This window comes from Crinia signifera, chromosome 2, assembly GCF_055691185.1.
Source record: "Crinia signifera chromosome 2, ASM5569118v1, whole genome shotgun sequence".
NCBI classification, from domain to species: Eukaryota; Metazoa; Chordata; class Amphibia; order Anura; family Myobatrachidae; genus Crinia; species Crinia signifera.
In genome coordinates this window covers 237,632,540-237,736,720 of record NC_139218.1, presented here as the reverse complement: position 1 = coordinate 237,736,720, position 104,181 = coordinate 237,632,540, and the positions used below count along the sequence as shown (strand labels likewise).

The window sequence follows — 104,181 nt, the reverse complement described above, 5'->3', positions numbered from 1 at the left end:
TAGTGTGGCAAGCACAGCGCGCCCCGCAAGGGGACGCAGAATACATGTAAAGTAGTCCGCGTCCCCTTGCCACGCTTCGGGCTCACTGCGCTTGCCACACTATATAAAATCAACTCCACACCGACGTGGATAGTGGGGGTATGAAAAGGTCGGAGGACACGTTCTGCCGCCGCTCGCCACGCTTTGGGGTGGCGTGGATAGTGATGTTGTTTTAGGAACACATTCACACCTGCAAAATCATACAGCTGACACAGTAAAAACGACATGTGTTAACTAAGAACTGTAAAATTTACTTAAATAGATGAAAAAGAAGAACGATAAAGATAAGAACAAGAATTAATCGATTAAAAACACTAAAGTATTAATTAATCACAAAGAATCAAAACAAGAACATGATCATTTAAAAATCATTAGTCATCCTTAGGAAGGAGGGTCAGTGTAAACAGTATTCTCTGAAATAGGATATCCCCACCCAATGTTTTTCTCCTCATAAATTCATGGAGGTAAGAATTTAGCATGTGGCGTGCTGTACCCCTGTGGCGCTTGTTGTGCCATTTGCACACGCCGAGCATCCACATTTTGGGTATGTACCCCTGTGGACGGATCGATTAAAGTTAAATCCATGGTTGACTTGGGTGTGCTGATACCCAGCAAGTTCAAGTTGCTCAGTGCTGTATGCCCTCCAACAGTCACTGTAAATTATGGTGCCTGGCTCGACATGCTCCACAATAGCCGTCATCAATGGTAGCATCTTGCCTTGGCACCATAGTGAGGAAACACTGTCCCGTTTCACAGCATATTCCCCCAAAAACTCACTGCTGTGGGAGCATACGGCCAACGTTACTCCAGACTAACATGCTCTCGTCCACCTCCACGATGTGCCCTGGACCGTCAATATGGAGCTGCGGCTGCGCTATGAGGTCCATCGAGCATGCCTCCCTCATCCATCGATTGTATAACACAGCCGTCTTCTTAGAAATGTCCAGCTGTTCCAGGCAGAATTCGATGGATGTCATCTCCTGGGCCCATGCATATATAAAGCGCACAAGGGTGACGAAAGACAAGCAGCACCCTGGGAACCAGTGGGCCTCTCTCAGGCTAACTTTCAGCCTGCATAACTTCACATGGCAGAAGCCTTCCAGGGTAGCTCAAGAGAAATCTGGTCAATACAGCCAGTCTGGCTATATTGACACGAACAGCTCTGTCTTGCCACTTAACCTTTTCAATCATATGTTCAGGATAGATAAATATTGTGGGCACAGCATTTACTCTTAAACGTACAGTTTGTCCTGTTCTTTGAAAACATGATTCTTCAAAATGTTTGTAGCATAAAAATGTATGCAATCCTGGGAAGAAATGTTCTCTGTTAATAAGATTAAGCCATTGTTTTCTCTTTTCTGGATTTGATGGAAATCTATAGTGGAACAAAATATACATTTTCAGCATCTACGACTGCTTTCATCTTAAGGAATCTTGACAATTAATAGCAATAGAAATAATTTTTGAGAAAGTTAACCGTTTGAAGACTAATTATTCCCAATATTTAAAATGTTCTACATAAAAACCCTTAGCTTCCAGCACCATACACAGGGCCTTTTCTAAGTTGTATTTCTGCTACTGGAAGTCTGTTACATATTATATACCTTGAAATGAGATCACTGAACCTACTGAAAAGATTTCACAGTAGTCATGTTCATTGAACTTCTCTTTACAGTAGGGATCAATGAACTGTAGTTCAGACACATCTGTTAGGCTAATATTGTAAGTGGTTTCTTCTCAAATTAGAAGTCATTTTGGGGTTTTCCTTTTGTTTTTCCAGAGACTAATATTTAAAACAACATTCTCAATGCTATTTGTCTTCTGACCATGTTCTACTGCATATACAATTTACTTAAATTTGTGGCCCAGAACAGTGCATCTCAACCTACATTATTTAATTTGGAATAAAAAGGGATTTTTGTAAGCACTTACCGTTCGAATCCCTTTCTCTGATATGGTCCTGGTGACACAGCTCAACACTGGGATGTAGGAGGGTCCGAAGGAGCCAGGCACCTATCCTAAAGCTTTTAGAGGGTAGGCTCCTCCCCTACTGCATCCCGGACTCTTCAGTTCAATCTTTCAAAGCCACTGGAATACATTAGCTCAGTACAAACGCCTGCACATATTATATGCACATTTTATAACAAAACTGTTAACTTTAACCATTTTAACACGAACATCATGAAACTTCTGGCATACTTACTGAGCGTAAGGGAGGGATCGCTGTGTCACCAGGACCATATCAGAGAAAGGGATTAGAACGGTAAGTTCTTACAAAAATCCCTTTTTCTCTTTCAATGGTCCTGGTGACACAGCTCAACACTGTGACGTTCCAGAGCCGGTCCTTTGGGTGGGTACGCTCAGGTCTGCAGCTCTCATCACTGCTCGCCCGAATGATGCGTCCTCCGACGCAAACTCATGGAATCTATAGAATTTGGCAAATGTATGAACAGATGACCAAGTGGCAGCCCTGCAAACCTGCTCAGCTGTTGCCCCATGTCGAACCGCCCAAGAGGTGGCAACCGACCTGGTGGTATGCGCATTAATCCTGGCCGGAACAGGCCTACCAACTTTAGTGTATGCAAATGCTATAACAGAGCGCAACCACCTAGCAATGGTCTGCTTAGATGCAGGCCAACCAATTTTGTGTATGTCATACAACACTAACAAGGTGTCAGTCTTTCTGACACTCTTAACTCTGTCCACATAAATGCGTAAGGCACGCACAACATTCAAATTCCTCAATTTGTCCCTTTTTCTAGAACCCTCTGGGGGTTGAAACACAGGCAGAACTATCTCCTGATTTAGATGGAAAGCAGAGACTACTTTTGGTAAAAACTGGGGTACCGTCCGAAGAACTGCCCTATCATCGTGAAATATCAGGAAGGGAGACTTGCATGACAATGCTCCCAACTCTGACACCCTCTTTGCTGAAGCCACTGCCAACAAAAATACCAATTTCCATGTAAGGAACTTAAGGTCAGCCGACCTTAATGGTTCAAAAGGTGCCTTCTGAAGGCATTCCAAAACCAGCGACAAGTCCCAAGGTGCTACCGGTTGTTTGTAGGGAGGTTTCAACCGAGACACCCCCTGTAGGAAGGTCTGTACTTCCGGCAATAATGCAATCCTTTTCTGGAAGTAAATGGACAAGGCCAAGATCTGCACTTTTAGAGATTGAAGGCTTAACCCAGAGGAAAAACCATCCTGTAGAAATTCCATCATTTTTGTCAATTTAAAACGTGATGTATGTGACTTCCGTCGCTCACACCATCGAATATAGGTCTTCCAGACTCTATAATAATTTGCCGAAGACACTGACTTTCTGGCCTTTATCATGGTATTAACCGTTGCCTCTGAGAATCCTTTATTCATTAGAATGGCGGTCTCAACAGCCAGGCCGTCAAAATTAATCGAGCTGAATCCAGGTGATTGAATGGTCCTTGTCTTAGAAGGTCTGACCTCAGAGGTAGACGCCACGAGTCCACAGACAATCTCTGAAGCCTCGAGTACCAGGACCTCCTTGGCCAATCTGGGGCCACTAAGATCACTGGGATTGCCTGGGCCTGTATCCTTTTCAGCACTCTCGCCAGCATTGGAACTGGTGGAAAAACATAAAGGAGATTCCCCTCCCAGGGGATAGTCATGGCATCCACTGCTTCTGCCAGTGGATCCCTTGTTTTGGCATAAAACCTGGGCACCTGATGGTTGAACCTGGATGCCATCAGGTCCACATCCGGAGTTCCCCACTTCAAGGTAATCTGATGAAATATTTGAGGATTTAGGCTCCATTCCCCTTCCTTCAGCTCCTCCCTGCTCAGGAAGTCGGCCTCTATATTCTCCACTCCTGGTATGAAAATAGCTGATACTGCTGGAACATTCTGTTCCGCCCACAGGAGGATTATGGACACCTCCCACATGGCCAGCTTGCTGCGTGTGCCTCCCTGGTGATTCAGATACGCCCCAGCTGTGGCGTTGTCGGTCTGAATCCTTAAAGCGAGTCTCTGTAACCTGTCTCCCGCCAGAGAAATCACCTTCCAGACAGCTCTCAGTTCCAAGATGTTGATCGGTAGAGCAGACTCCTCTGGAGTCCACAAGCCCTGCAGACGCACGTCCAAGACTACTGCGCCCCAGCCCCTGAGACTGGCGTCGGTAGTGACTACCAGCCAGCACCAGGACTGCAGTGACCGACCCCACTGAAGGGAGTCCACGTCTTTCCACCATTTCAGGGAGGCTCGAGTTTCCGTGGACAGCACTATCTGTTCTGACTTCATGGTCTGTGTGTTTCCTGACCAAGCCGTCAAAATGTTCCACTGGAACACCCGAGAGTGGAACCTGGCAAACTGCAGCGTCTCGAAAGACGCCACCATCTTCCCCAGCAGCTTGAGGCACCTCCACACTGCTCCGAGAGCTGAGAATCTCCTGGACTAAGGCAACCAGATCCCTGGCCTTTGCCTCCGGTAAAAATACCCGGTGTAGATGGGTATCCAGAATGACTCCCAAGAATTGGAGTCTCTGCGACGGCACCAACTGAGACTTTTGTAAGTTTAAAAGCCAGCCGTGAGCCTGCAAAAAACTGATGGCTTCTGCCAAGTGACTCTGCAACCTGTCTGCTAACTCTGCTTTGAACAGCAGGTCGTCCAAATAAGGTATCACTGTGATTCCCCTCAGCCGGAGCACAGCCGCCATTACAGACATTATTTTGGTGAAAACCCTTGGTGCTGTGGCCAGACCAAAGGGCAACGCCTGGAACTGTAAGTGCAGGTCTCCTATTGCAAACCTCAACAGGGCTTGATGTTCTGGATGTATAGGGACATGAAGATACGCGTCCTGGACATCCATGGACGCCAAAAATTCTCCCTGGTCCAGGCTTAGCAGCACTGACCGTAGAGACTCCATTTTGAAATGGTCTACCCACAAATGGACATTCAGTGACTTTAAATTTAGTATTGGTCTGAAAGACCCGTCTGGTTTGGGTACCAGAAACAGAGTGGAATAAAAGCCTTTCTTCCACTCTTCCCTGGGAACCCGGATTACCACCCCCTTCTCTAACAGAGAATGAGCTGCTCTTAAGAGAGCTATACAGAGCCGAGCTTCCTTTGGTAAAGCTGTGGGGATGAATCTTCTCGGAGGAAGACCTTTGAAGGGAATTCTGTAGCCCTGGGCTATAATGTCTAACACCCAGGAATCCTGGTCTAGTGAAGCCCAAGCTGCCTTGAACTGTGATAGACGACCCCCCACCTTTATCACTGCCGGGCAAATCCCTTGACAGTCATGCGGAGGGTTTGTCCTCTCCCTTGGTGATAGGTTTCTTGTGAAAGGAACCAAATTTTGACTTTGGGGCCTTGCCCCTGGAGGACTGAAACTTTCCCCTAAATGACTGTCCTCGAAAGGACGCACCACCTCTAGGGGAGGGCCGAAAGGATGGCCTGAAAGCAGAAAATCTTGATGTCTGCTTGGCTGCGGGGGCAGGCAGGAAGGTATTCTTGCCACCCGTGGCCTGCTTAATAATTTCTTCTAATTCTGATCCAAATAATAGCTTTCCTTTAAAAGCTAATGTTTCTAAAGCCTTCTTAGACTCATTATCTGCCTCCCAGGCCTTAAGCCAGAGCACTCTCCTGGCATTGATAGACACTATGGAAACTCTGGTCGCCATTTTGAGAGCTTCCTCTTCGGCTTCCAACACATACTCTGCAGCTGCCTTAAGCTTCTCTGCCAGCAACAACACACCAGGATCAGCATGTAAAATGGTGCATAAATCATTGGCCCATTCAATCATGGCCTTAGAGACCCAGGCTGAAGCAATAAGGGGACGTAGGGTGAATCCCACCCCTTCAAATATAGCTTTGAGGTTACCCTCCAGCTTTTTGTCCACAGGATCCTTAAAAGCTGCGCCCCCTTGCACTGGTAATACAGTAGCTTTTGACAGATGCGCCACAGAAGCATCAACTACTGGCACTTTTTCCCAGAGCTCCGCATGAGACTCTGGCATGGGGTACAGACTTAAGAATCTCTTAGGCATTTGCAGCCTTTTATCAGGGGTTTTCCAAGCCCCTTCCAATAATTCTTGTAAACCTTCATCAGAAGGAAAAGTAACAGCTTCCTTACGCTGCCGTTTAAATACACCTTTTGCAGGAGTTTTATCCTCCACTGAAAGTTTTAAAGCCTGTTTAACAGCTGCAATCAAATCCTCCACCCCTGCGGCTGAGGAATCTTAGAATCATCACCCTGCTCCCAGGGAATGTCTGCATATGCTCCCTCCTCTTCATCTACCAAAAAAGGCACTGAGTAAGACCTTTTAGGGGTCCCTACAGCATCAACATCAATTTTGTCTAGCAAGTCACTAAACCTGTTGATCCCCTTTGCAGTATCCTGCATCACCTGTATGAATGCAGGTTCTGCCTGGGTAAGAGGCAAGGAGCCAGAGGACTGTTGGGATGATGACATAGGTCTCTGAGATTCTACCAAGGCATCACCCTGTCTATCCAGCAATTGCACTAAAGCGTTAACTGACCTGCCCAGGGCACTAGCCCACGCGGGTTCAATCTGCTCTGCCCTCTGTGGTTCACTCCCCATGGGTCTAACAGTAGCGCAAGCAATACACAAACCCCCCTTGGCCATCTGCTCAGGTACAAATTTTTGTGTACACACATTACAAGCGCTCAGTGTAGTAAGGGCTCCCTCCCCCAAAACCACAGCTTGTTGCTCAGACATGATGTAAAGTAACCCACAGTGCATACAATGTACAACAGCGCTTTTACAGAGTCAATGCACACAGCCACTTATCTGTCTGTCGGTTTCAGATGCGGGGAAAACGATGCCCAGGAAATCCAAACACTCTGTCAGGATCTGTAAGCCAGCTCAGCTCCGCTGCAAGCGTTCCGAATGGCGCCAAAACAGAGTGAGGGAAGAGACCAAGTCCCTGCTGCTGCGGGGTCCGTGACTTTTGGCGCCAACCACCCCCAGACAGCCGCTCCCTTAGTAGGATCTCCTAGTTCCAGTATCTCCCCCTCGGCTGGGGACCACTTGGAACATGCCTGTAACAACACTGCTGTCCTCTCATAACAGGAGTTTAGTGTGTAAGCTCCGCAGAAAATGGCCGCCGCCATCACGGAGCGCCTGTCCCCCATGATCCCCACCTAGCGTGAAGCCGGTTTCAGGACGCTCCGGAGCCCAGGCAGCTTCTTAAAAGAAGCTGTAAGCGCTGCACAGGGAGGCCAGACAGCGTCTCCCTTGTGCACAGTGAGCTGACAGGACGCGCTTCTGTCAGCTCCTGCTGCGCTAGCAGTGTGAGGATTCACTATGAGAATCCTCACACTGTGCCTACCTAGCTAGGGTGAAAGTTAATAAAATAATAAAAATACCCTAACTACTCTAATTCTTCGGCTGCTCCCGCAGCCCTTTAGAATAGCACCCACACCTGTGGGCACCTAACTTGAACTGAAGAGTCCGGGATGCAGTAGGGGAGGAGCCTACCCTCTAAAAGCTTTAGGATAGGTGCCTGGCTCCTTCGGACCCTCCTACATCCCAGTGTTGAGCTGTGTCACCAGGACCATTGAAAGAGAAACACTGTTGACTGGTGAGACTAATACTGTGGGGTGTATTCAATGTGGGGGTGAAGGGGGATTGTATGGCGAAGATGGCTTTTTTTCAAAAGGAAAAGCCATCCTCGCTGTCCAACCCCCTTCGCCGTATTCAATGTTTTTGCAAAACTCCTTCCGTTAGAGCACGGCGAGGATTCCCTTAAATGGCAAGGTTCACAGCAAATATTTGCTGCATTTTGTGGCGAGTCTGCCATTTTAATGGGCACACTTGTCGTTTCGACCTCGCTGAAAAGAACCAGAGAGGTGGAAACGGTGAGTGAAGGGGAGGCAGTTGAATACTCTGATGGCAAGCTATCGCCGCTGCTCACCGTCATAGCTGGCCATCAGAACATTGAATACACCCCTTTGAGTTAAATGCATTGTCATTTGGGAGATATTGACATTTGTAACTTGTGTAGATGCTTGATCAGCAAGACTATGCTCCACTAATTAAAAGCCCATCAAAATGATGGCTTCTGCAATGTTCTTTCACTTTGAGCTGTGATGGGTTTTACTTTAATTTTAAGTTGTGACAGTTTTTAGCCCACAAACCCTTCACCCCACCCCCAGTCCCCTATCTGCTCCTACCTCTAATCTCTGTCTTCACAGCTTCCTCTCTCCATATCCAACAAGTTTGAAACAGATCAGCGTCCCTGCAAGCATAGTTTTTATTTTCAAGGAGAATTTTGAGCTGTCAAGCGGCCTCTAGTGGTCACTGGAGGCACTTCACCTTATAGAGGTAAGTAGTAGTTAGTCTTTTATTTATCTATATACTGTATATGTTTAGTGTCCTTGAGTCTCAGAACCACTGCCATCTGCTGGCAGAGAGTGAAACTACATCTCTTTCTCACACATGTACAAACACAGAAGACAGCAGACTAGCTTTTGCTTTGAGTGGGCTTACTAGTTGATTCCATAATATAATTTTTGGTACTGTTTACCTAGCACGGCGCCCATCGCTTTGATCGCATGTACATCGCATGCCATTATAGTGGCATGCAATGCCTGCGATGCGATGGGTGCGATTGTAGCGATTTTACATAGGGAACAATGTTAAATTACCTTCCAATCAACCAGATCAACCCAATGGACCCGATTTTACATAGGGAACAATGTTAAATTCCCTTCCACTCAACCAGATCAACCCAATGGCCCCGATTTTACATAGGGAACAATGTTAAATTCCCTGATCAACCCAATGGACCCGATTTTACATAGGGAACAATGTTAAATTCCCTTCCAATCAACCAGATCAACCCAATGGACACGATTTTACATAGGGAACAATGTTAAATATCCCCCAGACCACAAATTGAATAGAATAACCACCCTGAAGTGTGAAATGCCCCCCCCCCCCCCCATTGTTAACGTCGCCCCACGGTCAACGTCATCCCGAAGCGTGGCAAGTGCAGCGAGCCCGCGAGGGGCGGTGGTACGCGTCCTCCGACCTTTTCATACCCCCACTATCCACGTCGGCGTGGAGTTAAGAATAGAAAGTGTGGCGAGCCCGAAGCGTAGCGAGCCCCGCGAGGGGATGCGGAATACATGTTAAATAATCCGAGTGCACTCGCCACGCTTCGGGCTCGTAATCCGCGTCCGCTCGCCACGCTTCAATTTGTGGTCTGGGGGCTATTTAACATTGTTCCCTATGTAAAATCGTGTCCATTGGGTTGATCTGGTTGATTGGAAGGGAATTTAACATTGTTCCCTATGTAAAATCGGGTCCATTGGGTTGATCTGGTTGATTGGAAGGGAATTTAACATTGTTCCCTATGTAAAATCGGGTCCATTGGGTTGATCTGGTTGATTGGAAGGTAATTTAACATTACAAACACATAAGATGCATGCGATGCCTGCGATTTGCGGCAAGATACCCGCGATATAGATCGTGGGCGCCGTTCTAGGTAAACAGTACCTAATTTTTTAAAAGGGAGGTGGAAACATGTTTTAAGGGATTTGGTATGAATTCCCGACGGTCAAAATCCCGAATGGGTCATAATACCGACAAGGTCAAAATTCCGACAAGGACAAAATCCCGACATTTAAAATCCCGACATGGTCAAAATACCGACATATAGAATGTGAAACAGTCAACATGACTTTCCGTCGACAGGTCGACATGTTTTTTTCACTGTTTTTTACCCGAATGTCGACACAGTCGACATGGACACAGTTGGAAGTGAACCGCAGCCCCTCACATCGCTCGCAATGCTTCGGGCATGGTGCCGAGCGCATTCTCCCACCGCCTGTCGGCACATGTCGGGTCAAAAAACAGTGAAAAAACCCATGTCGACCTCACGACCTGTCGACGGAAAGTCATGTTGACTGTTTCACCTGTACATTCTATATATTGGTATTTTGACCTTGTCGGGATTTTAAATGTCGGTATTTTGGCCTTGTCAGTATTATGACCCATTCGGGATTTTGACTGCATCCCGTATTAAGTGGGCTCTATTTCTGTAAGGGACAAAATGTGTGCTATGCAAACAAGCCTGTATTGATTCTAGCAGGACAGATTTCTGATGACCCAGCATATGGTTAAACCTACATGAGTACAAACTTGCATAACCTAGTTATCCAAGCATACAGTATTTTTCAAATCTTGGTTTGCAGTGATTTTTGTACTGAACCTTATTATTTTTGCTCACTTAAGGATAACATAATTGGAATGGCAGCTAAAGTATGCACACTGAAGGGAGACATTTCATTTTGTATGTTTCATGCCTTTTTTAGCACCAGAGATGTATTATATCTGCTGGTTGTTACTGTGTGCAAGTGGTGTCAGTGCATGTAGATCTTGTTATCACCTGTTCTCCTAACCACAGCCGTCGGCTATTTTCCCTCGTGGGGGTCCACGACCCCCATAGAGGGAGAATAGAATAGGTGGCTCACGTAGCGAGCCACCGTGCCGGCAGCGTGGCGAGCCCGCAAGGGTCTTTGTTGTGCTCGCCATGCTGTCTGGGTCCCGCCAGTCGGGATAATGACTGTCGGGATCCCGACTGTCGGACTCCTATACCACACCCTTTTGAGTTTGCTATTCTCAAGGAGCATTGCCTGATATGAACCATGCCTCCCACAAAAAAAAGCTCTCAGAAAACCTATGATTAAGAATTGTTGACTTGCATAAAGCTGAAAAGGGTTACAAAAGTATCTCTAAAAGCCTTGATATTCATTAGTCCATGGTAAGACAAATTGTCTATAAATGGAGAAAGTTTTGCTACTCTCCCTAGGATTTGCCATCCTGTAAAGGTGACTGCAAGAGCGCTTAATGAGGTGAAGAAAATTCCTGAGACTAGCACTACTGGTCTGTCAGGTGGTGGGGTGCACTGCTGGAGAGACACTGCAACCATTGACATACTGACATACAGACACTGTGTTTTGCCTCCCGTGTGAGAGGGAAGTGTTCAAGAGCACGCAGATCAGCTATACCGGAGAGGGTGGGATGCACATTTCATTGGCAATTCTGTTGCCAGGTTGGAGAGCGGCAAGGGGGTGTGGAGTTATGACTGATACTACTGTGTGTTAGGGGGGTGTTGCAGTGGGCATGGTTGTGCAGGAAAAAATGCAGATGAGTTGGCTAGTGGGGGGGAGCTGGATGGGGCCAAGTATTAGTGGTAGGACAGATAATGCTATAGCTGGCTACGTATAAGGGGGGGGGGGGGGGGTCAAGACTCTGCCAGTGGGTAGGATGTGTGGGGGACAATGCCTTCGATTGTGAGAGCAGGTGGGGTGGTGGGAAGGAGGTAGAGATGGTATTAGTCCAAATGAGGCCCTACGCAAGAAACTGGTTTGAGGGGGGCCCTGCCTCAAGCAATCCATAGCTCTATATTTGTATTCCTGATTCATGCTCCCCTTGTTGTAATTTTCCTCCTTATTTTAATGCCCCTTACACAATATGCCACACACACCATAATGCCCCTTAGACATTGTGCCACACACCTTAATGCCGCTTACACATTATGCCACACACTGCAATGCTCCTAACACAACCAGTGATCGTGCTAAATGAAAAAAATGTGTGGGTCCCAGGTACCCCTCACTTTAAGTTGGGGCCCCACACTCCACTGTTTCTGGGTTCTATTACATATTCTGCTTTTTATCTACCCCCTCTACTATCACTACAGTTCCTCTTAGGGGCAGAAGTAAGTGGTTTGATAGACAAAAAAGGGTGTCAGGGAAAGAGCAATAAAATAGAGAGGAGCTAGAAAGGAGGTAGAGAAGGGGCTTCCAGAAAAAGAGATGCAAAAGGGGAAAATCAAGAGAAAGGGAGGAGTGCCAGTAGAGAGAATGTCAAGGAGGGAGAGGGGGAAAGATGGGTACATAATTCATTTTATATATGTCGTATTTTTACTAATTTTTACTACTTATTCCTGCTTATTTTTAATAAATATTGTCACTTATATTGTAATATCCAATTGATCCGCTTACTCTCAGCGCTCCACACATATTTCTCTGTTTATACCTTTTTAGGGGGACTATGTAAAAACCGGACCGGACTAAACCCCGGACCGCCGGACAGGACATCAAAATCTGCAGTCCGGAGCTTGTAGGGTCCGGTCCGGGGGTGTCCTGTCCAGGGGTGTCTTGTCCGGGGGGGTCCCTGTGATAGCTATCACCAGGGACATGGGGGAGGGGAGATTACAGCCTCCCCGGGTGGTCCGGACGTCCGGTTTTTGCTACATGCCCGGACCATACAGGGAGGCTTTATTCTACCCCCCCTCCTCTACCTGGTGACAGGCAGCCCCCCCGGACAGGACTCCCCCCGGACCGGAGGCTACAAGCTACAAAATGCAGAGTTTGATGTCCGGTCCGGCGGTCCGGAGGTTTTGTGTTGGTCCGGTTTTCACCCATACCCCTTTTTAGGGGGTGCCACCCCTTTATTTGGAGCAGCTTGACATAATACCCCACTAGGTGCGAGTTCTACTCTGAGCCACGAGTAAACACCACCTTTTCTGCTATTGGCCACCTCAAGCCATGCTGCAAACCACAGGGCTGGGTTTTGGGCCCCTTGGGATCCACGGTACCTAGTGATAAATCTGGGGGGGAGAGAGAGAGATAGCTCAAAAACAAGGGTGTAAATGGAACTTTGTGGGACCCACATTAAAGCAGTTTGAGGACGTTTGAGTACTGACTGAGGGGTGTTGCTGGGTGATGAGAAACACAGGGGGGAGTTATAGTTGCAAGATAAAAGGGGTGGGGGTGCCGCTGGGTACAGGGGGTGTTGCACAGTGAGAACATGAGGGGGGGGGGGGGGGGGGGGGCGGGGGGCACTGTGTGATGAGAAGCAGGGGGGGGGGGGGGGCACCACCAGATGAGGTGGGGTAGGGGTGCCGCCGGGTGAGAAGGGGGGTGGGTCCCGTGGTGGTTGAGAAACGAGGGGTGGTGGTGCCATGGGGTAAGAATCAGGAGATGGGGTACCACGTATGAGAAGCAGGGTTGCTGCGGGAGAGTACGGGAGGGGTGTGGCCACCGCGGATGAGAGGGGGTGCCCGGGTGAGAGCTGGGGGTCCCGCGGGTAAGAGCGGGGGGAGGGGATGCCGGGGGGGGCACTGATGAGAGCAGGGTGGAAGGTTCTTTTAGCTCACTAGAATATAGCATCTATCTACCCATCCAGGTCAGTTTCCAACATGGCCGCCGCCGGTTTCACAGTCACGTGATCGTGGTTCATTCCCACGGCTCATTGACGTCACTAATATTAAGGTAGACCGGAGTAATTTGATGCTTAGCAGAATAGAGCTGTTAGTTTCGTGCTGTTGTCCACCTCCAGAGTCCAGCCCGAATTACAGCTGGATCAGCAGCCTGCATGTAATGGTGACACATGGGACGGAGCTGAGGCGGCAGATCAGTGGAATTCACTAATCGCTCAGAGAGAGTCAAAGGTCTGTGCACATTGTACAGACTGAGACGGGGAAACTGCAGCAGCAGCAGCAGGAGCCGGCTGACACTGTAAGTCATTCATTACAAGCAGTTCATCAGCCTTCTTCACTCACTCACTGCATATACCGGCCATAACGACTCAGTATTGGGTAACACGGAGGTGTACATTGGGGATATCAGCATGTTCTGGGTTGTGGAATATTACTGTAGATGCATAGAGCAGGATAGTGCCCGGGAGATGCATGATGTGTGCAGCGCTAGGCACAGGGGCTGATGCAATCACATGGAGTGCACTCATCATCTGTCACTTGCTGTTAGAAGAGCCTGGAGTGGATACCTGACACTAATGATGGAGACTCCTTCCCCTGGTATTTGTTGTAATTTTACCAAGTGATTTAGCACAGTCATTGAATGTGATCTGGGGACTTGTCAGGCAAGTCTTGCTAGCCGTGATTTGTTCTTTCTTATTGCAGTAAAATTGTTAACATTTACTTGCATACAGTAGCACGTTGCAGTTGGGAACAAAACAGTAATAAAACATGACTGAGTACTAAAAGGCAGACACAGTTAAGAGAACCCTGCTCACAAGCTTACTTACATTTTTAAGAAATAATATGTAATGCTTATAAATAGATTGAGCTAATGTACAAATATTTTTTTTTAGTTCTGCAGTACGTATGGTGTACAGATGAAGTGGCCTTTGTTGCTGACAAACTTGGCCATACATTTATTATTGTTATATTATAACAGTCAATTAAAATGTGTTGTACTGAGCTATTATAAGCGCTGCATAGATTGCACTAAATCCCGCTCCACTGGTTTAAAGTGCGCATATAGAGGCAAAACAGCGCATTGCACAGGCATTTGCTTTTTCCTGCAATATAAGATGAAAAAACAAAACATGTGTGCTCTGGACCTTGTATTTTTAACAAGCACACTAATTAATTTTGCATACAAAAATGTATAGACTAATCAGAAGACTTGCATTTTTTAAGGTAATTTATATTTAAACGTATAAGTGCAATACAAGGGGGTTGTGCAGCATTTTCAAATCCAACCTGTCTAACAATTCATGCTCACATTATCATGGGTAGTCCCTGAGAAAACAAAAGCATTGTTAGTAAGACAGTAGAGCAATTTAAATATGCTTGGGTTAGACATATGCATATTCTTATGGTGTGTGCACACGCATCGATTTACTTTCGATTCGATTTCGATTAAATATGCTTTCAATTTCCCCAATTCCACCCCCTTTCCATTTGACACACACTGCTTCTGAGGAAGGTGTCATCTGCACACTAAAACGCGTTGAGCCACCATTCTTCTTCCTTCCGTTCCGGACCAGCACTTTGAAATCCTGGACCCTGCTGTCTCTGTTTAAGCCAGCGAAGTGCCATTTGCCAATTGCGGACCATCTCAGACGGACTGCTGATCCATACAAACAGGGTAACCACCTATCCCCAAGCTGGGAATTTTACCGGAACTGTACTTTCCAACAGGCATTATGCATCCACTTGCCTAACCTCATCCAACTCAATTTTGGGGACCATACAGAACTCAATAGAGACTTCACCTTTATCCCATTTGAGATTTTACTTACTCTTAAAATAAAGAAATGCAGTATTGAATTGTTTGAATAATCTTTTCAGTTTATTTAACATATGAGCTCAAATATATGTGTTTTAAATAAATTGTTAATTTTTTATGTTTATGAGCTACTCTTCAGTGAAACCCAGCCCTGCTCCACCCCCTCTTTTTCCGTTGTTTTGGTATTCTTTAGAGGGATTCAGTGGCGCACGCAGGGGGGATTCTGAGTACCCAGGAGTCTAATGGCCCTAGGCTGAAAGCTGAGGGTCCCCTATTTCCAAGGGTACAAGAATTTTAAAAATCGGCCCTTGGGAACCGGAGATATCTGACTTTAAAGCAGTGGTCCCCATCCAAGCCTGTTAATTGCTCTTCCCAGTCAGATATCTCAGGTTCTGTCTGACTTAGTTTTTCTGAGGGTATATTCCAAAAGCTGGGACTCTCCCCCATTGATGGAAACTAGTAGCTTGTCTCTACTGTGCCCAGAACCAGAGATATCAGCCTTCCAGCAGCTGGTTACTGCTCCAGCTCCACACACCTGGTATGTAGTTTTATATTCTCATTGGCAGATTGCTCTGCCTCCTGAACTCTGATCCCCTAGTCCTCAGTACCATTTGGTAGGTGGGATTCTCTAGTTTTTAATTCAATTAAAAGCTAAGAAATCTATTTCTGGGAACTGGAGATATCTGCAGTCAAGCAAGCTGTCCTCCCACCAGAAAATTATAAACAATAAGCCCACCCCACTATACACCCATCCTCTGCATATTAAACATCCTCTACCACCCTTTCAAGTTATGTATCAGTGCCCTTTCATTCAGCCCAATGCCCCCTTCTCCCACATCATCTCCCACCCTCTGTGCAGTAAAGGGGTAATTAGTGGAAATTACTGATCCAGGCCCTACATGCTACCACCTGCGGGACATCAAAGCTTCCCCTACCCCTACTGCTGGAGGATCGGTAGGGGCACCAATACAATGCTATGCCCAGGGGTCTACACTGCTGTTGTTGCCCCTGTATGTATACATATGTATGTATATGTGTGTGTGTGTGTATGTATATATATATATATATATAATTTTTTTATTATTATTTATATACATTTGGTCTATCTATAATACTTTAACTGACCCGGCATATACTGGGTCACCTAAGTGTCCATCTCCGTGCTTTGCTCCGCCCCTCTGGAAACCCCCTTCTGAAAATCCTGCGTTTGCCCCTGGGATTCACACTCCTCTCTGGAGCAGCAGCTAGGACAGCACCCACAGATATGTTATTAGTCTTTTTTCTTGACCCTTTCTATTTGGCCTTTGCTTTCTATTTGATTTCACATTCAAGCACTTTTGCATTCAATATCGATATCAACTTTGATCTGATCGGTTTACTGGATCAAATTCGATATTCCCTTGCCTGCAGAGTCCATTTTTCTTTTCGATATAGAGAAAACCGGAGCGCGCATTGAATCGAATTCGGATTGAAAGTGTCCTAAAAACCATTCAATTTCGATTCGATTTTGCTTCTATAAAGGTGTGTACACATGCATCAATTAACGTTTTGATTTGATTTGCTTTAATTTTCCCCAATTCCACCCCCTTTCGTTTTGGCCTTTGCTTTCCATTCAATTTCACATTTGATCTGCACTTGTGCATTCGATATCGATGTCGATGTGCATTTAAGGCACATTGGGCACATTTGATTATATTGGATCGAATTTGATATTTCCTTGCCTGCACAGTCTATTTTTCTTTTTGATATAGAGAAAACAAGAGCTAGTATCAAATCGAATGCGGATTGAAAGCATCTTAAAAACCGTTCGATTACAATTCGATTTTACTTCTATAAGCAAAATCGAATTGAAAACCTGTTAACGCCCTTAAGCTTCTATAAGCGTGTATACACCCCCAAAGAACTAAAGATCTAAAAGGTTTGAGGTTACCTAAAGGATATAAAAGAGGGCAGACTAGATGGGTTGAGTGGTTCTTATCTCCCGTCACATTCTGGGCCAAATGTAATAGGGTGAGAGTTTCAGAAAGTGAGATATAACCAGGTTGATTTTGCCATGTCATTTATTGCTGCTTTAAAAAAAATGGGAAAACTCTCCCAAAATCTCTCACTTTCTGAAACTCTCACCCTATTACATTTGGCCCTCTATGTTTCTATGTCCAGTTAATTCATTTCTGATAAATTCTCTTCTCCCTGTGCTCTAACTCAACAAAATACATATTATTCTAACTGCAGGAAGGCTGGGGAGTATCACCACATACACCATCCATACAGCTGTATAAATATATTGTATGCTTACCTAACTGGAAATATGAATGTTGTATTGGTAAGATGTCAGTGATTTCAGTGTCATACCCAAATTAAAACTTTGGTAAAATGTCAGATGAAATATTTTCAGTACATATGTTCCAAATGTTTAATCACTAAAGATGTGCTGTAACTAAGGGAGTTCTGTGGGCAGCCCCTGCATGTGCTAACAGAATGCATGGAATGGCACCCTGCAGCAAGAATATCTGCTGATGTGCCGCTTTGGACCTACTTAGGATACTAAGTAGGTACGGCCATTGATGATTTAAAATATTGCTGGTCTATGACCAATGGTGACTTTTACTATCAAACTGTAAATAGCACTGGGAGAGAGCTTCCGGCACTAATCTAATCAGCACGCTGCTAAGTTGGAGAATGAGGGTGCTCGCGGGTGTTTATTCACGAGTAACCCCATTTTCTGACTTAAGTGCCTCGCACCAATGCATTTTGCGCAATCTTTAAACAGCGTCGCTGCCCTAGTTTTGTCATATTTCTGCTCACACTCCAGGATTTAAAAAAACATTTAAAACATCATATCATTATCATCAGGTGATAAATAGAGGCTCTTTCTGTAGTGGAGTCTTCAGGTCTTACTGGGGAAGGTAATGGTATCTTCTAAGTCCCAGCAATGTCCTTTCAAGTTCCTCTATATGGGTGTTTCCATTCTTTGTCAACCAACTGTGTGAAGCAGTAACTATACTTTACCTACTTTGTTTATATTCACATATAAGAAATAATCCAATTCTATTATAATACAACTTTTATGCTCTCAGTGAACCCTATCAATGGTAGTGTACATCTGCAGTGGGATGTATTACAGTCTAAGTTCGCTGAATGGGCAGGATGCCAGCCCAACTTGGATGGTTTTCTTAAAGTGGCAATCATTTACAAGTCACGGATTTGACTTGTAGATTATTGTCGATTTTAAAAATAATAATAATTTGTCTGGCATCGCGCACCTCCGAGGAACTCAGACTGTATTTGATATACTTTGATGAGGATTGTGCGCTTTATGACAAAATATATGTCAACATACACACCATGTATGTATAGTCCTCTGTTGCAAACTGCAGAGCTGCAGCATTAGCTGTACCTGGAACACATAGAAGTTCCAGGATATGTGTGACATAATATGTACAGGTAGAACTCACTTTGGTTTCTTCTACAGATTCTACTAGCAACATCTGATCCATGTGCACACATATCAGGTAATATAATATGTCTACTGTCTGATTGTGTGTCTCCCAAACACTGCCATCTGTTGGCAGCGAGTGAAACTACATCTCTTTCTTTATCACACATGCACAAACACAGAGGCAATCACAAGGTAGCAGACTAGCTTTCAAAGCATTTGCTTTGAGCGGGCTTACTAGTCAGGTAATACCAATATAATTTATGAACTAGTTATATGAACTATATTTCCATTGAACTATACATTGTCCCTCCTGTATAATGTTTGCAGTAAAGGCCCGGCCATGATAATGTAATTTACTGCAAATCATGTCCTTAAGCACCCCTGGTATCCTCTCTCAGAACTCTTTGATTTGCTACCCGAGAAAGGGCTTTTATGTGCACATGAAACAAACGTGGCTTATCTGATTGGAGATAAAGATACACAGACATCGATGATTGGGTGGACAATCTGCATAATCCATCATGCAAAAATCACTGACTCACCTATTCTTATCATTTATTGTTTGGAATTGGAGATTTAAGGATTTCCAACATGTTGGATTTTCCCAATACCTCAAAATCCCACTAGATTCCCCAATTCACTTGAGAATGGGGAATTTCACCAATATTGGCTAATTAAGATTTGTCTATGCAGATATTATAACTATGTTAAGCTACTGTTGCCAGAATTCTGAGGCTTAAAGGTAAATTCTGAAGGCTTAGCACCCAACGATTTACCTATACCTTTCTCTGTTTTCCTCCTCCCGTTATTGTGCTGCCCATCCACACTTAGCCATAAAGTTACTCCCTACTGACCTGTCATAAATAACATTCTGCTTTCATAGCACTGTCCTCCGTTTTACAGTGGCTTTAGTCCTTTAATATATATTATGGTATATTATGGAAGACTGAATGAGTCCATCACAATACAGATGAGTGGTCCAAAAGTGCAAAGTCGTGTAGGAGACTTTTAAAGATCTCCTTCATCTCCGAACTTCTTTCTGGTGGACCTTTTCACACTCTCACAAAAATAAGACAAAATCCAGTTATATTGATATTCAGACAACTTATGTCCAATAATCAGGTTCCGTGAAGGACTCGCCTAATAGCAGTGAGATGCGTACACATCAAGGGTTCTTTTAACTCTTTTCCCACCGTAGTTGAGACTTCACATCAATATAGTAAATACACACAGGATGCTCAGATTTCTCTTAAAGATAACCAGATACCTGGGACCAGATAACACACTGTGCCGTTTTGGACTCTCATCTTAACACTTAGGACATGTTAGGACAGACTGTGTGTGTGGTACCCGGTTGCAGTTATCCAAAAGTCCCACTGGCCTCCTGCAGACTAAGGCTTCGCCTGTAATGGCCATGTTTGTGGGGTCAGATTAGTTCCGGCCTCAGGCCGGTGCCGCCAGGACTTTAAAGGAAACAAGGCTGCCCACAGGTGGTTGGAAACACTGCAAGAAGAGGGCAATAATGCAAACACAAGCAGTCTACCTGCACGGGGTGACAGACCCTGTGGGTGCAACAATGTACAGCTGGAATCTGGGAATAATACTATACCCAAAACACAAATGCAACAATGCAAGAAGATATAACCGGATAACAATGAAAAGTAAATGTAACAATACACAAGCTGATACCATTTAACTAATAAGATGACTGGGATGCAACAATGCAAAAGATGGTATATAAAGAAATAAAGGAAGACTGCAGGGGAAAAACCCTGACTTATTTGAAATACAGCTGACAGCAGACTCTGGCAAGGATACTGCAGGTTGGACAGACAGGATCACAGGGCTGGTGCAAGCTGGGACCAGGAACACGGTACACAGCAGATTGGGGTTGCTATAACCACCGTCTGTTCCCAGCAGACGCCGGCCTTTTATTCAAAACTGCCACCCTGCTTTGTTGGGCTCCTGGTTGTTGGACATAAGTTGATATCAATATATCTGGATTTTGTTTGACTTACTGTATCTTTCAGAGAGTGTGAAAAGGTCCACCAGAAAGGAAGATGGAAGTGAAAGAGATCTCTACAAAGTCTCCTACAGGACTTTGAGATTTTGGCCCACTCATTTGTATTGTTTGAGTGGGGTCTCATCTACGGTCCAGGGCGTATGTGGCTTTAATAAAGATTTGTTTAGAAATCAGACTAGAATTAAGGGGTAGATTTATTAAGCTTGGTGAAGTGATAAAGTGGCTAGTACTTTATCACCGGCCAAACAGCTCCTACCTGTCATTTTTCAAACCAAGCCTGTAACTACACAGTTAAGAGATGATTGGCCAGGGATTAAGAGCCAGCCACATTATCACTTCACCAAGCTTAATAAATCTTCCCTTGTATCTTGGCTGCCTACCTGACCCTCTCCTTCAGGGAGAAAATGCTCTATTCCTGGGCTTCCCTGGTAATGTATGATTACCATCACCTGTGGTGAAACACCTTTCTTATAAATGACCTAGCTCACTACAGGCACATTACCAGGGAAGTCCAGGAACAGCGCATTTTTTCCTTGAAGGAGAGGGTCAGGTAGGCAACCATGCCCTATATGAGTGCCACTGCCCCTTATAAGTCCATTGGCTATTCTTACTGCTCTGGCCAGCTTCACTTGATCATCTACAGTATGTCTGGTGTTTATCCTCTCCTTTTTTATATTGGTCATCTATAATACAGGATTTTATTTTTATTTTTGCATTTAAAACATATATACAATTATTTTCTTTAGTGGTTATAATATCCAACAGCTAACTCACAATTTGTCTTTGTATAACTAATGTTTAACCATAATAGTACATTTGTCAAGTTCCTTTTATAGTATCTCTGTAAGTAACAATATAGAACTACAGTTTGATAGCCCTTTACCCCTCTTCCTGTTTCTTCTCCTGACAGAAAGGCGCACCACAGAATGTCTTCCCTCTCACATCTGAAGGAAACCTTCCGCATGGCGGATGCTGTGTGCTTTGATGTGGATAGCACAGTTATAAAAGAGGAGGGTATAGATGAGCTGGCCAAGTTCTGTGGTGTAGGAGATGCTGTGGCAGAGATGTAAGTGCAATGCCTTTTATGGAAACTATCTGCAATGTATTTGACAATATAAAACAGTATGGTATAACCATAAATATCATTGTGCCATTACTTTCAGACGCCGGCTGTCAATGTATCTGCATGTAGGGCTGCCGGAAGATGTTGCAGAAGACCTGCGGGAGCGCGCACTGTCAGCGACGTAGTGGGTACACACTAGACCAGGCATGTCCAACTTTGGCGCTCCAACTGTTGTGAAACTACACATCCCAGCATGCCTTGCAATAGTTTTAGCATTATCTAATAGCAAAACTGTGGCATGATGAAATTTGTAGTTTCACAACAGCTGGAGGGCCAAGGTTGGACATGCCTGCACTAGACAATGTGCTTGGTATGTCGGTTTAATCTGTCTGACCAGGCAACATAACATCTAGGACCTTATTCAGGTCCATGTCGTAGGGCCGCGTTTGTTCGCACTGGGCCGATGTTTCTTGTTTGCGCATGCGCATTTCTGTGCATGTGAATGCGCTGGGTACACGCGGCCACGGCGAACAAACTGTTTGCTAGGTGCACACACCCATCTTTGTGGGCAGGGGGTAGTGGGTAGTCCCATTAGCATATGGAAACGCTCAGCGAACGTTCCCATGCTAATGGGCTGATGACGTGGGCGCTGGGAGCCGGCAGCTGACTAGTGTGGACACAGCTTTAGTACATTTACCCATAGCTGTCAGTTTTCTATAGCAGATGTTTCACATACCACTGTTATAATTCCTTGGAAGATGACATTTTACCCCTATTCTTTATGGACATGCACTCAATGAACCACAGATAGGGCAGCCTGCCAGAAATTCTGCAGCATTAGCCCAGAGTGTATGAATCATGTGAGGGAACAATAGTTTCCATGTGAATGTTTTCATTCTTTTCCCACAGTCGCAGGGGAATTCATAGAGTGAAGATTTGCTGGTGAATGTCATTCAAGAATGTTTGTTTATCTGCAAGTGGATTGTACAATTTAAGATTTTCGGCAGCAAAACTATAATTTTATTTAAAGGGTTATGTATAAATGGTAGACAATGTCTAGATCGACAGTCATTAGTTCGACCACTAATGGTCGACACCTTGAAATGGTCGACATTGACAAATGGTCGACACAAGCCTATGGTCGACATAGACATGGTTGACATGCTTCGGACTCTCGCTGCACTCGGCACCCTATTATATTCCCACCTTTTTCACGTCGAGCATGTCTATGTTGACCATAAGCTTGTGTCGACATTTTGTCAATGTCAACCTTGGGTTTATCCACCATTTCAAGGTGTCGACATAGTCACTGTCGACCATTAGCGGTCGACCTAGTGTACTGTCGCCCTAGATATTGTCTACCCAGTGACCGCATACCATTCTGTACATTGGGGAAATGGCAGGTAAAAGACAAGTTGAATATTACCAGCTGAGGTCAGGTGATAACCTGCATGGTGCAGCTGCATGCAAAGTCCAGGACCTGATTGATATGTGCTAGTGATAGGACTTTCTAGAATCTCAAGAAGGAAATTGTAGAATGGCCATTTCCCAAAATATCCATCCCACAATTTCCTCCAGCGGCATCGTATTAGGACACCGCATAAATATCGAAGACTTTGGACACCTTGCTTGGTGACCCACCCCTACCATCTATAGCAGTGAAGCATTTACAGCAGCCTTGGTGAAGTGCACTTACCTTATACACCTGATTGCCTTAAAATTGCTATTTAACAGCTCTACCACTGAATCCTACGATTGTTTGTAATTGTTGTATTACATGCATATCAATTAAGTGGCATAATATAATCAGTAATATGCCATTCTGTTACCCTGATTTTGTAATTTGTTCATTTAAATACCAGCGCTGCTCTTTTCTTGCTTTTACGGAAAATAGATCAAGCTGAGCTAAACCAAAGTAAGGGGTCGATTCAGATGTTTGGGGTCTGCGCATGCGTGAATATGCTCATACGCAAACCCTGGGAGCAAGCGGCTTCGGGGAGTTTCACAGTTGCTGAGCACTTCACTCCAGGAGTGGCGGAATTGGCAGGGGGGGCATGAGCAGGGGAACAGTCAGCTTTTTATAGGTGTGCCCGTAAAAACGCTGGGCATTCCCTTGGGAATGCTGGCGTGGTGAGGCCAGCTTGGGTTAGGCGGCTAACGTCACATGACATCAGCGCCCGCCCCGAATTCGGAGATCAGCAGCCATCTGTAAGTAAGTATTGATTTCTGCTTCTTTCGGCCGCATGTGAGAGGGGATGTGTTCGCGTACATATCCCCTCCTATGCTAGCGGCGGGATTCGGCCGGGCAGGGGGGCGTTTACCTGTTCAGTAGGCTGAAAACATATGCAGCCTAACAAACAGGTCTGAATCAGGCCCTTATTTATCATAATTATGACAAACAATGTACTTAAATCTCCTGTCCCTGGGGGTTATTTAGACCTGATCGCTGATGGGCGATTTTGCAGAGCCCTGTGATTATTTAGCCCCCGCCCAGGTGGGTATGGGTCATTGGGTCGACCAACAGGTCTACATGCATAGGATCAACCACTGAAGGTCGACATGGTTTAGGTCGACACCTGAAATAGGATGACATGCCTAAGGTCAACTCAAGCATTAGGTCAACAATGGCTAGCTCACTTTTTCCCTGTCCCGAATGTCAACATGGACACAGTATTGGTGCGCTCGCCTTGTTTCGGGCGAGGTGCCTCGCTACGCATAGCACACTAGGTAGGGCATGAAATATCACCTGTCGGCATATGTTGGCTCAAAAAAAGAAGTGAAAACCAATGTCGACCTAGCCATTGTCCACCTAATGCTTGTGTCGACCTTCCATCCATGTTGACCTTAGGCATGTCAACCTATTCCAGGTGTCGACCTAAGCCATGTCGATTTTCCGTGATCGACCCAATACATGTTGACCTTTAGTGTGTCGACCTAACGACCGTTTACCCCCCAGACAGAGTGAAATCCCGCCCTGTGCAAGTCTGTGATTGGCTATCGAAAATCTTGCAGATTGGCGGCCAGCTGCAAATCCATATGCCACTCACTCACCATCAAATGATTTTTCCAGTCTGTGCATAACTTTGACCCTTCCACAACTCTGCAATAGAAACCAGGTGATCAAGGCCAGAGCTAACTTCACACACCCTCCCAGAAAACGCTTGGGAACACCTGCTTTTTTCCTGACACTTCCAGAGAACGGCCGGATGAAACCCATAAAAGCTGGCTTCCTTTTAATCAACTTGCAAAAGACCTGAGAATAGAGCAATCACCGAATTTCACTACGATAAATCGCTTTGATCTGCAAGCATGCGCAGTCATTCGAAACTCGGTCGCCACGCAAATCCACACACCAGCAATCATGTCTGAATATCAGCATTTTCCATTGCAGTGATTCTCCAACTGTTCATGGATTGGTTTCTGCATTAAGATGTTACCAGGGAGAGATGTGAGGTAGTTTCACATTGAAGTATACAGAACCCAAGATCCTTAATGCAGGCCTGCATAGTTAAGTTCTCAATAGGTTAAATCTTTTACAATCTTACTTTCATATTGCTTCACTTGGAAAGCTTGTTTGATAAAAGTTTGTGGTAATCACACGATTATTCCCAGAACACAAACACATGTTTTTCTTTTAAACATCCCATGGTTGTGAATAGGACTCGCAGAGCAATGGGAGGATCGCTGACATTCAAGGCCGCCCTGACTGAGAGACTTGCATTAATTTGTCCATCGCGGGAACAAGTGCAAGCGCTGATTACGGAACACCCTCCAAGGCTCACCGAGGGGATAAAGTGAGTTACATTATTGTGCAAGGTCAGTCCAAATACAAACAAGGATAAGAGAAGGCATGGCTTTGACATACAGCTTCCAGTTTATTGCAGTTTTTATATAAATTTCCCCTTTTCAAAGGCCCTAAACAAGTTCACTGTACACTCAAAAAAAAAAGTTTGAACCTATGGATTTGAAATTAGAGGTTCAACATTCACTTTTTTTTTTAACAAATGAAAGGTATTTCAAAGTTTTTTTGTTTTTTTTTCAAACTGCAAACTACTGTGGTCAAAGTTCATGTCCAAGGTTTGTTCATCTCAACTAAAAAAAGTTCTGAGCATATATGAACCTGTTCAACTTTTTCTGTCTTATCTTTCTCTTAGTGGGATTTCATTAGTGAAGTTTTTTTTCGGCTAGCTGAAAAAATGGCAACTATTCAGCTCCTCAGTATTCAATTGCGTCCCCATTTGTTTTGTAAATTTTTGCCCGAAATTGATCAAAAACGGCCATGCTGGATTTTTTGACTAGGGGCATTGAATAGGAGGAATTAAATTTGCCCTAAAATGGACGAAAATTGCAGATTTTTCAACTGGTCAAAAAAATACAGCATATATTGAATACCTCCCTTTATATAACTAAAATACAAGCAATTGTGGCAAACTATATCACTCTATCCAGATCGCTTAGAAAATGCCATGAAATTGCCTCGTGTGTAGGCCCCATTACATTCTAGTTCTTCTTCAGAGCCTTTTCAAAATTATCACCACTAGGTGGCGCTGCGCCACTAAACAATGAATTAACAATGAGGCAGTATTGGAAAAGTAGAAAATCCTTCTTTTATTAAAAAGGTCATATATTATACAATAAAAATGCGCATTTCATTACACTCAAATTAGACACACAAGACATACAACATGAAACATATAAGGCATGGGCTGGCTATGAGGCTTATATGGCTGCACTATTGGCTGAGACAATATTACATTTGTGATGAGCAATAGTTACCAGTCCCGCATGAAACTGTGGTTTTTCTATTGTGGAGTAATGGTGGATGTCCAGGTCCTATATCTGAGCACTGATTTCTGCTGCAATGCAATCAATGTTTTTTTTCTCCCTATTATGGGAGACAGGCTCCAGGTCTGGGTCCACCCCAAAAGATTTCAAGTCCACAGTGGGGTATTTGTAATCCAACGGGCAAATAACTGGCAACAAAACCGGGGCTAGAACCTCAGCTGAGGAAGCCGCAGAGAAGGAGGCGGTGAAACGCGTTTTGGAGCACGTTCTAGCCCCGGTTTTGTTGCCAGTTATTTGCCCGTTGGATTACAAATACCCCACTGTGGACTTGAAATCTTTTGGGGTGGACCCAGACCTGGAGCCTGTCTCCCATAATAGGGAGAAAAAACCATCGATTGCATTGCAGCATAAAACAGTGCTCAGATATAGGACCTGGACATCCACCATTACTCCACAATATAAAAACCACAGTTTCATGCGGGACTGGTAACTATTGCTCATCACAAATGTAATATTGTCTCAGCCAATAGTGCAGCCATATAAGCCTCATAGCCAGCCCATGCCTTATATGTTTCATGTTGTATGTCTTGTGTGTCTCATTTGATTGTAATGAAATGCGCATTTTTATTGTATAATATATGACCTTTTTATTAAAAGAAGGATTTTCTACTTTTCCAATACTGCCTCATTGTTAATTCATTGTTGAGTGGAGCAGCGCCACCTAGTGGTGATAGTTAATATCCCCACATATCTCTGGTTTTGCTGACAGAGTTACACATACACTCTGTATATGTGGCAGCAGCTCTACCCAACCATATAATTTATTAAAGGGTCTGATGCCCCTGTCAAAACAGCCAGCGCTACTGAGTGATTTATTTACTCCTTCCTCTTGTGTCCTTTTCAAAATTGTATCATTTCAAGTAGCAGGGCAACTTATTCAGCCTGCTTCTGAGTTGCATGCATATCTGACTGCATCTTTAGCTTTCTGCACATGTATCAAGGTGTGTACACACCATTAGATGTGGAATTCGATTTCAATATGATATGCCTCTCTATTCGATCTGGCATTCAATTCAATTTCTACTATATTGTCTAAACGTGAACGCACATCGGGATCGAATCTGCATAGAATGCTGCTAAAAGCATTTGATGTGCATTCAATATCCATTCTACTATATAGTCAAAATCAAATGTGATATCTAACCGTGTGTACACAGCATTAGGGCCTACATACTGTATACTACTTATGCTGTGTTCACACGGTGCGATTGGCCTTGCTAGTCAATCCTATTTCATCAGGATTGAATTGCATGGCAAGCCAAATGCATTCTGTACTATATACTCTTGGCTGCACTGTCTATTTGGCTTCTCGAATTCAGCTAAACAGGAGCGCGCATCGGCATGGAATCGAGATTGAAAGCTTAAAACCGTGTTTGATCTTCATTCGATGTCTATGCGATACCGATTCAATAGTCAAAATCGAAAAACTAATGTCACCATGGCCCTTATTCTGATCGGTGCGGGCCGATCAGAATATGCGGCCGCAACCGTGCAGGCGAATCCCCGCCTTCCATACGGATCGCCACCTGCCGTCCGTACGCGGATATGTGGCGATCCGCATGAAATTGGACGGGGATACGCCTCCTCCGTCTTGGGAGCAGCCCCTGCATTCGATGGTCGCCGAACATCGAATGCAGGGCCGCACGCTCCACCAGGTCCCGCAACACAAGACCACACGGACACTTGTCCGTGTGAAATCATGTATGGGGGCGGGCAGCTGACATCCGGCGATGTCAGATGCCCGCCCCGTACCCACGCGTCACGGCCTCATTACCATGCATGCGCCCCGCGTTTGCATGGGAACGCCCATGAAACGCGGGGCGTATGCATAGGGTAATGAGGCTAAGTAGCCCCTCACGCCCCTCTACGCCCCCTGTGCGGCGTATAAAGAATCTGTGCGGCGAAATCGCCTGCACATGCGCAGAGTGACCTCTGCACATGCGCAGACGATCAACATCGGCGGTCCGTCCGCATGCGGGAATTTCCGCACCGATCAGAATAAGGGCCCATGTGTACACACCATTAGAGTAATTTCAGTGATTCCTACGGAACTCAGTCACATCTTCACTTGCACCTGAACAGGTACAGGGTATTTGCATGTACCATAAGTTAACCGCGGATGTGTTGAATAATAACTGGCTATACAGAGGTGAGAATATGCAGAGATCCATTCACCTAATCATTTGCACAGCGTATGGATGGGGTTGGTTGCGCAAAATAGAGGCAGTTTAATTTTAAAACTAAGGAAAATATGATCTCTGAACATGGAAACAGGTGCAATTATGACCACTTTACATGCAAATCTGGATCAGGACCTTTGTGTTTATACTCATGTATATTACCTTGTGCTGTTTAGTGTGGGTTTAGTTTTGCGGTACTCTTTACTTAGAAGGGCGCCCACGATTTTGATCGTGGGCATCATTAGTAAAAAATCTCGGGCATCTCGGGCATTGAATGCACTAAAAAATCGGGTGCGATCAACCGACGAGATGCCCAAGATTTCCCATAGGGAACAATGTTAAATGTCTCAATTGACCCAATTTTCCTGTTCAATGCCTCAATTGACCCGATTTTTCCATAGGAAGCAATGTTAAATGGGCCACAGAGGCCAAATAGGCACCCTGAAGTGTATAATGGGCACCCGAATTGTTAACGCCACCCCACGATCAACGTCAACCCGATGCGTGGCGAGCGTAGCAAGCCCGCGAGGGGCGGCGGTATGCGTCCTACGACCTTTTCATACCCCCACTATCCACGTCAGCGTGGAGTTGAGAATAGAAAGTGTGGCGAGCGCAGCGAGCCACCGAGCCCGAAGCGTGGCGAGCGCAGCGAGCCCCGCGAGGGTACGCGGACAGCTGTGAAGCCCGCGAGGGGACGCGCATACCTGTGAAGGTATCCGCGTCCCCTCGCGGGGCTCGCTGCGCTCGCCACGCTTCGGGCTCGGTGGCTCGCTGCGCTCGCCACACTTTCTATTCTCAACTCCACGCCGACGTGGATAGTGGGGGTATGAAAAGGTCGTAGGACGCGTACCGCCGCCCCACGCGGGCACGCTTCGGGTTGACGTTGATCGTGGGGTGGCGTTAACAATTCGGGTGGCCATTATTCACTTCAGGGTGCCTATTTGGCCTCTGTGGCCCATTTAACATTGTTTCCTATGGAAAAATTGGGTCAATTAAAGCATTGAACAGGAAAATCGGGTCAATTGAGACATTTAACATTGTTCCCTATGGGAAATCTCGGGCATCTCGTCTGTCGCATCGCACCTGATTTTTTAGTTCATTCAATGCCCGAGATGGCCGAGATGGGCGCCCTTCTAAGTAAAGAGTACCAGTTTTGCTGTTAGAGAACCTATTTGGTGACGTCAGTTTTGTAACTTGTCACCTTTCTTTTCTTTTTAAGGGAACTGGTTCACAGACTGCACCAGAGAAATGTACAGGTCTTCCTCATATCTGGAGGATTTCAGAGCATTGTGGAGCATGTAGCCTCGGAGCTGGACATCCCTCTGACTAATGTCTATGCAAACAGGCTCAAGTTCTACTACAACGGTAGGCTTTGCACATTTAGCAAAACTAAAAGCCAATTCCCATCTGCCTGTTACTAGGCGTTATCATTATTTTAGTTATACAGTGGTTTTCTCCCAGTAGGATTCACAGCACTTTTGCAGAATAAAAACACATGTTAGAAATAATCATTTTAAAGATTAACCAAATGCAGAAAAGTGAGTTAAGCACTACAGGGGAAATTTACTAAGATGGGAGTTCTAGTTCACATGGGATGTTGCTATGGGCAACCAATCAGAATCAACTTATTTATTTAGCACCTTCTAGAAGATAATAGATAGTATCCGATTCTCTTAGTAAATCTTTAACAGGCACTACTTGGGACATCTGTAACTGGCACTACTGGGGACATGATATGTAACTGGCACTACTGTGGACATCTATAATTGGCACTACTGTGAACATCTAACTGGCACTACATGATATGTAACTGGCACTACAGGGGACATCTATAACTGGCACTAGTGTGGACATCAGTAACTGGCACTACTGGGAAAATGATATGTAACTGGCAATTAAATTACTACTACATAATTTGCATTTGTGCAAGAAAATGATTGCTTGGCATTCAAATTCAGTACATAAGATAGTACTCAAACTTTCATGCACAAATAAAATATATTTGTATGTATTTCATGTGTTTATACAACATAAATGCAAGATACCTAATTGAAATAATAAATAATTCTTTATCCAAAATTATTCTGGTCCCGAGCATTTTGGATAAGGGATACTCAACCTGTATATAGTTTTGCACATGCACACACATAAATTCTACAAAAATATTATACAATATTTTTCTTTTTTTTAGGTGAATATGCTGGATTTGATGAGTCAAAGCTTACAGCAGAATCAGGTGGTAAAGGAAAAGTGATTGGTCTACTAAAGGAGAAATATGGCTTCCAAAATGTAGTAATGATTGGAGATGGTGCTACTGATATGGAAGCCTGCCCTCCAGCTGTAAGTATTGCCATATGGAGATATATTGGTACAAGATGAGGCACACTGTACCTTATTCAGTAAATGCAGCATACTTAATAAAACACAGATCCAAGATCTTATGATTATCATGTTTCCTTTATACTGCAATATGGATAAGAGTAAGTAGTAATGGTAAGCATGTGAAGGACCACTACCTCTTTCTGATGCTAGAGCCAATTGGCTTACGCAATAGTTTTTCTACATTGTCTTCAGGACAAGTGGTGAAGATAGTGCGGGAGGCTGGCGGGGCACTTGCACCGGGCATCAGTAGGGATGCTAAGAGGGAAGGTTAGGACTGGCAATCATAAATATGTATACGATAGCATTTAAGGTTAATGTGGAGGTTATCTCGTGGGCTGTTGGGAAAGTCTGGTGGATTTGTGGGGAGGTCTGGTCATCATGTGAGAGGTCTGATGGCTTGTGATAGATGTGAGGGCGTGTGGTGATGACTGATGACATGGGGGATCTTATGAGATATAGCTTGTAAAAAACAAGTCACATTTTTTCATTAAAATCTCCTGCTTTTAGAACAAATGTATTTAGATAGGCAGGTATGTGTGCACGTGAAAGGAAGTGTAGCCTTGCCCTGCTTGCAACCACTATGGGGTCGATCCTATTGGGTGTGGATGATTCGCGAAAGAGAATCATCACGGCACCGGGTGCACTTTATGACAGACTGAATTTGCTTAAATGCACTAGGACCTCCATAGGGTTGCAAGCAATTTTAAGTGAATTCGGCCCAGCGAAAGGTGGGAGATCAGGCTAAATCGGGTGCCGTTACCAGTGTTTAAACGCATGAAAACTGCACCCGAATGGCACCTGGCACCCTTTGGACCTAGTAGGATCAACCCCTATGTCTCATGTGACTTCAAGCATGGGTTCCTCCTTGGTAGTTACCATTTTTGCATTACTTCGCTTTTATGTAATACTGTATATATATTTTATATTAATCAGTTTGTCATAGTTTCAATAGTTAATAGACTGTATGATAACAAGCAGTTATTAGACTTACTGTGTACTGTGGTTTCCTGCAATTAAGACCTTCTCTTTTTGCATTTCAGGATGGTTTCATCGGGTTCGGAGGCAATGTCATCAGACAACAAGTAAAAGAAAAAGCCAAGTGGTACATTACAGACTTTGAGGAGCTCCTCAGAGAATTGGATAGTGATTGTATCAAAATGAATCACAATGATATAATTTACTAGTACACAAATTCTTGACCGCGTTTTATATAGTATAGAAAAAAAACCTCATTTGATATAGTGTTTTTCTCTTCATTGCACAGCCCTTTGTATAAATGAAGGGCCCCTAGACATTTTATGTTATTGGAATGTATCTGTTATTAGTTTTTACTCTTTACTTTTAAGAACAAATAGGGTATAAGCAGTGGATGTTAAGCTTTATTTTGGGTGGGGGTAGTGTAGGTAGTGTTTTAATTGGTAATCCTTACTTGAAGTTACACTTAGGACTATAAACATTAACAAATACCTTTTTTTCTTTATTAAGATCTCTCTTTTTACCTTAGAATAATATTTAGCTGATCCTATGGTTTATTATCAATGGTTCAATTTATCTAGTCAAATCTGAACGAGGGCATGTGCTAGCCTATATTGTAAAGTTACGTTTCTCAGTAAGAAGATCCATTCTTAAGCTCACCACACATGAGCAGATTCTGCTACCAATCATATGGTAGAAAAACTGGACATATACAGCTATCAGAAACTCAGACAGATTACATGACTAACAATTAGTATAGTCAGCAGGTACGGGTACAAACTGACGCTGCTTATCTGCAGTTTTGCAAAGAGCATATTGAAAATGATCCAAATGATCCTGATTGGATCATTCTCAAAATGTCTGCTTGCTTTTGCCCTAAGTATGAGAATATCAAACTAAGGGTTATTTAGACTTGGTCGCTGTTGTGCAAATTCACAAGCTGATCGATTATGAAATGACTGCGCATGCATATGGATCGTAGCGCGCATGCATGAGCCGAAAAGCGACAAACATCAGCGATTACTTTTTTCGCAATGCACTCACAACTTGACTGACAGGAAGTCGGACTTTGGGGGTGGTAACTTCCTGCAGGCATGCCTAGGCCTTTTTGGGGAGGGTGTGTGATGTCTGCTCTGGGAGGGTGTGTGATGTCAGTTCCTGCCTCGATCAGCCTGTCATTGTGGCAGAGTTGTGGAACGGTCAGAGTTACACACAAATTCATTAGATGGGGCGTTGAATGCAGACAGCAAATCAGTGATACATTCGTAAATCAATCACAGACTTGCACAGCATCTATCTGATCACAGTCCTCTGCAAATTCGCACTCAGGTCTGAATGAGGCCCTAATTGTCCTACTGTCTGTGTGACAAGTGGTACAACCAAGAAACGCACATCAGTACACAATTATACTGATTTCCTTCATCATATTGAAACTTTTTTTTTTTTAGCTTTAAATTTTGGCTTTTCTCTGAAAATGTACAGGATCTCAATGTGACTACCTAACTTACTTATCAGGGTAATGGAGGAAATATAAAGCTAGAAACTGAATTTTAAGTTGTGTGATACTTTATTTTACATTTTGTTTGTATAACGGCCAGCTGAACAGGAAATTGAAGCACTTAAGTGGCATGTCCCTATTATAAGGAATATTATAGATATTATAAACCAAAGAAAATGATCTTCCAATTGAGGTTATTGCTAATCATCTGGTGTATAATACAATTCAACTAATAAAATATTAATTAGGCTTGACAATGCAATCCTGCCTAAAACTCCATAGAAATATTCATTCTTACATCCACTCCATTCAATTGCAAGAGAGAAAGTAGTGGGTTTATTGTATTGAATAGCAAGCATTAAATGGCATATATATAGAATATGAAGCTATGTATGTGTGTGTGTGTATTTTATATAGAAACATAATGGAAGACATTTAATAAGCAAAATACGGTAGGAATTGTTTTTTTTCGTATTCAGTCATATTGAAATACGGGCACGTAGTCGTAATTTAGAAATTTACTAATGTGGAAGTACGTTAGTATTTAGCCTTTTTCATATTCATATCCCTGTAGGTATACAAATAAATACGCCATCGAAAGAATATGCCTTGTATTTTACATTACACCAATGTTATTTTGAAATGTACTAATACTGTACTTCATATTGGGAAATAAGTGCCTCTACGGATGGTTATTCTGGTTGACTCACAGCCTTGCGAGTCCACCAAACCCGACTTGGTGGCCTGCCGACACTCATTCGCAGTGTGTGTTTGCACGCACTGGTTGCAAATGGATGTTCAACATATACATCCATTTTCAGGCTGCGGGGGAACACCCACATCATTCGATGGCCGCCGACCATCAAAAGATGTGGTGCGTGCACGCATATATATATTTATAAAGGTCATATATATATGTGTGCACTTTCAGACTGAAATGGGCAGGCAGCTGACATCTGGTGATGTCAGTTGCCTACCCCCGGCGCCCAAGTCACCCGGCGATTTAATGAACACCCATGAATTGCTGGCCGTTTCCACGGGTGAGTAAAAACGGGGCGCCGCCCACCGCCGCCTTGTTGGGTGCATGTACCCAACATTACGGCGGTTTGGTGCACACACCTGGCGTATGCACATGCACAGAAATGCAGTTGCGCATACGCAAAACTTCGAGCTCACATGCAATTCGCATGTGAGCGTACGGACCAGAATAAGGTCCACAATGCGTAAACAAATACAATTCGTAAAAAATACTCCTCAAATTTGAGGAGTATTTCACATGTTGTAGATTTTCACACATGAAAGTATTCACATATTAGCCCTCAGCTACTCACATGCATAAGTGTGTGCCTTATAAAAGGCCATTAAAGCCCACACACTCTCAATGACTGAAGACTGCAAAGACTCAAAATAATACACACTTATAAAGCTGCAATAAAAAGATTCACATGAAAACTTACACAACAAAATTTCACTTAGAAAATCTTAACTACAACCAGCAAAACTCCACCAACTCACCACACTATCCTCTCTACGTCTAGATAAACAGACAAGGAGCTTGCGCATGTAGGGGGCTTATAAATGGCTGGGAAAACACTCCCAAGTTTGTAACTTGTTACCAATCACTAAAGCCCCATACACACGGGGGGGATATATTGCTCAGCCATATATTGCTGAGTAATATATGGCTGAGCAATAAATTGCTCAGTTTCTCCTTTTCATCAGCGACCAGAGATGGTCGCTGATGAAAGGGAACCTCTGCTGGGGGAGCAGCAGAGGTCATCCGCAAGCTCCTGCGACCAGCGATCATAAGGGGGCTAAAAACGGGAGCGCGCACCCAGCGATTTATCGCTTGTGCGCACTCCAATCGCTGGCTATATGGTCGCCAGCGACCATATTTCCAGCGATTTTAGCCCCTATCGCCCCCTTGTGTACACAGCTTTAGTGTGTTTAGGTTTGAGAAAAAATAGTACATATTTTCCAAAATACGTACGTATAGTTATTGGAAATACGTACATAAAATTAGGAACAAAACAGGATAAAATACATATGTTTACAGAAATATGAATATGCATGAAACATTCAACAACATAAGCCATGGGAAAATTTCAAAATTACGTCAGCTTTGTAACATTGTAAAAAAAAAAAATGCACACCCGATGCCAGTCGTAGACAGGCGTAGCCAGAAATATGAATACAAATGGAACCTAGTCGTATTCTTTGTAAATTTCCACCAATATGTGAATATCGGTAGTAACAAGCTAACAAATTTGGCCATTATTACATTCTATGTGGCCATATGCTACTCCAAGAGAACCCAGCTGTTCCTGGTCTGCACAACTGGGAGCTGTCTTCTTCACAACCGTTTTTATGTTTATGAACAATAAACAGGGAAAGTGTTTAACAATATACATCAATATATTGTCAAAATTGTGGTTTCATCCACAACTATAGCAGGCTGTTTAGTAAAATTTGAGAGATTTAAGGGAGTATTCAATCTTGTGGTCACGGCTGTTGAGCTTGCTCGACAGCCGTGACCCTGTCCCATTCTCGGTCTGCTCGACCGAGAACATGCAGGTGGGATTCAATGTCCCACCTGCAGTGGGATGAGAAGGGGGCGTGGCTGCGAGTTGTGGCCGGAAAGAGGTGAGCTGCAGCCAGCAGCTCGTCACTTCCCGGCCGTTCTCGACTGCTTGTGATGTAGGGCTCATTCTGCCGAGCTCCCCTGTTCAATGCTGTCGGGGGAAGACAGCATTGAATAGGGCCCGGCGACCATCTCCCTCTCAGGAGATGGTCGCCGGTGATTGAATACCCCCATATAATGCAACTTGGGTTGAAGCATTTTGACCTATAAATATGAGTTTTACTTACTCTCCTTCCTCATAATTAATACATCTGCTCATTAATGAGTGTCACAGCATTTAGGGGGTTATTCTGGTTGCTGCGGGCGGACCACTGTACGAATGGTCCATACGAGCAAATTCCGCATTCTTTCGGGTGAGCATGATTCCGCCCACAACACATCCGCACACGGATGGAGTCAGCACCCGACAATGGGGAGTGGCGTTCATATGAGCGTATGCTCCCGTGCACGGACATTCACAGCCCCAACGATCGGAGACAGAACGCAGCTCCGATCAGAGGCGGTAGCGTACGCCCGAGTACGGGAGCGTACGCGTCACTTATCTGGTCTGCTAATGTGAAAAAAAACTCCGGACCGTGCGAACGCGGTCCACCCGCATCAACCAGAGTCAATCACAAGGTAGTAGACTAGCTTTCAAAGCTTTTGCTTCGAGCAGGCTTAGCTAGTTATGCAATATAAATGTAGCTTCTGATGTTTTATCCATTTGATGAAATTACAGGGAACAGAGTGACATTTAACCCTTTGAGTGCCAACATTTCTGTGAGAGGTGTGCAAAATATCTGCTAAAAATGCCAGCGTTGCTCACATTTGTTATATAAATTCAAATACAAAAGGAAAAAAAATATTAGATTTCCTTATATAAGGTAAACATTACAGGTCATTATGATGAATAAAGACATTTGCTTGACAAATGTCACACCGATTTTGACATATTCACTTGGCACCCAAAGGGTTAATATAGTTATCATTAAACAATATTTGACCTCTGTTCAAGCTACACAGATACATCAAGGTCTAACATCATTTCATGGGAACATTCAGTAACAAATGCTCATCTTATAGATCCCCCAAATATCTACAGTATATGTATAAAAGGCTAACTGCTCACCTGTATGAGGTGAAGTACCACCAATGACCACTCGAGGCCACTCAACAGACCAAATTACTCCTTTGTAAAGCTTAAAACAGGGGTAGCCAACTCCATTCCTCGAGAGCTACCAACAGTCCACGTTTTCCAGCTCACCTCACATGTACACAGGTGAACTCATTACTGACTGACACATTTTAAATGATCCACAGGTGGAGCTAAATACTTCACTTGTGATTCTGTGAGAAAACATAGAAAACATTAACAGTTGGTAGCTCTCGAGGACTGGAGTTGGCTACCCCTGGCTTAAAGTGAAAGTAATAACAGTCACGGCTCAAAGTGAAATTACATTGCAGAAATAGCTATCCCTGGGTGGATTAAGCAGCGGTTTAATACATTTCATATATTCTTTACAAAATGCAGGACTGTATAGATAGGTCTGACCCGCTGAAAATAGTGTACTGTATTTGTTTGACAGATTAATATATGTTATATACACATACATAAAAACATATGCAAATCTCTTCCCTTTAAAAATGTTGTTAAATATGTCTAGCACTTTATAAATAAGCAGTCATTACGCACAAGTGGCAGTATAGATCTGTAAATATTATATTGTCTTTTTTAAGAACAATATTTTTATTGAAGAAAATTATATAATAACATGCAATATAAAGTGTATATGAACAAGAAACACATGCAATACAGACTAATGGGGGAACTCATAACTACCAGGGAAGGCAAAGAAAGGGGAGAGAAAACAAAAGGTTTACAATGTTATGTTTTATAATCTTTACATAATGATAGTTATTTTTCCATTATATCAATTGTTTCCCTTTGTATACTATAATTCTGTATTCATAAAGCATTCTTACAAACTTGGTGTTTGTGCCATCTTTGTCTTCTTCATTAAATAGTTTTTAAAATCTCTTTAGGTTATTTAAATGACCTAGTCCAGCATGTAGTCTATTGGGTTACAGATATCATGGGTGAGATTTAATAGGATGAGAGATTCAGAAAGTGAGAGATTTGGTAAGAAGTTTTTTTAAAGCAGCAATCATTTACAATTCAAAACCAAACTAGTTTTGCAGTGTGAATGATTGCCGCTTTAAAAAAACTGGAGATTTCTTACCAAATATCTCACTTTCTGAATCTCTCATCCTATTAAATCTCACCCTATGTGTCAGGAGTAGGGCCTGTAGAGTTGCTGTAGAATGTCTACAGAATGTTTATGGAGCCACAAACAGCCAATCAGCTGCCGAGCTCCCCCGAAACCCGCTCCTAATTGGCTGGGGGAGGACCCGGTGAATGACGTCACCGGGAAATCCTGCAATTTGGGTGAGGAGCTGCAAGTGTAAACACATTTGCGGCTCCTCAGTTCGTATGGTGTTGGGACTCTCGGCTTGTTTTTTATCACTCGTGGATGCCTACTTTAGACCGAAGAGGACTTGATCTATGCCGGAGAAGCCGGTGAGTATATTTTCCTTTCAGAGGTACCCTATGGATTCTGCCGGAAAAGTGGTTAGGCCTACGGTGGACCCTATAGGTAAGTATGTATGGGTGAGTGTAGTCACTGTCAGACTGGAGCATGTAGGGCCCACCATGGAAATGCACTCACAGGGGCCCACCAAGAGGTGTGGTCATTTGTTTGAAGGGGTGTGGCCACCGGACCATTGTCAGTGGCTAGTCATTATAGGTGCCACCTAGCATGGTATATAAAAGAAAAAAAATTACCGGTACTTGTTTCCTATCTGGGCGCCCACGATTTTGATCGTGGGCATCGTTAGTAAAAAAAAATCGCGTCGGTCGCGTCGCATGCTGACAAAAAATCGCATGCGATGCGACGACGCGATTACCGCGATTTTACATAGGGAACAATGTTAAATGGCCCACAGACCCCAAATACCCACTCTGAAGTGTGAAATGCCCCCCCCCCCCCAATTGTTAACGCCACCCCACGATCAACGTCAACCTGAAGCGTGCCCACGAGGGGCAGCGGTACGCGTCCTCCGACCTTTTCATACCCCTACTATCCACTAGGGCGTGGAGTGAGAATAGAATAGTGTGGCGAGCGCAGCGAGCCACCGAGCCCGAAGCGTGGCGAGCGCAGCGAGCCCCGCGAGGGGACGCGGACACCTGTGAAGCCCGCAAGGGGATGTGAAGTTATCCGTGTCCCCTCGCGGGACTCGCTGCGCTCGCCACGCTTCGGGCTCGGTGGCTCGCTGCGCTCGCCACACTATTTTATTCTCACTCCACGCCCTAGTGGATAGTAGGGGTATGAAAAGGTCGGAGGACGCGTAACGCCGCCCCTCGCGGGCTCGCTGCGCTCGCCGCGCTTCGGGTTGACGTTGATCGTGGAGTGGTGTTAACAATTGGGGGGGGGGGCATTTAACATTGTTCCCTATGTGAAATCGGGTCAATTGGGACATTTAACATTGTTCCCTATGTGAAATCGGGTCAATTGGGACATTTAATATTGTTCCCTATGTAAAATCGCGGTAATCGCGTCGGTCGCATCGCATGTCATTATAATGGCATGCGATGTACATGCGATGCCCGCGATGGGCGCCCAGATAGGAAACAAGTACCAAATTACCTATCAAACAAGGCCAGTTTCACTCATGCAACTGTGTTAAAATAACTACAGAGATAAAATATATATTGATAAAAAAAAAATATTTATACTTATTCTTATTATATCTAACTTATAACACCCCCCCCCCCCCCCCAACATAACCGTATGCGTCCTACACACAGCTTGACACGGGATGGAGAACTTTCTGAGTATTGTTAAATCACTCAGCACTGCACAGCAATGTGCCACTGAGCGATCGATCTGTCAGGGTCAGTGTTCTCCACTGAGAACACTGGCCCCAACTGATTGATAACCATTGTGCTTATTATTAATCGCTGGGGTGATAGCTATGACCCTACACACACAGCAATGTATGGTGCATTTTCTCTAGTGAGATCGCTTAGAAAATGCCCTAAAATCACTGTGTGTGTGTTAGTGTGTGTGTCCCATTAGAGTGCCTGCTTCTCTGATCTCTAATAATTTGCACCTAAAAAAAAAGTATAAGCATACAGATCCACTCAGATGCTAGTGAGTGGATTCAGGTGGCTGGGGGCGTTCGGCGTTTACCTGTTAGCTAGGCTGCGAATATACGGTTGTAATATTTCCTTGGCACCTGCTAAGCTTTAAAAAATGCTCTTGACATGGCCTTTGAACATTCAACCAGGACTATATTTCCTTAATTATATATTCCCAGTTGGGTTCTTTAAAGCACTATTTATTTTTAAATGTTTGCACTACACCTCACGCATCCATGTTTGCAGCCAGTGTTTTCGGGTTCAAGCTTATGGGATGCTCTCTGCCAAGAAAGATACCCTTGCCCCGGGAAGTGGACAGGCGGGTTCCGCAGGCAGTAGAGGAGGCAGCGGGTCCAGCAACAGAGCAGGCAGCGGGTTGGGCCGGTGGTGTGTGTCAGGCTGATTGTAGTATGCATTAAAGTTCTATTTTTCTGGGTGTGTGCCATTTATTTGGAAATTGTTTTTGTTGTGGAACTACAAGATTCAGTGGGCCCATTAATGCCCCGCATGCTGGGACTTGTGGTTCTCCAAGTCAGGGGAGGCTTGCTAGGACTTGTAGTTCCACAGCAAAACCCAATGTTTATTAGTCAAAATACGGGGGACCCCTAGTCATACCGGCCCATGAGCCTGGTGCTGTTTATAGAAATACAGGAGGACTCTATCGTTTTCCCCCTGTATTCATGTAACCAAGACCAGCTAAATGAGCCCGAGGCTAGTTATTGCCGGGGGGGGGGGGGTTGTTCTATATTTTACACAGGCCAGCATTGTGCTGTCTCGTACGTATTGAACTGCCAGTAATTTGGCAGCCAAATATGAATGCGTAGGACATTGGCAAATACGAATGCCGACAAAACAGAAGCATAGTAAGTTTGATGTATTCTCCATTTGTATTGTGGGGTCATTTGTACAGGGATCGGCCATTTTCGGCCACCTTAGTAAATTTACCCCTGAGGAGCAAACTCCAATAAGCAAGTCTCTGTGAAGAACCTCTTGCTAGGTAAGTGCAGTACGGGGAGTAATCAGCAGCCAACAGGAATGGGGGTCTGGAAAGCAGCAGCAGGGGAGCATGAGGGGGAAGGATGCGAGCTCTTAGCACAAACTTTATGGGATGTGCCTGTGGGGGCAAGTGAAAACCATGTCATTAGCCATTACTTACATTTCTTTATGCCTCTAATGCTACTGTGCATGCACGGTCTGCTGACCACACATGTGGTGGCCATCCTGCAGTAACTTGCTGGTGTACTTTAATTATTTTATTGTCCCAGAGCAAAATTGTTTGAGAATCCCTGGTCTAAAACATTGATGTTTCTTTTGTATTCAATGCTTTTGTAAGGTGTGCTTTGATGGCAGTTCTGGCCTTAGTAAATTGGCAGGTTGCAAACCCACCGGTATTTCGAACCCACTGCTTAGTAAATTTAGTCCCTAAAACTTATTAAATGACACACAAGTGAAGAAAAAATGTACCTTGAACTTTTTTTATTGCATAAACAGTGCATAAATATATTTACAGTCACACATATATTTATATTTATTTGTATTCAAAATGGAGTCTCTGAGTGAGCATTATTGTGTAAGCAAGTTTATGTCCTCCAGAAGCAGCATGTAACTTACAATGTCCTGGACTCTGCAGCCAGGGATAGCAGGATGGCTTTCGCAGTGTTTTCAAACAGAGCGGCTCTGTTCTGCTGTTCTCCTTTCTTCACCCAGTGTCCATAGATCCTGAATGCACAGGCATCAATCATCTTCCGAATAGGCTTAATTGCATATGGGTCCCTTACAACGATCTCCTTGGTAACTGGTTTCACACGGCGATAGTAGTGATAAATACGGACGGAAGCCAAAACTGTTAAGCAAACCACCTGGAACGACAAAACCTTTTACTCATGTAACCATTATCTTATTTATTTATTTACAATTTCTTATATAGCGCATACATATTCCGCAGAGCTTTACATTGTATCACCTACTTTGGTCCAAAATGTTGTTGACTGATTGGGTTAAGGTTAAATTAACCTCAATTGTAGACTCCCCTCCTACACTATCTCCTTCCCCCATTAGGTCTGCAAGGTCTAGGCAGTCGGGATACGCCCCTAAATCGCCAGGCATATCCGCCCACCCCCATCGCCCTTCATGACGTAATGATGTCACGCCGCGCAACGTAGAAGAGGAGCTGGCTGTCACGCCTCACGAGCCGTCAGCCGAGTTCTGCCAGGGGACTGATGTGAGGAGCAGTGGCCGTCTGTGTCTTTAAAAAAGGTATAGACCTGGCTAATGTTTGTATATATATGAGTATGGTTGATCTTTTTTTGGGGGGGGGGGGGAGGGGGGCCCTGTCTGTGTGGTCAGTCCTGGGCCCCACAATTACTAGTGGCAGCCCTGATGGGTTTTATTCTGGTTGACTCACAAGGCAGCCTTGCGAGTCCAACAAGGGTCACCTGCATGGCCGTCTGAACCCCTGCTAGCATTCAAATGGATGATTTGCATAATCATCCATTCACAGCCTTGGGTGCGGGGGAGAAATCATTTGATGGTCGGCGACCATCGAATGATTTCTCGCAGATCTGAGACAGCTCACACACAGTGGCTGTACATGAAAACCTATGCGCATGCACAGTTACAAACAATCGGTCCCCCGTGTGAACGCACAGGGGACCAATTAAATCTGATTAACCCCTAATGACAGCAATTAAATCAGGTGTGGTGTCGTTTTTTCAAACACACTGCTCCTCACTTGATATGTTGTGTGTGCTGATGAATTGCACATCCACTCCGGAGATTTAGCATCTATGATACATTTATTTTTTGTGTTCTGTGTGTTTGTGTTCTACAGTTTTTGTGTGTGTGTTGTATTATATGTGTGTGTGGTGTGTTATGTATGTGTGTATCTGTCCATTGTGTAAGTGTGTGAGGTGCGCTACGTATATATATGTGTGTGTGTGTAGTGTATTGTGTGTATCTGTGCAATGTTTAAGTGTGTGTTGTGTGTTTGTTTTTGCGTGTTGTACTGTTTTTGGGTGCATGTTGTACTGTGAGTGGTGTGTTATGTGTGTGTGTGCTGTGTTGTGTGTATCTGTCCAGTGTGTGAGGTGCGCTAAATATACAGAATGTATGTGTGTGTAGAGTGCTGTGTGTGCATATGTGGTGTACTGTGTGTGTGTGTGTGTGTGTGTACAACGTGTACGTGTGTGTGATGTGTAGTATATGTATATACCAAATTATTCCCAATTGTTTAAAGCCTTCACCATAATGTTAGAATGTGTTTGCATTTATACTAAATAACAGCAATGAAATCAGGTGTTTTGTTTCTTTAATCATCTGTTTCCCAGATCGTCCATCTTTTTTCCAGATCATCAATCTTGACAAATTGAACCTTGGTGTTTTTTAAATGTCTAAGGGAAATTTCGCAAAAATGCCTTCAGTGTACACCACCGGGTCCAGAAGTACCTTCTTCCCGAATTTGGCGTCTCTGAGTACCACGGTGTGTACCCAATGCTACAGACACGCACACACACACTCTCTTCAATGTATTATATAGATAAATAGTATGAAGGAACATGGTAAATGTAAATCACTGGGTATTGGTCAATTACTTTTACTGCCTGATGCGGTTGACCATTGAACTGTAAAACAGTCGGCATGCAAAAGTTTTGCCTTACCCGACCATCCGACGTTTGGTGATTGGTCGTGGCAAACCACAAGATTATAGTTTCCCTTAACTCCACCATTACAGTACTAGGTCCAAATGTAATAGGATGTGAGAATCTTAAAAAAAAAAAATGGAAAACCTCTCCCAAAATCTATCACTTTCTAATTCTCTCACGCTATTACTTTTGGCCCCAGGCTTTAATCCTTTGAGTGCCAAGTGAATTTTTTAAAAATAGGTGTAAAAATTGCAAATCAACCATTTGTATTCTTCATAATGAGCTGTAATATTTACCTTATATAGGATATATATTCTTTTTTTTTCACAGCAGGGTTAATTATAATTATGCTTGAGCAAAGGTAACTTAATTAGTACTTCAGTCAATCTGACTTAACGATTATCGACCCGATCCGCTGCTAATCAGAGAATTGGGCCAATAATTGTACATTAGGGATGCTGTCAGCCTTCTGGCGTTCATTCAATATATTGACGACAGCATCCTGGCTGCCATCAGAAGAATGGTGCCAGAATCTCAAAAGGATCAGAGTGCAGATACCAGAATACCTAGGCCAGCATCCCAATTGGGGGAGTTGCAGGCAGCACAAGCATGGGGTATAGGGGTTAGGTTTAGGCACTAGTAGGGGAAGTTAGGCTTAGGCTGCGGGGAGGGGGGGGTTTAAATGGTCGGTTACAAGTTAGTGTTAGGCTGCTGCAAGGGAGGGTAAGTGGGTTAGGGGAGAGGGTTAGGACACATACAGAGCCCACGTCGGGATTTTCCATATCGGAATGTCTGGGTTGGTCTTTGGACCATTGGCATCCCCACCGCTGGGAATCAAATATCATGTATAATCTATGCCCAGCTTTATTATATATCCTAAATTAATCATGTAATCATCCCTATGCACTTGCCAAACATGTCTGCATGATAGAGAATTATTTACCTTAAACTTTCTGTATGGACTAAAATGGCGCACCTCTTCTACAACATACTGCTGGAAAAAGGGGTGAGCTAGGGCCTCATCTACTGTCAGACGTCGCTCAGGGTTCACCACTAAGAGCCGGGCAATCTAAAGAGAGACAATGGTAGTTTTAGTTTCTTCTTTCTAATACATACTGTATATAATTATCATATTTTTTAAAAACACATGGCCCCATTCAGATCTAGGAGTAAAGTGGCCTGGCAAAACCAAGTTGCACTACAAGGGAAAAGGCGTAAATGTAAGATATGTATCATATTTAGATTGTAGAGGGCTGCTGGTTCTAGTTTAGTCCAAAAGCACAGTTGAAAATAAAGTGACTTCATGCATACATACATACATACATACATTACATGTACTTCCCTCTCATTGCAGCATGGTTCGCACAGGTACATATTTCAGATGCAAGGTGAGAAATCAAACTTGTGCTTTACCAAGTCTTTAACAGTGTCCGACCGATCATCCCATTCTGGAGAACCAAACTGGTAATCTCCATTCATAATCATCCGTAACATCAACATCTGTTTCCTGTGCCAAAATGGTGGGGATCCAGCTAAGAGGGTGTACATTATGACTCCACTGCTCCACCTGCACAGGAGAATGAGAAAGGAGATAGTGATACACATTACACAACAGAAGTGAACACACACCAGTGCATATTGTATGCCATATAAGAGGCAAGAGCTCTACTCCACAATGACTTTTCACCATATAAATAAAACCAAAATGAAAGTGAAATCCTGTGCATAAAGACTAATGTCAGTCTTAAAACAAATCTCATATACAGCCATGCACCATCAGCTCATTTAAGGCTTAACTTCCAGCCCAATCACTCATTGTGGTATATTTACCAATGGTCAATATTGATCGATTTTGACGGATTTTTACTGTTTAAAATCTATTTTAACTGATGTTGGGCTACCAGGGATAAAAAAAAACACATTTATTAATGGCTGATTTTTTATATTGATTTTTAAATGTTAGTAAATTTGTGTTTTAGTCCTTTTAAGCCTAACCTAGATTAATATTTTAAGTGATGTGAAATAGATCAAAATATACCCCCATGTATCCAAATTCCCTTCCCAAGAAGTAAGGTAAAGTCAGCCTAACCCATATATTAGCAGGGAGAGCACCTCACAACCTAAAACAAGACAGCCACGGCTAATGTTCTATCCAGGAAAAAGAAAGACGGTAACTATCTAAAACAGAACAAGCAGAGTAAAGGCCCATACACACTGGGCGACTTTGAGCTGAAAGTCGCTCAAAACAGCAGGTTTGAGAGGCTTTCAGCTCAAAGCTGCCCAGTGTGTATGGTCCGACGATGAGCGGTGAGCGCTGCTGCGCGCTCCCGCAACATCGCCGGGCAAGCCACTCATCTGCTGGTTATACCAGCAGATGAGCGGCTTTCAGGACGGCTTTGCATAGCTCTGCACTATGCAACGCTGTCCTCCCCCCTCCGTCGGCACCGGGCAGGGGGAAAGCCGCTCAGTGTGTATGCACTGAGCGGCTTTCCCCGCAGCAATGATTCTCATCATCGCTGTCCATACACGCTGGGCATAGTCGCCCAGTGTGTATGGACCTTTAGTGATAAAGCAAGACAACTCCTATCCCTAAACAATAGTATAAGACACCAAACCTTGAGTCTGATACAGCATGGATTGCAAAAGCAAAATGTTTCTCTAATGGGCAAAACCATGTGCACTGCAGGGGGGCAGATGTAACATGTGCAGAGAGAGTTAGATTTGGGTGAGTTATGTTGTTTATTTTTACACTGCAATTAAGTTTTCAGTGTAAACATATCTCACCCAAATCTAACTCTCTCTGCACATGTTACATCAGCCACACCTGCAGTGCACATGGTTTTGCCCATTAAAAAAAGATTTAGCTTTTGCAATCTATGCTGAATCAGGCACCTTGCTCATAATTTACCCTGTACAGAAACCTTCCATAAGTAAGTACCCCATTAAGACTCCCGATGCTAAATGTATGCTGACCCAAGCTGAAGATTTACATTCAGACAGGAACATTAAACCCCATGCAATAGACAGTATAAAGCAGTTTACATTTAAGAAACATTAACTTACATGTCCACTTCTTTACCATATCCCGGGTGGTATTCATCCATAGAGCATTGAAGAATTTCAGGGGCCAAATATCCTGGGGTGCCACATATTTCTTTAGAAAGAAAACCAATAGAACTACATTACTAGAAGTCAAAAGTTTTGCTATGTCTGATAAATATACCTGTTTTCATAGCAATTACAAAATGCACACAATTAGCTATAACTAAATTGTGTCACAGAAATTAATTTGGCTGTACCACATATAATCTGAAGGTCACAGCATCACTTGCAGATGGCACCTCCAGGCTATAGGATACCATATAATTAATGAGGCTACTCGCCACAGCGTATGTTACAAAAGTATGCAACCGGTGGCTATTTTACCAATGGGCTGCAGGATTTGGCAAGAGTTTCAATGAATAAAAAGCTTAACTTCCTAATGTTTCAAGATCAATAGTATCCAAGGTGATGACAGCATGGAATTCCAAGGATGAAACATAAATCTGAAAATACATTGGGGTAGCCGTATTAAGCCTTAACCAGAGATAAATGCAAAGCTGATAAATGTCCAGCCAATCTCATCCTGTCATGTTACAGGCTGTGTTTGAAAATAGTCAGTAAGGAGCTGATTGGCTAGACGTGCATCTCTCTTTATCTCCCTTGCATTTATGTCTTGTTAAGGCTTAATACATCTGCCGCATTGTTGGAAGTTCAACTACCAGAATAGTGATATCCCTGCATTAATATGAGCCAAAAGAGTAAAGTAACTGCAGATTAACCTGTTCTTTTAGCATCCAGTTTCATGAAAAACTAACACCGTCCTACCAGACAACGGGAGATCTGAAATAGTTGGCGGTGTATAAACTCATCACATCTGGCTATACACGATTGTGAGTTCAGTGATGCCAAGACAACAGGTCAGAAACTACGGTGCAGCTGAATAAGGTGATATGGTTACAAGTACATATGGCTCCAGATTAAAGAAGTCTACAGCCTTGAGAAATTATAACTGTGAAGGGTTCTGGAAGTTCTGTTATGTTGTGGTGTTATATTTTCAGACATGGTTTGGGTGCAATCATTCCCTTAGGAGCCAAACTCAATGCTAATTGCTTCTAGATGGAACAAAGTCATCAGCTCCACCATGTGTTCCAACATTTCCTTCCTGATGACAGAAGTGTCCTCCATCATGACACTGCCTCCAGTCACAAGTCTAATATATTATGGCCTTTTCAGTAAGTTCACCTAAGCCCAGTTGAGCATGTATGGAATGTTCTGGAGTAATGCCTGAGATAGCCTTTCTAACAGCTCTCATTTGAATGATTTTCTTATATAAGAATGTAATTCCATTCTTACAGCACAATTTGATACAATGGTAGACTGAGGTGTACATGTATTTTACCCGCATTTATAACGTGGGTATATCACTTCATGCTTCACCTCTTTACTGCGGCAAAGCAGGAAGCAGCAGTACCAAAATGTATTAGCATCTTGGATGCTGTAGTGGGGGAAGTGAAAACTCACCCCTCTGAAAAATTGCTGCCAGACACCCACAGCACATCAGCTTAGTGCTGATGCGCTGTCTTACCCCCGGGCGACTCACTGCTCATGAGGGAGATCTCGCTACTTTCACAAGATATCACATGCTGCCCAAAGCCACCACAGGATCACAAACACTGGGACTCAGATGAAGACTTTGATGTTTATTTTCACACATGCCAAGTTGATTACATATGTGATCATAATTACAGGCAGTAGCATACAGGCAAACTCATCACAACAGACTCTTGGAAGGCTCCAATAAACCCTACAATAGAACACCCTCGGCCTATCGCTTGGGTAGCTAATCCAACATCAAGAGCAAGGTGACTCTGCCCTGGAAACCCTTATATCAGGAAATCACATACTGTATGCTGCTGATTACCCACCTGGGATTCTTCTACTGCTTCCAAAACCTGGTCTGGATCCTCCACATTACTTTCATGTGGGGAGATGCTGTCTCTGCCACACTACATGATGGAGAAGCGTCAGGGCCGCCAACAGGGGGGTCTGGGGGTACTTGAGTCCCGGGCCCTGCCGCTCTGACAGAGGGCAGAGCTCGGGCAGCTCTGTCTGGGGGAGGGGTGGGTGGGCCGGGATTTTGCCAGTCCTGGGCCCCATAATTTCTGACGGCAGCCCTGAGAAGCATTATCAGTGCACAAGACAGCGCTGATACTGCTCCTCCCCCATAACGACTGCTTCTTACATCAACCCCTAAATCTCATGATGGATGAGAATGTATTGTCCTTGTGCGCTATCTAGTGACTTCACATAAGCATTTCCTTTTTTTGGGCCACTACTTGTATGTAAGAAAAAAATGAGTATGGCAAATTTAGAAAACTATCCTTTAAGCTTTACCAGTGGTTCTCAACCTCGTTCCTCAGGACCTCCCAACAGTGCACTTTGTCCAGGTCACCCTGCAGCTGCACAGCTGCACTCATTAATCACTGACTTATTTTAAAAGATCTCAGGTGGAGCTCATTATTTCACCTGTGATTCTGTGTGGAGACCGGGAAAACGTGCACTGTTGGGGGGTCCTGAAGACCGAGGTTGAGAACCACTGAGCTATACTGTACCCCTGCATTGTTACCGCACAATCATAATAAATTCTATAGAATACTTTCATACCAAACAAAGAACACATAATATAGAACTGGCCTGTTGATGGTTTATACCGTACAGTGCAGGATCCTTCATGACACATAAGGAGCATTAGCGGGTGATTCTTACCTTTTAGCTTTAGACCTTCAAAGATCTCACAAGAGAATCCAAAGTCTGTCAGCTTAATGTTCATGTTGTCATCCAGCAGAATGTTCTCTGGCTTTAGGTCTCTGTGCACGATGTTCTTTGAGTGCAGGTATGCAACAACTTCAAGCAGGGCACGCATTATTTTTCTGCAAGACAACAAATATTAAAAGAGAATGGTATGATTCACTGACTCCACTGAAAATATTTAATTTATGTATGTAATATTTACCTTTATTAATCTACCTTTGTGACAACAAGCCATTATACATTATTATTCGGCTATTATTACTAATACTACAATGGCAATGCTGTTATGCTTAGAAACATTTGCATGTTGGGCGTAAATATTAAAATTGGAGTATTTTTTGTGGCTAGAGGAGGAGTCGCACTTATCAAAGTGAACGAAGCTCTAATATGTCGTGTAACAGATCCCTGATTAGTACAGAGATGAATAACTTGGGAATAACCGTGTTTTATGCAAAGAAAAAAAAGAAAATGTAAAAGAAAAAAATGTATGCCTTGGCTTTTCCTTCACATTGCTACGCTTCCTATCTGTACTTTTCTTTATGATAAAAAGTTGTAGCTAGGGCCTGGAATGGTACAGCCATGAATATTGGCCTGCACTAACAGCCATGTATATATAGCTAAACAATTGTACATTATTGCCAGCCTTGTACAACAAAGAACCTACGTAATGTACAATATATTACAGGTTACCATTATAACACTCTGTGGTGTTTATTTACTAAGATGGGAGTTCTATTGAATATGGGATTTTGCTATGGGCAACCAAACAGATTCTATCTGCTATCTTCTAGAACAGGCATTCCCAACCACGGTCCCCAAAGCACACCAACAGTGCAGGTTTTAGTGATATCCAGGCTTCAGCACAGATGGTTTAATCAGAATCACTCAGGTACTAATTAAGTCACCTGTGCGCAAGCCTGGATATCACTAAAACCTGCACTGTTGGTGTGCCTGGAGGACCGTGGTTGGGAATGCCTGTTCTAGGAGGTGCAGATAAATAAGATTATTCAATAGAAATCCCATCTTAGTAAATAAACCCCTATGTGACTAGAACTGGACTTGTACTTCCACTGTAGTAAAACCTCACAAGGGGCGGGATGCTCTGTATTCTCTAACACCCATCCTCAGTGTCAGCGGTGCAGACGGAATCGCCAGCAATGGCGATTCCTGCAGAAGCCTATGGGCTTCTTACCGCAGCGCTGTGTGAGGGATCCATCACGGATCCCTCCCAGCATGCCCTGGCTATGGCGCACTGCGCATGCGCAGTCAGGCTCTCGGGTTTTAGACTCGGAAGTCCAGCGCCGTGGCCGCATCGCAAGGGACAGCTATTATCGCAAGAGCTGTTCCTTGCGTTAATAATCACATATGTTAGAGCATATGCAATTATTAACAATGCGGTACCCTGTGAAGGGGGGCGTTAGAGGGCTGCGGATGTTAGAACATTCCGCCCATGAACATTACAGCTTACTACCACTCACGGACCACAAACACTTAGGCAGGTAATCAATGCGGCCGGCGAGGGGGTTAAACAGCGAGGATTGCAGAAAACCAGCGATCCTCGCTGTTTAACCCCCGCGCCGGCCACTTGCTCTATTCAATGTTCTGGGGAAATCCTCGCCGTTACAGGACAGCGAGAATTCCCCAAAGCCGCGAGTCTCGCTGGTTCAGGAGCCGCATACGCCAATTCCCCCTCGCTCAAAAAATGGAGCAAGGGGGAATTGGCGTATGCGGGGGCTGCGTTGAATACTGACAGGGTGAGTGGTGACAGCGAGCAGGAAGCTCTGCTCGCTGTCACCACTCGCCCACAGCATTGAATACCCCCCTTACTGTTTACTTCTAAATATTTAAATACGATTTTACACCATTCATGTATTAACTGAATCATAAGAGCATGGGTACATTACATGTTACCAATGTACAAATGCATATACATTTTTTTATTTTTTTTACAGATGTGCAAAGACATTTCTCAGAATAAGTGAGGCTACAAGGTGTTAAGGCCCCCATACATTATGCGATTTGGGCCTGATTTCACCCGATTCCGGCAGATCGGGCCAAGAATTTGTGTGAAATTATCCAAAATAGCATGTGTGTGAAATCCGATCCGATCACATTGGATCGGAGCTGGAGATCATACCTGCTGCACGTAAGATCTTTGGATCGGACCCACTCCAGGCAGCGGGGAAAGGAGATCACATGCAATACATTGCATGTAGGAGTACCAAAAGCAATGTATTGTATGCGATCCTGCCGCCCAGTAGCCCCAGTGCGGTTGAAGAGGGATTGGATGGGACTTCACAAAGGGGAGGAGTTCATTTATGTATGGGTACCTTTAAATTGAAAGATTGGACTGAGACGTGACTGTACCCCCTCCAGGTATGTACCAATACTCACTGCATGGTGGGGTAAATGGGTAAATCAGGACACCTAGCTCGTCCCATCTGGACACCCAATAAAACAGCCACAATATATGAGTAAAGCAACACAAAGGAGTATGTGAAATTATACTGTATCTGTACATTCAGTTTACATAAATGAGTTGTATAATGTAATAATGAGTGTAATAGCATGTAATATGAGTGTCAGCTGACAGAAGCCAGGAGGTATGGACAATACTGTACCTTGTTTCCTTCTCACTAAGGGTGACTTCTTCTGTAAGGTAATCAAACAATTCCCCTCTTTTCATCCTACAAATAGATGACAGAGCATTTTCAATAAGACTGTTAGTTTTCTATTTTTATTAATATACATAATACAAAGAAGATACATTAAGGGGGAGATTCTGTAAAGCAGAAATGCGGTAAAAACCCCGTTTTCGGGGTTTTTACCGCATTTCTATATGCTATATGCCCCCTCCGCAGTGCCAGCGCTGCGGAGGGAATCGTCAGCAAAAGCTGACGATTCCCTGCAGAAGCCTATGGGCTTCTTACCGCAGCGCTGTTTGAGGGATCCGTCACGGATCCCTCCCAGCGTGCCCTGCGGCCGGCGCCGGGGTCTGCGCATGCGCAGATGGACTCCCGGGTCACAGACCCGATAGTCCAGTGCCGGCACCGTTACAACATCCCGCCCCATATCCATTACTTTTTACAGGAATTGATACTGTGTCACACATTCTGGGGGAAATTTACTAAGAAGGCCGATTACAGCCAATCCCATGTACAAACGGGCGCGACTGGGATCATCCATAATCAGCCGAAAATACAATCTGAGTACTTAGTAAAATATCTGTATTCTCAGGATTTGTATTTTCCGATGGTAAAGTCATTCGTATCTGGCTGCCGAGTTACTGGCAGCCAAATAAGTATGACCGCCAGCATACATATATTATTTTAAATAAATAAATAAAAATGAAACAGCGTGAGATCCTCCCGCCTGGCTATAACCAGTCCCGGGCTTATTGAGCCAGTCCTGGTGGCAGAAATACAGTACAGGGGGAGAAAAAAGCTGGGGTCCCGCTGTACTTCTATAACCAGCACCATGGGCCTGATTCAGACCTTCGATAGGCTGCCTATATTCGGAGCCTAGCAAGCAGGTTAATGCCGCCCCTGCGAACGCACACCAACCACGCTGCTCGAATACCCTTACTACGCTGCGAGTGTATGTGTACGATTACCCTCACGGCGGAAAAACCATTAGATGGTTGCTCACCATTGAATGACTTTTCCTCGGTTCGCAGCAGAAGAGTAGCCCAGGACTTACTTTTCTGTTGCACGTTGTTGTCTGAATTGGGGGCAGGTGCTGATGTCATGTGACATCATCCACCCACCCCGAGCAGGCTGGGGTCCACCCAGCGTTTCTATGGGCGTGCACACTGTTTTTGTGGGCACGGGCATGACATGCCGGGTGTCCACCCTGGAAAGCCCCCTGCTTGTCAATCAGTCAGCGGGCGTCCTGGTGAAGGTGCTCGCTGTGGGGGTCTGCACATTCGCATTAGCATGCGCTGTCCCCCCACCATCAGGGATGGGGCGGAACTCGTTGCTCAATGAGCAGGTCTGAATCGCACCCTATATGTGACCAGTAAAATTCTTTACTATTATGTTTAGAGTCAATATAATACTTTATCTAAATGTACAACTGTGAGAGAATTCTGACATTGGTATTCTCCTATTCACATATCATTTGTCAACATATTGAAGCCTATTTACTAAGATGAGGGTTCTATTTCAGATGGGATGTTGCTATGTGATACCAATCAGATTCTATCTATTATCTTCTAGAAGGTGATAATAAATAAGATGTAGATTCTGATTGGTTGCCTATAGAAACATCCCATCTGAAATAGAACTGCCATCTTAAACCCCATTGACTGTTGACAAACTGTTTGTATACCGGCCCAACATTCGCATGGCGCGTACATTCGTACGGCATGAAAATAGATAATTTACATAAACATCCATTCACAGCCCGCAGGGGAACACCCAAGTCATTCAATGGTCGCCAACCATCGAATGATGTGGAAGGCACACACATCTAAGGTTGCTCAATGCACCCTTAGATGTGTGTGTGCACTCTGAGGGAAGTGGGCGGGCAGCTGACGGTGATGCCAGCTGTCCTCCCCCCGCACCTTAAAAATCTGTAAAGGTAAGTTAATATATTTTTGACTGTCAGAGTTGTACTTTCATCATTAGTGAAAATGTTTTACAATTTCCATCAGGTTTAGGGGTCATTCTGGTAATTTTGGTGTTTTTTTTCTGCGCATTCATATATTAATTTATGCACATGTGCAGGGTCACTGGATGCTTGCTAGGTCGCCGATCCTTTCGCAAGGACTGATGCTGGCCAGAGGCATGGGGCGGCAGAGTCAGGTGTCGTCTATGGGAACACCCAGCATTTCCTGGGTGTCATGGAATTGAATAGATAAGAGCGTGGTTGCAGAACAGAAAACAGAGAGTTGTAGTAAATGGAGTACAGTCAAAGGAGGGAAAGGTTACAAGTGGGGTACCCCAGGGATCTGTACTTTTTAATATCTTTATTGGTGACATTGCAAATGGAATTGAGGGTAAAATGTGCATTTTGCAGATGACACAAAGCTATGCAACAGGGTAGACACCAGGAGGGGTAAAACAAATGATTGATGATCTAGGTAGATTAGAGGAATGGTCCAGAGCATGGCAACTACAGGTTCAAAATCACGCACTTGGGTCTCAAAAATCCAAAGACTAAATATAGTATAAATGGCACTATAATGGAAACTACTGAGGAATAGAGGGATCTAGGTGTCACTATTTTAGGGGACTTAAAAGCTGGTAGGCAATGTAACAAAGCAATGAAGAAGGCAAGTCAGATGCTTGGTTGCATAGGGAGAGGTATCAGCAATAGAAAGAAGTAATAATGCCACTGTATAGGTCATTGGTATGACCTCATCTAGAGTATTGTGTTCAGTTCTGGAGGCCATATCTCCAGAAGGATATAAATACATTAGAGACTGTATAAAGAAGGGCAACTAAAATGGTGCATGGCCTACATCACAAAACGTACCAGGAAAGACTAAAAGATCTTAATATGTATATTTTGGAGCAGAGGAGGGAAAGGGGGGACATGATAGAAACTTTCAAATATATCAAGGGCTTTAACAAGGTACAGGTGGGAGACATTCTTCACAGGAAGAGGAGCAGCAGAACACGAGGACATGCAATGAAACTAGAGGGAGGAAGATTCAGGGGAAATGTGAGGAAGAATTACTTCACAGAAAGAGTAGTAGATAAGTGGAATAGCCTCCCATCAGAGGTGGTAGAGGCAAATACAGTAGTACAATTTAAACATGCTTGGGATAGGCATATTGATATCCTTACAAAAAAATATGGTTTGAGGTAACAGATTTAAAAAAGACTAGATGGGCCAAGTGGTTCTTATTTGCCATCAAATTCTATGAATTGCTGATGGAAGGAGTTGTGCCGGGGGAGGGCGGCTGACATCACATTGAGAACAAAAGTATTTAAGTCTTTGGCGCTAGGGACCAGGTGCTGTATCTTGTTCCCCTGCAGCCACCACAAAAGAGGATTGCCAACCTCTAAAAGACACAGAGAATGCAAAGAAAATTGCGGGGCGCTCAAGGGTGAACAAGAAATATGAAAATTTATTAAAAACAAAAAACCAATATTAATAACAATGAACATACAATGCATTTAAAATCACAATAAATGGTGCACCATTATACCTAACTCTGAGATGTAAGCGTGACCAAATGTCGGGGATTTATTCTCATAGGTCAATCAATTGAGTCCCAGTGCAATTCTTGATAAGGACTACAAACGTCCAAATTAGCAGTTGTGGTTCTCAAATGTGAACTGTAAAGCGCATTGGTTTCTTTACCAGAAAACGCTGATGGAATCTGTGGGTGCCCGTGCAGGTGGAGGGCAAGGACTTCTGTCGGGTAGCTGGGTGACAGTGTCCGTCCTGCCTCCACTGTGTGCTGGTTGCACGGCAATGTACACAGTTAATGCGGTCAGTACTTGGCAAAGTTGCGCCGCAGCGCTAGCTCACCCCTGGATGCCGCTCGGCTGTCTCGGATGTATTCACGGGATCAGCCTTGGGGAATGTCCCGACAGCAGCCGCCTCCTTCGCTGCAGACTCTCAGGCTAAGAAGCTCACACTGCGCTCTGTCACTGTGTCCGTGAAGACAGTGTGTGTCTGCGGTAGATGGATGAGGCAGGATCGGCTCTGATGGTGTAAGTGAGTCGGCAGCAGGGGTGTCCTTCTTTGATGTCCTTTTGGGGAACGCGTTTCGCCGCACACAGGGCGGCTTTCTCAACCAGAATATGGAGACATCCTCCCTGACCGGCCTTAAATGCTGGTCTCCTTAATTCACCCAGGTGTTCCTCGTTGATTAGACACCTGTACAGCCCTGTTGGTCTCGCTTGTATTTTCCCACTTTGTAATATATTCTCTGTGGGGATGTTAACTTTTCGCTTGCGTTTAAATAAACTTTTATAGTTTCAGTTTAAATTTCATTTAAGCATTGCATGTTTATAACAGAAAACCTAATAACTGCAGATATTCAATTTCCATAAGAGTATATAAAATACATATAGAACAATTGTATAAAAAAAAAGATGTATTGCAATAGCGGATAGACTCATGCTGGCATATTAGTGTGCACAATATAATCGACATATGAGTGGGTAGACAGGTATCGAGCAAAATTCTAGATGATACGCTAGATGAGCATATATTATCATAATTGCTAGACTCAGCTGTAGCCCCTACATGGCATTTACATTAGAGACATATATAGCTGTTTCTGATTTTATTAATCATAACATTTTTAGTGCGGTTACAACCACTGTCCTCACAGCAGTATGTTTTAATGCTAAAATATCGTTAGAATCATAAGGATGGAGATAGATAGTAACCAAATCGGATAGCGAGTAGCAAGAAACGAACAAACAATTACTAATACTAACAAACTAATAAAAAACTAATAGTACGAATAATAATAATATTATTGTCTTATTTAGTAAAGAGATTTTTTAGAGAAATTTTTGGATCAATCAGCAGTGGTTGATAAATGTACATATACAGATTGGATAGATAATCAAGATTTATAAATAAACATACACAATAAGGATGAATTGTTAATTATGTAACCATTTGGAAAATACATGAATGTATTAATAGTATTAATAATATTGAAAAAATCTAAAAAAATCTAATAAATAAAAATATTAGTAATTGGAATAAAATATAATAAATAAATATTCAATAATGAATAATGGATAATATCCATACATAGTATTGATATCGCTAATGGTACTACTATTATTCAATAGGGGATATTTGGGAATAGATAGAACCTTCGAGAGATGGAAAATTTCTATTGTAATATGTATATACATAAATACGGGGACACAGAGCTTCAAATTCCCATATATGATGAACTTAATGGGATATTTGTTTAGAATAGAGATGCAATGAGGTTTCCTATGGGAACAAGGCACATGTGCAAACCCCAATGGGTCTGCTTAGCCAATTATTCGCATAGGAAATTCCCCAGTTTGATGCATCATGTTAAATAACGGGGTATGGGAAAGAAAGGGGGATTCATTTAATGTGCAAAGCTGACTCTGAGTGCACTCTAAGGTGCAAAGTGGATAGCGAGGGGATTATTTTAAAGGTATTATTCTTTCAGTTCTCTATCTTAAATGAATTCCAGATCTATATTATCGTTCAGGCCCTGGGGTTTAAGGGACTGTAATTTAAGAATCCATGCTGCCTCCTGTCTGCACAGAGTCCTAAAACGGTCCCCACCACGATTAGTTATTTTGACCTGCTCAAGTCCAATCACCAGCATTCCTTTGGGGTTGCTGTTGTGCATTTCAAAGTAGTGTCTGGGCACACTATGATTCATTTGCTTAGTAAGGATATTTCTCCTATGTTCTGTTACTCTGTTTTTCAGTTGGCGTGTGGTCCGTCCAACATAATACTTCTGGCACGGACATATTAAAAGATACACCACATAACTTGTGGCACAGTTGATAAACGATTCTATTTCAAAAGATTTTCTTGAGACCGAGGCCTCAACTGTCCGTCTCTTATTGCTAACATGATCGCAAGTGAGGCATCTGGTATGGTTGCATCTGTAGAAACCCACAACTTCTGGTCCCACTAAGGTTCTTTGTGTGGATTTAGCTTTATCCTGTTCCCTAACCTTAAGCATGCTTGGGGCTAGAATGTTTTTAAGACTCCGGGCCTTTTTAAAGATAATAGGGGGTTGTACTTCAAGATTGGTTTTCAATATAGGGTCAGTGCTAAGGAGTTTGTAATTCCTTTTAAGGATTGATGCAATTTTACCAGCTGCTACATTATGTGTAGACACAAAAAAGGGGGTTTTGTTTTCAAAGCTAGTTGGTAACTTTTTATTTTTGTTTTTATTTTTATCCTTTTTAAGCATTTCTTCTCTTTTGAGGTTTCCAGAATAGGTAGAGGCTTCTTCTAAAACTTTTTGTGGATATCCTCGGTTTTTAAATTCACCCAGTAGAACTGTAGCTTGTTCTTTAAACTGAGTGTCTGAGGTGCAGTTCCTGCGGATTCTGTGTAGCTGACTCTTCGGCACATTATTAAGCCAGCTTTTTTTATGATTGCTGGAATAAGGAATAAAGCTGCACACGTCTACAGGTTTTTTGTAGCTGGCAACTGTAACTGTACCCTCCACCACCTCCACCAGAATATCAAGAAAATTAATTTGTGTTGGATGGTGTGTGCACATGAAGGATAAACCAAAATCATTAGTGTTCAGGTAAGAAACAAAATCTGAAATGGATAAAGGATCACCGTGCCAAATAAAGAACAGGTCGTCGATATAGCGACCATAGAGGACCAGGTTCGCCGCATAGTTCCCCTCCCACACAAATTCTTCCTCAAAAGCCCCCATGTATAAATTTGCAAAACTAGTGGCGAACCTGGTCCCCATCGCTGTACCGAGGACCTGTAAGTAGTGACAGTGCTCAAACAGAAAATAATTGTGAGTGAGAATGAAACTTATAGAATCTAATATAAATTTACGACTCTCCCCTGAAATGTCCTCATCTGTAGCAAGAAATTTGGAAACTACCTCTACACCTTTTTGGTGGGGGATATTGGTATAAAGTGCCTGGACATCACAGGTCACAAAATGATATCCAGGATCCCATTGGAGGCCTTCAACCAACTGGATGAATCCAGTGGTGTCCCGTATATGGGATTTCAGGGAAGAGGCGTGTGACTGTAAGAAACTATCTACAAACTGTGACAAATTAGATGTTAAACCCCCAATCCCCGAAATAATAGGTCGCCCTGGTGGATCATGCAGTGTTTTATGAATCTTGGGGAGGTGATAAAAGATGGGAGTGACTGGGTAGGGTGTGTGCAGAAAATCAAACTCGTTTTTGTTAATAGCACTTTCTTCTAATGCTCCCTGTAAAAGCTCCAACAGTTCCTTTTTAAACATGGGTGTAGGGTCTTTTAGAAGGGTCTTATAAAAAACCTCATCTGCCAACTGCCGTTTTGCCTCTTTAATATAGTCCTCAAAATCCTGAACTACAACTCCCCCACCCTTGTCAGCCGGCTTGATGACAAGGGTGGGGTCATTGGATAATCTCTTGAGAGCTTGTCTCTCTTCTGTTCCCAAATTAAATTGACATGGGTGTGTCTTAGTGTCACATAGATTTTTAAATTCATCTAGAGTAGTTTGGTACAAAGTATCTATAGCACTAGATTTGAGATTTTTTCTTGAATATTTTTCTATTCGGATTGTAGATTTGGGTCTCAGACATTGCATCTATGGAGGTATTGCCCAGACTTTCAGATAGTAAATCATTGAGCATTTGTACGCCTATTTCGTCATTATCATCTAGCTCCATTTCCCCTTCAGTGCTCTGATTGTTTTTATTTATATTTTTATTAATGGCAAAATACCGGGTTCGGCATAGAGCCCTTACAAAGCGATTCAACTCAATAAAAAGCTCAAAATAGTTGGGTGCTGACGTCGGGGCGAATTTCATGCCCTTAGAAAGAATCCCCAGTTCTACATCAGACAGATCTTTTGAGGAGAGATTGAATACTCCTATAGGTTCTAGCGGAACCTTTGGTTTTTGCTGAGGTTTCCTTTTTCCTCCCCGTTTGCCTCTTGATCTAAATCCCTTGCCCTTTTTGGTGTTCTTGCAAGGGTTTCGTATCTGTTGGGGTGTTGGTACTGACTGTACTGAGCATCTGGGGGTCTCTCTGTCATCCTCCCTCGTTCTAAAAAATGTCTGTGCTGTTTGGGCTCATTGTAATAATTGTGTCTATTGGGGCTCACTCTCCTATTTTTATTGTAAGTAACTCGCCTCCAATTCGGGGGGGTCTCCTCCTGATTTCTCCTTGGGGAGTAAACTAAATCTTCCCTGGATTTGTTCCTCTCATTATATTGATTTCTATTTCTAGAGGCAATGCGAGGTCTTGAATGTTCTCGCATTGCATCTCGTGTGTCCCTCGGATTCCTCCATGGGCCTCGGTTGCGGTCTCCTTCCCTTCTCTTTTTGTTGTAATCTCTCACCTGATTGGTGCTATAATCGTTAAGGTCCCTATTGAATTTCTTCTCCTTTCTAGCCACTATCTCTTTTTCATACTGTTCTAACCTGTTATTAACTCTTTTTCTTTATAGTATGCTTCATCCTTAAATTTAGATAGAGCATCCTGAGTGATTTTAATCTCTTTTTCAATTTCTTTTAATTTGGTCTCTCTATACTCAACAAGTAGTTGCATTAATGACAAAGAACAATTATCTAGAATCTCCTCCCATTTTTCTAAAAGTTTTGGATCCTCTTGAAAAGACAAAGTCTTGGAGATCCTCAGGCCGCGTGGAATTTTTCTATTTTCAATGTATTTGGTTAGAGACATTTTGTCCCACCAATGTCTGCATTCAGATTTTAATAATTCTTCCAAGCGGCCTGAATTCTCCAAAAATTCATCATGGGGAGTATTTACAGTGGTTTTAACACTCTCATAATTACGTAATATATCCTGTCTCCTCTGTAGTCTATCCGCATAGCATGATAAATTAATTTCTACAGCACAATAGTCCCAGCTACCAAGACTTGGGCAAAAACAAAAAGTTGAGAACAAAAGTATTTAAGTCTTTGGCGCTAGGGACCAGGTGCTGTATCTTGTTCCCCTGCAGCCACCACAAAAGAGGATTGCCAACCTCTAAAAGACACAGAGAATGCAAAGAAAATTGCGGGGCGCTCAAGGGTGAACAAGAAATATGAAAATGTATTAAAAACAAAACACAATATTAATAACAATGAACATACAATGCATTTAAAATCACAATAAATGGTGCACCATTATACCTAACTCTGAGATGTAAGCGTGACCAAATGTCGGGGATTTATTCTCATAGGTCAATCAATTGAGTCCCAGTGCAATTCTTGATAAGGACTACAAACGTCCAAATTAGCAGTTGTGGTTCTCAAATGTGAACTGTAAAGCGCATTGGTTTCTTTACCAGAAAACGCTGATGGAATCTGTGGGTGCCCGTGCAGGTGGAGGGCAAGGACTTCTGTCGGGTAGCTGGGTGACAGTGTCCGTCCTGCCTCCACTCACATGATGTCAGCCACCTTCAGCCAGAAGCCCGCAAATATAATTCAATCTCCACTGACAGTGACTTATATTTGCGTGCCCTGGAGAAATCATTTGATGGTCGGCGACCATCAAACTATTTCTCCTGGTACGGGCACATGCGAGGGGATGTGTGCTTACACTAGGATTATGTATTATTTTGAGGTGAGCGGTGGAATTGTATTTTTCATAAGAAAGAGTGGTTCCCTAGCCGGTTTTATTCTGCATGTGATTCTTCTATTTGTAATATATTCAAACACTACTCTGGATGAGCCATAATTGACCTGCTATTTATGATATGTTAAGACAGGGCTGCTGACTTTTAAATGCTCCTCTCCGGGAGAAGCCCGGAGAGGAGACTTTCCTTACCTGATCGGGGGCGGGGCTTGACTGTGATGTCATTAAGCCCTGCCCCATTACGGGAAATAGAAATGACTGATCTCCATGGAGGGGGTAGGGCTAAAATGACACGATTGTGCCATTTTAGCTCCGCCCCCTCCTCTGAGACCTGCGGATTGCGGCATTTACATGCCGCAATTCGGGGGGCTCAGGGGGGTCCCCCAAATTCCAAGAGGGTTGCCCACCCTTCCGGGGGGCCGGGAGGGGGACCCGATTTTCGGGAGACTCCCGGGAATTCCGGGAGGGTCGGCAACCCTGTGTTAAGATCAATGTGTACATTTACATTTTTTAGCAATAATAATTTATGTTAGGTCCATATTTACTGTTATTAAACAGAGAATCGTGTAAAATGTCAGGATCTAAATGTTCCCAGAGCTGTTATAACAAGCTGTCACTTGCACCCAAGCAAATAGACAGAGCAGAATGTAAAAATAACATCCACAGATAATTTGGTCACTTTAAAGGGTACAGCGACATCTGAGCTTGTCATAGCTGCCATCGAAGGCTCCGTAAGGGCAGCTGTTACACAGATTAGTATGCAGGTACTGTACCCGCCACCTTTGAGAATGTCTAGAAGAGAATCATACAGAACCATTTGGCATTGGACAAATGTAATCTTAATCTAGAGATTTTCTAGAGATGTTCTGGAAGGAAGTTGTGTTAGATAAGTCTGTAAACCATGGTCCTGTCAAGATGTCAGATATTTGAAATAACAATAATAATAAAAAATAAAAGAGATAACCATGGTAAGCAATGTTCTCTTGCATTTTAATTCATTCAACTTTTATTATGATCACTACAAAATATGTTGTCTTTTTATTCATGCAAAATCCGTAAAAGAATTTGAAAGCAAAATAGTGAAAATTAAAATTTGCTAAACTATTATTTAAAAAAAAATTGGGATTAAAATAAACTCAACACAGTCCGGTACAGTCTGCATTATCCGAAATTGATAGTTTCCATATTTCCTTCTTATTGTAATACAAGTGTAAAGGTGCGTACACACACCAGACGATTTATTAATCATTACTGATATACACGATAACAATTGTCTGTATGTGCAGCTTTAATCCTGACTATGGCGCTGGGTTTGACTGAGTAAAGTGTAACGCAAGTAATCAATAAAATGCATTTATTATACAACATAACAAAGACAATTGGACATTATCTATAGAGAATTCTCATAGTAGGTCAATGAAAAGAGAAAAAGGAGCTCCTGAAGAAGACGTGTTAACACATCGAAACGCGTTGAGCCACCATCTGTTCCAGTCACCAATTGCACCTGTTACCAGACCACCCGGACTGGCTTAAAAAACCTAAAGGATTCCACAGTCTCAGTTCGTTATACAAAGGCATACCTGGGTGCATTGATACCATCTCACCCGTGACACCCTGCATTTCTACTGAGTTAATCAGAATCCGCAATGCTGGACAATTCTTCGGGACCTTTCTAAATTCTCCTTGAAAATACAGGAGACAGATTATCCAACCCTACACCTGGTAACTATTCATTCTCAATGGTGCATTGAACTGTTGCATTAACCCCATTTATTGGAGCAATACCCATTCAGACTGTTTTTAAACATATCCCCTTTCTCTTTTTTCATTGACCTCCTATGAGAATTCTATATAGATAATGTCCAATTGTCTTTTTTATATTATATAATAAATGCATTTTATTGATTAATTGCGTTACTCGTTACTCAGTCGAACCCAGCGCTGTATACTTCTTTCTTCTTGCACAAATTTATTATAGGGAGCCTTACACACTCCCATATACAGCTGCTTTAAATGTACTTGTTGTTTTCTAGTCTTTGTTTAATCCTGACTATGGGACTCATTCAGCATGGGTGACTAATTAGAGAATTTGCATATTGAGCGATTTATATTAGCAATAAGAGCATGTACGGAGCCATGTCAGGATGACATCACTCATGATATCATTCAGTGTGTATGTGCTACATGATTTGTCCGGGAGTTCAATGGAAAACACTAATTATATCATTCATGTAGCATATCATAGAGTGGGCCTAATTCAGCTACAGTTTTGCTAAAATGTCACGTTGAGCTTTGCGCATTGGCGCTGTGGGCATTACACATGCACAGAAGTGCAATACTCATTTGGATCCAGCATGTACTGAGTCAGGCCCAGTGTGTACACAGCTTAAACATTATGTGTGTACATATGTTTGTACATATATTTGTTTTTGAGAAAAAAATAATCTGAATTTTTGTCTCCATTCATGCAAAACTCCAGGATGAATTTGGATCACATTTGCACTATTTTATTGCTTAGTAACTGCTCTGCAGAGAAACCTGAGAAAGAGATTCTACCAGGATGTGGTGCAGTCAGTGTTTATACCATATATACCCTCTATCCCTAATTATTTTCCTTTTAAATGAAAGCTTCTAAAGTTTCCTGTAAGCATAGGGGCAAATGCTCAGGACTGCAGGAGCCACTGATCGTCCCATGGGCAGTTTTACGTGGCCTGCTCACAAGCTAGTAGAACGAAGGATCTTTTTTGTGTATCACTGAAGGATAAACGGTACTTATGTATTATCTGGGCTCCCATGTTAAATGCACCCCATTTTTTCATACCCCTACTATCCAACATGGAGTTGATTTTATATAGTGTGGCGAGCGCAGCGAGCCACCGTGCCTAAAGCGTGGCGAGCGCAGCGAGCCCCGCGAGGGGAAGCGGTCTCATAAGAAAAACGGGAGCCCAGATATTACATAAATACCGGATAAACTGCAAATATTTGACTTTGGATGGTATATAGGACCCGATTCAGACCTTATTGCTGATTTGCAAACTTACATACGAGTGCAAGAAGATAGCCGCCATCCAGACAGAAAGGAAACCAGCAGATCTAAGAGTGAATTGCGAAAATATCGCGAAAAATATTGCGGATCACTTGCAAATCCATATGCAATTCATGCACCATCAAATGATTTTTCCAGTCGGTACAAATGACAGGCTGATCAAGGCCGATGTTGACGTCACATATACTCCATTAAAATGCTTGGGTAGGTCTGCATTTTTTTCGGATACTCCCTGAAAATGGCAGGTGTCCACCCCCTAATGCAGGCTTCCTGCCAGTCAGCCTCAGCCAAATCGTGTTTACGATCCATAAGAAAATTTTGTTGCTATTCCCCGCACACATTCGCACTGCGATCTGAACGGTAATCGCTCGATCTGCAAATTCGTACATCACCGATCAACTCTGAATCAGGTGCTCGCAGCAGCTTAGCATATGCTATCCTTAGTAATGCAAATGTGGGAGGAGGCCGCTTACCACCCCTTCCCGCATCTGTGATTGCTAAATCTGAAATGTGATCGCAGCCATCTGTCACGATGTTCATCTACAACACGCTTGCAGTAAGCAAAGTAAAACTGCATTATGGATGCATTACTTGTCCTCTATACACCCCGGGAAATGGGGGTGACACACACCCGTTATCTTGGCCGTCTACCCCTCAGCCCCTGCCCGTGAATGACTCTGTCATTCAGGCAGAGGCATTCGCAAAACAGCGATGCAATCACAGGACTTATCCTGCACATGTGCAGAATGGGCCCTGCCCGTGTGTCCCAATTATCGGGAGACCGCCGGTTGATCACTTATGCGATCCAACCTAAATGAGCCTCATTGTTTACAAAGAAATGTTGGGATCAATGTGCACAATCTAAACTATACATAAAAATATTATATTGCACAACTGTCTTTGTAAAATAATTCCACTGAGCAATAATAGACAACCAGGTGAGCAAAGCAGCAGACAAACGCTAGTTTTCTAATAATTCAGGAATGTGTATTAGAGAAGTTCATAAATGAATTGACTCCTCCATTTTCCGCAATCAGCTTTACGTCCACTCTACATCACAATGTCAGTCAGTAATTGTAATGTGGGATGCAGTTACCATTCCAATGGAACGGGTCCCGGTGTTAGAATGCTGATGCTGGAATCCTGACACCTGTCAGAATGCAGATGGCGGAATCCCAGCAGCTATAATCCGGGATGTAAGTATGACATGGAGGGTCAGGGTTAGTTTATGTGAGAAACCCTATTCGGTTCCACCGGTATCCTGTATCTCTCCCATAATGTCAAATTATACAAAATTAACACTTCTAAAGCTTGAACACACACTGCTTATATCCAAAGCCAAATGTATATAACAACTTGTTACCTCATATTGTCTGTAATAGCTTAATAATTCTATGTGTATTTTGTCGAAAACGTTCACAGAATCAACAATCTAACAGCCATTTTCAACAATGCAAATTTTACTTTTTAAAAAGTCGAATCTGCATGGTAGCAAGATGGCCGAAAGTGGACGAAATAGAATAGGTGTGTGCCGATATTTCAGACTCTTGGAAATATCTGAACATATCAAATACCCCCTTGGTATTGCTTTTATCATTAATGCTGTATTTTGTAAAATATATAATGTTAGGAATTGTTGACCTAGGTTATTGACTCAATTACAAAGCAGGGATGATGGATTGAACAACTTTGTGTTTGCTACCCAAACCTCTAGAGAGTTCAAATCCCCTGTGGCCAAAGGGCATAGCTAATAATGCACATTTCCCACCTTGAAAAAGCTGTCCTCTAAGTGACAGCGAAACGCGTTGGCGATAAGACTGGGACCTGTTTTGGACATTTCAATTTCCTGCTCAAACATCTGGACGTCTCCAATCACCCCCCCCCCCCCCATTGGAGCACTTTAACCATCTCAAGTTCTGAGCTTTAGAGGACCCTCTGTTTGGTTCACCCACCACTTGGGGTGCGGGACACCTCCAGCGGCATCTGTGGCAATCATCCAAGCACACCGCACTCTGGTGAGGATCCCCATGGTAACTTTTCTCCAGCTCAAGCAACATCCCCAAGTGGCTTTACAGCTCGTCTCCTACCTATATTGGCTCAAACTGGATTACAAATTGGACTCCACATGTGGAGTTGGACGGTCCTGAGCAGGTTCACTTTATTTCATCCATTTTATATCCATTTCTCCATCATTCAGGTCCCAGATTTGTTCTTATATTGTTTTTAATGTGTTACATATGAATGTGCTATATTAATTAAATAATTATTTTTAACATCGATTTGTTCAAATCATTAATTGAGCGCAGCACATGTTCTTTTGTTTTGCCTAATAATGCACATAGAGTTGTGTTAGGGGGGCCTTAAGAGTAGGTGGGTCCTGTGCAGTCTCTGTCTGGGACCCCTCCTCTTCGCCCCGCAACACAGTACAAAACTCTGAGGCTGAGCACTAGGGTCATTAGGAGACGCTAGTACTGTGCCGGTGTCTAATGCGCATGCGTAGGTCTCCAGGGAAAACTAAGTGAACTAGCGTTAAAGAAGGACAACCAGGGGCCCTAGACCTTGTTATGTTTGTGCACGTATGCCTGCGCAGCATTTCTGAGACTAAAGACAATCCTCTAATTTATCTCACTCTGCAAGGAACTTTGTTGCACGCACAGTGTGTTGGCAGTACATGCGTAATCTCATCTTCATTTATTTGGTGTTAGGTGTAGTTCCTGTTGTGCCGCTATGCCAACATCTGCCAACAGCCAAGATGGAAGCAAGGACCATTTATATATTCATTCACTTTTATCCTCACACAGATCGAGCTAGAGGCATTTCTCTCTCTAATCTCATCAAGATCTAGAGATTTCCAAGGCAATTTGTAAGGGTCACATGTGGGCGCTGAGGCTAGGAAAAGTCCAGAATATAAAGACTGATGGCCGGAGAGTCATTCAGTAGTAGTCAGGAGGTGAAGAGCAAAGCGGGGTTTGGCTTTGTCATGAATAGTTTGTAGCTGCTGGTAATGGAAATAAGTTTTAGAGGGGATGTCAAATTTAGATTGAATGTCAGAAAATAGGGGAAGGGAAGTGTCACTAGTCAAATCATTTAGGAATCTAATACCACTTTCTAGCCTCATCCGATACTTTTATATACTTCAGTTTTCTATATCATGAGGCCTGTGCTCTGTACATTACGCAGTAGTTACCAGTGTAGTGTTATGGGATTTTAATTTGGGGATTATATTTCAGAGTGAGACATTTACATCTGTGTATTTTAGCCACCCACATACATAACCAACTTGGCCTAAGATCCGATCACTCGGTGCCCAGGTACTTCACCCTTCTTCCCTTTGATAATATGATAATAACAATAATTCATCCCTCTACCTTAAATTATCTATCTTTTGTTCACTTATTATTTACCCTGCTCTATATTGATTATATATGTGGTATTATTCATGCCCTTAATGTATTTCAGCAAAGGGTCAATTTGCCATTGCAATGTTGTGATTTCTGTATGAAACAAACACAAATGTGCAAGTTCTGACCTACAGTAAGTGTGGCATATAGTCACATGTACTTGCGGAATGAGCTTTTTCAAACCTAATTGAATCAGCCCCTTTATGTCTCACATTCTTGTTATGTCTTGTTATGAGTTGGTCAAGTGCATTTATTATTTTATTTTGTGTATTTTTACCAGTCTCAGATAATACTGCACTGTTGTGTTGGACTTTAGAATTACCTATTGATAATAATAATAATAATAATAATAATAATAATAATCATCAGCATTATGTAACAAACAACACACTGCTCAGTACTCACAGGTCAAAGACCAAAAAGAAGAATGTGTTGGTCTCATAGCTGTCCTTCAGCTGAACTGTAATAAATAAAAACAGAAGCACATGTTAATAGTGTTGACATGTACAGCACTGGAAGATACTGTATTATTGCTGGCCACACACCAGAACGATATCCTTGCAACCAGCCAACTAATTGGCTGGTTGGAAAGATATTCTAGCAATTTGTGGGAGCAAATGATTATCAGCTGTTTGCTCCCACATGCTGAAAAGCTTTGAAAACGGTCTGGACAGATAGTTGGATAAAATCAAACCATTAGTGTCCCCTACTCCTGTCACCATCCTGGTGGCCGTTACTGCCGGGGTCGACCCAGTCAGCCGCAAGACCCCTGGCAGCAGTGATGGTGGCACAGCATGAGGATCAGTGCAGCTGCTGGAGCTGCACTGCTGCCAATCTTTGGGCTGTGTGAGGGGTGGGCAGGGGACCGCCATCCAGGGGCCAACAACCCCCTTTTTCATTAATGGCAATCAGCAACAACAGCAGCTCCTGACTGTTAAGTTACAGGCTGGGTTTAAAAAAGGGTCAGTTAGAAGCTGATTGGCTGGTGATAAAGTACTAGTCACTTTATCGCTTCTCCTACCTCATAGGGCGGTATTCAATGTGAATACCGGCGAGGTGCAGCGAATCCTGTTTAGGATTCGCTGCACATTCGCCACGTTCCGGAGCGTGAGTATTCAACGAGTCAGGGGCTCGCTGCCCCTGACCGGCGAATATGAGCTCCTGCGGCGAACGCCGCAGGGAGCCTGAGGACGGTGGCAGGCAGAGAGATGGAAGTCTCTCTGCCTGCCCCAGAACGTTTGTGGGGGGGGAGGTGGGCTCCCCGGGTAACAGGCAGCACAGGCTGCCCCTCGGGGGTGCCAGCAGGGGACCGCATATATTCACTACACCCGATCGTAACGATCGGGTGCAGTGAATATATGAATATCTAATGAGCTCTACCCATATGTTATAGGCCTAATCACATTGGCGAAAGTAATAATAGCCCGTGTGTGGTTTTCATCTAAAGCCCCAACGCTTGCAAGGTGGAGAGCCCTGGTCAATGAGGTGATGAAACATGAAAAATATATGTTTTACTCTAGAAATTCACGTAAGAAATTTCATGATAAGTGGGATAGATGGCGGAACTTGTATTTAGCAAGTACAGACAACGAAGAACCAATAATAGCTTAAAGCAAAAAATAGAAAAAATGTATGCACATCAATGCGATAAAAATAATAGAAACACTGATTGAGACTTGACAATTGAGTTAAGAAAGGAAATAACGGCATAATAGTGGGACTTGGTAATACGAGTATGTCTAAGGTGTTGTATGTTAGGTATGTAAGTTAGGTCAATGTAAAGTTATGTCATGTATGTATGTAAATTATGTCAATGAAAAGAGATTACACATGTTTTTATATGAAAAAGAGGAAATAAAGATTATTGAATTTAAAAAAAGAATATCTAATGAGCGGCTCGGCTCCGGCGCCCCCTGCTGGCTGCTGTGTAGGGTGATTCACCGTTTTAGTCAGAAATTCGCCAAACAGCACAAATTCGCCATAAAAACATGGCGAATCAGGCTCATTGAATACCGCCCATAGTGTCTGTCTGTGTGTCTGCATCTGTCCCAGCATCAGTCTGTGTCTATCAGCCTCTGCATATCATTGTCTGCATGTAAATTTCTGTGTGTCAGTGTGTCAGCATCCGTGTTAGTGTCTATGAGCATATATATATATATATATATATATATATATATATATATAATACTCACGCTGCTCGACAAGCAGCCACTGCAGCACACGGATAGAAGTGAAGGATCACAGGAGCAGGAGATTTAATGCAACGTTTCGATTTTAATAATCGTCATCAGGCATAACTTATACATTCAAAACACTCACCTTATATCCCTGTTCACCCGTGTACGTACGGTCACGTTTCCCGCCAGGCAGCACACCACTCCGTCACCTGCGCGCGTGCGCCCACCGCGTCACCGTCTCCATGACCACCGACCACAACAAGTGTGGACGCATCGTCATGACAACATGCACGCAGCGGCGCACAGCCGAGTGTCGCGTCGTGCACTCCCCGGGGCCCACGTGACCTAATAGAAAAAACGGCATTTACAGAGGATATAGGCGCTGATACAAAAGCAAAATATAACCCATGTAATGTGTAGCAAACAGGTATATACATGGGATATGTCATACATAATACAAATATATAAATATACATATATTAAAATGATTCACCCATGGTAGTCTGGTGTGTCACGGTTGGTCAGTCTTCTTTGAGGATTTAAGGACTTAAATCCTCAAAGAAGACTGACCGACCGGGACACACCAGACTACCATGGGTGAATCATTTTAATACTAGCAGTGACACCATCCGTACAGTGGCCAAACGACACTGGCCCATTATTAGCAGTGACAAAGATCTTAAACTGGCCAATGCAGACCTTATGACTTGCTATACTAGGGGTAAGAATGTAAGGGACTGGGTGGTCCGAACTGACATTTCCCCCCGCACTGATGTGACACCCCAGTCGTCTTTTTTTAGGTAGACGGAATGGTTGTTTCCGATGCCTTCATTGTATAACCTGCAGCAGCATGACCATGGGTGATAGCTTCAATCACCCCTTCAGTGGGAAACGGTATAGCATTCGTCATAAGGTCACTTGTACAACATGCTATATTGTGTACCTTATATCCTGCCCGTGCGGGCTACACTATGTCGGCAAGACCGACCGCACATTGCGGGATCGGATGGCAGGACATCGCACTGCCATTCGGGCTGCTTTGGCCTCAGGTACTAGTGACCAGCCTGTTGCGCATCATTTTGCACAGGCTGGCCATAGTATGGCCAATTTGCATTATATCATTATAGACCATGTACCAGCTAAACTTAGGGGTGGAAATAGATCACTGGCGTTACTGCGGTGTGAATCTCGTTGGATCCACCGTCTTAGAACTATGACACCCTATGGTCTTAATGATCATTTAGGTTTTCATGCTTTTTTGTGAAATATTTTGGTGTGATATATCCGGGTATTGCCTGTATCTTACTTTGGTCATGGTGTGCTAATGTCCTTATTGTTTGCTCTTATTGTTTGTTAATATCTTGCTATTGTTCCTATTTTTTACTAATGTCGCTGCTGCTGCTACATATGTTATCTGCAAAGGGTAATTAACCCTTTTATCTTCCTAGGTGGACTTGCCTTGACGTCTCACTCATCTCCTGCTCTTTGATATATTTGATATATGTATATTTATATAATTGTATTATGTATGACATATCCCATGTTTATACCTGTTTGCTACACATTACATGGGTTATATTTTGCTTTTGTATCAGCGCCTGTATCCTCTGTAAATGCCGTTTTTTCTATTAGGTCACGTGGGCCCCGGGGAGTGCACGACGCAACATTCGGCTGTGCGCCGCTGCGTGTTGTCATGACGATGCATCCACACTTGTTGTGGTCGGTGGTCATGGAGACGGTGACGCGGTGGGCGCGCGCAGGTGACGGAGTGGTGTGCTGCCTGGCGGGAAACGTGATCGTACGTACACGGGTGAATGGGGATATAAGGTGAGTGTTTTGAATGTATAAGTTATGCCTGATGACGATTATTAAAATCGAAACGTTGCATTAAATCTCCTGCTCCTGTGATCCTTCACTTCTATACTTGTGCTGCAGTGGCTGCTTGTCGAGCAGCGTGAGTATTGTATATTGGCCCTCACCGTGGGGTTACTGCTGGCACCGGGATCTTGCTACTGTTTATGGGGTTGTGCCTGACCGTCTGGACTTTATATATATATATATATATATATATATATATATATATTTGTTTGAGGAAAGCAGCACTCTCAAATCTCCTTCACACAGCTGCTGGGGTGTCCATCACTCAGACCACAATATCCATGTAAGCCATAAATATCCAATAGGAAAAGAGCGCACTCACCAGACTTAGTACTCAGTTAAAACTTCAAGGCTTTTTAAAATCCATTAAAAACTTCACGGCATAGACAACGTTTCAGGTCTACATGTGACCCTTCTTCAAGACAGCAAACGCCCGGTTCACCTGCTTTAGGGAACCGGGCGTCTGCTGTCTTGAAGAAGGGTCACATGTAGACTCAAAACGTCGACTATGCCGTGAAGTTTTTAATGGATTTAATAAAGCCTTGAAGTTTTAACTGAGTACTAAGTCTGGTGAGTGCGCTCTTTTCCTATTGTGTGTATATATATATATATATATATATCAGAAGAATGACCCCACGTGCGCCCTTAAATAGTAAGCAGCTACTCTATTACCCCCCCTGTTAGTGGGAGGCGGTGTTTAGAAATGGGATGAATAGAGGTATAGAGAGCGCTTTCAACCACCAAATGGAAATTCCACCAATAGTTTGTTAAAATACAAAACAGTACAAATATTTATAAAACCAGTGTGCTTTTTATTAATTGATTTTTTCAGAATCACATCTGGAAATGGTATCCTTTTCGGAAATGCAAGTAACCCGACGCGTTTCGTCTTAAAAAAGACTTCATCAGGGGTTTAGTACATTGTGATATTAGAACGCTTATACCAGCGTATATTTCCTCAGATATGTGTAAACGTTAATCAACTCCCTCAAAGGGACCGACTTCAAAGATCAAAAATAATTGGACAGCGCTTATACCAGCTTATGTTCCAGAATTACGTAGGTTGTAATGACCTCCCTCACAGGGGTAAGTTTCAGATATCTAAAAGATTATTTCAATATAGAAACTGACACATAGTTTCTTTAATGGTGTGGTGGCTATGATAGCCTTCTCTTCAAAAATGATTACCCGAATAGTCCCTTTATAGGGTTAGAGTAACCACAGTGAGTCCACAATCTGTATGAGTCTTTGGATTAGATGCAGCATTCAGATTAACATAAAAGGGGACCATCCCATTGTAAGGGGTTGTCGGCCAAGTCAATTCAATGTTTGGCCCTGGTCCAGCAATTAGGGTCCGCAATGTCTAATAATCCGGTGTAAAATAAAACACACGTTGAAGGCAGAACAGAAAATTCAGTTTCTGATCTGAATAAGAAGTTCTGATCATTACAGAACTTCTTATTCAGATCAGAAACTGAATTTTCTGTTCTGCCTTCAACGTGTGTTTTATTTTACACCGGATTATTAGACATTGCGGACCCTAATTGCTGGACCAGGGCCAAACATTGAATTGACTTGGCCGACAACCCCTTACAATGTGATGGTCCCCTTTTATGTTAATCTGAATGCTGCATCTAATCCAAAGACTCATACAGATTGTGGACTCACTGTGGTTACTCTAACCCTATAAAGGGACTATTCGGGTAATCATTTTTGAAGAGAAGGTTATCATAGCCACCACACCATTAAAGAAACTATGTGTCAGTTTCTATATTGAAATAATCTTTTAGATATCTGAAACTTACCCCTGTGAGGGAGGTCATTACAACCTACGTAATTCTGGAACATAAGCTGGTATAAGCGCTGTCCAATTATTTTTGATCTTTGAAGTCGGTCCCTTTGAGGGAGTTGATTAACGTTTACACATATCTGAGGAAATATACGCTGGTATAAGCGTTCTAATATCACAATGTACTAAACCCCTGATGAAGTCTTTTTTAAGACGAAACGCGTCGGGTTACTTGCATTTCCGAAAAGGATACCATTTCCAGATGTGATTCTGAAAAAATCAATTAATAAAAAGCACACTGGTTTTATAAATATTTGTACTGTTTTGTATTTTAACAAACTATTGGTGGAATTTCCATTTGGTGGTTGAAAGCGCTCTCTATACCTCTATTCCTCCCATATATATATATATATATATATAGTGTAAGAAACTGGCGTCACTCCAAGGGATTTTTCAAATATACTTTATATATGTATATATGTCAATACAGTCGACGTTTCAATGGCACTTAGCCATTTTCCTCAGGACATGACATGCAGACCATGACAAAGAAATGAAGCAGATTACATGATTTAAATAGAACGCTTACCTGACATTGGTCAGGTTGCCGTTTATTAAGTGTTATGCTCTTTTTTGTGCACGTTGTTATATTGCATATTGGTGCTTACTATATAATGGTGGCACCTATTTATTGTGAATTATTAATTGTTCATTCATTTTTTGTGCATAGCTCTGCTGTGATCTGCGGGAGAACGTCTGGCGGCTGGGGACGTTAGCTTGGTGAGTTGCCCGAACAACGGGAGCCGGAAGCTGACGTCAGCATACCGGAACACCCTGTGAAGGGAGGGACGGAGTGCACCCGGCCGCCGGGCGGACCCTGTCAGGTAAGCGTTCTATTTAAATCATGTAATCTGCTTCATTTCTTTGTCATGGTCTGCATGTCATGTCCTGAGGAAAATGGCTAAGTGCCATTGAAACGTCGACTGTATTGACATGCTGATGTCGACTTTTTTCTGCATAAACTATATTTGAAAAATCCCTTGGAGTGACGCCAGTTTCTTACACTATTTACCAATTGTGGATGGCACCCAGGGTACTTGACCTCTTTGATTGAGGAGTGCCGGCTCGCACAGCAGCATATATATATATATATATATATATATATATATATATATATATATATATATATATATAGTGCAGATGGCAGGCACTCAGTCTGATCTCGTGGTAAAGCTGCCGGGGTGCCGGAAAAGAGAGTAAATAGCTTGGCAGAGTCTGGCACTCTCACGGTCTCATCAGAAAAAAGACGCAACACAGCATTGGTGGGTCAACGTTTCGGAAGTCGGTTTACTTCCTTTTTCAAGACAAGGTGTGCAATACAAAATACAAGCGTACAGTGGCTTACCTATATGTGTACCTGAGGAGGTTGTCCCGTCACGTGCGGCGCTGATCCGCCCTTGACCACACTTCCGGTCCTGCGTCTCCCGGGGGTGTGTGATTGTGATGTCAGTCCCAGCTGAGAGGTTCTCGGGGAATCAGAACGTGGGAGTGGCTAGATCTATTGCACTTTGCTTTATTAATGCACCCATATATATTTTTCTATTATATCACGTATCACCTTGTTTTTCATGCACTGTTTTTGTTTTGGTTCCCCGGCAACAGAGACGCTGTCCAGACACTCCCACGTTCTGATTCCCCGAGAACCTCTCAGCTGGGACTGACATCACAGTCACACACCCCCGGGAGACGCCGGAACGGAAGTGTGGTCGAGGGCGGACCAGCGCCGCACATTGTCACGATCCGAGCTGTCAGACAGACTTTCTTACCGGCTAAGTGCCTCCGCAGGTTCAGCTTGCGGTCCAGACGTCATCTCTGCCAGCGTCCTGTCTCCCAGTGACAGTCCCCAGTGCATGGCAATCCACCTGTCCGCCGCCATTGCTCCCAGTATCCAGCATGGTGTGCACAAACACACTTTCCCGCCTTAGCAGACATGGGGGGCTGCCATGTTCTTCCCAGTCACATGTCTGTGCTGTCCAATCCTGTTGGTTCTGATCTCCCTGTCATACTTCCTCGGCCAATCCTGGCCACCCAGTGGGGATAAGTATGCTGGGAGCTCTCAGAACCATTGCTAGTGCTTCAGTTGTCTCCAGTGTATGGTCAGCTGTCCTTGTCTCCGTGCAAGTGTATTTCTCTGCTGGTGTTTTCTTCCATGCTGCAGTGTGTTCCAGGTTGTTCCATCTCCTGTGAAGTCCAGGTTATTCCATCGCCTGTGATCCTGCCTCTACAGCCCAGCGACCAAGCCTAGCTCCGGGACTCTGGTCCTTCCGATGCTCCAGCATCATCCACCATCGATGTTTCATCGCTAGTCCGATATTCCGGATCTCCTGCTTCCGTCCGTCATTCCGGACCCACAGTCATCTCCCGTCCGTCATTCTGGACCCACAGTCATCTTCCATATCCGATACCCGGATCCGATGTTCCCACATCATCATCGATAGTCCGATATTCCGGATTTCCAAGCCAAGCTTCCGTCCGTCATTCCGGACCCACAGTCAAGCTCAAGTCTTCCGTCCGTCATTCCGGACCCACAGTCTCCACATCCGATGTTCCACCATCGATCCCACATATCATCACATCTGTAAAGTATTGCAATCTGCATGAACTCTGTCATTTATCCTGCATGCTTTACTGTCTGTTATACTACAACCATCTGCAAATAAACTACGGTTGTATTTTATCTCTGACTGCTTATTGGCTCTGGGTGCACTGTCGCGCACTCCATGCGCAAGGGTCCTCTCCAACCTCCCCGGTTGAAGTACCGGTCCAGGTCCCCACCAGAGGTCTCAGTCTCGTCGACTGAGTCCCCTGGTGTGACAGTAAGCACTAGCCAAATGGATCCAGCCGCAAACCAAGCTTCTCCACCCAGCCCTGTACAGCAACTGGCTGTTCGCTTGGATCAGCAAGAGGCTGCGCAGAGCCAAGTGATTCATTGTCTGCAAGATCTGTCTTCCCGGCTGGATAAGCTACAGACCACTCTCAGTGACCCTGAGCCTGTCAGAGAACTTCCAAGTCCAGTTCATCCTCCTGTAATGGCTGCTGCACCTCGCCTTCATCTGTCTGTCCCCACCAAGTATGATGGGAACCCCAAGACCTGTCGAGGTTTTCTCAATCAGTGTGAGATTCACTTCGAGTTGCAACCCAGCAACTTCCCTACTGAAAGGGTCAAGATCGCCTACATCATCTCCCTCCTGTGTGGAGCAGCGTTAGAATGGGCGTCTCCCTTATGGGAAAGATCTGATGCCATCCTGTCCAATTACAAGGACTTCGTGTCAACATTCCGGCGTATCTTCGATGAGCCTGGGCGATCAGCATCTGCCGCCACTGAACTCCTCCGTCTCAGACAGGGATCCCGCTCCGTCGGGCAATATCTGGTCCAGTTCCAGATTCTGGCGTCTGAACTCTCCTGGTGTGATGGGTCCTTATACGCAGCTTTCTGGCATGGCCTATCCGATCATATTAAGGATGAACTCACTACCAGAGACTTACCCTCAGGTCTAAGTGACCTTATTTCATTGTGTATCAAAGTAGACCTACGCTTCCGAGAAAGGGCTGTAGAACGTCACAAGAGCGCTCCAGTTAAAGTGCCAACTCCTCCGCCTTCTTTACCTACTGCTTCTGCGGTCCATTCCAAAGAAGAACCAATGGAGATAAACCGTTTCCGTTTGTCTCCAGGAGAACGTCGACGGTTGGCACAGCTCTGCCTGTATTGTGCCGATCCTGCACATCAAATTTCTGCATGCCCAAAGCATCAAGGAGAACTCCTCCTCCTAGCCCGTCAAGGAGAGGGTAGGCTAGGAGTAATTAAGTCCTCTCCATCAGCAACTGATTGTGTCCTTCCAGTTTCCCTACAAGTTGGTCAGCATTTCAAGACTGTCTCCGCACTTCTTGATTCCGGTGCCGCTGGCAACTTCGTTACTGCAGAACTGGTCCGCAAGTGGGGGTTACCCACTGAAAGTCTTTCTAAGACTGTCTTCCTTACTGCTGTGGATGGCAGTAGGATTCCTGATGCGACAGTCTCCCGCAGAACTTTGCCACTTACAGTAAAAGTGGGAGTCCTGCACACTGAACTTTTGTCCTTCCTGGTTTTACCCCGAGCCACTCATGCTCTGGTTCTGGGTTTACCCTGGCTCCGTCTTCACAATCCTCGTCTTGATTGGAAGACATCGGAAATCCTTTCCTGGGATCCTTCCTGCTCCGGTACCTGTCTCCAAAAGGTACTCCCAGCTCGTCATTCTTCAGCCGATGCAGCAGACCTTCCGCCTCTTCCCTACCAAGTACTCAGATGTATTCAGCAAGTCTGGCGCTGATGTCCTACCTCCTCACAGACCGTGGGATTGCCCTATCGAACTTATCCCAGGCAAAGAACCACCCAGAGGTAGAACCTATCCTCTCTCTCTTCCAGAGACTCAAGCCATGACCAATTACATCAAGGAAAATCTGGCAAAGGGATTCATCCGTCCTTCGACTTCTCCTGCTGGCGCAGGATTCTTCTTCGTCAAGAAGAAGGATGGAGGCCTACGTCCCTGCATTGATTATCGCGGCCTCAATGACATTACAGTAAAGAACCGATATCCGTTGCCCCTCATCACCGAGCTGTTTGACCGTGTCAGCGGTGCAACCATCTTTACGAAACTCGATCTGAGGGGTGCATACAATCTCATCCGCATACGAGAGGGCGACGAGTGGAAGACGGCGTTTAATACCAGAGACGGCCACTATGAGTACCTCGTCATGCCCTTTGGGCTCAGCAATGCCCCAGCCGTGTTCCAGCACTACGTCAATGAGATTTTTCGGGACATTCTGTATCGTCATGTAGTTGTATATCTCGATGACATTTTAATCTACGCCAATAACATCACTGAACATCGTTATTGGGTCAAAGAGGTTCTGTCCCGGCTGCGAGCTAATCATCTCTACTGTAAACTGGAGAAGTGTGTCTTCGAGGTGAAGTCTATACCCTTCCTAGGGTACATTGTCTCTGGTTCTGGTCTTCAAATGGATCCAGGAAAACTGCAGGCCATCCAAGATTGGCCAATTCCCTCTTCGCTGAAAGGTATTCAACGTTTCCTGGGTTTTGCCAATTATTACAGAAAATTCATTCGTAACTTCTCTTCTATTGTGGCTCCCATCACTGCCTTGACTAAAAAGGGGTCTAATCCAGCGAAGTGGCCGGCAGAAGCCATCGAAGCCTTCCATCTGTTGAAACAGAGGTTCACTTCCGCTCCTGTTTTAAGACAACCTGATACCACCTTGCCCTTTATTCTCGAGGTTGATGCCACCTCCGTGGGTGTTGGGGCAGTCCTCTCGCAGAAAGCGCCCGATGGTCGTCTTCATCCCTGTGGGTTCTACTCCCGTAAGTTCCTGCCTGCAGAGCGTAACTATGCCATCGGTGACCAAGAGCTCCTCGCCATCAAGTTGGCATTAGAAGAATGGAGATATCTTCTAGAGGGCGCTGTTCATGAGATCACAATTATCACAGACTACAAGAATCTTCTGTATCTCAAGTCTGCTCAATGTTTAAATCCCCGTCAAGCCAGATGGACACTTTTCTTTTCCAGGTTCCGTTTCAAGCTGTCGTTCTGTCCAGGGACACAAAACCGAAAAGCTGATGCCCTTTCCCGCTCATGGGAGCAAGAAAGTGAGTCTAAGTCCACACATCAACACTTTATTATTGATCCAGTGGCATTCTCCGCAACGAGAGTTTCAAATCTCACGCCCCCTACAGGGAAAAGATATGTAAAGCCAGCTCTAAGAAAGAAGTTGCTCTGTTGGGCGCATTCTTCAAAATTCGCTGGCCATGCAGGCATTCAGAAAACTTACGAGTTTATCACCAGGTCCTACTGGTGGCCGTCCCTCAAACAGGATGTACAGGACTTTGTTTCCTCTTGTGCTAAATGTGCTCAGCACAAGATCAGTCGTCAGTCTCCTCCTGGGCAATTGATGCCACTGTCAGTGCCACATCGTCCTTGGACGCATATTTCTATGGACTTTGTAACTGATCTTCCAGAGTCTGACAAATTCACCACCATCTGGGTAATTGTTGACCGGTTCACCAAGATGGCTCACTTCGTTCCCCTCACCGGTCTTCCGTCAGCTTCCAAGCTGTCCCAGCTATTCATCAAAGAGATATTCAAGCTTCATGGGCTGCCTCTTGAAATCATCTCCGATAGAGGCGTCCAATTCGTAGCCAAGTTCTGGCGAAGCCTGTGCTCCCTGCTTCAAATCAAGTTAAAGTTTTCCACAGCCTACCACCCTCAAACCAATGGCCAAACGGAGAGGGTGAATCAGGACCTTGAAGCATTTCTCCGCACATATGTCTCTTCTTCCCAAGATGACTGGGCTCAACTCCTTCCATGGGCAGAGTTCTGCCATAATAACCAATATCATTCTTCATCAAATGTCACTCCATTCCTTGCCAACTATGGGTTTCATCCTCGAGTTCCTGACTTCACTCTGCAACCTGTGTCCTCTGTTCCAGCGGTCGACACGACCATCCGGCAATTCGTCAAATCCTGGAAGCTCATTCGTTCTTCACTTCTGAAGGCTTCAAGCAGGTACAAAAATTTGCCGACAGGAAACGCAGAGCTGTGCCAGCCCTCCGTCCAGGAGATCGTGTCTGGTTGTCAACCAAGAATCTTCGATTGAGAGTGCCATCGATGAAGTTCGCTCCCCGATATATTGGTCCTTTCCCAGTTGAGCGAGTCGTCAATCCAGTAGCTTACAAGCTCAAGTTGCCGCCCTATTTGAAAGTGCCAGCTACATTCCACATTTCACTGCTCAAGCCGCTGGTTCTGAATCGCTTTCATTCCAAGCTCCCCAAGGCTCCTAAGGTTTGCACCCAGCGTGGAACAGAATATGAGGTCAGTAAAATCTTGGACTCTCGCATCCGATATGGTCGTCTGCAATATCTGATCGATTGGAAGGGCTACGGCCCCGAAGAGCGATCATGGACCAATGCCATCGATGTCCATGCTCCCAGACTCATCCGGGCGTTCCACTCCAAGTTTCCCCGCAAGCCTAAAAGGTGTCCTGGGGCCACCCTTAAAGGGGGGGGTGCTGTCACGATCCGAGCTGTCAGACAGACTTTCTTACCGGCTAAGTGCCTCCGCAGGTTCAGCTTGCGGTCCAGACGTCATCTCTGCCAGCGTCCTGTCTCCCAGTGACAGTCCCCAGTGCATGGCAATCCACCTGTCTGCCGCCATTGCTCCCAGTATCCAGCATGGTGTGCACAAACACACTTTCCCGCCTTAGCAGACATGGGGGCTGCCATGTTCTTCCTAGTCACATGTCTGTGCTGTCCAATCCTGTTGGTTCTGATCTCCCTGTCATACTTCCTCGGCCAATCCTGGCCACCCAGTGGGGATAAGTATGCTGGGAGCTCTCAGAACCATTGCTAGTGCTTCAGTTGTCTCCAGTGTATGGTCAGCTGTCCTTGTCTCCGTGCAAGTGTATTTCTCTGCTGGTGTTGTCTTCCATGCTGCAGTGTGTTCCAGGTTGTTCCATCTCCTGTGAAGTCCAGGTTATTCCATCGCCTGTGATCCTGCCTCTACAGCCCAGCGACCAAGCCTAGCTCCGGGACTCTGGTCCTTCCGATGCTCCAGCATCATCCACCATCGATGTTTCATCGCTAGTCCGATATTCCGGATCTCCTGCTTCCGTCCGTCATTCCGGACCCACAGTCATCTCCCGTCCGTCATTCCGGACCCACAGTCATCTTCCATATCCGATACCCGGATCCGATGTTCCCACATCATCATCGATAGTCCGATATTCCGGATTTCCAAGCCAAGCTTCCGTCCGTCATTCCGGACCCACAGTCAAGCTCAAGTCTTCCGTCCGTCATTCCGGACCCACAGTCTCCACATCCGATGTTCCACCATCGATCCCACATATCATCACATCTGTAAAGTATTGCAATCTGCATGAACTCTGTCATTTATCCTGCATGCTTTACTGTCTGTTATACTACAACCATCTGCAAATAAACTACGGTTGTATTTTATCTCTGTCTGCTTATTGGCTCTGGGTGCACTGTCGCGCACTCCATGCGCAAGGGTCCTCTCCAACCTCCCCGGTTGAGGTACCGGTCCAGGTCCCCCCCAGAGGTCTCAGTCTCGTCGACTGAGTCCCCTGGTGTGACACACATGATGGGACAACCTCCTCAGGTACACATGTGAGGTGGAACATTTTAACCTCCACATTGGCCCTGGATAGTTATTGTCACAGGAAAGAATTCTAGTTTGCAGGGGGATGGCAAAAACCCTACCAATGGCAATGTCTCTGCCTAATGGGGTGGAGTGGAGGAGGGTAATTAAGTGGCATAGAGAAATGAGTTTCCCCACCTCTGCGTGATCACTTTAAGCCCTGGTCTCACTGCCACCGTCAATGCCCGATACCCCTCAAGTGCCTCCAATGCCGCACCCTGCTGCTGAAAGTTTTCAATTGTCAGCAGGAGGCACAGCTCAAACTGCCTCCCAGTGCTCCCACACAGTGTGACACCACATAAATTATAAAAAAGACACCTACTTCATGGTATATTATTTGTTATAAATATCAACTTTGTATTTTGTAATTATTTATGACAGTTGAGGCTTTGCTTCCCCTACCTCCCCTGACTGCACATCCCTGGTACTATGGGCCTTATTCTGGTTCACTCTCAGAGGCAAATTCCTTCTCAAATGGATAAAACCATGTGCACAGCAGGTGGGGCAGATATAACATGTGCAGATAGAATTATATTTGGATGGAGTTTTACTTCAAAGTGAGATCTATATTGCAGTGTAAAAATAAAGCAGTCAGTATTTACCCTGAACAGAAACAAAATAATTCACCCAAACCTAATTCTCTCTGCATGTGTTAAATCTGCCCCACCTGCAGTGCACATGGTTTTGTCCATTTGAGAAGGAATTTGCCTCTGAGAGTGAACCAGAATAAGGCCCATAGTCCTAACAAAGTATGCTTGAGCATATTGAATGCATATTTGTGAAAAAATCCTGAGATAGAAAAGGCAGTGTCATATAATAGCAAATGTAGTTGTTGTTTCGCATTGTGTTTTTTTTGTGTGTGTGTGTGTGTGTGTGTGTGTGTGTATACACAAATTATTTTAACATCATCACAGTTCCTTACTGACGTTCGGATGCCCAGAAACCTTCTTTAAGATGTCAATTTCTTTGATAGTAGCATCTCGAAGCTCATCAATTTCCTTTGGAGTCAAGTGATCACCAGTAATATCAATAATCTTTACAGCAAAGTCCTCTCTGGTAGGCTTGTAGATGCATCTCCGGACCACACTGCTAACTCCTCTGCAGGAAACACAGATATTGGTGAATGGCGATGAAAAGTCCAGAGACCCATATGTAACATATAACTTCTCCTAATCTCTGTATAAGTACATATATACTGTATATATATTCTTCCAACTTGCAATTTCAGGATAAACAAATACTGCAGTATCAATGGATACTCAATTGCAGAAACAAATCAGCTGGTTTGTACACTTGTTTTGTGATTTTTCAGCATGGGAAAAAGGCTAGGGTACTTGTGTATTATCACGGCGCCCACTAAGCAATTTGCTTAGTGGGCTATTCTGCGTAGGAAAATCGCATTGCATGGGCCTTTTCAGTGGCATGCGATGTGCGATGTGATTTTCCAATATAATTTATACACTGCTCTCTCAGCCCCGGGGGATCGCATCGCACCTCCCGCAAAATCGCATGCGATTTTATAGGGTGTGTGATGCCATGACACTACCTATACAATAAAATGATTGTATGACATACAATGATGTTTTAGGCCCCCCCCCCCCCCCCCCCCCCACACTATCAACGCCACCCCGAAGCGCGGGAACGCGTCCTACGACTCTTTCATGACCCCACTATCCTTGGGGGGACGTGGAACACATGTAAAGTAATCCGCTGCACTCGCCACTCTTCGGGCTCGGAGGCTCGCTGTGCTCGCCACACTATATATAATCAACTCCACGCCGACGTGGATAGTGGGGGAATGAAAAGGTTGTACAATCATTTTATGGTATAGGTAGTGTCATGGCATCGCACACCCTATAAAATCGCATGCGATTTTGCAGGAGGTGCGATGCGATCCCCCGGGGCTGAGAGAGATGCGAATAAATTACATAGGAAAATCGCATCGCATCGCATGACCCTTAAATGGCGCATGCGATACGATGCGATTTCCCTACGGTGCCATACGTTGCAAAACTGGGCGCCATGATAATACACAAAAAGGCTAGCTATTACATTTATTAGCTGAGCATTAATTGCAACATTTTTCAATATATTTTTATTGATTGCATACAGTATATATTTACAAATTTATATAAAATCTGTATATTTTTTATGAGCGTGTCTTGGTCATATTTTATTCCACCACATTGGCATCTGTTATATTACATAACAACTTTTACATCAATTATCACAGTTTAAATTTTTCTTGTTGCTTCCAACTTTGCAGCAACAGTTTGACCTTTTACTCTTTCAATGTGACAATGCCCTCCTGTACAAAGCAAGGTATCTCTAACAATGGTATGCTGAATTTAATGTGGAATTTGGCTGGCATGAACAGAACACTTACCTAAACCCATGTAAATTCTTATCTGGGAAGAATCTGAACACAGACTCCAAACCCGGCCTTATTGCCAAATGGCAAGTGCCCTTATTGCCCAGACAGCGGTAATGTCCATGGCAATGATTTGATGCAAATTTCGGCATCCATGTTCCAAAATCCAGTGACGAGTGGAATCTGCAGCTCGAGCATCAAAAGGGGGACCAATTCCACATTAAAGTCTATGATTTGGGAATGAGATGTTTCAGTGACCACATACTGGTGGTCGCACGGGGACCAATGTTGTGTTGCTGCGCATGCGCAGAGTGCGTGCACCCACTGTGAATACTCGGATCACTGGGTGCACACACCCAGAACAGCGGGTGGAGGGGCGGAGAGGGGCGCGTGGGGAAGCCCCATTAACATATATGAACGACTAGCGTTTCATGGGTGTTCTCATGAGTATGCTGACCGTTCTCATGCTAATGAGGCCGTGATGTGGGCACCTGGTACGGGCAGCTGACATCACCAGGTGTCAGCTTCCCGCCCACTTCCTTCTGAACGTGCACACATATGTAAGGGTGCCTCAGAGCATCCTTACATATGCATGCACGTTCCACATCATTCTATCGTCGCTGTCCATCGAATGATGTGAGTGTTCCCCTGCATGCTGGGAATGGATGTTTATGTAAAACATACATGCGCAGCCAGAGTGAAGGAACGCACCTTGTGAATGGGGCACCATTCGCAAGGCGGGGTTAGGTTGACTTGCAAGGATGCGGATTCGCATCCGAGGGAATCAACTAGAATACCCCCCACTGTGTATATAACATGTGTGGACCTCTTTTATTAAAAAACACTTTGGCCCCTTGAAAAATAAGGACATTTTCTTAATGAAAATAATTTTGCTATGTTTTCTTTTGTAAGGCATTGTTTGATACAGACTTTGTCCACCGCGGTGTAATCATGTAAAATGGCTCTTTACCTTCCCAGGATCTCTTTTGGCTCATATTTTTCATAAAACTCTTGAGATGTCTGCCAATCAGGTAGTTCATCTTCACGTGTCATTCTGTATTACTTTTAATATTCACGTTAGGAACCTAGAATTGAAAAATGACAGCTTATATGTAACATAACTGTGAGTTGTGAGTAAAGTATAACACTAACCTAAAATATTAAGTTTTTATATTCAATTTATTTTTAATGACTAATAGCCGTACTGAGCTCACAGCCTAGTAGCCATTCTGAGCAGGGAGAAAAGCACTAGAGTTGTGGTGCACAGAAAAGGTGGGAATGGTGGGGTAATGTACCAGAGAGAGAGGAATGTGGGAAATGAGGAGTGGGGTTTTCCTTTGGTGTAGCTGTATAAAAGGGATGAGTTGACGACAGATCTGTTACACCACAATTATTATTAGTGTTAATATTTTATTGACACCTCATCCCAGGGCAGGACTGGCCATCTGGCACTTGCCAGAGGGGCCGATGGCCAAGCGGGCTAATTTCTTTTAGTAAGTGGAGGCTCTGCCTCCCGATCGGGGCACAGAGAGAGCTGCTGAACTCGCGGTGGGTCTGGTGGCTCTCTCTGTGCACTGCTGAGCTCAATGCAAGCTGGGAAAGGCAGCGCACGTACATGCGGTGCATGTGTGCGCGCGCATGCACGGCATGTGTACGCGTGCAACAAAGGTTGTGCGCGTGCCCAAATGCAGGGCCAATTCGGAGGCCCAGTCCGTCGCTGCCTCATCCATATTAAGACTAGATTAGGGACAGATGCCAATCAGCTCCTGTCTAACCTTTTTCAAACACAATCTGTGACCCAGGGCCGTCTTTTTGTATGGGCTTAATGGGCACTTGCCCAGGGGCCCTTAGCTATATGCTGATAGCTGAGGATCCCCTTTTTCCAGGGATACCAGATTTTTTTTAATTGGCCCTGGGGAACTGGAGATATTCAACTTCAAAGCAGCATTCCTCATACGACCTGTTAATTGCACTTCCCAGTCATATTTCTCAGGTTCTCTCTGACAGAGTTTTTCTGAGAGTATATTCCAAAAGCTGGGACTCTCCCCTTTCTATACTATTGAAGGCTAAGAAATGTATTTCCAGATAATGGCGATATCCAGGGCCAGACTGGCCATCTGGCACTTCTGGCAAATGTGGGCCGAATTTGTGCAGAAAGTTCTGAGAACTTCAGAACTTTCTGCATTATCACTGAGCCCGCAGCCACGCCATCCCCCTCGCGTCATTTACATATAGACGCCATGACGCTGCAGCATCATGGCTCCATGATGCGGCCATTGCTAACCCCGATGCAGTGCCCCACATCCCGTGGTGTAGCCGGCGCAGATACGGGTGTTCCAGCTGCACACCTGCATCGTGCTCCGTTCACAGTATTAAAGATGGTGGAGCAGAAAATTCAGGGGCCTGACTTCGGGCGGCGAGCAGAAGGGAGGTAGAGGTGAGGTAGAATGATGTCCAGATGGTGGACTGGCTCACACTCACTGGCGTGTTGAAATGGAGGAGGTATGTACTATATGAGAGAGGGCCCTGTATCAGTCCGACTGCTGTGTTTTTGCTCTGTCCTGTGGGCTACATGTTTGTAGTATTTTCTTAGTACTGTGCTTATGTTATGTACTCTGAGTATTTCTCCTGATCTGGAGGTTCCCTGCTGCCCAGACAGCACCTGTGTAGTGTTCCTATGTCTGCCAGTATATCCTAAGAACTAATGCTGTTTTTGCATGTAGCCCACAAATGCTTTATTTTTCCATTTCCATTTCAATTTCTGTAGGGACACACACCTCCCAAGCCTAAATTTCTCTATGAGGTACCCGGTGTTGCTCGGGTTTGGTTGTGCAATTATCATTACTTGAACTTTATCCTTCTCTTGTTTTAAGCTTGACAGCTCTTCCAACCCTGGAGGCGGCTGCCTAGTGTCAATTTTGTTCATGTGGTTTTTCTCGTAGCCATAATCCATAAGCCATCATTTTTCAATGTTGTTTGGGAGGGGGGGGGGGGGGGCAATGCTTTTGCCTTTATTCTGTATCTGTAGCATTTTGTAATTTATTTTTGTATTATTGGAAGTTTGTAATTATTTGTTTATTATTTTTTGAAAAAAGATTTTTTTTGGGGGGGGGGGGGGGGGGAGGGGGTATCTAGTGGAAGGCCCACAATGCACTCCCCGGGTCAAAGGTCTGCCCCGCGTCCAGCAGTGTACGTATGCATACCAGACAAACAAAAGGACGAATAACACGCAATAACAGATGACAAATAAGAGATGACTGTCACTGTACATAACTGTATATATGAATGTTTTAGAATAGTTAGCCGGTTTAAATGCTGCAATAGACTTGTTTGCCCACAAAGAATTTAAGTACATTATATGAGTGTGCCGTAATATGCTGCTGAAGTCATCAAAATGTTTGAAATGTTCAAGAGAACTGACACTACATGGTTTGGCAGAAGCTAAGCTTTTAATAACAACATAAGGTCAATGAGTTTCAAGGCTGGACCTAAAGCTCCTTCACACATTCATCAGATGCGCAGATACAGGAAAACTCATTGTGGAATCTTACAGGAAGCTTCGCATGATAGTAATAAACACCTGTCAAAAGCTTTTGATCTGTATTTATCTTGCTACTTACTAGTGTAAACATTATTCTGTAATACTTTTCCACAGTCCTCTACTAAGAACACATGCGGATGACCAGCGGTTGGGATACCTGCATTTAGAGTACTAACCTCGGCATCCCATACGAAGGAATCTCAAAAGGGGTCAGTTATGTGTACTTACCCTTCCCATATCCCCTTAACCCCCCTCCCAGCAGACTAACCCTCTGCCCCCCCCCCCCCCCCCCTAGTAGCCTGACCCTAACCTTCTCTGCTGGTGCCTAACACAAATCCCCACTGCCTAAACCTAACCTCCCGGCCTCCAGATTAACTCCCATTCTGTGTGTATAACCCTAACCCTCCCTCCCAAAAGCCTATCTCTAACACCACCACCTCATCCCCCCTGCTAGTGCCTAAACCTAAACACTCCTTCCCTGGCCTAGCCTTCAGCCACCCTGTCATACATACATTCAGCATCCCAACACTCTCCTCACCTGTACATGCCTGTCGATCCTCCCAAATGACATACTGCCTTCTTCTCTCTCAACTGCCTGTCGACCATTTCACTGTCAGCCTTTGGACCCTGTTGACCTCTTCACTGGCGACACACAGTGGTCGACCTTATGACTGTCGACTTAGAGCCAATCTACCATGAGTCCAGATACCTTCTGTCGCACCCTCTCTTTTTCTGCTAAGTGCAATCCAACCTATATTTGTGTTGGCCCCTCCTACATTTCATTTGGTACCACTTATACAAGGCTATTTTTAGATTACTTTCCTGGGCCACTTTAAATTCTCAATCTGAACCAGATATATGTAATGTCTAAGCCCCTGTCTTTCCATCCATCTATGCCCCATATTTCTTTCTTTCAACCTACTGTATGCATCCATAAGGTGCTCTGTCTTTCTGTTTGTCTATCTATCCATGGATGCCCCATATGCCCCATGTCTGTCCATGCACCCCACAAAGTGCTGGTTATGTCCCTGGCCTCTCTGCTACTACAGGAACACCATTTGGCACTAAACCAGCCTCTTCTATATTCTATGATCCTGTGTTTCCCACTCTGCAAGCTCTCTGACTCCTATTATATCACCTCCTTTTAGAACACTCCCGAATGGATATACTTCTCTGTTGATCAGGCAGCGGCCATCTCGAGGAAAACCAAACAGGTTGGGTTGAATTTATGTGCATATAGCTCCTAGGGTCCCTGGTCCCTGATTTTAAAGGCCAGGTGGACAAGGGGGGTACAGTTAAATTAGATTACTATGCCACAAAGTACTGACCACAATTCCTAATATATCATAACAAAGTGCACCCAACTAACTTTATACCACACAGTGCTGCAGACAATTCCTAATATGCCAGCAACAAGTTGAGACATGAGTCTAGGTTGACATGGGTTAGGTCGTCAGGGTCATTAGTTCGACAGGGTCAAAAGGTCGACATGGGTTAGGTTGACATGGGGTTTTTCCCTTTTAAGGTCTCAAATGTCAACACAGTCAACATGGACAGTGAAATGTAGCGCTGCGCTCGCCATGCTTCGGGCACACTATTTTATTCTTCCACCATTTTTCTGCTCACTCCTGGACCCCTCTTCAGGACTGCTACACTGCCATTTGGACCAACCTGGTCACTAGCCTAACCGTGGAGGCCAACCACAGGCCAAGGACTGCTTCACTGTCATCTGGACTAATTTGGTCTCAGTCCTCACTGTGAAGACTAATGGAGCCCACACACGCACCGATCCCGGCGTGCGTTGTGGGCTTAATTAGCACACATAGCATCGCATCGTATGCCTTGTGCATACGATGTGCATGCGATGCGGTGCTATGCTAGAAAAGGCTAGTACAAAAAGTATGTGCAGCACATACTTTTTGTACTGTACGATGAGGTGCCGCGGGAGCGCGCACCCCATCGTACAGCATCGCACCGCCGGCATCGGTGCGTGTGTGGGCTCCATTAATACTGGTCCCACCAGCGACCCCTGATTTACAATCTGCCTTCTGGATGACCCTGGGCTAAATCTACAGGTGTACATTATCACCTTCTACTACTACAAGTAAGAACAATACATCTTTATCCACTGTCCCATTGTGCTTCCTCCAGCGGCCTCAGGGGCACCGCATCACCAGAGAGGACCCTTGGGCTATTTGGACATTTACATCTGGACCTATCTATAGACACCTCCTCCAGCGGTATTACATCTGAAGATAAGGTAATAATAGAGAATACCTGTGACATTTCTCCCATTTCCCATGTTCATGGACATTGAGTCACCATCCAGATCCTTGGTAATGTGCACTTACCTCATGCATACTTATTGAGCCATTTATATACAGCTTATTTTTAATACAGGAGTGAGCATCACAATCAGTATTTAAACTTATTTGTTGTATAATTGTATAAATTGTGTTTCTTTTTTACATAAATAATATTACAACCAAATTCATTGTGTGATATTTATTTATTTTTATATTTATTCTTCCACCATGCCTTAGTGGATGGTAGGGCATGAAATACCGCCTGTCGGCACATGTCGGCTCAAAAAAATGTGAAAAAACCCACGTCGACCTAATGCCCTTGTCGACCTAACCCATGTCGACATTGATTCATGTCGACCTTCCTGTATGTCGACCTAATGGTGTCGACCCAATGACTGCCGACTAACATGCTGGTGACCCAATGACCATATGCCACAGGAAGGGAGTACCAGTGTTTCATGCCAGCTAATCAACTAAATGTGTCAGGTAGAAAAGATTGCCTACAATCTTTCCTTGACAAATCAGTAGTTGTCCAGCAGGGTGAGGAGCACAAATTCCCATCTGGAAAATGGGCAGGGCGCAGCACTCTAATAAGACAGTATAGCAAGAGCAATAGGATTGGTGCAAACAGCTGCAGGTCAGGCAAATAGCAAATCTCCTGCAATATGTTTTCCTGTGAAATACTGCAAGTACAACTTGGACCAGAAAATATGTATTATAGATACTTACTGTCACTGGGAATTACTCATCTGTTCCTTAGGTTAGTGACTTTCATCCTTGTGCTCAAGACTGCATTTTGCTCCTGGTAAACATTCCCTACATGTGCTTGTAAGAGAGCAAGCTGTGATCGCATTATCTGCTCCTGATGGATGACTAAGCTGGATATTTATGCAGCTCGTTTTTAAATATTACATAAGTAGTTTCCGAGAAGGATGTTACGTCATTCCTGTTTCTGAGAGCAGAATACACTAAGAGTAAATAAAGGTACTTGTTTCCTATCTGGGCGCCCGCTAAGTTAATTGCGCACCATGCTATTCTCCGTAGAGAAATCGGATCGCATCGTACACATACACGATATTGAACGATGCGATGCGATGCGATTTCCCATAGGAAACAATGTTAAATGGATCAATTTGCCCAAATCAGCATAGGGAAGAATGGTAAATGGGCCAGAAACCCCAAAAAAACCCACAGAGCAGTGGAATGTCCCCCCAAAAGTAGTTGACGCCACCCCGCCATCAACGTGAACCCGAAGCGTGGCGAGCGCAGCGAGCCCGCGAGGGGCGGCGGTACGCGTCCTCCGACCTTTTCATGCCCTACTATCCACTAGGGCGTGGAGTGAGAATAGAATAGTGTGGCGAGCGCAGCGAGCCACCGAGCCCGAAGCGTGGCGAGCGCAGCGAGCCCCGCGAGGGGACGCGGATACCTTCACAGGTAAACGTGTCCCTTCGCGGGCTTCCCAGGTGTCCGCGTCGCCATGGACACCTGGGAAGCCCGCGAGGGGACACGTATAACTGTGAAGGTATCCGCGTCCCCTCGCGGGGCTCGCTGCGCTCACCACGCTTCGGGCTCGGTGGCTCGCTGCGCTCGCCACACTATTCTATTCTCACTCCACGCCCTAGTGGATAGTAGGGCATGAAAAGGTCGGAGGACGCGTACCGCTGCCGCTCGCCACGCTTCGGGTTCACGTTGATGGCGGGGTGGCGTCAACTACTTTTGGGGGGACATTTCAATGTTCAGGGGTGTTTTTGGCCCATTTACTATTGTTCCTATGATAATTTGGCTAAATTGAGCCATTTCACATTGTTTCCTATGGGAAATCGAATCGGATCGCATCGCATCGCATCGTTCAATATCGTGTATGTGTACGATGCGATGCGATTCGATTTCATTACGGTGCCATACGTAGAAAACCTGGGCGCCCAGATAGGAAACAAGTACCTAAATAAATAAGCAAGCGACATACAGCTTCTCTTATTGCATCTCTATAATTTATTGGTCTCTATGTGTAATGCAAACTACCTGGGTACGGAGTGTGAAGCCAGGAAACAGGGTGCTGGAGATCAGGCGTGAGCCCGTAGCTGGGACCGCTGGTTAGAACGGCCACAACAAACCCTATTCTGACTCTGTTGAGTATCTCGGGCAGATGTCAAACCCCTGCTAGAGCTAGTGTTCACCTGTATCCACTGCGTTTGAAGGAGCGAGTTAAGCCCGCTCCAACCCCGATGCAGCCAGGTCTTACGGGATGACAAAGTTTGCAATCGTCCGAGGTATGCTCAAAAGGACACTCTAACTACAGGGCCTAAACTGAAAATGACCCCTACTTACCGGCACCTGGCCAATGACAGGAGTACGACCCTGTCGCAAGCACAAGTGGCAGAATACAGGGAGTCTCCAACAATATAATAACAGAGACACAGAAACGAATCCCCAAAACAAGACCGTAAGGAATGTGGGGTGACACTACCTAACAAGGACACTATAATACTGGAATAGGGTAACAGAAAGAAACCACACTGGTTACCTACCAGTGAAAAAGACGGACAGGGCCCACGGAGGGGCTGCAAGCAAGTCCAAAACTGAATAAGCAGGCTGAGCAGCCTAATAAATAAAAGGAACCAGCAGGCTGCCGGACAAATGATAAAGAAATAACCAGGCTCCACTGGAGCACTTACGTGACCCAAGACAGATGGTATGAACTTGGGATGGATCTGAGCACAAGGAGCTGAACCAAGAATGCCTGGAAAGACAGACCAGGAGCAGGACCAAGGGACCAGAGACAGCTGACAGAAAGCTATAACCGGCGCCACATTATGGGCGCTCATCCCTTAAAAGGGAGAGCCAGACCAATCCACGCCCTCGCTGCCGGCCCAGCCCCCCTGATTAAAGTCAGCTTTCAGGTGTTTAAGCGCGCGTCTCTCTGGCGTCCCCTGTTGCTAAGCAACCGCTGTGCGGCTGCAGGGGTACTCCGGGCGCATCAAGACGCGTCCTTTCCCCGGGCGGATATAACGTCATGCCGCCAGGCGTAAGACACGTCATCCGGCCGGGCGGAAGTGATGTGCGGACGCTCGGCGTTGCTGGGCAGAAGCGCCGTGTGCGGCCTCCGGGCACCACACCCCCCCCCCCCCCCCCCCCGCAGCCAAGCGTCTGCGGCGGTAACAATATGACCTTTCTATTCCATCTACAACCTTTTTATTCAAATAAATAAACCTGAGAAATCGCAGGGACATTTTTGCAAGTGATATTCATGCAGCTGTAAATACCATACCATATCTTCTGTCATTTAAAATTTAAAATAGAATAAAGGGACAATTAAGGTTTGATATTGTATATGCATCATGCATACTCATAGGAACTTACACATGTCCTGAGTAGAGATGGACGGTATTCACACAACAGCTGCGTTTTTGGATGGAGCTGCTATATGCCAATACTGCAGGAGGCTTCTTGTATCATACTTGCCTACTTTTGAAAAAGCATGTTAGAGAGATTGTGAAGGAGACACCTAGAAGAGCAGCCCCATCAGGAGAGTCAAACTACTGGGCCCAGTGCCCCCCCCCCCCACCTACCAGTGGAATTATCGCGCTAGAACTGTCCCACCATCTTGCAGAGGTGAAGGTACTCAGCCAGACTTTCCCCCACTCTCAGGCATGAGGGATCCCATCCCCTCCGCCCATCAGAGCAGTTACTCAGTCCAGCCTTTCTCTATTCTTCTGCCAGGGGCTAGTCCATACCCAGGACCGTTTCTAGACAATTTAGCTCCCAGGGCGAAGAAATCAAAATGCGCCCCCCCCCCCCAAAAAAAAAAAAAAAAACATAACATGGTATCATAGAAATTGCGCGCGCCGAAATAGGGGGTGTGGCTTAATTTTAAAAGGGGTGTGGCTTAATATAAGGCGTGGTCTAGCAGGAAAACAATTACCTTATATCACACTTTTGCAACCTGCATGACCAGACATTGGTTACTGCAGGAATTGTTATTGTCCTCCCGCACTTAAGTTGGCGGGCTGAAGGCCACACAGTGACCTAGTACGCCTCACAGATCAAGGCCAAACAATGACAGGCTACTTAAATCATTATACACTATTTATCCGTGATGACAATTACCCATTACGCCGTACACTGATATGACGATTACATATTACGCCGCACACCGTGATGACAATTACACATTATGTCGCACACCGTGATGACAATTACACATTACGCCGCACACCATGATGCCCATTAGACCCCACAATGTGATGGCAATTACACAATACTCCCCACATCGTAATGCCCATTACACATTATGCCCCATGTGCCGCTGCCGCACAACTGATGCCGTTTACTAATATGCCCCCACAGTGCCAGCTATGCCCCCACAGTGCCACAAATATATGCCCCCACAGTGCCACAAATAAATACCCCCACAGTGACACAAATAAATGCCCCCACAGTGACACAAATAAATGCCCCCACAGTGACACAAATAAATGCCCCCACAGTGACACAAATAAATGCCCCCACAGTGACACAAATATTTGCCCCCACAGTGACACAAATATATACCCCCACAGTGCCACACATATGCCCCCACAGTGCCACAAATATATGCCCCCACAGTGCCAGATGTGCCCCCACAGTGCCAGATGTGCCCCCACAGCGCCACACATATGCCCCCACAGTGACACAAATATATGCCCCCACAGTGCCAGATGTGCCCCCACAGTGCCAGATGTGCCCCCACAGCGCCACACATATGCCCCCACAGTGACACAAATATATGCCCCCACAATGCCAAACTCACTTTGTTTCTCCCTCTGCTGCCTCTGCTGCCGCTGCTTCCGAGGAGAGGGGAGCGCATCGTGCCTCTTTCCTTCCCCTTCAGTGTGTGTACCTGAGCTGAGCCGTCAGCCATTCATACCTCGCGCCCGAGCTCTGATTGGCTGACAGCGGCAGCCCAGTGACGTGAGCGAGGGGAAGGAGAGACGCACAATGCGTTCCCCTCCCCTTTCCAGGGAAATCTCAGCCTCCGCTTATGTGTCGTGTGTGGAGTCGGACCGGCCGGGGACACAGAGCGGCGGAGGAGGAGGAAGGGAGGAGGAGGCGGCGGCTACGGCGGCATTGGGGGAGACTGCCGGGCGCCCTGGCTGTTTCAGAGGCGGACAAGCCGTGCGGCGCCCCGGGCTGCTGCACGGCTTGTCCGCCTCTAGAAACGGCCCTGTCCATACCCACTGATAAGAACAGATACTACAAAAGGCAGAGAACATACTTGCCTACCTGACCCTCTCCATGAGGGAGAAAATGCTCTGTTCCTGGGCTTCCCTGGTAATGTAGGATTACCATCACCTGTGGTGAGCTAGGTAATTGATAAGAAAGGTGTTTCACCACAGGTGATGGCAATCATACATTATCAGGGAAGTCCAGGATCAAAGCATGTCTGTCAGAGCGCCCAGGACCGGGACAATTGTACCCATAGCAACCCCCTGTCGGCGGCCCTGATGACAGGCTGCTAACACAGCACAGCCTCTCTCCCCAGCTCGGCACATGCTGCTCGGTGCCATGTGCTGAGCTGGGGAGAGAGGTGGCAGTCTGTCCTATCTCTCCCTCTCATTTTTGTTTTCACGAGGGCCCTGGCAGTGCACAGTCATTTGCAGCAGCACAGGCTAAATGGTATCAGGTGGGCGCTGTTCTGTCCCCTATTGCAGGTGTTAGCAGGGCTCCAGAGACATGTGGTTCACAGAGGGATCCAAGTGTGACACTGCTCTTCCAACAGAGCTCTGCAGCGCACCTGCTGCATAGTTTATTGGCTCGGGTATGGGTCATAAGGTCAACAGCACTAAGGTCGACCACTGAAGGTCGACACACCTTAGGGTCAACATGAGGTTAGGTCGACACATGCATTAAGTCAACATGTGCTAGGTTGACAGTCAAAAAGACGACATAGGGGGTTTCACTTTTTTTATCCCAAATGTCGACATAGTCAACATGGACACTAAAAAAAAAAAAAAACACTGTGTCCCCTCACTGCACTCGCCATGCTTCACTTTTAATTTTATTCTCACTCTATGCCCACTGGGATGGTAAAGTATGAACAAGTTTTATTTTTTTTTAACTCATGATAAACTCATGTCGATCATTTTTCATACCAACCTTTTTGTCCATGTCGACTTTTTGTCCATGTCGACCTATTGACTGTCGACCTTTTGCTTGTTGACCTATAGACCGTGCCCCCTTTGACCATCAGTACTATAAAAGAAACCCCTGCTCATTGCCTTATGATGGGAACAGGAGTAGTAATGCTGTACAGTGGTCTCTCTAGAAATTCTTCCAAACCGAGGCCTACTGTAACTTATGGCTAATACTTTGATCGGTGACAATGCTTTGCCATTTTTAGTTTATGTCCCATATGATTTCAGCATAAGATTTTGTTGTCTAATTGTCAGTTTTATTAACACACATTGGCAGCAATATGACTATGCAAAAAGTGCATTATCACAGTCATCCAGATTACATAACAGCGTCATATTAGAATCTATTTTTGTGGTTTAAAGCAAACACGAACTCCATTTTTTCTTATCCAGTTTAAGCTTAAATATAACTATAAATGTAGACAGATACATATTGAACAAATGAAAATGACAGTGAGAGTGCTCAGATTAGGTTTATGTTATACTGTAGCTGATGATCAAATGAGACTCTTGCTGCAAACAGCAGGTCAGCCCTAGAAATGTGTTCTGTCTGTCTCAGCCAATTGTGGCTTAAAATAAGTCTATAAGAATAATGGTTTCCTGCAGCCTGTATATTAATAAAGCTTCCCTTACCTCTAGTGGAGCGAGACTCTCCAGTTCTTCCCTGATAAATGTTCCCATGTACACTAGCAGCAAGAAGCCTAGGATCCAGCACAAACACACGCACACACGCACACACACACTGTCAGAGCTGATGATGGCAGAGCTTGTGCTCTGTACACTGCAGATCTAAGCAAGTGGCTTGCCAAAAATACATTGCTATTCATCTCGTCCTGGAATAAAACCAGCTCAGCCAAGACGCAACATGTGCTGTTAACACTGAGCTGCCCATATGCCTGTTATGTAGTCTGAGCAACACATGACCTAAGCAAAGGTGAATGTCAGTCTAGTGCTGCTAGTAAACACACAGTCACATACTGTACCCTTTCTCTATTATAGAGCCATGTGGCTCACTCCAAGCTACTGCATTGCAGGATTTCCCAAGCTTTAAATAAAAGGAATCATTGCAGTGTGTAAATAGTCATGGCGTACGGAAATATACTGCAACTGAATAAATACTGTATGCAATGTACATACAAGATTGTCTTGCCCAGAATAAAGCAAATATCAATAGTAAGGAGTGCCATTGAGGCAGGCCCTAGGCTTAGGCAAACTAGGAAAATGCCTAGGGGCATGCATTCCAAACCTATGGGCAGATTTAACATGTGCAGAGAGAGTAATGTAGGGTACACACCAGGACGACCACCGTCGTCCACGACCGATTGACGACCATGGAACGATTTCCCGGGAGCTCCCAGGCAGTCCCCAGCAAACGATTAGCAAAAATTGTGTTTTTTTGCGGAACGATCTAGATCCGATCCCGATGCGCCCGCGATGGTCGTTAAGACGATCGGATCGCTGTTTTTTGTTTTTTTTGCAAGAACACATGCGACCGTCATCAGATTGGCCTTTGAAATTTAAATGAAGGGGCTGGACTAGCAGAGGGGGATAGGACTAGCAGAGGGGGATAGGAATAGCAGCAGCCATTTTAAACCAGTGTATTTCTGCTTTGTTACTAGTGAGGCTTGGTTTATACCTGCTGAACGCTGGACATAGCTATTTACACATTACTTTGTTTTGCCTGCCATTACAAAGTGTCTTTTAACCCTGCACTATGGAGAATGCAGTGATGGGTAGTCACCAGCAACAGTACCTGCTCTATTATGCAGTGTTGAAGCTCAGGCATCAGAGAGCCCAGCGCAGGAGAGAAAGATCATGCTGGACAAAGCAGTGACTACTTCAGCGTCAGACTCGTTCGCACATGCCACTGCTCAGGGACATCAGGGAAAATAACCCAGACGATTTTCGTAACTTCTTGAGGATGGATGATGCCACATTCCAGGAATTGCTGCGTCTGGTGACTCCCCACATCGAGAAGCAGGATACCAAGTATCGCATGGCTATCCCTGCTGAGGAACGGCTGGTGGTGACCCTGAGGTTTCTGGCGACAGGACGGTCTCTTGCTGACCTAAAGTTTGGATCCCTCATCTCCCCGCAAGCTTTGGGCCTCATCATCCCGGAGACCTGCAAAGCCATTGTGAAGATGCTGCAGTACCAGTATTGCAAGGTAAGGATGAAATATACACCGTACACTTTATTGTGCAAACAAAATATTTTTATTTAGAATTTAGGCCTAGGACAGAAACAGGTTTTTTAGGCCTTTCATGGGTGAAACATGTAAAATAGTAAATAGATTGTGTCAACACAAATATATTATAATACCATATATAAAAGATATTGTACAAAAACACACACTATATATAAAGATTTAAGTATGTATGACCCAGTTTAAACTTTCCCAATAAGTACGGGCTACTGTGTGGCAGAGGATGTCTGCCGCAGATAAGTAAAGGCTGCGGCCCACATGGCGCATGGCGCAGATGCAATGGTCCCGGCCCCATTGATGTGCGCCATACGACATGTGAGCAGTGGCCATCACATACCTGCAGCTGAGACCATGTCTGCCGCACAGTACCCCATACTATTGGCAAAGAAAAAAGGGCAATAAATGGAGTTTGCTCTCCAGATTGAGGAGAATCCTGTTCTCCCTCTGGTAATGCAGGTACAGGTAGCAGCATATAAAAAGAAAAAAAAACACACTCTGGTAACTTCTGGAACCTGCCCTTACAACAGTAGGGATAAGGTACTGTGTGGCAGAGGATGTCTGCTACAGATATGTAAAGGCTGCGGCCCACATGGCGCATGGCGCAGATGCAATGGTCCCGGCCCCATTGATGTGCGCCATATGACATGTGAGCAGTGGCCATCACATACCTGCAGCTGAGACCATGTCTGCCGCACAGTACCCCATACTATTGGCAAAGAAAAAAGGGCAATAAATGGAGTTTGCTCTCCAGATTGAGGAGAATCCTGTTCTCCCTCTGGTAATGCAGGTACAGGTAGCAGCATATAAAAAAACAAAAAAAACACACTGTGGCCCTTGTGTGGCAGAGGATGTCTGCTGCAGATATGTAAAGGCTGCGGCCCACATGGCGCATGGCGCAGATGCAATGGTCCCGGCCCCATTGATGTGCGCCATACGCCATGTGAGCAGTGGCCATCACATACCTGCAGCTGAGACCATGTCGATGGTAAATGATAAAATAGCCTATTTTTTAAGACAGATCCTCAAAAACAGGAGACTCTGGATCTTCTATCAATAAAGAACTGTAGAATTTACTTTACTGGGGGGGTTGAGAAGGCTGTGTAGGTGTTGACTGGGTATGTGTTGGAATTGTGCTCGACTGGCCTGGTACGGTGGCAGGCGGAGTAGGCACTGGTGATTCTAATGACAGTGGTGTGTCTGGTGCACTACCCATGCCAACTATTTTAGTGCCACTGTTGAGATACCCTAAACTTCCATTATACACCAACTCCATGCATAACTTTTCAAAAGTAAGTTGCTGGTCCGGAGCCATGTTGCGAACACACTCTGCCACATAAGTGAAGTAGTTGTCATGTTTGTCCGGGTTTCTTTGCAGGACTTGCTGTGCCCGCATCATAAATTCTTCATGTGCTGCTGCTTCTCCTTTTTTTCCTTTGCCACGCATTTTTTTGGCACGGGGGAGTGGTGGAGTGGGTTCCAGCCAGGGTGGGTGGCGGAGTGCGTGCCGGAGTAGGAGCTTCGCTCGATGTGCATGCATTATCAGATAGGACAGATAGGTCTGGGGTTGCAGGTGGGTAGTCACCAAGCTGTAAAAAAATTGAACATGTTTACTAATCAATTCTATTTACTTCTAATTTCAGTTCCCTACCAGCGTGAATGAATGGAAAGTCATCGCAGAGGAGTTTGAACAGCGATGGAACTTTCCAAATTGCGGTGGAGCCATTGATGGCAAACATGTCCGCATAGCCCAGCCTATCAATAGTGGTTCCTACTATTTTAATTACAAGGGCTATTTTAGCATTGTACTAATGGCTGTTGTTAATGCGAACTATGAGTTTATCTTCCTGGATGTAGGAAGGAATGGCCGTGCATCGGATGGTGGCACTTTCAAGGACACAAAGTTCTACGAAAGGCTCATAGCGAACACCCTTCACTTGCCGTCTGTCCAGGAAACTAAACAGTGGCTTAACTTTGTGTTTGTGGCAGACGAGGCTTTTGGCCTGCACGAGCATGTCAAGAAGCCATATGCGCAAAGGGGCCTGAACCATGACAAAAGGATCTTTAACTACAGGCTATCCAGGGCACGGCGTGTTGTGGAAAATGCTTTTGGCATCCTGGCTAGCCGGTTTCGCATTTTCCACACTGCCATTAACCTGAGGGTGGACAAAATTGACTGGGTTGTCACGGCGTGCTGTGTCCTGCACAATTTGCTCCGCAGAAAAGCCACACAGCAAAGGGCTACAGGCACAGCACTCCAAGAAGACCAAGAACTGCCAGAGGAGGTAGTGCAGATATCCTCCTTGCAAACCCCAACACAACACTACACAGGGAGTGCACGAGCCAAACAGGTGAGGGAAGAGTACATGGCCTACTTTAATGGGGAGGGGGCTGTGGATTGGCAGGAGGAATCAATTAGATAGCCAAAAAAATAGACTCACCGATGCAGACTGCGAATTCTCCTCCTCCTGCGCCGTGACTTCTTGGTTTTCCTGTTCGACCATCAGGACTACTCCTGTCCTCATAGACTACTGGCTGAGGGTGAACGTCAACCTATCATAGTACCAGAGCGATGTTTGATACATCTCGTCGACTCCAGCACCAGACTTCTTTGCAGCCTCCACCTTCTTGTGTTCCTTTAAGAACACCGTGCGCAGATTCTGGATGCGTTTCCGCACCCATTCAACATTGGCCTCTGGGTGAAATGGGAGACTGTAGCGAGCCAAGTCCTCCAAGGCTTGGTTTCTTTTCATTTTGTTTGAATATTCTTTGGATTTTGTTCCCACAGGCATTCGTGTGAACGATATTTTTCTAGAAACCCTTCTAAAAACTCTTGTTCCTTTGCGTTGGACATTTGGACTGTAAAAAGATAAAACCATTTTAGTTGTTACAGTTATATCCATGTTTTGTTTCATATTTTTTTTTTTTTACTCTTTTTCTTTATTTCAATTTTACAAAAAGACATACATCATAAAAATAACACTCGTATAGTACAGACATTACATTTACACTAATACAAATATATTCCTTATAATTATGCATCGCGGTCCTCTTACTCCATTGCTTTAACTTTTATTTAATCTTGTGTTGCTCAGCCAGCACTCCGGAAATCAGCTTAAACCATAAGAGAATACTATACAGGCTATCTGTCCCTGCGTAATAATATCATGGGATAGTGTGGGGTATCAGGCCATCGGTTTTAGTGGGGAGGGGGGGGTTTGCGCGGGCCTTAACTTATTACGCCTAACGTACTATTAGTTGAGAGGATCGTAATTACAGGAGGGCAAGCACTCATAACAACAAGGAGGAAGATAAGGTATAATATAAGGAAAGATAGAAGGGGAAACCCCGTCGAAGCAACTATAATAATCGTGATATTACCCAGTAAACTACAACTCATCCTTAGGTTGCTATATCCATCGTCCTTTTATTAAGTGACCATAATATTATAATTGGTGTAGCAATAGAAGAAAAGATAGTAGGAGTATTAACAAAGATGATTCATAATGAAAATACACTACTAATAAAGAACATCTATGTTGAAGGAAATACAGTGCTAAAAGATCTGTGACTATGTCTCGAGAGCCCCTTAGAAACAGAACATGTTAAGAAAAAAAGAAAAAAAAAATGTGCGTATATAAGTGCCATTATATTAGTGAAAGTGTCTACTTTTACCCCAGTTCCCCCATACCTTTTCAAATTTAACTTCCCCCCTCCTTGTGCTATATAATGTTTTTTCTTGTCTATAGATATAGTTAACTAAGGCAACCCATTTATTAAAATCTGGGCCCTCACTTGCCATCCAGGTCCTGCTAATAATCACCTTTGCTAGCGAGCACAAGTTTATTATATAGCTCTTTTTATCCGCCCCTATTTTCCCCCCAACTATTCCTAGTAGGCAACACTTAATGGTAAGCTCTTCAGTCCTACAGCCCGTGTCTATCATTGCCTGTTTAATTCGATCCCAGTAACCGGCAGTCACCCCACATTCCCATAGTAAATGTATAAACGTACCTGGGGCTGATCTACATTTGGGACAATTAATGGACATTTGGCCCCTAAATTTCGACATAGTTGTTTTCGACAAATAGGCTCTATAGAATATAAAAAGTTGGATCTGCTGGACATTGAGGGCATTTGTGGCTTTGTTTATCGAACCCATCGCTTCCTTCCACTCCTCTACACTCAGGGGCCCCACGTCCCCTTCCCATTTCTCTCTTATTGCGTTCAGCCCTGCTTCCTGTCCACTTTCACCTAATATTTTATAGATGCGAGAAATTAAGTTCTTACTGTTTATTGATTTTAATATTGATTTTAGGGGAGAGTCCCCGAATAAGGGGATTTGACCGGGATAGTACTGATGTAATACATCCCTGAGCTGTAAGAAACGAAAGAAATATGAATTCGGCACTCCACATTGTGCCCTCAGTTGCTCAAATGTTTTCAGACTAGTTGAATTATATAGCTGCGCTACTTTCTTAATGGAATATGCCTCCCAGACCTCCCTGATCTGTAGGTCTTTATATTCGGTTTCTGAAAGCAGCATATCTAATGAATATTCACTATCCGTTAGGCCGCTTTCCAGCCCTTGATGGGCCTCCTTCCAAATTTTAATAGCTTGGACCACCAGGGGAACATCTCGAGCCATTGCTGACCCTATCAGTATCCTCCCCAAAGGAGTTTTACCTGGTGTAGACCTAGAGACCAGTGAGGTCGCAATGCTATTTCCTTCAACTTCTTGGGCTATCCATGGCCTTAATTGCGTCAATTGGGCCGCTACATAGTACTTTCTGAGGTCGGGGAGACCAAGTCCCCCTTTCCCTCTAGGCCTCATCAAATTGTTTAGGCGCACTTTGGGCCGGGCTTCCCTCCAGATAAACGATGAGATCATGCTGTTGAACTTCCTAAATACGGATTTGGGTAAATAAATGGGCGAGTGTTGAATTACATACAGAATTTTAGGAAGGACCACCATTTTAA

The 104,181-nt window shown here is 44.4% G+C and overlaps 2 protein-coding genes across 5 annotated transcripts; one reads left to right on the top strand and one right to left on the bottom strand.

The window, feature by feature from the left end:
- The first annotated feature begins 13,214 nt into the window (after nucleotides 1-13,214).
- On the top strand, nucleotides 13,215-38,097 carry PSPH (phosphoserine phosphatase). Of its 3 annotated transcripts, none has more exons than XM_083174070.1 (7): nucleotides 13,215-13,565; nucleotides 18,556-18,595; nucleotides 21,456-21,611; nucleotides 25,268-25,402; nucleotides 29,853-29,998; nucleotides 30,825-30,973; nucleotides 32,056-38,097. In XM_083174070.1, the coding sequence occupies exons 2-7, from the start codon at nucleotides 18,579-18,581 to the stop codon at nucleotides 32,197-32,199; spliced, it is 747 nt and encodes a 248-aa protein (XP_083030196.1). In that variant the 5' UTR covers nucleotides 13,215-13,565; nucleotides 18,556-18,578; the 3' UTR covers nucleotides 32,200-38,097. The 3 variants fall into 3 exon arrangements, with proteins under 3 accessions (XP_083030196.1, XP_083030198.1, XP_083030197.1); XM_083174072.1 differs by lacking the exon at nucleotides 13,215-13,565 and adding an exon at nucleotides 13,699-13,864; XM_083174071.1 differs by lacking the exon at nucleotides 13,215-13,565 and adding an exon at nucleotides 14,656-14,942.
- Nucleotides 38,098-41,761: 3,664 nt separating this feature from the next.
- Nucleotides 41,762-97,789, bottom strand: PHKG1 (phosphorylase kinase catalytic subunit gamma 1). Of its 2 annotated transcripts, none has more exons than XM_083174069.1 (10): nucleotides 91,555-91,706; nucleotides 85,949-86,063; nucleotides 83,530-83,705; nucleotides 68,905-68,959; nucleotides 52,422-52,487; nucleotides 49,756-49,919; nucleotides 47,011-47,101; nucleotides 45,361-45,514; nucleotides 44,891-45,016; nucleotides 41,762-42,165 (listed from the first exon to the last, which is right to left on the bottom strand). In XM_083174069.1, the coding sequence occupies exons 2-10, from the start codon at nucleotides 86,029-86,031 to the stop codon at nucleotides 41,914-41,916; spliced, it is 1,167 nt and encodes a 388-aa protein (XP_083030195.1). In that variant the 5' UTR covers nucleotides 86,032-86,063; nucleotides 91,555-91,706; the 3' UTR covers nucleotides 41,762-41,913. The 2 variants fall into 2 exon arrangements, with proteins under 2 accessions (XP_083030195.1, XP_083030194.1); XM_083174068.1 differs by lacking the exon at nucleotides 91,555-91,706 and adding an exon at nucleotides 97,632-97,789 and having other exon boundaries at nucleotides 41,763-42,165.
- Nucleotides 97,790-104,181: the final 6,392 nt, after the last annotated feature.

What these genes read in the sequence shown, in the direction of transcription:
- PSPH (XM_083174070.1), top strand. An exon ending in GGAGATGCTGTGGCAGAGAT is followed by an intron (nt 21,612 to 25,267) that starts GTAAGTGCAATG and finishes GGTTGTGAATAG; the next exon opens with GACTCGCAGAGCAATGGGAG. An exon ending in TGGAAGCCTGCCCTCCAGCT is followed by an intron (nt 30,974 to 32,055) that starts GTAAGTATTGCC and finishes TTTGCATTTCAG; the next exon opens with GATGGTTTCATCGGGTTCGG.
- PHKG1 (XM_083174068.1), bottom strand. Translation starts at nt 86,031, where the DNA reads ATGACACGTGAAGATGAACTACCTGATTGGCAGACATCTCAAGAGTTT. An exon ending in TATGGTAAAGAAGTGGACAT is followed by an intron (nt 45,515 to 47,010) that starts GTAAGTTAATGT and finishes TCTCCTGTGCAG; the next exon opens with GTGGAGCAGTGGAGTCATAA. An exon ending in GTCCATACAGAAAGTTTAAG is followed by an intron (nt 42,166 to 44,890) that starts GTAAATAATTCT and finishes TTGTCGTTCCAG; the next exon opens with GTGGTTTGCTTAACAGTTTT.